Below are 124,527 nucleotides of genomic sequence, written 5' to 3' on the forward strand. Positions count from 1 at the left end.
CCATTCCCCACACTCTCTCATTAACCTCCAGGGCCTGGGATTCCGGAGGGAGACCCTTTCACTAAAGACAGAAGCAAAAAAGGCGTTCACTATTTCCACCTCCTCAGCATCCCTCCTCTCCCTGGAAGCACTCAAGGCCAGGCTGGATGTGTTGTGAGCAACCTGGTCTACAGCGAGGTGTCCCTGTCTATAGCAGGTTGGAACGAGGTGATCTTAAGGGTCCCTTCCAACACAAACCATTCTAAGATTCTAGGACAGAAAAACAGGCCAGCTCTCCCACATTGTTTCAGTGTCATTTACTTATAAAACAAGCTCTGGGACAACCCGAGAAGGTATTTGTTCCACGTGCAGCATCACCTGTGATAGAAACCAAGGAAGCCTACAGCAGGCCTCAGGACTCAGCAAGCCTTTTTGGCTCAAAGCAGGGCCAGCTGGAGCAGCTTACCACGAGTGCACCCAGAAGGGCCTCCATGCAGCTGCAGGCTTGCCGCATGTCATTGCATGTCATTGTGATGCAACAGTGGGTGAGCGTGACATAAAGCTGCAGGCTGGAACTCCGGCTGGGGTGGCCTCAGTTCGCTGCTGCTGGAGCGAGAGGTGGTAGCGGAGGGTTGCAGCTCTCAGAGAGTTCCTACCAGGAGCCATGGAGTGCTGTTGCAGTGCTGGATTCCGAAATCCAGATGAATTTCTGAGCAGAGCGGGGAAGAGCGGAAAGGTGAGCGCTGCTACATTAAGAGAGAGCTGAGTGCAGTAGCCTGGGGTATGCAGGGCTGCTCTGGGGCTGTAGATGCTCTCCAGAGGCTGAGGGACACTTCTCCTCATGCTGGTGCTGGAGAAGGCTTGCAGGGAATCGCACCTCTCTGCACATCCCAGCATCGGTTACAGAAGTGGGGAGGGAGCTGCCAAAGGGAGCGGAGGTGGGCTGGAGAGGGGAATGGAGTGTCTGAGTGTCCAAGCGTGTCTTTGTCTTTCTAGCTCCGACCCAGAGGACAGGAAGTTGGAGCAGGAGGTAGCTGGCTGTTGGACCTTCCACTCGGGGTTAAAATCCCTGTGCAGCCCGGCACCAAGCTCCTTTTCGCCAGGAGAAAGCTGGGGGAAAAGGTGAGAGGAGTAAGGAAGCGTCAAAAAGGGCTCTTGTTTCCTGGGGTTGCCGCCATGCCAAGGAGGCCTTGTGTTGGGATGCCAATCCCATGTGTTGGGATGCTGGGGCCAGGCATCCATCAGGCACAGAAATGTGGAGACCGGGTCGTTCCTGGAGGAGGGTGCAACCCTCTGCTCTCCCTCTTGGAGGACTTAGGAAAACCCAGACATGACTGTTTGGGAAAGAGGCAAGAGGCCAGCCTGTGGGTGTGAGCAGCTTGGAAGTGTCTCTGTCTCTTTGCTGCTCTCTCCTTCCCCATTCACACTCTACAACACATCTCTTCCAGCTCCACCAGCCTTCTCCTCAGTTTGACCTGAGAGATCCGTACAGTCGCAATCTGTGCACAGAGTACAACAGCCTGCATGACCCGCATCTGCGGGAGTTCCACAACCGCAAAAACAACCTGCGGAACCTGAAGAAACGGGGCTTGGTCACCGAGGATGGCGACGTAAGTTTGGCTGTTGGGCTGACCAACACGGGTCTCCTCAGGAGGGCTTTCCAGTCTGCCAGGCAGGGGCCTGACACTACAGCCATCTGTCATTGTCTCTTCTGTAGGTTGTCTGCACTCTGAAGGAGTTCAACGAGTACAGGCAGTACCTGACCAGGCTGAAGCTGGAGAAAAAGCAAGCAAAGAGGCGAGAAGAGGTAGGCAAAGCCCAGTATTGGTAGGCACGTGTCAGCAGCATGGCACTGAGGGCACGGGCTTTACTTGATGGATCTGAGGGAGATGGGGAAAGCAGAAAAGGTGAGGGGCGGGCTGGTGGTCTAGGCATTGAGGCATGGAAAGGACAGCTCAGCTCAGAGCTGAGCTAGCACAGCGTGCTGGTGTGAAGGCAGCCTGGAAAGTTGCTTGCTTACAAGCAGAGCACTGTGGCAGCCGTTCTCTTCTGCCCTCATTGCAAGGCTGAAGCAGTGTGCTTGCCCTCTTCTGCGTAAAGCAGCAGTACTTAGGGTGGGAAGCACTCTCTAAGACAAGACCAAGCATAAACCCTCTGTTCCCTTCCAGGATGAGCTTCTTCGTGAGATTTCCAATTTGAAGAAATCGATCCACAGACTACAGATGGCCAGGGACAAGTTCCAGCCCGGTCCCATGGATTACATTGCGGGTTCGAAAATCAGACCCACAATGCTTCATAAACCAGCTGGCCCCTCTCCTTCATGCTATAATCTTCTGTCTGGACAATGCAGAAGGAATGTGGCTTTGATGGAGCGTGGCCTTCAGGGAGACTCATGGAGCACAGGGCGTGCAATGAAGCTGCCTGAGAAGTCACCCAAACCTGCGTTGGGCAGGGAAGGCTCCAAACTCCCCAGAATCATCCAGACTACTTCTGCGTCAACAACAAACTCCAAACTCCCCAGAAGCATTCGTACTGCTTCTGACCCAACAGCAAACTCCAGAGTCCCCAGAATCATCCAGACTACTTCTGCGTCAACAACAAACTCCAAACTCCCCAGAAGCATTCGTACTGCTTCTGACCCAAAAACAAACTCCAGAGTCCCTAGAAGCATCCAGGCCCCAGTGAAGGGAAAAGGAAAAAAAGGGGAAAACAAGTAGAGAGATTGGCCAAAAACCAAAACAGTGGCAACAAATTAGTTTTAATTGGCTTAATTAATTTTAATTTGTTTAATTCGTTTTAATTTGTTTAATTAATTGACCAAAGATGATACCAGAATGCAAGATAACACACTACAGTACAATATATCATAATTAGTATCAGAATTAGAATTAAAACCAATAAAAAAAATTAAAAAAATAACATTACAAAGTGTGTCCGAAAACTGAAGTCCTTATTCTAAAGCCGAGGTGAGACAACCCAGGGAGTTCTCGTGCTGCTGGGATCAAAAAGGAAAGGGGAGATCAAGTGATATACGGATGGCTTTTATCTTTTGCACTGAACATAAAGGGTGACAGAGCAGCAAGCAATCCTCTGGGGGATGTAGTTGTTCTCTGCTGGGGGTACATGCAGTGTTACAGGCTTGGGACAGAATGGCTGGATGACTGTGAAGAGGAAAGGGACCTGGGGCTGTTGGTCGATGCTCTGCTCAACATGAGCCCACAGTGTGCCCAGGTGGCCAAGAAGGCCAAGGGCATCCTGGCCTGTATAAGAAACAGTGTGGCCAGCAGGAGCAGAGAGGTGATCATCCCTCTGTACTCAGCTCTGGTGAGGCCGCATCTCAAGTACTGTGTTCAGTTTTGGGCTCCTCACTACAAGAAGGACATGGAGGATGAGGTCCTCACAGGGGACTTCAACCACCCTGATATCTGTGGGAGGGACAACACAGCATTGCACCAGAAATCAAAGAGGTTTCTGGAATGTGCTGATGATAACTTCCTCTTCCAAGTAGTATGGGAACCTCAAAGATCAGGTTAGGAAAGCTAAAACCCAGGCAGAACTAAATCTAGCTGGGGACAGAAAGGGGAACAGGTATATCAGTGATTAAAAAGAAGGTAAGCGAGGATGTGGGCCCTCTCTGGAAGGCAACTAGAGGCCTGGTCATGAGGAATACAGAGAGAGCTGAGGTGCTCAATGACTTCTTTGCTTCAGGCCTCACTGGCAAGTGCTCTAGGCCCAGAGCCCAAACTGCAGAAAGCAACAGTAAAACTTGGAGAAGGTGGATCTGTAAGTGCTGTAAGTGAAGATGAGGTTCTAGACCATCGAAAGAATCTGAAGCTGCACAAGTCCAAGGGATCCATCCACAGGTTCTGAGGGAACTGGTGGATGAACTTGCCAAGCCGCTGTGCATCGTATTTGAAAGGTCATGGCAGTCTGGCGAAGTTCCCACTGATCAGAAAAGGGGAAACATAACCCCCCTATTCCGGATCGGGAAAAAAGAAGATCCAGGGAACTACAGGCCAGTCAGTCTCACCTCTGTGCTTGGTAAGATCGCGGGGTAGATCCAACTGAAGGCCCTACTGCACCACACGGAAAAATAAAGACAAGGTGGCTGGTGGTAATCAAAATGGTTTCACCATGGGCAAGTCAGACGTGACAAACTTGGTGGCCCATGTCAACTTCATGAAGTTCAACAAGGACAAGTGCCCTGAGTTGGGGAAATCTCAAGCACAGATAAAGGTTGGGTGGAGAATGGCTTGAGAGCAGCACCGAGGAGAAGGATTTGGGGGTCTCAGATGATTCAGCACGAGGTGGCAGTGTACGCTTGCGGCCTGGAAGGCCAAATATATCCCAGGTTTCATCAAGAGAAGTGTGACCAGCGAGTCGACGAGGCGACTCTGCCCCTCCGTGCTGCTCCCGTAAGACCCCACATGGAGTACTGCGTCCAGCTCAGGGGACCCCAACACAAGGACACTGTGCTGTTGGAGCAGGTCCAGATGAGGGAAATGGAGATGATCAGAGGGCTGGAGCACCTCCCCTAGAAGGACAGGCTGAGAGAGCTGGGGCTCTTCAGCCTGGAGAAGAGAAGGCTCCAGGGGGACCTTATAGCAACCTCCCAGTATCTGAAGGGAGTGCATAGGAAAGCTTGGGAGGGACTTTTTATAAATGCATGTAGTGACAGGATGAAGGGAAATGGTTTTAAACTGGAAGAGTGTAGATTTAGAATACATACCAGGAAGAACTTTACTGTGAGGGTGGTGAAACACTGGAACAGTCTTCCCAGTGAGGCTGTGGTTGCCTCACAGAATCACAGAATTGCAGGGGTTGGAAGGGACCTCTAGAGATCATTGAGTCCAACCCTCCTGGAAAGCAGGCTCCCTACACCACGTCGCACAGCTCGGCGTCCAGTCGGATCTTGAATATCTCCACAGAAGGAGACTCCACCACCTCCCTGGGCAGCCCGTTCCAGTGCTACGTCACCCTCACCGTAAAGAAGTTCTTCCGCATCTTCGTGCAGAACTTCCAATGCTGAAGTTTCATCCCATTACCCCTAGTCCTGTCCCTACACATTACTGAAAAGAGACCAGCCACGCCACTATGGCACCCACACCTCAGGTATTTATAAACCTGGATCAAATCCCCTCTCAGCCTTCCCTTCTCAAGGCTAAACAGACCCAGTTTGCTAAATCTCTCCTCATAGGGGAGATGCTCCAGGCCCTCCACCATCTTAGTGGCCCTCCGCTGGACTCTTTCCAAGAGATCCCTGTCTTTTTTGTACTGGGGAGCGCAGAACTGGACACATCACTCCAGAGGAGGCCCCACCGGGGCAGAGTAGAGGAGGAGGATCACCTCCCTCGACCCGCTGGCCATGCTCTTTTTAATACACCCCAGGATGCCATTGGCCTTCTTGGCCACAAGGGCACACTGCTGGCTCATGGTCAATCTGTCGTCCACCAGGACGCCCAGGTCCCACTCAGCAGAGCCCCTCTCCAGCAGCTCTTCCCCCAGCCTGTACTGGTGTGTCTTGCATTTGGAGGATCAACTGACAGCCTCTCTGGTGCAAAACATTTTGGCTATAGGGCTTTCTTTGTCATCTAGTGTCATAGCAACACTTTTCTACATGTGCTTTTCCATCCAGGAATGAATTACTGCAACAAACAATAGGCAAGGAGGGTAACTTGTGCAGCTCTTGTAGTCATCTGGTGTCTGCAGGGTTACAGTGCAAGAGCACACCAGGCATGCAAGGAGTGAGAAAATGGGAGGTGTTTGAAGAGATCTGGTTACAAAATTTGAATGACACAATGAGGTGGAAAATGCAAATAATCAGACTCATAAATGGCCTGGGTTGCAAAGCCCCACAGTGCTCATCCAGTTCCAACCCCCTTCTTCCTATGTGCAGGGTTGCCAACCAGCTGCCCAGGCTGCCCAGAACCACATCCAGCCTGGCCTTGAATGCCTGCAGGGATGGAGCATCCACAGTCTCCTTGGGCAACCTGTTCTAGAGGGCCGTTCCCTTCTGATTTACTGGAAATGTAGAGAGACATGAGAAGAAAAAAAGATAAGGGAGGAGGTTCAGCAGTGCATGCAGGTGTTCTAAATCTCATGTCCAAATCTGCTATCAGACTGCGAAATGTTTAGCTTTGTGATATGATATGATATCATATGAAATGAAATGATATGCTTATCATTTCCCAAGGCAAAATAGAGGGGAAAGTATTTTCCTGTCTTAATGAGGTATCACAATGCTCCCTGTGAAGGGCAAGTATAGTGAAAACGGGGAACTGGAGTAAGCTCTGCAGCAGACTACAGCAAAACGGTGTGACTGTTGTGATGTCCCTGCAGAGAAAGAAGACGTGTTTACAAACAAGGACAAGGTACAAAAGGAGGTGAAGGCTGTACTGACTCAAAATGCCACGCTGAGCTGCGAGGTGGCCCAGGAGAAGACGGAGGTGAAGTGGTACAAGGAGGGGAAACTGATCACCTCGAGCAAGAAGTTCAAGGTGCAGTCAGAGGGCAAACAGCGTCGGCTGGTGGTGAGCCAGGTGGAGAAGAAAGGTGCAGGGGAGTACAGCTGCGAGGCTGCTGGCCAGAAACTCACCTTCAAGATTCATGTAACTGGTAGGAAACACATTTTGGTTGATATTCTTTGATTATTCCATAGTCTGGCTGTGGAAACGTCTGTGTGAATGTGTCTTGATTCTGCCATGAAACTGTTTTGGGGAGGATGAAAAGAAATGCTTACAAACGTGCAACTAAAATGATTATTTGTTTTTAACAGTGTTTCATCCAGCTCTTCCCCTACAACTACTTTATCATCAGCTGTCCATGGATGTCCAACTGTGATTTGTACAATGTGCAACACTGCTCTACCAGTTGATATTTCAACAGTAGTAGTTACAGATCTCTACTGTGGCTGCACTGAGAAGGTTTGGTTGTTGGTGTCCTAAGAACTTTTAGTCAGAGGCATTGCACTTGCCTTTGGCTTGTTGAATCCCACGTTGACAACCATTCATTCCATGTTCTGTAAATGTAATGACCAGTCATGAATCCATTGATACCTTTCTAATTGTACGTTTCTCATTAGTCTGAGGGTTTAGAACAGAGGCAGATCTCTCACTCCAGCTGCAGTAGAGATTGCTCTGGTGTCAGTATATTTTGCACAAGATCCAGTAAATTTTAACTTAGACTCCAGATAGCCATGGGCACATCAGCTGCATTCTGAGTGACCATTAGTGAGCTGGCTGATGACGAGGGTTTGTCTTCTGTTTTATTTGTAGCTGCACTCTACTGGTTTTTGCTCATAAGTCAACTTGTTCTCTGTTAACTTTACAGTTCTCGTCTTGTATTCTGAGCTGATCAGGACAGGGAATCTGTTTTCTCCTCTTCTTTCTTATGGCAGTGAACACATTGGAGCTTAATCCTGGTCAAGGTTTGGCATTTGATCAGCTATGTGGAGGAGCAACTGTACTGGGAGTCTACTGCCTTTCTGCTCACGCAGACCTGGTGTCCTTGCAGGGCATAGCTTGCGTTCTGTTCCCTTGTAAAGGTTGCAGTCTTTGCTCTCTCCATCTTGGGGCATTCTGCTCCTTCAGTCCCTGGTGTGCAATATATCTCTGCTCCTGTAGTAGACAGTTTTGCTGCTGCCTGTGGTGTAGACTCTAAACTATCAGCTTTTACGTTTCCCACACCATGTGGATGTGATTCTGGGGCCTTTGGATCTGTTCCGTGAGTTGTGTAGCTCATGCTTTTGGCTCAGGAAACTGGCAGTTTCAGCAAAGAGTGGATTACAGAAAGGGTAGATTTGGGAGGTATCTGTCAGAGAAAATGAAATATGAACGATTACAGAAAGACTATGGCAACAGCTGGAATCAACCAAGTTAATCCTCAGCAGCCAAAGCCAGCCCACATCTTATTGCAGAGGCGTAGGGAGAAAACCCAGCAATGTAGTGCTTTTACACTTGAATTTTGCTAGCTGAGGGCTATTATTAGCTGTTTGCCTCAGAAACCAAAGGTTTTCTGTTCTCTTTCAGACCGGATGAGCTCATGGCTGCAAAGGGTAATGTAATACTTCCTCCTCTGCCATACGTGGAGAGTGCTTGCCTAGCTACCGTTGCTGTATTTCTCATGTTTACCACCGTAACATGACGTGCAAGTCCAGCACTCACTGCAAAATGATGTGGTGTGAAAGTCAGGAGGGATTATGAGTACTCTTGGAGTGGTTGGCTCTTTCACTACAGAAATCCTCATCTTACTAGCTTCTCCCAAAGTGCAATGGCTTCCTGAGTCTTAATTTGTCCTCTTACCATTGCACTCAGAAAGATTTTCAGGGTTCCTCTACCCCAGGGTTCCACTGGTAGCACAGAACAATCCCATTTTAAGGACATGTTGAATGTTAGGTGCTGAGTGTTGAGCATTACGGGATGCAGATTAGACCTTCTTGCTTAAAAGAAACAAGTGCTGTACACCTTGGAAACCTATAGAAAACTAGACTATAAAGGGCTGATTCTGCCATCTCATTATCTCAGTATTTGTTGTGCACGCTGAAATCCTTATTTGAAGTGGGCCAAAGCTCCATTGCATTTGTGAGAAGTTTTGCATCACCTGGTTGGTCTAGGCCATGTTTGTTGTCTTGCTAATAAGCAAGCCTTCTGATCTTCATCAAATCATTGTGGTTGGAAAAGACCACAAAGATCCCCACATCCAGCCTCACCCCATCCCACCATGCACACTGCCCACGTCCCTCAGTGCCACATCTCCATGGTTATTGAACACTCCCAGGGATGGTGACCCCACCACCTCCCTGCAAAGCTGTGCCACCACATCACCATTCCTCTTCAGAAGAAGTTTTTCTTAACATCCAACTTGAACCTTCCCTGAAAATCATCAGTCAGAACAGGGGCTGTTGAAGATGGGCGGAGAGAATGATGCTTCTACAGTCAATACAAGCAGGGAGATCAAATGTAGAGTGTATCAACTGCATTCTTGCATTGGCTTGCTGCCCTGCTCCCTCGCCTTCAGTGGACTGCAGTGCTGGTGGTAGAGCTGTGGTGTGAATCCTGGGATTGCACGTACTGCAACGGTCAGCAGCACAGGAACTTGAGCTGAACTTACCCTCCTGGGCAGCTGCTGCCACTCAGAATTCAGACAGCATGCAGAGGAGAAAGTCATGAAGGAAGGGAAAGGGATGGCAGCAGAAGGCTTCACAGAGTGACAGCGGGGAGGAAGGAGATAGGGGACAGGTCATGGAAGGGTTTGCCATGACTGCTGGGGAGCAGGAGCCTTCCCGGTCACCTGAGCTGGGTATGCCTGAATATGCTTGCATGAATGATCTGAATGAGTGGTCTTCCATGTCTCCACTGCAAATAAAAGGCAATGTCAATCCCCCTCACACCTGCTAGTCCTGCATTCATGCTTGGAGCCTCTGTCTTGGTATCAACATCAGGACCCTGGGATCTTTCCTGGGACCCAAACAAGCATAGGAAGCTTATTCAAAATTGCTCTGCTGTTAGAAGCTGGCTAGCACTAGAGAAGTCCATGATGTAAGTGCATCATAAATATTCTGCACTTCTACAGCCTTTTGTAGGGCAAACCATGGAATAGAAATGGAAGCCCATTTATTTAGGGTTTATCTGTTCTCCCACGCCTCAAATAGGAGCTAGCATGAACGCTCTCAGCGACCAGTTGTTGGTAAAAGGAGAATCAGATAAAACAGTCATTAAAGTAATCAATAAAAGATTCAATGTATCAATCGATCCCACTTAGCAAAGTGATTAACTGAATCCCCTTAACTGAAGTGTGTATGCCTAACTAATTATACTTGCTATCTTTCTGATGCTAACTCCATTTGTTGACACAAAGGGTAAGGTGGGCTTTAAACACTTTCTTCTATATGTGTTAGGTATTAAGAGGAGATGACCTCAGCCAGTTCTCTGAAGAATCAGGGGTTGCTGAGAGTAGAAAACCATGCTTTATGCATAAAACCGAGCTACAAAACCTAATGTAGGCCAAGTATTCACAATATTAAGGGCTATATCACTGCCATATGGTAGAGTCAAAAGATGGTTTTCTGCTCTTAAATTTCTATGGTTTCCTGATTTTGAGGTCTTCATAATTGAGCTGTATTTGGCTGCTCTCCAGCGTAGAGTGGAGCAATATCAAAAAGACACACAGATGAAGATCTGTCATTGTCTTCATTAAAAGAAATCTGAAAATTAGGAGTCCTAGCTGATAGTAAAGACTACCCAGAGGGATGGGATGACCATAGGGACTGTGCTGAGGATGCATTATAATGTGTGATAAACACTGTGAAGCAGTGTTGCTCCAGGAAATGGTCCAATACAACATAGAAGCAACTTTTAATGTCTTCCAGTCACAAGTTGTTCATATGTAATGTATATTTTACCCAGTGTTTTCCAGTTCCAGAAGCAGAGGATGCCTTTATCAACAAGCAGAAGGTGTAGAAGGAGGTGAAGGCTGTACTGACTCAAAATGCCACGCTGAGCTGCGAGGTGACCCAGGAGAAGACGGAGGTGAAGTGGTACAAGGAGGGGAAACTGATCACCTCGAGCAAGAAGTTCAGGGTGGAGTCAGAGGGCAAACAGCGTCGGCTGGTGGTGAGCCAGGTGGAGAAGAAAGATGCAGGGGAGTACAGCTGCGAGGCTGCTGGCCAGAAACTCACCTTCAAGATTGATGTCACAGGTGAGAGAAATTGTTTTGACTGTATTGAACCCCCCAGCAAAGAAGGAGGGGAAAGTTAAGTGGTTTGACACATTCAACCCCAGCATTCAGTGATGTAGACGGTGCTTAAATTCTGTTTAATTTGTGTACATTCCTGTTTGCCTTCTGAAGCTATGAACACAGAGGACTTGGGTAGCCTCAGCTTAAGACAGGCTGGAAATAATTCGGGAATTTCCCTGGGGATCTCAAGTAGATGCAATGATAGCAAAATGAGAAGTCAATAATTACAGGGGAAATTAAAGAATATTAAAGGTATCTTCATGGCACAAGCACACCCCTGCAAATGCTTCTTCCTAAATAGTCTCAGAGACAGCATTTGGTCACAATGCTAGACGGCAGCATTGGTGGTTTCTATTAAATTAAAGAAACCTGCAACTAAAAAGGTTTTCCCGTATTTTCTTTTGTTTTCTTCTCTATAGCAGGTACAAAAGAAATGCTTAAAAATAGAAAGGCTTCAAGCTGGTGCTTTTCTTTCCAGAAATGGAGGAAGACAGGCGTTCATTTATTAGGAGAGTCTGATAAGAAAGTGGAAAAAGGCTTTTTACCAGGGTCTATAGCAACATAACAAAGGGCAATGGTTTCAAAAGTGAAGAGGGTAGACTCAGTTTGGACATGAGAAAAGTTCTTTATGATGAGGGTGGTGATACACTGGAACAGATTGTCCAGTGCAGGTTGTGGGTGACTCATCATTGGAGTGTCCAAGGGCAGGCTGGATGGGGACCCTGGGCAGCCTCATTTAGTGAATGATGTCCCTGACCACGGCAAGAGGTTGGACTGGATGATCTTTAAAGCTTCCTTCTATACCCAAACCATTCTATGATTCCATAGGGGAAACCATTTTATTACTGCCTCTGAAAACTCAGGAGATATTAGAATTGTTTTCAGAAATAAGTAGGTGAGAAAAATACATTTCCTCACTATGACTTAATCACAAACAGAATTTAATCTTGACCCTCACCTGGCTTTTGCTGGCAAAGCAACTTACAGCTGTCAGCTTGTTTGGACAATGTAATGCCTGTCCCCTTGTATGAAACAGACTTTTCAATGACTGTGTATGCTGGTGTGCTGCTGGACAGTGGGGAAAGGGGTGTTTTTTAATTTTTGAAGATTTTGGAACATGATACTGGTGGAAATGAAAACAAGTTTAGGGCTATCTAAACTGTTTTGGTCTGGCAGGGAGGAAGTTCTTCACTGGCAATTGATATAGTTCAGATGTTGGCATTCAGTTCTGTATGGGAGATCACAATGTGAACCACTGATTGATCAGCTGAGGCAAGTGTGGGGTCAGCTGTGGGAGCACAGGTGAAAGTTATGTAGCTGTGCTCCCTGGAGGGGTGGAGTTCAACTCCACCTCCTCTGAGACCTCATTTAAGGGCTGACCCTCACTGAGGCAGCATCTTGTGGAGATTGCTTGCCAGGGAGGATTGTCTCAGCTCTGGTGAGTTCGCTTTTCCTTATATCTTCTGTATTTCTACCATTTTGCTTGTAATTGCTATCCTTGTTAGTACCAGCATAGTAACTGCCAATACAAGTTCATAGCACTGTCAGGAAATGTGAGTGGGAAAGCTGTCCTCAACGGTACAGTCCAAAGACTAATTTGGGCATTTGGGGAAGGCTGTGTAGAAAAGATTCATGTCTTAAATGTGCCCGTTTGCCTTAAATTCCAGAAGCAGAAGATGCTTTTTTCAACAAGGAGAAGGTGCAGAAGGAGGTGAAGGCTGCACCAACCGAAAATGCCACGCTGAGCTGCGAGGTGGCCCAGGAGAAGACGGAGGTGAAGTGGTACAAGGAGGGGAAACTGATCACCTCGAGCAAGAAGTTCAAGGCTGAGTCAGAGGGCAAACAGCGTCGGCTGGTGCTGAGCCAGGTGGAGAAGAAAGATGCAGGGGAGTACAGCTGCGAGGCTGCTGGCCAGAGACTCACCTTCAAGATTCATGTCACAGGTAAGACAGGTGTTGTCTGAAATACAGCAGAGATCAGTAAAGTAAAATCTAGTTTCTATTATACAGTGATCCAGTTGCAGTAGTCTGTGCTGAGGTTTTTTCCCTAAACTTGATTGCCTGGGTTTGTAGCAAGTATTTGGATTTAGTATGGCACAAAGACCTGTTTCAGTCTGTCTGTAGAATAATAATTACTGATATATGTACAGTGGAAGCAATATTCAAGATATTATTCAAATCTCTCCAGTGCCTGAGATCCCAAACTGTAATTCTTGTTCACCGAAACATTTGACTAAGCTAAGTATGTGCAGTGAGGCTGGAGTGCATGTTCTACGTGCAGCCTTTCGTGGCAGGAGAAGCAGGAACTTCTCCTAGTAGTACACTGCCTTTTTACTATGCCTTTATGTTGGAGGCTGCATCTGGATAGGTGAGTCTGCTACTCACAGTAAGAGACCTGGTAGAGCTGACTATTGCCAGAGCTCAAAGTAAGATAGATATCTGCAAATCACACACAAAGAACAAAGGACTGCGTTGGTGAGCATATTTCCTTTGTGCCTTTGACAGTCACAGTTGTGGCAATGGTAGAGGCCATGAGGAGTCTGTTCAGGAAGCCAGGAGTACTGTTCTGGGTCATGAAAAGGCAGCCAGTGGTTTGACTATCACATGTTTATGTGTTTTGATGTTTCACAGTGGGTCTTAAGCAAAAGGAACTCAGGTTTTGGTTGCCTGCAGGTCAGATGTTCTTTTGGGTTCAATATGTTTGCATAGTGACTTGCAACCATGGGACTGGTGTTCAAGGACCCTCTTGGTTCCTTCAGTTCCTAGGTTCTTTCTTGCCTAGATTTGACACTTAGTTTCAACAGAAGAGCTGATATTCTCTAGTGAAGGCTATTAGTTTGGGCACAAGTGGTAACCTAAACCTGTTCCAACCTGTACATACAAACCTACAAGATGGTCTCATTTCAGTCCTTCTGTTTTTCTTTTCTTCCCTCAGAGCCAAAACCTGTGTTTATAAACCAGGAGCAGGTGCAGAAAGAGGTGAGTGCTGCCCTGGCAGCAAGTGCTTCCCTCAGCTGTGAAGTAGCACAGGATCCAACTGGAGTAAAATGGTACAAGGATGGAAGACTGCTTGCCTCCTCCAGAAAGTTCAGAATGGAATCTGTGGGCAAAACACGGCGTCTGGTTGTGGAGCAGCTGGAGAAGAAAGATGCTGGAGAATACATCTGCGAGGCTGCTGGCCAGAAGATGACCTTCGAGCTGGAAACAACTGGTGAGCATTCAGAAATTCTCAGCCAGGATTTTGTAGCCTTGTTTTGAACTGGGTTTTAGGGTGAAATCTCAGTTTTCTTTGCACCTGACAGTGTGAGAATTTGCTCTGGCCCTTTGTGTACCTCCCCGGTGCTCAGCTGTTCCTTCCCTTACTTGGGGATAACATCATTTATTCAAGGTGATGTCCAAACGGGCTTGTTAACAGTCCTCTGCAGTGCTTTAAGCTGTCATATGTCAGCCAGAATTTATGCGTGTTCTATAGCCATTCCTACATGTTGAAAACACTGCACTGTGCTTAAGCGTCAGCATATGTTCCAGTAAGTACAGTTCCATTAATTCTAGGGAATTGGGTGAATTAAGCATAGATCTGAAGGCTGCCTTTGCCCAGTGCAGAGATGGAAGGACTAATGTAGATTTGACTTGATATTTTCCTTTCTAGGATGGGAAGGAGCTCTGTCAAAGTACAAAAGTGGGCATTACTTCCCAGGGAAATAAGAGAAGTCTCATTATTCACAGGCGGTGAACTCTCACTTTCTCTCTCAGTCTGCAACCAGGCTGGGTTGCTGTTTCAGTACTGGCTGTTTTATGCAGGAACTCTGCTCCTGAGGTTAATCCAAGTTGTATCCAGGCCCTTCAGAAGGAAAGGGAAATAGCAGCACAGAAATATGGTCTGATTCTGACATAAATAAGTGCAGACCTAGAGAGTTAAAAGGGATTGTGTGATGTTCAAGGGACTTTGAAGCAAAGATGTCCCCTAGGTAAGATTTGTGGCTGACATTCCCCATACATTGTGGGCACACAAGCTAAGGAGAGACTAGTGATGAGCATGCAGAGAAGCCAATGGTTCAGACAGGTTTGTAGTGACACGACATTGTAGAGTTCTGTCTAGTTCTCCTTGGCATAGTTTGGAAAATAAAGATGAGGTGATGGTGGTAACCAATAGGGCTTCCTCAAGGTCAAGCCATGCCTGACAAACTTGGTGGCCTTTCATGATGGAGTAACAGCATCAGTGGATAATGGGAGAGCAACTGACATCATCTACATGGACCTGTGCAGAGCATTTGATCCTGTCCTGCATGACGTCCTGGTCACCGAACTGGAGAAAAATGGTTTTGATGGATGGACCAGTTGCAGGATAGGGAACTGTCTGGATGGTCACACTCAGAGAGCTGCAGTCAATAGCTCAGTGTCCAGATGGAGGGTGGTGTTGGGACCAGTGTTATTTAACATTTTTGTAGGCAACATGGAGAGTGGAATCAAATGAACCCTCAGCAAGTTTGCAGATGACACCAAGCTGAGCGGTGCTGTTGATGTGCTAGAGGGAAGGGATGCTACCCAGAGGGACCTGGACAGGCTGGAGAGGTGGGCCCTTGGCAGCCTCATGAACTTGAGTGTGGCCAAGTACAAGGCCCTGCACCTGGGTCAGGGCAATCCCAAGCACAGGCACAGGCTTAGAGGAGAATGATTTGAGAGAAGCCTTGACCCTGAGGAGAAGAGTTGGTGTGGAGGGAGGTGTCCCTGCCTATAGCAGGGGGACTGGAACTAAATGACCTTAAAGATTCAGTCAGTTCTATTGTTTTTCTACCCTTAATTTTGCTTGAAAGGTTTTAGAATAAATGAGATTCTGGTTTCCATGAAAACTGTTTGCAGGGAGCTCCATTGTAGCTAGTAAGTCTATCTTTAATTTCAAGGGCAATAATGCATTGACTGTGTTGAAAAGGGAAATGACTCAGGAATGGATGATGGTTTAGAATAAAACATAATCCTACTTATTTTCTATGCAAATATGTGTAAGGAAAAGATGCTGCACTCAGTTCTGGAAATACCCTGACAAATATGTCTCTAGTATTTCACAGCTGGAGATATCAAGATTGTTAAACCACTGGAAGATGTGGAAGTGAATGAATATGGGAGTGCATCTTTTGTCTGTGAGATTTCACATGATGAGGTTCAGACCCAGTGGTACAAAGATGACAACAAGCTGAAGGCTGATGACAACATTAGAATGCAGCAAGATGGTAGGGTGTAAGAGGGGGATCTTTCTCCTGAGTGGGGGGTGGGTTGGAGATCAAGCATATAAGACATCTGAAATGAAGTGAAGAGGGTTCAGAAGCGAGTTCCCCTTTTGTTTTGGGACTGAGGTTTAGGTGGAACAAGTGACAGGTGGGAAGCTTAGTGTGGGAAGTGTGATGCTATCCCACCATCCCACACTGCCAGGAGCAGGTAGGAAATGAGTGCAGTTATTTCCAACGTGGGGGTGAACAGGGCAGTCAGTTCACCTCTCCAAAGAGGTTTTGTCTGACAGTGAGTGTGATCCTTCTGTATCAGGTACTTTGAAGGTGACGACAGCCACATTTGGTCAGTCCTTGTAGAAGCCATGTTTAGATTACGCTTTGGTGGGGATGTGGACATGGGGGAATGGGTGGTTTCATTGACATGAGAGAACAGGCAGTGATGCTGTGAAACCAGATGGATGATGCTCAGCCTGGCCATGTGCCTCAGAGCTCTTTGCTCAAGGAAGCCAAGTGTAGTTGTGGGTTTGCTCTCAAGAGCACAGTTTGGTAGGGATGAGTTGGTGGCTGGACTAGATGACCTTAGTGGTCTTTTCCAGCCTTAGTGACTCTTTGGTTCTCTGCTTCAGGAAAGAGCTACTTGCTGACTTACACACGTGTCCAAGTCAAGGATGCATCAGAAATAAAATCTGTAGCAGAAAAGGCAGAATCTCGTGAATCTTGTGCCCATCTTACAGTTAAAGGTAATTATGCTTCTGATGACGATTTTGATTAAATTATCTTATGTTATAAACGAGCTAACATCCTTTGCTTTAATGTCAAGGAAGTTAAACACCACCAGGGCCTTTCACAGAAATAAAACTCCTTCCTACCTACCTTTCTGCCCACAAAATATCCAGCTACTCTTTTGGAATTTACTTTTGCAAAGTAAGATGGATTATTTTCTTAGGAGGTTGATTTTCTACGTTTAGACTTCAGATTTGTGTTTGAACGTTGAGGGATAAAAAACATAGCTTGACCTTTTCTTCATTTTCTCTTGCTGTTTGAAAAGAACACAGGGTTTTGGTTTTTTTTTTTTAATATATACAATGTCAGGGTATATATATGATGTTAAGTGTGATAAAGAAAAGGGAGACATTTGAGTTAGCACACTACTCAAGAGTTCAGTCCCCAGCTTTGCCACTGTTAAAATTATAAGGGCAAGAACTTCCTGGAAAATGAATTTCTCCTAAGTAGAGTCATTACATTTGAGCTACAGAGACCTTTACTAGGTGAAAACTTGTTGTTCAGAGCTAAGTTGCTGTATTTAACCAAAGTAATTATCAATGTCCGTGTTTCAATGAACCTCTTTTCCATTTCGTAATGCGAGGAGTTTGATATTGGGATGGGAAGGTCATGGTTTGATTTAGATGTTGGACTGGGAATCAGAAGATCTGGGCTCTTTTCAGGTTGTCAATCTTATTGTCTGACTTCTTAACAACATTCTTTTCTTTCTATTATTTTTTAATGATGTTTCAAGGCATTCTGAGCTGATAGGTGTAGTGTTCATGTGCAGTAATGCTGACGTGAGTAAGTGGGGTGATAATGTAAGGGTTTTTTACATTCCTTCTAAATCTCTGCTTTCTCTTGTTCCATCCTTCTTAAAGAGCAATCCATTAATCTAGTAAAGGAGCTGTGTGATGAGGATGTGACTGAGCCTGAAGAAGCCAAATTTGAATGCGAGATATCCATTCCTTCTGTGAAACCTCCCAAGTGGTATCTACGTGGGGAAGTCTTACAGGCTGGCAGAAACTTGATTATGCAGCAAGAAGGCACCATCCACCAGCTTGCCATAGCGATAACCACCACTGATATGACAAGCACCATTCAGTTCTCAATTGGCAAATCCAAATCCACAGCCAATCTGCTTGTCAGAGGTAACATATCCAGGCTTTGAAAACACTGCACTGTGCAAAGATCTGTTTGAATAGCTGTGATGTGCTTACTATTCAGATCTACAGAGCTGAGGTTTTGTCCTTGGCTATACCAAAGAAGTCAAATCAGGTGAAATTAATTGTATTTCTGAACTAGACAAGGTTAAGTTTGGTAGCACCTAAATTTGATGCAGTTTGTCATTGATTTCATCTGAAAGAAACTTGCAGGCTTTTTATCTGCTGTTGTCCCCAGCATAAGAGTCTCCATTCACACCCTAAAGTACTTGTTATATTTTCAACTCACTCTTATTTGAATAAAAGCCTCAACAATTGGGAGCAATTTAATAAGCACAGAACAAGAGCTGGACCTTGCATTTGGTAGATAATATACAGTATTACTTTATAGAAATGTAGTCAATGGCATTCCCTATAGACAATCGTTTGTTTTATCTTTAGAGTCGTTCAAAGAACCATTGTGAACATGACATTAATTGGAATGGAATACACGCAAGAGACTTTCCTCTTCTTCCAATTGTCCTCATCCTTTCTTCTCTTCCACCCCTGCTTTGCAGATTACCATATAGAAATCACCAGGAAGTTGGAGGACAAGACAGCTTTGGAACATCATTCTGTCATCCTGTCCTGTGACTTCAGGCCTTCTCCAAAGGTTGTGAAATGGTTCAAGGGCCACACACTCATCAAGCCCTCTGAGAAGTACAAGATCAAGAGGGATAAGCATTCAGCAGAGCTCAAGATTCTGAAGCTGAAGCCCGATGATGCTGGTGTGTACAAGTGCAAGGAATTGCAGAGACTGAGGCCACGCTGACAGCTGAAGGTATGAGCAGGGGGGGTGGTCTCTTACATGTCCTATTTCACCTCAGATTTCTCTTCTTGGGGTTGATTTCTGCCGTTCTCTCCTGCTAACTTTATAAATGTATAAACTTCACTGAGAAGATTACACAAAGATCATCTAGTCCAACCATTCTAACACATCCCAGTATGATTTATAGTAACAGTGGTAACAGTTCACCTTGTTTCCTCACAGCCCGCAATGTAGAAGTAACCTGCAGGATGTAGAAATTGAAGAGAGCTCTGCTGTCTTCTCCTGCGAGCTGTCCCATGATGACGAGGACGTGGAATGGTTCCTGAATGGCAGCCTCCTTTACACCAACAATTACAGTGACATCAAGAACGTTGGCAATTGCTGCACACTGACAATGAAGCAGGTTAAGCCTGAGGATGCTGGCACAGTGACAGTGAAGTCAGACAAGGTGTCAGAAAGCGCACCTGAAGGTGATAGGTGGGTCTGATCACAGCCCTCCTGGATGTAAGAGATGCTAAGGAGCTCCAGTTCATTCTATTGTGCAGCAGTCCTGCTTCTAAAGCTGACCTCTCTGGGGTGACAAGTCATCAGAGGCTTTCTTCCAGTGGAAGGTTCCATTGCAGCAGATATCAACGAAGGAGGATGGTTTTGGTGTCCTGCCAAAGCATTCCATTGCTTTTTATCATCATTTTATTTAGCACAAGGAGAGTTACAAGAGCAGTTTCTTTTACTGCTTCAGTAACATGCAGTGTCAATGCTGTTGTCTCCAAGGATTTATGACTGCAGGGAGAGATCATTCAGTGTGTGTTTTGCCTCTGGGATGACTAATGACCAGGCTGTGAGCAACCTGATCTAGCTGTGAATGTCCCTTTTTATTGCAGGGGAGCTGGGCTAGATGGCCTTTAAGGGTCTCTTCCAATTCTAAGGGTACTGTGATTCTAATCTGCTCTCCCCAGCAATTAAGTTCTTTTACTCTATGCGCTCAGAGTTTGAAGGTTTTCCTCTTTCTCCTTTCTTTTGCATTTGGTGGAAGTTTTTTCCCCAGTATAAACATCTGATGTGTGAAATAGAAGATAGATAAAAGGAGTCAATAAAACAGGAAAATCAAAAGTGTTCAGCATCTTATCCTCTTAATCCTGTGGCCTGCTGTATGAGCTGTGCTCCGTGTGAGGGCAATGCCAGCTCTCCAGCTTTAGAAGAGCTGCATCCCAATTACTTCATATGATATCAGTCCCACCCACCGGCAATGCAGGCTGTCCCTCCTGTTCCCTGTATTCTCCTACTGATTAGTTCAGAATTCCATAAAGTGCATTCAGTCAACACACATGAAACCGCTTTAGGTTCTATATTGGTGTTGTCAGTACTGGTAATGATTTATTTATCCCTCTTTAAAAATCTGAAAGCAACTGGAGATGTCTCAACTACTGTATCACATTGTTCTGTTTTGCCCTTTTAATTGCAGAGAAGCCTGCTGTCTTCATGAAGTCCTTGGATGATGTTTTTGGTGAGGAGCGGGGTGTGATTAAATTGGAATGCGAAGTCTCTAAAGAGAAGGTCAAACCAGTGTGGAAGAAGGACGGTGTTGTGCTCACTTCTGGCAACAAGTATGAGCTGGTACAGTCTGGGAAGACCCTATATCCCCTTATCCATGACTTCGAGAAGTCAGATGCAGGTTTCTATACCTGTGATATTGTCCGTGATGTTGCCAAATCAAAGGTCGGCGTTCAGGTTAAGTACTGTGGAAAGTAAAGGAGTGCTGAAAGCACATTCAGTGTGGTCACTATGTCTTACACCTATTCCCCCGTGAGCCTTAATAGTTTCTACAATAGAAGTGTATTACTGCAATTTAGCGCAGTGATGTCTGGAAAATTCCCATTGCTTTTGATGTGAATGTATCTCATTTTGCCATGAAAATCACCAAACACATCAAGAATGTCCTGGAAATATTTCCTTTCTAAACATCCCTAAAATGGAGAAATGGTTTGAACACCAGTAGGGGTAGGATGGTAACAAATTAGCTAATAGAAACATTTAATTTCTTGTCGTAGGCAAAACCCTTTTTCTCACGCAGCATCCTAGAGTTGTCCTCTCTGTTAGGTTGTTCCCTCTGTAGCTCATTGAATCTTCATTGTGCTCCATGGACTGAGCTGCTCTAATTGTAGTTCTTCCAGAGCAAAGACAAGAGATTCATGTCTCTTTTTTTTTTATAGCTTTCTGGTAATTCTGAGTGGAGAATGTCTTAGAGAATACATCAGTAAGGAATGCAGCCATGTTCTGCAAATCCTAAGTTAAAACACCAGTACTGCTACTCATGTCAGTCACAAATGCCTTTTCTCCATATAAACCTCATACTAACCTATCTCTTACCTTCCAGAGCTGAATAGTGGCATTACCAAACGGCTGAAAACCACTGAAATCCAGGAGGGAGAAGATTGTACTTTTGAATGCATTCTGTCCCATGAAAGCATTGATGAGTTCAACTGGACACTGAATGGAAGCAGAGTGAAAAATGGTGGGCGATTTAAAGCTTCTAACGTGAGTCGGAAATATACTCTCATTATCAAAAGTGTGACTCCTACTGACGCTGGGGAAGTCGTTTTTACTGCCCGTGGTCTAACCTCCAAAGCCTCTCTGTCTGTGAAAGGTAATGAGATGGGAGAGATTCTGGGGTCTGATTCCTTCAACTGTCTTCTGATAAGATTGTCGTGAGAGCTAACTCATAATATGGTTAAAGTGAATAGCAACCTTCTACTTAAACCTCGAAGCACTGAGAATTTCTCTTAAAAATAAGTAAAAGGACAAAACATTTTACACAAATGTGAGAACTACCCAAAGCACTGGGGTAGTGTTGGAAATGGGCATCTCACTACAGCTTGTTCCATTAACAGTAAATCAGGAATGATCTGTTGAGGCAACTGTGGGAGCAAATATCCTCTAAGTATAAGCTGAAGGGATGGCCTTCACATCATCTAGCTGTACAACAAATTCCTATCTAGAGCATGTGCATCTGAGAGCATCATCCGAGGCTCCCAGTGTGATGAGTGGAGAGAAGAGAGAGGCAGTTTTCAGACATGGTTCATCATCCTCAATTTAAGAGAGAATAAATGCTGCCTGGAATTCTGTTGTCTGTACTTTGCAGATTACTGCTGGCTGTAGGATGGCGTCTGTTGCAAGTGCCTCTCTAACTTATCTCCAGCATGTAGATGCATGTATTTTGAGAGAGGCATCCTACCCTAAGAGTATGTTACTCAAAAAGCAATGTTTTCTTCCAGGAAAACCTACTGAGGTTTCAAAACAGCTGGAGGATAAGACAGCAGCAGCAGGGCAGGACATCAGCCTGAGCTGTGAGCTGTCAAAGCCGGATTTGAACATCAGGTGGTACAAGGATGGCAAAGCAATCAGAAAAAGCCAGAAGTACGACTTGCAGCAGGAGGGAAGGAACTGGGGCCATTCTGATCATCCATGACTCTACTGCCAAGGACAGTGGGGAGTACCCCTGTGAGACAGAGGACTCCATAACAAAAGCCAGGGTCACTGTGCAAGGTGAGTTGAAAAGCACACTGGGGATGGCATGTAGAGAAGTCGAGGTAAATATCTGCAGCCTGTGGGTGATGTTTTTCTCTTCTGTTTCCTTGAGCAGGATCAATTCTTAGTTTTCAGAAAATACGATGGATTAAAATCTTTTCCTTAAAATAATCTGGAAACCAAATGATTCTCCAGTGTGATGTGGATCTGGGCAGCCTGGTCTGGTGGTTGGTGGCCCCTTGACAGGGGGTTTAAAACTAGATACTCTTTGAGGTCCTTTCCTACTCAGGCCACTCTATGATTCTGTGATCATTCTATGGTTCTATGATCTTGGTTGTTAGTGAGCCAAGAAAAGATGGCAATCTGAATTAGTCTATATTGAATATGTGTAATCAAAACTATATGCAGTTTATCAGATGAGATCCTACCAGCGCATGTATAATGGTATTGAACTTTCCAGATATCTACTGGAATTATCAAACCTATGTAAATGGGTGGACTCTGTGGACTTCTTAGATTCTTTGCATCTCTATGTGATGTTCTAGAAGTGAGGGCAAAGGAGATTCAGGACACCTCTGTATGCTTGAGACTTGTTCGGGTAACAAATCCCTTTGTCCCACACCCTCATCCCCCTCTTTTCCTTCCAGAAAAACCTAATTACTTTATCAAGGAACTTTCAGATCTGAAAACTGAAGAAAGTGGAACTACAGTTTTTTCATTTCAGTGCGAGAAATGCTCATACACCGTCATATGGAGGAAAGGCATTGCTGAGCTCAGGCCTGGCAGGAAATACGAGATGGCGCAGAAAGGACGAGACCTGCAGCTGAGCATAAGAAATCTGGAGAAAAGTGACAGTGACGTGTACACCTGTGACATTGGTGATGCCCAGTCCAGAGCCAAGCTGGTTGTACAAGGTATGTGTGAGAGCCATATGACTGCGCATCCTGTTTCTCCACTCCCAAGACATTATCCTGGTAGAATTTGTACATTTATGGCAGGTCTTTGGGGCTGCAGCTGTCTGGCCTGAATAGCGGTTCACAAGCCATGCACAGAGCGAGCTGCATGGAAAGGGAAAGAACTACCAACTAGAGCAGTGCCATTGAGAACTTTATGTATCATTTAAAAACCAAAAATGCTGATGTACGGTGAGGCTGGTGACCCAGAAATCAGTGTGAACTTTCTATCTCTGACCTTTCTGAGTTAAAAATAGTTCTCTAAAGTTCTAGGCAAAAATTCCCTGATGCAGCATTCTGGGTAGTTGTCACGGTTTAAACAAAAATTTACCTGTGTTCGTGACAGGGGGGCCACAGGCAAGCGAGGTGCTAGAAGGAGCTGAACCTCAGTCCCAGCTACTTCAGAAGCAGCCCGAACCCCCTCATACACGGCTAAGATCTCCTTCTCAGTTTAAGCATAGCGCTCCTCAGACCCTTTATATGCTCGACTCCAAAATCCCAGGGGTCGGCCTTGGGTCTCTCCTGAAGCTCTTTGCCACAAACTCCAAGTGGGACCGTTTTCTCCAGCAGCAGTGTAGATTATGTTTTTCACATCCTGTCCCGTCCGTACTGGCCCCAAGGCCACGGCATGGGCTGTCTCTTGTTTTATCTGCTCAAAAGCCTGCTGCTGCTTAGGACCCCATGAGAAATTATTCTTCTTCCACGTTACCTGATAGAGGGGGCTCACTATGGGGCTGTAGTTTGGGACATGCATTCTCCAAAAGCCCACTACTCCCAGGAAAGATTGGGTCTCTGTTTTATTTGTGGGCGGAGACATAGCAGTGATTTTGTCAGTCACATCTGCTGGGATGTGTCGATGCCCATCTTGCCGTTTTACACCTAAAAACTGGATTTCCTGGGCAGGCCCCTTCACCTTGCTGCGCTTAATGGGAAAACCAGCTTGCAAAAGAATTTGGATTATCTGTTTTCCTTTCTTGAAAACCTCTGCTGCTGTATGGCCCCATACGACAATATCATCAATATACTGCAAGTGTTCGGGAGCATTACCCTGTTCCAAGACAGCTTGGATCAACCAATGGAAATGGTTGGGCTGTGCTTCCACCCTTGAGGTAAACAGTTCCAGGTATACTGAACAGCTCTCCAGGTAAAAGCAAACTGTGACCTACATTTTGCAGCCAATGGGATGGAAAAGTAGGCATTAGCAATGTCAATGATGGCAAACCACCTTGCTTCTTTTGACTCCAGTTCATACTGGAGTTCTATCATGTCTGGTACAGCAGCACTCAATGGAGGTGTGAATTCATTCAGGCCACGGTAATCCAGCGTCAGCCTCCATTCTCCATTGGCTTTACGCACTGGCCATATGGGGCTGTTAAAAGGCGAGTGAGTTTTGCTAATCAATCCCTGATTCTCTAATTGGCGAATTAGCTTGTGAATGAGGAGCAATGAGTCCCTATTGGTGCGGAACTGCTGTCTTGTACCACTTTGGTGGCAATTGGTACCACTTGGTCTTTTACCTGGAGCAACCCCACAGCAGAAGGATCATCTGACAGACCAGGTAAAGCTGACAGCTGCTTAACACAGTTTGTGTTAACAGCAGCTATCCCAAAGGCCCATCGATAGCCCTTGGGATCCTTAAAATATCTCATCCTAAGGTCATCAATACCCAAAATACATGGAGCCTCTGGACCAGTCACAGTAGGGTGTTTTTGCCAGTTTTTACCATTGAGGCTTATTTCGGCCTCCAACATAGTCAATTCTTGGGAACCCCCAGTCACTCCATGGATCTATATTGGTTGTGTCCCTTGGTGACTTGAGGGCATTAGGGTGCATTGTGCGCCAGTGTCCACCAAGGCTTTATATTTCTGTGGTTGAGATGTGCCAGGCCACCTAATCCACACAGCCCAGTATACTCTATTGTCCCTTTCCCCGCCCAGGCTGTAGTCAGGGCCCCTCTATTGGTTACCTCGATGGCTTGCAGCAACTGGAACTTCCCCCCTTTTGGGGCATGTAGCCCTGTCTTTCATGTCTCATGTCCAGTTCCACATGTTGTTTGAAGCACCATCTTAGAGGCAGCCTTTATTTCTCCAGCCCACCACTCTCTTGTACCACGAGAGCTCTCCTGCTTCTCGCTGTGATGTGAGACCAAATGGAAGGCCCTGCAGAAGTCTGGGTAGGTGATGTCAGTTGCTGTTCCTTTCCCCAACTGGTGCTGGGAAAAGCAGGGAATGGGACTGGGAGACATCCCGGCGGTGGGATCCTGCCTAAGCAGAACTGAATGGCTGTTCTGATCCATGTATTTTAACCTGAGTGAATCTGAAACTAATGAGGGAGGTGAGGGACCTGTGGGAAGAAAATGTATGTGCCGCAGTTTGTGGTGCAAGGTGTTCTAGGAGCTGCTGGTAACAGTGCCCAGAAGTCTTCCTTTTTTGACGGGGAGAGGATTAACAAGGTTATTTTAATGAATCTATTTCCTTTCTGTTCATCTTTCATACTACCTCTCAAAAAACTGTCTGTGGATTCTGTCATAGTTTTGTGCTGTTGCTGTCAATATTCTACATCATAACATCATGTGCAGTATGAATCATTAATTGAGGGTATAAATAGTGGAATCATGTACAAAGGAAAAAGGGTTAAAGAGAAAGTAAATTTATGTGTGGATTCTATGCATTCTCAAGTAGTAGTTCTTGCTAAAGAGAATTCGTGTGCACTCTGTGCTTTCATCTGCACAAAGGATCTTGTAATCATCTCTGTCTGTGTTTCTTTTAGACCCAGAGATGGAGCAGAGAGGAACACAGACTTGGGTGGATCTTCATTCAGGAGCAGGGACACGTCATGCTCATCTGAGGTGTCTGGCTGACAGCAAGAGCAGAGAGGTAAGTTTCATAGGGTCGCGTGCCCATTTTATTTTTTTAATAGTGTTGGCAGTTGGTGTTGGCAGTTGGTGTTGGCAGTTGGTGGTGTTGGCAGTTGGTGGTGTTGGCAGTTGGTGTTGTTGGCAGTTGGTGTTGTTGGCAGTTGGTGTTGTTGGCAGTTGGTGTTGTTGGCAGTTGGTGTTGTTGGCAGTTGGTGTTGTTGTTAGTTGGTGGTGTTAGTTGGTGGTGTTAGTTGGTGGTGTTAGTTGGTGGTGTTAGTTGGTGGTGGCAGGTGGTGGTGGCAGGTGGTGGTGGCAGGTGGTGGTGGCAGGTGGTGGTGGCAGGTGGTGGTGGCAGGTGGTGGTGGCAGGTGGTGGTGGCAGGTGGTGGTGGCAGGTGGTGGTGGCAGGTGGTGGTGGCAGGTGGTGGTGGCAGGTGGTGGTGGCAGGTGGTGGTGGCAGGTGGTGGTGGCAGGTGGTGGTGGCAGGTGGTGGTGGCAGGTGGTGGTGGCAGGTGGTGGTGGCAGGTGGTGGTGGCAGGTGGTGGTGGCAGGTGGTGGTGGCAGGTGGTGGTGGTGGCGGCAGTTGGTGGTGGTGGCGGCAGTTGGTGGTGGTGGCGGCAGTTGGTGGTGGCGGCAGTTGGTGGTGGCGGCAGTTGGTGGTGGCGGCAGTTGGTGGTGGCGGCAGTTGGTGGTGGTGGCGGCAGTTGGTGGTGGTGGCGGCAGTTGGTGGTGGTGGCGGCAGTTGGTGGTGGTGGCGGCAGTTGGTGGTGGTGGCGGCAGTTGGTGGTGGTGGCGGCAGTTGGTGGTGGTGGCGGCAGTTGGTGGTGGTGGCGGCAGTTGGTGGTGGTGGCGGCAGTTGGTGGTGGTGGCGGCAGTTGGTGGTGGTGGCGGCAGTTGGTGGTGGTGGCGGCAGTTGGTGGTGGTGGCGGCAGTTGGTGGTGGTGGCGGCAGTTGGTGGTGGTGGCGGCAGTTGGTGGTGGTGGCGGCAGTTGGTGGTGGTGTTGGCAGTTGGTGGTGGCAGTTGGTGGTGGCAGTTGGTGTTGTTGGCAGTTGGTGTTGGCAGTTGGTGGTGGTGGCAGTTGGTGGTGGTGGCAGTTGGTGGTGGTGGCAGTTGGTGGTGGTGGCAGTTGGTGGTGGTGGCAGTTGGTGGTGGTGGCAGTTGGTGGTGGTGGCAGTTGGTGGTGGTGGCAGTTGGTGGTGGTGGCAGTTGGTGGTGGTGGCAGTTGGTGGTGGTGGCAGTTGGTGGTGGTGGCAGTTGGTGGTGGTGGCAGTTGGTGGTGGTGGCAGTTGGTGGTGGTGGCAGTTGGTGGTGGTGTTGGCGTTGGCAGTTGGCGTTGGCAGTTGGCGTTGGCAGTTGGCGTTGGCAGTTGGCGTTGGCAGTTGGTGTTGGCAGTTGGTGTTGGCAGTTGGTGTTGGCAGTTGGTGTTGGCAGTTGGTGTTGGCAGTTGGTGTTGGCAGTTGGTGTAGGCAGTTGGTGTAGGCAGTTGGTGTTGGCAGTTGGTGTTGTTGGCAGTTGGTGTTGTTGGCAGTTGGTGTTGTTGGCAGTTGGTGTTGTTGGCAGTTGGTGGTGGCAGTTGGTGGTGGTGGTGGCAGTTGGTGGTGGTGTTGGCAGTTGGTGGTGGTGTTGGCAGTTGGTGGTGGTGTTGGCAGTTGGTGGTGGTGTTGGCAGTTGGTGGTGGCAGTTGGTGTTGGTGGCAGTTGGTGGTGGTGGCAGTTGGTGGTGGTGGCAGTTGGTGGTGTTGGCAGTTGGTGGTGTTGGCAGTTGGTGGTGTTGGCAGTTGGTGGTGGTGGCAGTTGGTGGTGGTGGCAGTTGGTGGTGGTGGCAGTTGGTGGTGGTGGCAGTTGGTGGTGGTGGCAGTTGGTGGTGGTGGCAGTTGGTGTTGGCAGTTGGTGTTGGCAGTTGGTGTTGGCAGTTGGTGTTGGCAGTTGGTGTTGGCAGTTGGTGGTGGTGTTGGCAGGTGGTGGTGGTGTTGGCGGTGGTGGTGGCAGTTGGCGGTGGTGGTGGCAGTTGGCGGTGGTGTTGGCAGTTGGCGGTGGTGTTGGCAGTTGGCGGTGGTGTTGGCAGTTGGCGGTGGTGTTGGCAGTTGGCGGTGGTGTTGGCAGTTGGCGGTGGTGTTGGCAGTTGGTGTTGGCAGTTGGTGTTGGCAGTTGGTGTTGGCAGTTGGTGTTGTTGGCAGTTGGTGTTGGCAGTTGGTGGTGTTGGCAGTTGGTGGTGGTGGCAGTTGGTGTTGGCAGTTGGTGTTGGCAGTTGGTGGTGGTGGCAGTTGGTGGTGTTGGCAGTTGGTGGTGGTGTTGGCAGTTGGTGGTGGTGTTGGCAGTTGGTGGTGGTGTTGGCAGTTGGTGGTGGTGTTGGCAGTTGGTGGTGGTGTTGGCAGTTGGTGGTGGTGTTGGCAGTTGGTGGTGGTGTTGGCAGTTGGTGGTGGTGTTGGCAGTTGGTGGTGGTGTTGGCAGTTGGTGGTGGTGTTGGCAGTTGGTGGTGGTGTTGGCAGTTGGTGGTGGTGTTGGCAGTTGGTGGTGGTGTTGGCAGTTGGTGGTGGTGTTGGCAGTTGGTGGTGGCAGTTGGTGTTGGCAGTTGGTGGTGGCAGTTGGTGGTGGCAGTTGGTGTTGTTGGCAGTTGGTGGTGGCAGTTGGTGGTGGTGGCAGTTGGTGGTGGTGGCAGTTGGTGGTGGTGGCAGTTGGTGGTGGTGGCAGTTGGTGGTGGTGGCAGTTGGTGGTGGTGGCAGTTGGTGGTGGTGGCAGTTGGTGGTGGTGGCAGTTGGTGGTGGTGGCAGTTGGTGGTGGTGGTGGCAGTTGGTGGTGGTGTTGGCAGTTGGTGGTGGTGTTGGCAGTTGGTGGTGGTGTTGGCAGTTGGTGGTGGTGTTGGCAGTTGGTGGTGGTGTTGGCAGTTGGTGGTGGTGTTGGCAGTTGGTGGTGGTGTTGGCAGTTGGTGGTGGTGTTGGCAGTTGGTGGTGGTGTTGGCAGTTGGTGGTGGTGTTGGCAGTTGGTGGTGGTGTTGGCAGTTGGTGGTGGTGTTGGCAGTTGGTGGTGGTGTTGGCAGTTGGTGGTGGTGTTGGCAGTTGGTGGTGGTGTTGGCAGTTGGTGGTGGTGTTGGCAGTTGGTGGTGGTGGTGGCAGTTGGTGGTGGTGGTGGCAGTTGGTGGTGGTGGTGGCAGTTGGTGGTGGTGGTGGCAGTTGGTGGTGGTGGTGGCAGTTGGTGGTGGTGGTGGCAGTTGGTGGTGGTGGTGGCAGTTGGTGGTGGTGGTGGCAGTTGGTGGTGGTGGTGGCAGTTGGTGGTGGTGGTGGCAGTTGGTGGTGGTGGTGGCAGTTGGTGGTGGTGGTGGCAGTTGGTGGTGGTGGTGGCAGTTGGTGGTGGTGGTGGCAGTTGGTGGTGGTGGTGGCAGTTGGTGGTGGTGGTGGCAGTTGGTGGTGGTGGTGGCAGTTGGTGGTGGTGGTGGCAGTTGGTGGTGGTGGTGGCAGTTGGTGGTGGTGGTGGCAGTTGGTGGTGGTGGTGGCAGTTGGTGGTGGTGGTGGCAGTTGGTGGTGGTGGTGGTGGCAGTTGGTGGTGGTGGTGGTGGCAGTTGGTGGTGGTGGTGGTGGCAGTTGGTGGTGGTGGTGGTGGCAGTTGGTGGTGGTGGTGGTGGCAGTTGGTGGTGGTGGTGGTGGCAGTTGGTGGTGGTGGTGGTGGCAGTTGGTGGTGGTGGTGGTGGCAGTTGGTGGTGGTGGTGGCAGTTGGTGGTGGTGGTGGCAGTTGGTGGTGGTGGTGGCAGTTGGTGGTGGTGGTGGCAGTTGGTGGTGGTGGTGGCAGTTGGTGGTGGTGGTGGCAGTTGGTGGTGGTGGTGGCAGTTGGTGGTGGTGGTGGCAGTTGGTGGTGGTGGTGGCAGTTGGTGGTGGTGGTGGCAGTTGGTGGTGGTGGTGGCAGTTGGTGGTGGTGGTGGCAGTTGGTGGTGGTGGTGGCAGTTGGTGGTGGTGGCGGCAGTTGGTGGTGGTGGCGGCAGTTGGTGGTGGTGGCGGCAGTTGGTGGTGGCGGCAGTTGGTGGTGGCGGCAGTTGGTGGTGGCGGCAGTTGGTGGTGGCGGCAGTTGGTGGTGGCGGCAGTTGGTGGTGGCGGCAGTTGGTGGTGGCGGCAGTTGGTGGTGGCGGCAGTTGGTGGCGGCGGCAGTTGGTGGCGGCGGCAGTTGGTGGCGGCAGTCGGTGGCGGCGGCAGTCGGTGGCGGCGGCAGTCGGTGGCGGCGGCAGTCGGTGGTGGCGGCAGTCGGTGGTGGCGGCAGTCGGTGGTGGCGGCAGTCGGTGGTGGCGGCAGTCGGTGGTGGCGGCAGTCGGTGGTGGCGGCAGTCGGTGGTGGCGGCAGTCGGTGGTGGCGGCAGTCGGTGGTGGCGGCAGTCGGTGGTGGCAGTTATTGCCTTTTTCTTCTCACCGTCGTGCGCAGCAGCTTGTAGGTAAGCTGAGCTGGCGTGGGATGGATGGGTGGGCAGTGAGGTGTTGAGAACTGCTGGCTGTCGGAGCTCACAGCACCGTATTGCTTACTCTTGACCATCAGACATAATTTTCCCCTGGTACACACGTTCCAAAGGGGGTATCCGTAAAGGTGGCACCTGTCCCGTGCTTCTTCCATTGTCTTTGCTCAGTAGTGGAAGCATTGTAAAGTTGCTGGGCGGACAGGCATCACGTAGCCTGAGACTCAGCATGTCTTGCAGCAAGTGGATGGGACGGTTGTGCTGTGTGTGTTATTCCATGACTGTCTTAGCCCTGCTCACTGACCTGCTCTTTCTCTCTCCTCTCCTCACCCTCCGCCCACTGCCTCGGTGCAGCTTTTGCTCTCATTCCATCCGAGCAAAGCGACAACTGCTGCAGATAGCTTGAGGTGATCTCACTGCCAGGTACGTGCCATGATTTGTCCCCCCGCATGGTTTTGCCACATGGTATGTGAATGTAGTTCTGAAGAAGTCTGTCCATACTGTGCTGTGTGATTAGAGAAAACAGAAGTGTGTTTCTGCTCTGTTCCAGCTCTTCACACTTGCTGTTATGGGTGCTGCGTGCTGTGAGATCAGCCGTGAGCCTGAGGTGGCGGCGACGGAGGTACAGTATGAAGCTCTGGCCGGTCTTTGTTCCCTGTGTTGAACCATTAGAAGGAGCTGCAGGTGTACTCTCCTGCAGGAAAGAATGGGCCAAAAAGGGCCTGGCCAGCTGTCTGCGCCAGTGCCATTGCTGATGAGTCTGGGTAGAGAGAGATGCATCTTTGCATGGCCTGGCAATGCACACCAGGAAGGGAAATAACTGTGATGAGACGTGCAGCTCCTTCTGAAGTGCTCCTGATAAGGATAGAGCGCATTTGCTGCAGCTTTCTCTGCAGATGTGCTCCTCACCTTGAAATCCTCCTGATTTGTCCTCATCTCCTGACCACGGCCTGTTCTCTGTTTTGCAGGCTGATAACATGCGGAAGCCGCAGCTGGTGCGTGCTATGTCATCTTTAAACGTACCAGCGATTGCGGCAGCCCATGTTATTAGGAGCCACGTCGCCCAGGGGCCGGATGAGCTCTCTCTGGAGGTAAGCAGTTCCAGGCGTTCCTTGTTGTTGTGCACAGAGAGTAGTATAGAGTGTGAACGCCTCGGGAATACTCTCATATTTTGTGTCGTAGAAGAAGGCTTTTGTTTTAGCTGTGCTGAAGCTGGGATTGATGTTTCAATCTTTTGCAGGTTGGAGACATCGTGTGCATTGTTGATATGCCACCAAAGGAGATGAGCCCCTGGTGGAGAGGCAAGCGTGGCTTTGAGGTAGGCACACATTTTTGACTAGAGAGCACAGCTTCAGTAGTGTCTAGAATCTCCGGTTGGAGCTGCTCTGCCTGCACAGGATGGCTTCTGGATGCAAACAGTTGCCCTGTGTCGGTGTCAGAGGACCTTCCCTTTGGCTCTGGGCTTGGGCTAATGCCCACCTGTCTTTTTGTTCTTATTACAGGTTGGTTTTTTCCCTGGTGAGTGCGTGGAACTCATAAGGGAAAACTGCCCGAGTCCATCCTACATTCATTGCCAAAGCCAGGTGCGTATTTTACATTTGACAATGCGGGTTAGTAAAATGGGGTCTGAAGGTGGCTTTCAGGGGGTTCATTAATGCCCGAGTTGAGCAAGCTTAGAAAGAGAACTGCATTAAGCTCCTTGGGCACCTCCAGGGATGGGGAAAATCCGTTCTTGTGTGTCCTTGTTGGGAACATGCTTTCTGTTGTTACGTGTTCTGTTGAATGCGTTGCACTTGGCCTCGTCCAACCGAGCCAAGCCTGAAATGAACTTGTTTCTTTGTTTTGTTGCACAGAGCCAAAGAAACGGGGCAAGTTCATCTCCTGCCTTCGTTGCCCGTTGAAGGCCCGCCCCAGGAGAGCGAAGCAGCCGGAGCCTCCAACATTCTCGGGATCCATGTCCCTGCTTGACATCATTGAGAGGTATTTAGCCAACAGGACTTGAGGGCTGAGCTGTAGGAATGGAAGCATACTTTGCTGTTTGAAACAGAGCGCTTTTCTAAGCTGTGTTTCAGCAGAAACCAGGCATTGCCCGGAACAGGCAACTATTGGCAAGGGTTCGGTGCAGCTCTTCCCTCACCCTGAACCATGACTGACAGCATGCTCTGTTTTCTCTGCAGAATGAGTTCTCCCAGTAAGAGGGCAGAGTCAGCAGCTTGCAGTTGGCGTTCCTGCTTCTGCCTGGGCAAACCTTCCCCTGTGGCCAAACGCCAACTGCAGAGCAGTGCCAGGGAGCCCTGTGAAGCAGAAGTCTTGGTCCTGGCAGGTAAGCATGCAAATCCAGCTTTCAAAACACTGCTTGTCAGCAACACAGGTAGAATTCATGCTTTCAGTGGGCTTGTACATCCTTCTGGCATTCAAGCCTGTGCCTGACATCTTCAGTTGACTCCTGTCTTTCCCAAATGAGTCTCTTGTCAACACAAGAGCTGGACCTGCACGAGGATCACTTTCAAGGCAGTGACACTGTTGCTAGAAGCCTATTTGCTTCTGCCCACCATCACTGCATAGCCAAATGTCAAGAACCTGTTTCATGATTCATCTTGTGAAACTTTGACACTAACTGCTGTGCATCTACTCCTTCCTTTGTAACCCGAGCCTTTGTATATCTCCAAGACACCGGGCATGTTACGATGCAGCTTCCTGTGATTCCATCAATGAAGAACTGTTACTAAGCACAGGATGCTGCAGTTCAGATGAAAGCCTTCCGTATAACATCAGTTATAAAGAGAAGAATGCCATCATCGTTGAAGCTCTCGTTCATCCCATACCTGCTGAAGCTGCTGACCTGAGCCTGCCAGACTCCTCAGGCACCAGCCTGAACCGAGTGCCTTTCGAGGACAGCCCAGCCCAAGCACAGCACGAGTGCCCCGACAGCAGCACAACCATGCAGGCTCAGGTCAGCATTACAGAGGAGAAGCCAAACATCTTGGAGGGGGAGGTAGAATCAGGCCAAGAGTCCCAGGCTCCGGGCAACAGCACGACTTCTGAGACACTCTCGTCAGACAACAGAGAATGAGTCCCATCTTTCCTCCAGACCTCACACCCCCTCCTTTTTCCTATTGAATAAAGGCACGCTCGTGCTCAATCAACGCCTTGACTGAATTCTGAGTTTTCATTCGCAGAGATTGGGATGAGTACAAGAAACAGCAAGACAGCTCAGCTTGCAACGCTCTGGCTGTGGGGTGCGTGCAGGGACACTGTAACCATACAGGGAAAGGCTTCCACTGCTTCCTCAAGCTGTAGTCCAGCCCTGCTACTGCTCTGTGGCACAAAGCCCTGAGGGATGTTCCATATTGTTAACCTAAGTGAAGCCAGCTTCATGCACTGTGTTTTGTTGTTGCTGGGTGAGAGGGGGATGCACGTTGGTGAGAAGATGAGCATTGCTGGATCTGCCACGAGTGTCCCTTCTGCCTCTAAGAATATGTCCTAAGTAGGATGTGAACACTGCTGGCACTTCCTCATTGCACGTGCTTGGAGGATCTTCAGTTCTTGCACATTCAGGATGTCTGTCAGTGACTACGAGGAAACAGAGCACCACAAATCTTCTTCCTCGTTGTTCAGAGGGCAGAATTCTCTGGCTGTAAAATGGAGGAAGTTATTACGTTATTACATTACATTACATTATTGTTACATTATTACAGCAACTTTACCAAAATACCAATGAAAATGCTGAATGTTTTACTTTTCATTTTTCACAGCTCTGTTTCAGAATTTCTATGGGAGTGATGTCAGTCATTGCTGAGTTGATGTTGAATTGTGTACTGTCCCGTATGTGCTTGTTATGTTTCACAGCAGTCAGATGTGGTACCTGGTATGTCACAGTAGTTAGCGATTTCATCGCTTGCTTTTATGGTCTCTTAAGGATGACTTGCCTCATGCTAAAACAGAAATTGATGCCATGAAGAACTGAAGTCATCAACATGTTTGCCCATTGGATCATGTAAGAGAGACACCAAAGAAATATTTATAGTCATAGAGGTAAGAAATAGTTTCTGCTTTCTGTGCTGTCATTGTTACTTACCTTTCTCTGATACTCTCTAAATGCATTTTCAGATAACCTTATCTTACAGGGAAGCTGTTTGATTGCATTGTTTCTAAGGACCACCTTTTGGAAGAGGAAGCTCCAGTCTTTTTTTGACATATTGTTTCAGCAATTGCTTCTGTTCACAGTCAGGGTTATGCCTAGAGACCTCAAACCAGTGAGCCTGAACTGTAGTCAGTCTTCCATAAATAATAATGAATGTGTTTTTATTTTTCTGTTGGGAGAGAAAGTTACAGTACTCCACTCCATTCCAGTGGACTGCAGGAGAGAACTTAAGGCGGGAGAAGTAACACAAAGTAGAACTAATGGGTTGATTGAATTGATAGAATTATTTACTGAGATAAAGGATAATAGTTACGATGAATGCAAAAGCAATTGCTCACCACCTACCAATCAGTGTCCAGTTAGCCTCCTAGTAGTGGAAGAGATTGACATGAAGTTCTACCCCCTTCAAAACTCCTTCCACAATATGTCATATAGTATGGAATATCCTTTGGCCAGTTTAAGTCAGCTGTCCTAGTTCTGTTCCTTCTCACTTCCTTGGGCTCTCAGCTGAGATTGACTGTGGCTCTGTACAACGCTGCCTGGCAGCAACTGTAAGCATCACTGCGCTATCTCCATTGTTTCTCTAGAATGAAAACGTAGTATTATATCAGACACTGAAGAAGATAATTCAGTCCCAGCTGAAACTCAGAGAATAACTTGTGCTTAGGATTCTTTCCCTACAGGAAATGTGAGATAATTATTGCTATTTGGTACTATGTTCTGTAGCTGAGCTGGATTTTGTTATCCTTGAAGAAGTATCTTCCTCTGAAAGGGGAGTAAAACATGATGCTCCTAATGAGCGGAGCAGAGACACAGATCTGATCTGAGTGTTGGTTTCACATTTTTGTGATGCTCTTTGCTGCAGTTTGTATCTAGAGAGAAGCCCTTGTGGTGTCAGTCTGTTGTGTAACCTGCTCTAGTTTTGTGCCTCAAGGAAGAGTGATCCTTTAAACAAATGGTGGCTGTACAGAGGGTATGGGGTGAGATGCATTCCTCTGGCCCCATCCAATGGATTTTCTGTCACTGAAGTCTTGAAGCACAGGTTAGGTACTGGAAGGCTTGAATATTTCCTCACCAATAGGTTAGAGCTTGGCATTTTGTAAGCTGCTGGTATCTCTCAGTAAAGCAAATCATTACAGCACGAGCATTTTCCTAGGCATCTTATGAAATCCCTCTATCTAAGGCTACTGGAAGGCACTCTGAACAAAGATCATTCTCCCCAGCTTCTCTTCTCTGAATGGGAGCTTCAGCCCCCTGCACAGGCTGGAGGTCATCCCCAGAACTTGCTTCAGGTTGTTATCCTTCCTGGCCAAAAACCAGATACAGTATTGTAGATGTGGTCCAGTGAGTGTTGAAGCAGGAATGACTTGTCGTGGTCTGGTTGTGCTGCTTTTTAATGCAGCTGATGATCTTGTTGTACTTCTTTTCTGTCAGAGCACACTGCTGGCTTGCATTCAGCCTGTGGTCTCTCACCACTTGTCCTCCTAGTTCCATACAGTTCGGTCTGTTCATTAAAATGTTTCAGTAAGTTGGTCTGGTCCTACGAAGTTGTATGACTGCAGTAAGCAGTGTACATGGTGCGCTGTGAGTACTGCACACATTCCTCTTGGCAGCTTGTGGAACAGACATTGTGCATTGTTTGGATTGTGTAAGCGTTCCTGTTGGTCTCTTGTGATGCTTACCTTCTTAGAGCACCTTTCCATGTTTGGCTCTACATATTTTGGTACCTTACTTGTTCTGTTTGGCTTAGCAGGGAAGGTCTTCTTCTGAAGCATCCTCAGTCTTGGTCTGGGCAGCATACTTAGAAATGACATGGACGTTACATGAGTGGGTGATCAAAGGGGGAAAGATCTCACCTTTCTGATCTGTTTCCTTTTAGAAGACAGTCCTGGAGAGGATTTGCTTTCCTTGTTTCCTGGAGACTTGGATTCTTAGATGGTTTTGACTGCAGCTATTTCTGATGTTAATTCCTTTTTCTGTACTTTAGTAGCAAAGTGCACGTGGAGTGCTTTGGAATTGTCTGAAGTTGCCAGGTTGCTTGTGATCACATATGTAACGTGGAGTTATGTGTGGTGCCAGTGATAATTCAGTGTGATGAACTTGAAGGCTTTCAGTAGAATTGCAGCCCTAATAGAAACAATGACTTGAACTCTGGAATTCTGTGTAAAATCATTAGCTAGCTTGTGGTCCGGGTCTTCAAACCAAAGGCTATGAGGTGCTGCTCTTGTTGACACAGGCTGTGAAAGATGACTTGAGCTCTAAGAGTAATTTCCCTTCTGCTCTTGATATGAACGTCAAATCCAAAATTACAGTATTAAGAACATAATATAAAAGTTTTTGCTGCTGGCTTGTGGACCTGTATTAGCTCTTAGCCATAGTTTGGAACTTGCAAAGCAATCTTATTTAGATTTTAGTGATGAAATCTTTTGATGAAATCTTTCTTTTAATTCTGCAAAAGAATCTCAATGGCACATTTCTTTTCAGTCTGAAAAGGCTCTGACATAATGAAGATGTGCCAGACTGCAGCCATGTGCCAGATGTGTTTGGATCCATGGAATTTTCTGATGTAGCTTCAGTGTTTGAAGAATCTCCGCTTGATCTAAATACTCAGAGAACAAAGCAGGTGTGTAAAGATGTAGTGCTAGTTTCTTACAGAAAAAATATAGCACTTAATCCAGAAATTTACTTCTCATTGTATATAGTGCTTACTCCATACTTCAGTATCTAGTAAACCTTGACCGAAGTAAGATACAGATTGAGCAAAGTATGTTAAGCATAAATTTTGGTGCCTTCTACCTGTAGGCCATGGTTCATTTTACAAGAACCCTAACTCCAGTGTTTGGTTTGCACAGAAATAGCAAGCAAGGGAACAAGTAAAGGAGTCAGTGAGGATTTTAAAACGCAATGGAAAGTGATAAGGCACAGTTGATAAGATTTTGGAGTTAGGTTGGATGTACACAGAGCTTTAAAGAGGAAGAATCTTCAGGAATAGTGAGCATGGATTGACCAAGGGCAAATTGTACTTGACCCACCATTGCTAGGTGAGCTTCTGCTTTAAAGCATCAAGCTGCATAAAGAAGGCAGTTTTAAAAGCAAGCTTACCAATTCGTTTTTAACCAGTGATTTTTTCAGGAAGGAAAGCTTATAGATGCTGTTTGCTAATGGAAGATGGAGAGAGGAAAAGCAAGAGAAAGGCATGATGTGTGCATAGCCACCACATCCCATCTGCAGCGTTCTCCCCCTCTGCAAACGAGGAGCAGCTCATCAAGCTTGGCCTGGGCCATGGAAAGGGAGCATGCTAACATCTGGGCCAACCCAAACGAGTTAGTTCTGCAGGTTGGTTGTTTTCTGCTGTTTGTCTCATGTCCTGTTGCTCAGCGGTAGATTTGTTCATGTTCAGTGCCAACAGGAAACACCCAACAGGTGGGGTTTGCGGAGAAAGAGGTCCTGCAGGTCTTGTGTGACACCCATGGAACCGTAGCGAGGCTGCATGTGTGTAAAACACCAGGAATCAACAGAGGTGTGAAGGTGAGCTGTGGGCTGCAGTACCACAGGAAGGGATGTGTGTGCTCTGGGTTTGGATGCTTCTGTGTGTTTTAAGTGACTGAGATACCACTGCTCAGTCTGTTTGAGTGTATAGAAGAAGTGTAACATCCATTCTGATGGAGTATTGTGAACGGAGCCCTGTGGGTTTGAGACCTGCCTTTAAGCTTGTGGGCATCATCCAGGAGTTGGGGATGGGGCAAGGGAAGTTGGGGTGAGGGATGAAGCGTAGGAACAGAAACTTCTTTGGTCCATATTAACTCCTCCCTTTTTTGATTAGGAATCGATGTGGGTTTCTTTTATAAAGAAACAGACTCATTGTGAAGCCTGTGAATGAATTGATTCACGCCTGCTGATTGGTGCTGTTCTCTACAAGGAGCTTCAGTGGAAATGGACACTTCTGGTCCACTGTCTGGCCCCCTCCTATGTGCTCAGATCAGCCAAGTTGTCAAGGCCTGGCTCTTGGTTGGTGAGTTGTGCCAAGGTCAGAGAGTTGGATTTTCTGGGCTTTGAGACACGTCTTCAAGATGCACATTGTGTTATTTCTGATGTGTTGACCTGTTGAGGTCCAGCCCCAAATGAGGATTCAAGTACTACCACAGCAGGAATGGTTTAGATTGGAACTGGAATGCAGAAGGTTGGAGTCAGCAGGAGCAGGGAATCGATCATCCCCCTGTACTTGGCACTGGTGAGTCCTCACCTTGAGTTCTGTGTTCAGTTCTTGGCCCCTCACTGCAAGAAGGACACCGAAATCCTGGGATATGTCCAAAGAAGAACACTGAAGGTGTGAGGTGTCAAGAGCACAAGTCTTTTAGCAAGCACTATCTTAGAGGCAGCCTTGATTTCTCCAGCTCCAAGCTTTGTGCCACAAGAGCTCTCCTGCTTCTAACTGTGATGTGAGACCGTATGGAAGGCTCTGCAGAAGTCCTTCCTTTTCTTGACTGTATTTTGTGTGGCTTTGGACTTGTTTTCATCTTCCTCAAAGCCCTCTGCCCAATTCTGTGTCCTTCTCTGCAGCCATGAATTCAATATGGAGCAGGTTCCTGAGCTCAGCGTCCAAGACATTCACAGCGTGAGCTCCCTGTGTAAGATGTATTTCAGGGAGCTCCTGAACCCTCTGCTGACCGAGCAGCTGTATGCCAGGATCTCTATAAGCTCAGGGCAATGTCTTGGAAATGACACGTACCAGTTCCCTGGCCATCCTGGTTAGTGGTTGTAGCAGTGCCCCAGCTCTGAGGTCTTCTTTCTGTTAGCCCCATGAGTCACGTCTTTGCCCCATCCTGCCTCTCACTGATGGCACTTGTGGTGGTGCCAGGAGGTGCTTATTTAAGCTATTCACAATGGTTGTGAGAATTCCTTTTCCTTTGCTGTTCTCCTGCTATTGGTAGAATGGGGTTAATAGCAAAGTGGACTTGGAGACGAATGCCTGCTGCGAGGAGCTGCACTGTGCAATCAGGCTGTAAAGCTGCCCAGTGCTTGCACCGCTTGGCCTTGATGGCACGGGCTGTGTGTATAATCAGGAGGGGTGTTAACTCTTTGAAAGGGCCGATAATATCAGTTCAAGAGGAAATGGTTTTATGTTGAAAGAGGGAAGATTAACGTTGGATGTTAGGGGAAAGTTCTTTACTAGGAGAGTGCTGAGGTCCTGGAACAGGCTGCCCAGGGACGTTGTGGATCCCCCATCCGTAGAGGTGTCCAAGGCCAGGTTAGATGTGGCCCTGGACAGCCTGGTCTAGTAAATGTGGAAGATAGGTGGCCCTGCCAGGCAGGGGGAGTGGAGCTTCATTATCCTTGAGGTCCCTTCCAACCCGGGTCATTCTGTGTTTCTGTGTTCCCCAGATGCCTCTTGGAAGGCATCAAGTCTGCCTCAGTGCTGACCACCAGTGCACTGTCCCCATGGGACTTAATAAGACACTTGATTTCTCTGGCAGGGATCTGCTCGGTGATAAACATGCATGCTAAGAACTTAGCGATAGTGTGGGCTCCAAACCTCTTAAGGTAAACTTCTTCTTCCATTTCAACACGATGCTTAGTTCTGCTGTCCCCCAACCCAGGTGCACAATTTCTAGATGACAGTTTCTACTCACTTGTTTAGCTGGGACTGCTGTGTCTCTGATCATCCAGGAGAATTAGTGGCATCACATCAGTGGCATCACTGTTTGCCCACTGCGGAAGTCTCCAGAGCCCAGCTTGACAGTTTTTGGCTACAGAAATTCAGACTTGGGGAAGTGACCTCGGGGAAATGACTTGTAAGATCTGCCTTTTCTTCAGATCCCAGCAGAGCCAATCTTCCTGCGCATGAAAAGCTGCTTGCATGGAGCTGCAGATACAGTCAGCTGTTGTGGAATTACTCATCAGCCACACAGATGTCATCTTCTGCTCCAAATCCACACCAGCCATGGGAGAGGGAGTAGGTGAGCATCTTCCTCCATTAGCTTGATCTTGATCTGACAGCTTCATCCAATCCAGGGCTTCTCCAAGACCTTTGAAAATTCTATTACTGTTGAGGAGACAGCAGGCTTCTGGGCTTAGATTAGAATATGGTGCCCCATTCCTGGATCCTTAGTGTGTCCAAACACAAACCTTACATGGAGAAAACCATCACTGCTGTTAAGATTTTTTGCAAGCAGTTGAAGCTTGATTGAAATGTGGCAGCAAAGCTTTCTGAAATCCCAGACCCCTAGTTTTTCTAGGATTTTTGTTTGCCTGTTTTTGATACAGTGAGCTGCTCTTAATTGTGGCTGTGTCCTTTGCCACGAGCATACCTCTGAGCACACGGTTATTTTGAGCTCCTCTTCTTCCAGTGTCTCGGATAAGCAAGTCTGAGAGAAATGCAGAACTGGGATGGCTGTGCTGCTGCTTCCTCCTCCATCTCACCTGTGGTTTTCCCTTGCAGGGCACAGTTCTCTGCCTGGGCCCAAGTCTGTGTGGGTCTCTCCATCCACAAAGCTGCTCACACTGCAGGAGGCACAGGCTGAGAGGAGAGGCCAGAGCAGCTCTCCTGTTGCAACACGGAGCAGCAAGATACAAGTGGAGGAAGGGCCTGCAGCTGTACTGAGGAACTTCAACGCAATCATTGATTTTCCATCTGAAAGGTAAAGAAAGAGGAATTCCCTTTCCAGCCCCCATCATCATTGTTCAGGTGATTTCTATTGGTTTATTTTTTGTCCATTATATCTCCAAGCACTCAACTAAAAAACAGTTGCACTATGGGCTCAGTTCAGCCACACAAGGTGCCTTTCCTTCCTGGTTGGGCAGGCAGTCACAAGATGCAGAAAGCCACGCTGGTGTCTATCCTGGCCTGTGCTGCCTGTACCTGGAAACACTGGGGTTTTCCAGATTTCAGGGCCACGCACCTGAAACCAATTGCGCTTCTCCTGTAAGCAGAGCTGTTGGTCGGACTTGCTGGCACTAGAAATTAAAGATGGCAGTGAGCTGAGGCCAAGGAGGTGTTAACGTAAGAGTCAGAGATGCTTTTGAGCTTCCCTTATGGCTGCACCATTTTCTCAGAAAGCAGTTACGCCTGCCAGCTCCTGTCCTGCTGCTGAGCCTTTGCTCACATGCTCCGCATCTTGCTTGACACGGTTGAGAGGAATGTAGCCAGCAGGACTTGAGGGCTGAGCTGTAGGAATGGAAGCATCCTCTGCTGTTTGAAACAGAGCGCGTTTCTAAGCTGTGTTTCAGCAGTAAGCAGGCAGTGCCAGGAGTAGGGAACTGCTGGCAAGGGCTCGGTGCAGCTCTTCCCTCACCCTGCACCACGACTGCTCTGTTTTCTCTGCAGACCATGTTCTCCCGGCAAGAGGAAGGAATCACCTGCTGGCAGTTGGTGTTCCTGTTTCTGCCTGCGCAAACGATCCCATATGGCCAAACACCAATTGCAGAGCAGTGCCAGGGAGCCTTCCAAAGCAGAACGCGTGGTCCTGGCAGGTAAGGGTGCAAATCCAGCTTTCAAAGCACTGCTTGTCAGCAACATGGGTAGAATTCATGCTTTCAGTGGGCTTGTACCTCCTTCTGGCGTTCAAGCCCATACCTGACATCTTCAGCTGACCCCTGTTTTCCCAAAGGATGAAAAAGGCTTTCTCTGAAGCCTTTGCCTCCATGGGCAGAGGAAGTTGGATGCTAACCCCTGTGTATCCACTCCTTCCTAGGTGAATCGAGCTCTTGTGAACCCAGAAGAGCCAGGTCAAGTGCTGATTGCTCAGAGAGTGCTTCCATCAACAGAGACCTCATGGGAAGCACAAGTTGCTGCAATTCAAATGAGAGCCTCCCGTGTGCCAGCAGCGACGGAGAGCAGGAGGTCATTGTTCAGGCACTCATTTCTCCCAGCTCTGCTGAAGGGGCTGATCTGAGCCTGCCAGAAAACACAGTCACCAGCCTGGACTGTGGCCTGGTGCCTTTGCAGAGCAGCCCAGACCAAACACAACCCGAGTGCCCCAACAGCGGCACCTCCAAGCAGGACGAAGTCACTGTCACTGAGGAGCAGCCGAGCCTCTTGGAGGGGGACTTGGAGTCAGGCCTCCAGTCCCAGGCACCCGGCAGCAGCACGAGCTCCGAGCCACTCTCTCCTCAACAGCAAAGGATGAGTCCTGTCTTTCCAAGTGACTAAAGGCACGCTCATGCTCAGTCAACGGGATGGGGTGTTGGAAGAAGAAATGCTTAGAAGAGAAAATTTCCAGTGTTCATTTTAAAATATGGCATTTTTAAAAAGAGAAGAAGATAGAATAAGCAGATGTTGACAGATTAAGGGCACCTCATCAAATTTTGGGAAAGTCCATCTTGAGGAAACTTGGATAAGAGCAGAAAATAACTGTTTATGGATATACCCAATCACTAAAAATACCACCCTGAGTGCCAGCTCATGGCCCCAGACCCTTTTCTTCATTTCAAGAGCTGTCATCACAGAGGGCATCTTCCTGAGCTGGAGACCCTGAAGTAAAAGAATCCTTGGTCCTCAGTTAGTCCATGTAATTGATTTGCCTCGGAGCTGTGAACGTCACGGTGCACTGCTGAAAAACTGGCAGAGTTCCCCTGGAAACCCTGATTTGAATTCAGCAAAGTTCATCAAATCCAACAAGATTCAGAGGAAATGTTACAGGAACAACGAGTTGATATTTTCTCTGAAACTTCCTGGTAGGAGCACTAGAAATGTGGTCAGAAGTCTTTGTGGCATATGTAGGCCTCTTTTAAGAGATCAACATCACCTTTTGCAAAACAGAAAGATGTGGTGATTCATTCACATGAATACTGTGTCTGAACTCCACTTGTACCTGCCAAAGATCCTGCTACCTTCTCAGCTCAGTGAAGATTTGGCCTGCTGTCTGCCCTGAATTATGGTATGGTCTTACCAGATTTTCCGAGTGAAATAACACATGACCAAACACTGCTCCTACTTCAGAATATATCCTGAGTTCATCCCACCTAATACAGACAGAATCATCTTATGCTCTGTTATTAGAGTATGAGAGATGGTTTGCATTGTTGACTAAACATACTTTTAGCACCATAGAACCATAGAATATCCCAGTTTGGAAGGAACCCAAAAAGATCATCAAGTACAACTCCTGGATCCACACAGGACTACCCAAAAATCAGACCCTGTGTCTGAGAGCACTGTCCAAAATACTTCCTGAAATCTGGCAAGCTCAGTGCTGTGACTACTTAATCTGGGGAGGCTGTTCCAGGGCCTAATCACCCTAAATCTTACTTCACTGATTCCTGAGAATTTCTTGGATGACCACGTTCCTATGTCATATGTATCCAGGTTAGATTGCATGAACCAAGCAGATCAATGTGATCTCATCCTCAACAATTTTGCATAAACCTAAAAGCACTGAGTTTTGTAAATGGGAAAGAAACACAAAGCAGACGCAGTTCTTATTCAAACTATAAAATGTCTAGGTGTTTCATGGGAAAAATAAATTTATATTGAACATATTTATATGTAAATTTTATTGTACAATAGAAATAAAAGAACATTAAAAACAATGAGAAACGTGCTGTTGTTTTATTCGTCTTCACAATGATGATGAAGAAAATTAAGTACAGAAGGATTTGGCCCAATATTCACTGACTTGTGTTGTCCCAGATTAGACTTCTCTAAGTGTAAACTCAGAGACCGAAACTACTGTCTTGATGTTCAGATGTCCTTTGCCCAAACCAGTGGGGTTGCTCAGGTGTGTATAGGTCTGTGGGTATGTGTGCAAGGACGAGCATGCACATATATGTGTGTGCACAGGGGTGTGCAGAGTGTTGGAGCTGCACAAGGACATTGTGGTACCGGTGTGTGCGTGCACTTTGGGAGTGAAAGGAAGGGGTTACACATGTGTGTCTAATGTCTGGACTGTGGCAGCAAAGAGGCTGCAGTGTTGTTCTCTGTAGGAAGAGGCCAGTAGTTGCCCCATGTCAGACAGAACCAGTTCAAGTGCTGGCCAAAGCTGAGTCAAGGAGTGATGCTGCTGGCACTTCTGTGATAACTTTGTTAAGGAAGGTTCAAACCACTGCATAGCATATGTGAGAGCTATGAGCAAGAATGATGTGAGACAAACAGCCCTGCAGTCACCAAGGTCAGTGAAGAAGGAGGAGAGGAGGCTTAGTGGACATGGTGGTGATGGACTGATGATTGGGCTGGATGATCTAAGTGGTCTTTTCCAGCTCTCATGATTCTATCATTCTGTGACAGGTGATGTTAGTTTTGTTGACAGGTTCAGCAAGGTGAACTGGGACCAGAGGTACATCCCAAAACCTTTGAGTTGCTGGACTGGAGATAATCTTCCCAAAATAACTAATGAAAATAGTAGAACCATAAAAGGAATTTCTTTATCACTACGAGAAAAAGGGAGGGATCCTTTGGCTAATGAAGGCCTGATTTGGCAAAGCCAGAGACAGTTTGCTTTGCACCACATTTATTTGACTTTCCAGAATGGTGTACTTACTTTCCAGGTATTTCTAAACAGTGATTTTTTATTTCCAAACATGGCTAACAGCAGGTTAAAAATTCTTTTCTTTGTTTCCTTTCTGCTAAGAATGAATGAATTTAATGTGGTCTTTTTCGTGCTTCCTTCTTTACGAAGGAGACAGCTGCTGCATCATGGCAAACAAACATTCAGATGGTTTGGAGAACAAGTCCTTACATAGACTACAGTGTACAGCAATAAAGGGCACACACAGCAACATGCAAGACATTCATTCAGCCTCCAAACACTTCTCCCTGTTGACCAATTCAGAACATATTAAACCATTTAAGAAGGGCATTAAGCTTTAGAGTTGATGGGACGTTTTATACCTTGTACTTTTCTCCAACTCCCATAGTAAGCAAGGAAAAACAGAACAATAATAATAAAATCATATACAAAACAAACAAAGAAAGAAACATACAAGCAGAAAACGCTGACAGAAAAAGAATATACCTCGCAAGGTGTCAGGATCCTTTATATCTTATCCTCAAGGCAGAGGATGAAAGCTTTGTCTTTTCTAGGTAACTTGTGGCTAAGACTGGGAGCTGGGAGGACTTTATACTTTCCCTGACCCGGTGGTATGTAAACTAAATATAGAAGGTAGTCAAATAACTATAACATATGTAACATATATATTTATGTATATGTATTTTTAAATCCCAGACCTTAAGCCTGAAGTTCCTTGAATGGCTGGAGCTTTTAAATAGTGTTTTGATAGAAATTCTCTCAGCTATCTAAGAGTGCAGCTGGTCAAATCCACAAGCAAGCACGAACGATAAGCTTCATTTATAAGAGCAAACACAGAAGAACAACATGGAGGGAATAGTTGTTAGTTTCTTGAGTGAACTAACCCAGGCACCGTGTAGCCTCTACTATTGCTGTTCCTGAAGGAGAATCTGTTCCTCCCTTTATTTCTGAGCTTCACCCACCTCTACCACCTCTCACAAGAAGTGTGTTTTGGGGGAATATTCATATGGAGTCGAAAGGAGCTGGCTGTTCTATCCAATCAAGAATGGGAAGGCATATGACCTGTAGATTAGAGGATAATCCAAATATTTTACAAGAAATCTCTCCATTTATTTTAACAGCTCACTTGGAAGCTGTGGAAGAATTATCACCTATTTACAAACAAGACAGTGAGAGATAAAATTCCATTGTACAGTGAAATCCATGAGATAACAAAGACAGAAAGTCAGTAAGTCCATCTGCCACAGCAAGCAGCAAGCAAACCCCATCACTTTGGTTTTTGCCCGAAAATAAGAGTAAGGTTTGTATGTGTTGGAACAGAACAGCACTGAATGAACTGCAATGGAACCAAACTTTAAATTGCACACCTTGCTTCTGAAATTTGAGGAACTTGATGTGCAGAAGCAGCTCGTGAATGCTGAGTTTACAACAGCAAACCTGAAACTACTTTGAATGAGAGGGAAGAAGCAGAAGCTAATTGTGGCAGGGTGATTCTCTTCATTTAATGCTTCCATTTTCTGTTTTGCCAGGGTTCACTGGATTTCATTTAACGTGAGGTTCTTAATGACTATTATATGTATCCATTTAGAGTGTCATTTAGCCAAAGTCTTTCTGAAACAGACAGGCCTTCCTGTTCTGGACTGTGAACACCGTGTAAGTTTTGCCTCTTCTGCCTTTGCCTGGTCTCTCAGTGGGTTCAACTTCTTTATTCAGTCCTAACTAAGTTTGGCCTGTAGGAAATGGAGAATATTCTCATCTGCTAGAGAAAGATGGCTTTAGAAACTTGGGATGTTTCACGGCACTGAGAGACCCTCCTGCTGCCTGCTTATCTTCTGTGATTTTGCTTCTCATAGAATCATAGAATCACAAGGTTGGAAAGGACCTACAAGATCATCCAGTCCAACCGCCCTCCCATCGCCGTTGCTGCCACAACCACATCTCATAGCTCCTCATCCAGACACCCAGAGCGTATAGTAAAAAGGAAAGTGAGAAATTAAAATTTCCTCAGCAAAGCTTCAGTCATACCAATAGTGGAGGGTAAGACCAGCTCCCGTGGGGCTTCACAGTCAGATTAGTACAAAACTATTCTCAAAAAGGATGCCATCACCTCTTGTAGGCTGAGCTGCCATATCTGCGGCACCTGCTGTGATTCTGGTGGTGGACAGCTGATTGATTCAGAGATGGCTATTTGTGCCAAAGCATTATTTCCATTTCTATGACATGCAGAACAGAAAACAATCATGGCACTCATTGCCAACTTCTTTTTCATAGAGCAGTGCTTATCAGAGGACTTCACTTGTCTCTCCTTCCTGAGCCTTGTTTCATCTGTTCTGCTTGTGGTGGGGCTATGAAAAACTCATCTGATTGCTGTCCGCTTTTGGACTGATGCCCTATTGAGACAGGAGCTCACCTTCCTTTTCTAAAGTCCTGAAGCTTTAGAGATTCTTTTGGTAGCAATATGAATCAGTTTCTACAGATCGTTTTAGCTTTTGTACTGAGGAAGGATTCCACCACTCTGATAGTCAGCACGCCAGTTACTGTGATGTGCAGCTGAATTGGGCTTTCCTACCTCCTCGTGGTTTGCTGCTGTGCCCGTGCAGAGCTGCAGCTGGGTGGAGTGAGACGCTGTGGTTAGGCTGCTACATGTAGGAGGTGCTAGAATCTCTTTGTTTAAATTTATGATGTTTTGAGAACTTGTAATTGCATAATATTCTGTGCCTGCTATAGATGAAATAAAAGAATGGATTTCTTTTGTTTTTCCTGGAGGATGAGATGTATAAGCCAGGCAACCCATGTCCTGTGGCATGCTGAAAGAGGAAAGCATGCAGATTTCTACATATTTGTGTCTGCAACTTACAGCAGAGTGGTTTTGGTTATCAGATGTTAGTCTTAAAAACTGAGATTAAATCTGAGATATACGTTATGTCCCAACTGCTCTGCAGCTTTACTTATCTGAACAAACTTTTGTATTTGGCTTGATAACAAATGAGGCAAGAAAACGCCTTCCTGGCACTCTGAGATTCCTGCCTAGAGAGCTTTGCTTATGTTTGTTTTTTAAGGCCTGTGTGCTTGAGGTAGATTTAAACTATGTGACAATCTTGGGTGCTTTTTCCCTCTTAAAAAAAAACCTATTTCACACGCTTTTATAGCAAACTTGCAAATGTGACCTACGTTTCCCCCAAAATTGGGCTGCAAATGAAAGGAACCAGGGAGTCTCTGAAGACTTTTATCAGTATTCCTCCTGCCTCCTTGTGCTGCGGATAGCAGGCTCATAACTGATTCTTGAACATGTGAGGCTGTCACATAAACCTGTTCTTTCAGAAGTATTTATGTTAAGAATGACTTTGCACACATCCCCTTAACACCCAGGTCCAACACTCTGGCTGTCAGTGTTCATTCTGAACAACCTAAGGAGGTTCTGCTTTCCTTTATGATAGGTTTTCTTTGCAATCATTTTCAGATTAATGCAGACATAAGTTATTAACTAGAATTTCTTCTATTGGTAAAATGTGCGAACCACGAGGGTATTAGTATTATTTGTTCTATTAAATGTGCTTTAACCACTGTCAGACTGTGCAAACAATAACATGAATCAGTCTCACGGTGTGACTGGAACAAGGCTTTGTTTGCAGAAAGAAGAAATGTGCCCTACTGCAGCCTGGTGTGAGGACGTGGGAGCACCTGATTCCTGGTTTCGTTGTCTGCTGGCGTCATTTTGAAGTGTAGTTTGACCACTGTGAACAGACAGCTCACTCTTGGCAGCTGGTGCCTCTAACATTTAATTCTCGTGTATCGGTTCTTGTCTGCTTGGGTATTTTTCCCTGCTATATGGATACTTAACAATGTTGTTCGTAGGTTTTCACGTTCTTCTAGGCTGTACTCCTTCATCCTTCTATTTGCCTTTACTCTGGCAAGTACTAGTTAGACCATAATTGTGTTGTGATAATTGCTTAGTTGGATTTATTTTTATTGGTACAGCAACTGCTGGTATCAAAAGTTGAGCACAGTATCGTTGAAACAAGGTAGCATGTGAGATAACTCCCAGTAAACCTTTAAAATGAAAGTAAATACCCATAATTAAACTATAGCTTGTGTGTGTTTGCACAGGACGAGGGTGGAGTGGCAGACTGGAGTTGCCCTCCCCAGGCACGTCATGGTTACGCTGAAGCACAGAGGGAAAGTTCCATGTCCTGGATGGCTTTACAGTGTCACAACATAGTTGTTGAGCCATGCAGCTTCACAGAGAGATGGCAAAATGCTTCTCCTTCCCAACTGTGTCATGCTGAGAGAGCGTTTGGTGGGAATAGCACTTCTACGTTGATCTTGCCAAATAATAAGTGGACCAAACTCCTGCTTGTGCTCATAGCAGAGTTGTCCCTTAACAAAGTTGCTTGTAGGCAGTTGAGCTGAGGGTCCCCCCTGAGTTGACATCCTGAGGATAATCTGGTAAAGGTGGCATGTGGGAGCCCTGAGCATGGCGTGCTCTCCGGGGGGTGTTTTCACTGACAAGAAAAATTACAGCCTCAGGATAAGCAGAAAGAGATGGAAGATGTTTTCTTGAATTGTCACAGCTGAAATCTGGCTAAAATCTATACTCCCTTTGCAAGGTTTCATTTGTTCTGCTATCTTGACAGGTAAGAGGCTTGGGCATTTTTGCATCTTGTTTTTTGTGATGTGAATTTGTTTTGCATTTTTTTTAGTATCAATAAATTACAGGTTTTCAGTCTGTTTTCTAGAAGACCAGGAGGGAATTGCTCGTCTTAGTCATCGTAGAGTCATACACAAAACAAAGTTTCATCTGGTTGTGAAGCTTAAAGCGTGCCGCTGCACAATTAGAAAGCAATTGCTTTGTACTGGGACTGTAACAGCACTCCCAGTTCTCACTTCATGTCTGCCTGTAAAGTACAAAGTTGTCAGTGCTGTTGGAGGTGCCCTGAGGGATGATGCTGACAGTTGTGTTGATGTTCCCTAGCAGCTCTGAAAAAAAGCATTCAGCGCTCTCTCCTTTATTTTTAATACAGTGATGTCACGTACATGTATCGGTGTTTAAATGCCTTTCATGTTGGGAAGTGGGATGTAGGGATATATTCAGTTTCAGGTTCCTTTTGATGAGTAATTTCATAGGCTTCTTTAGAAAGCAGGGCTTCTTTACTAGCAATTTAGAGCACTTGACCAAGACTTCTCTTTTGACTCATCTGTAGCGGACTGTGTTTCTTTGCACTTTGTAGAGGGACCCAAAAGCAAATGGTGAGAAGACCTCATGGCTGCCATAGGGAGAAAAACCAACCAGCGCCACCCCGACCACACCTGAGCTGTTTGTTACCAAATGTCTGTAATGTCAGTTTCATTGGACTGACTGGGAGCAGCCAGAAAGTCTGAGCAGGGCCACTGCTATGTAGACAAGCACTCTGTATGCAGGACTGCCACAGCTGAAGGTGAGACCATGTGTTTGTGTAGGTGCTGATTTCTGATGTGGATCCTTGATGTGGACAGCTGAGCAGAACTTAACTAATGGGGTGCTTTTGTGAAGTGGAAGGAAGAGCTGCACAAGCAGCACAGTGCTGCACCAGAGCAGGTTCACACTGGATTTGGGGAGAAATTTCTCTCCAGCAGTGTCCAGGAGGCGTTAGGACAGTGTCCTCAACGTGAACTGACTTGTGCTCAGCCCTGAAGCTGTCATGCAGTTAGACCTGATTATCTTTGTAGGCCTCCTCCCCCGATCTGCTATAAACACGATGAATTTTCTTCCTCTTTTCTTCAGATTACATAAGCTCAGTGAAGGGTTTCTGTGCTTGAGAGAGATGCAGGATAAGAGCACAACAGCACAAGGTCTGCCTTTTGGCAGCTGGAGCTGTGATAATTCCAACATGCATGAAATGGCCTGATGTGCAGCGATTTAATTAATTGTGATTGCAGTCACATTTGGAGTTCAAGAGTTGCAGTTTGCATTTTGTCTGTGTCTTTTCTGGACCACGTGCAATTAAGTTTGAAATATTTCAGCATAATGTATGTAAGTGTACGATGAAGGACACTGCAGTTGCTCTTTTGAAGGTAAACATGTCTGTGTGTCCCTGTGTGTAGGTCCTGAAGCTGATCAGACATACTGTCAATAGTAACATCTTACAGATCAAGCTTGCTTGAGTTCTGATTCCAGTGATGTGGAGATGGGAGGAACAAAAGATATCAAAGCGCTGTTGCTATTCAGAAACATTCAGGTCTTGATTTTAGAAGTACTACTTCAACTTCTTTCTCTGTAAGATGAAAATAAAACCAGTTACCTGTTGTTTTAAGTTCACTGCTGTCTCTAGGGGAAATCTTTCCTTACTGTTATATATTAATAGATTAAGTTCATCTGCAGGGCAAGTAGAAAGAACGGCAAAGACAAAGAAACCACACCTGGGTCTGCAGGAGCTGAATTAGTGGAGGTTCCCAGCTGCTGCTGCTCAGGAGGCATCACCCATAGAGCACAGGCTTGCAGGATATGATGCCTAATTGCTTGTTCAGTTTGTTTCAGAATAGCCTGTTATGTTTGAAGGACTTTTGTAGAACATGAAGTAAATTGATATTTTCCTTCTTGTTTGCATAAGTCCTCAAATTCTTGGCTTCCCAGGCTTTGATTGGAGGAGGTGCAAGACAAAGGAGCAGCATCTGAAAGGCACAGCTTTGTGGAAAGGCTCTTACTGTTCTGTCAGGACCTTAATGCAGCACTGCACAACACTGCAGAGCACTGCAGTGAAATGGCTGAGGTACTTGATCAGGCTTTACCTTCAAGGGTCAGTGTTCCTCATAATGAGAAACAGAAGGGTTTTTCGCTGTGGGAAAAACACTATAAAGAGCAATTAGAGCACAGAACCCTGAGCTGCATCTGCTGCAGGCTTCATTCCAAAGTGTTGAAGTCTGGAAGAATTCACTAAGTTACTGTGCGGTGTCAGCTCAGACATATGTAAAGTACAGGTAAGGATCTTCAAATACAAAACCACTCACATTAATAATCCCCAGGGGACATGAAGGAATGCAGGTCTCGGTGAAGGCAAACAGCATCTGTAGGCAGAAGGGCACGCATCAGAGACCTTTTCTTGTTGTTTGCTTGCATTGTAAGTGAAACATCTAAAATGACACTCCCAGAGGAGAATTATACCCAGGCAGTGGTGCACAGGCATGTATTAAAGTGCTCTTAGTACTTGTAAACACAATCAAATCAGATGGAAACATAGTGCAGAGTTCACTTCCAAAGGTCTTGAAGTTTGTTATTTTTCAGGCAAGATCTGATTGCTCAGGGTGTCAGTTTCATCACTATCAGGATGATTTCCCTCCTGAAGCAGAATCTGCTCGTCCCAGTCTCACAGGAAGGCTGAGGCTCACAGTCCTCATTTCCACATAGGGAAAACGGTCTTGTATTTTGTATTTTGCAAGTGTAGCTGCAGGAGAAAGTAGATCAAGTCTGTCTTTGATGCCAGGAATGAAGTACGAGGAACTGTGCTCGTTTCCCAGTTAAGGGCCATCAAGGTAATTAGACATCTTGAAGTACATTATACTTGATAGATCAGAATATTGCATCTCATTTAAATGTCAGTGGGGTCTTTTGGTGTTTTTTCTGCATCCATATTATTTTGTTTCCTTGTCTTTTGTTCTTTCTAGGGCTCATGTGCTTCTGTTACTGTCTGATTCCTTTCTCTGCTGTTGTTGTTTAAGGTTTTCAGGTATCAGGTGGAATATTTTCCATGAGTGAGTCCACAATAATAGTTTAAATGTCTGTGGGATTTTTTTCCATGGTGCACAGCAGAGGTTAAAGCAGTTCATCTGTCCTTGCACTTGAGGCCTGATTTATGCGTCCTAGCCTTCCACTCGTGACCAGCTGCTGTTCTGTAAGGTGCTTTCCTAAATAGCTCAAGTAAAATCTGAGCTTCATAAATAGGGAGCAAGACGATTGTTTAACAAGGAATGCTACTGTTTTCCGAATCCTATTATGTTCTTTATCAAGTACACTTGTCATGTGAGCCCTTTTACTTTCTCTTGGTGCTTTACTGTAAACAGAAGAAGTAGATTTGAGAGACCAGAGGAGGAAAAACATCAGGATGTTGTGTTCTCACTGGGTGAAACTTTGCAGAAGTGTGGAAGAACACATTGTTCATCATGTGATTCTTCCCTGTTGTGTTTGCTCTCATGCTCACATCGAATGACCGTCAAATTCCAGCTTCAAACCGGCACAGCATCACAGCTGATGGTTTTGCTGTTCAAGTTATTGGAAGTCTTATCTGAACTATGAAAAGTAGGGATTCTTTGCTTTCTGAACATATGGAGTGTGTTTGAGTCACAGCTCGATGCTTTTGTCCCTCAGCTGTGGCAGCTAGAAACTTCTCTTACGTGATAGCTGCCATTCTTATGCAGGCATCTGAATTTGACACCTCAGTTTTCAGGAGAAAAGTCTTCAGTTATTAATATTGCTTACTATGATTATAGCTGATAAGGAGCCCTTGTCACCAACCCTGCGTGGATTCAGAAAATGAATGATCTGAAAAAAAAACAAACATGACAGCCATAAGGGGGAAAGAAGAAGTAGAATGTATAACTGAATAATGTAGGCAGTGGCACAGAGTAGGTGGCTTATTACTGTAATTTCTTAAATGTTGGTTGTGAGCTTATTTTGGGAGAGGCGTACGTAAATCAAAAGGGAAGGATGGTCTTTGATCAATCAACAGGTGAGCAACTGTGGGTGAGGGATGCTGGTGAGGAGTCAAGCTGATTGAAGAGATTGATGAGGGCGTAGGAGATATTTAGCATAAAGAAATCTTTGAACTAGGACAGAAAGTCCAGCCCAAGTTAGAATGATCGCAGTCTGTAAGTTCCTTCCTTAGTGGATTTTGCTGGCTAGAGATTTCAGATGTTTTCTTCCTGGCAATAAAATAGTTTCCTTCTAGGGGAAAAAAAAACCCAAAACATAACTGTAAACCCCACAGGATTATGATATCACAGATGTGAGAACTACTGACAGAGACTGCTGGATCTCCTTCATGGAATGGCTTTTAAACAGAACCAGGCGCAACCTTTTGTTTCTTTACGCTGCCCGTGGTTTGTCCTTTTACTCTGGGCTCCTTAGTACTGAATGTGCAGCTCCAGGGTTCTTCAGGAATGAATCAAGTGAAATGATGGATAATTCTCATGTTCTCTTTAAACGGCGAATAACAGAATTTTCATTTCTCCTAAATATTTCTGAGACAAAATAGTTAAGGACAGTGGAAGTGGTATTTCAAGTTACACTGCCAAAACATATCACAGTACAGTGCTACTGGCCTGGTTTTCCATTCTGGTCACCATTCCAATCACCAACATGCTGATCCTGTCTCCAGTGTCAGTCTTTGTGCAGTGCTGTTTTGCGCACTAAACAGGCAGTGTGCTGCCCTCCACACCACCCACGAAGGAGCTATGTGTGTGCATCAATGTGCTTCTGACACATTCTGTGATGGAAGTCACTATGCCTTAGGCCATTAAATAGATATGGTCTGAATTTGATTTTTTGTACTGATAAAGTTAGTGTTTCTGTCACTCTATGCCAGTAGTCCGGTGACTGGACTTAGAAAGCATGTCAGTTTGCTCCTGTAATTGCACCTAACTTTGAAGAATAATTGATTTTCAATACCATTGTTCCATAGTGCTCCTCAAATATTTCACAAATTAAATTCCATTTGAAATGCTTCAGGCAATCTGAAAGAGGAAACTCCCCTTAAAAATACCTGTTATGCAGAGTTTTCTAACTTCCTTGTTTGTCTGGCAGTGATTCAGCCTGGTTGATGCTGACTCAGTTATAACTCTTGTATGTGACTCTTTATGTTCCTGTTTTCATGCTTTTGTTTTATTGAGGGACTGGTTCTTCTGGTCATGGGTTTACATACTGTGACTCAGGTGCAATGCAGACAACACGGCAGTTACAGGAGAAAGCCTGTTAATATCAGGTATGTTAGTACTTACGTTTTCCTTGTGCCTTTAGCTGAGAAATTCATACAGTCATAGAATGCTTTGGGTTGAAAGGGGCCTTAAATTTCCAACTCCCTCCAACAGCTGGTTGTCTCCCACAAGGACAGGCTGCTCTCATCCAGCCTGGCCTTGGCCATCTCTAGGGTTGGGCACCCACAGCTTCTCCAGACAACAGTGCCAGGGCCTCACTGCCCTCTGAATAAAAAGACACACGAGGGTTGAGCAGGTGATCCAAGACAGCTGGCACAGCTTCACCAAGGGTAGATTGTGCCTGACCAACCTGGTGACCTGGTGACCTATGATGGAGTGTTGGCATCACTGCACAAAGGGACAGCAACTAATGGCATCTACCTGGGATCCTGCAAAGCCTTTGGCACGGCCCCTTATGCTCTGCTCTTGTATGGCCCCAGCTGGGGTAGTGCGTCCAGGTTTGGGGTCTTTAACGCAGGAAAACTGTGAACTTCTAGCGATGGTCCAGAGGAAGCCATGAGGATGCTCGAGGGCTGGAGTGCTGCTGCTATGATGACAGGCTGAGGGAGCTGGGCTTTTCAGTCCGGCTTCAAGGAGACCTCGCTATGGCTTTACAATACTTAAACATAAGTAGGAGGGGAATAACATTTTTACACAAGTGATAGGACAAGGAGGAACTTCCTTTGTATGCCCAGCAGAGGCAACGCTTCGCCCGCCCGGTGCCAGCCCTTGGTGCTCCTTGTGCCCCACTCCGCTCGCTCAGAGCTGCGTGCCGCTGCCGACTTGGAGCGGTGTCAGACGCGCCGCGGATGCTTTGTAATTTTAATGCTAAAACGGAGCTGTGCCCGAGGGCTTGCACGCACGTGCCAGGAGGTGGAAAAACAGCAAGCAAACAAACGCGGCCTTTCCAGCGGTGTCGGGGCTCCCTCAACTCTGCCACAGGCAGGAGCCGCCTTCTTTGTTTTACTCCGTGTTTGGCTTTTCAGATGTTGGAGCGCTCTGCCTTTCATTAGTCTTGGATATGGTGAGGACAGGCCGTATCTGTTGGCTCCCAAGGGCTAAGAACCAAATGTTTAGCTGCTCTGGATAAACCTGGCATTGAAAGTATGTTTGTACAGCTGTCACCTTTGTCCCTATGGCTATTTATTGTCTCCTGTGGTCAGTGGGTGTTTCTCGTGCATCTTTCGGAGGACAGCCCGGGAAGGGACACACCTTGTGGGAAAGGTTCTTGAAGTCTGTGCCCTTTTGACACGGTCCCGAGTGGAGCAATGTCCTGAAAACCTGCATTTTCCTCAGCCAGCATCTAAAGTTCAAAAGTACAGTTGAAAGTTAAGGACAGAGAAGTCGGGTTTTTTGAATTCCTTCTTATAAATGCATCAGTGTAGGTGTGTGCTGGAAGGGATTCAGAATGAATGCTGTCTTTCTCAGAGCTCTGTGCACAGCACAGATTCAGTGCAGCCGCCTCAGGTACCTTCCAGCATTCTGTCAGTCCTGCTTTCTTTCTGAACAGCAGCTGTTTAACACTGACCTGTTTGCCTTGGGGATTTCTGCAGAGGTGCTTTTCACATCCAGTGAGTTCACTTTTGCTTTGAAGACTGCAAAGCCATGTTTTGCTGTTGACGCTGGGTGAGTGTACAGTAAGAATGAAGTGACACAAAAGGCTCAGCTGACCTCACCTCTGCCTTATAAGAACGTGTTCTGCTCGTTGGGGGTGCCAGGAAAGCAGTTCTGTCAAGTGCATTTGTCAGCAAGAGTTACCAGCCCTCGTTTAGAATCAAGGGTTGCGCAGATTAATTGCGTAGTAGTTTAGCTGTGCTCAGTGCAAGGAGTGCAGGAGTTGAATATCACTGAGTAACCGCAGGGGAACCCCGAGTTAATCAGTGTTCCTGCTGATGGTGAGCAGTACTGCATCACTCAGCAGAGCTGCTGCAGGAGTCCTTTGCAGCCTCCTATTTTTAGACCTCGGAGGAGGGCTGTGTCCATCGTCACACACGGTGACTAACCCTCCTGGAGTGCTCTGTGGGCCTATAAATACTGGGTGTGCTATTTCAGTCTCAGTACCTGTGAGGCAGATCGGTGCGTGAGGGCAGCTCTGTGCTGCTGAGGGCAATGTTCCGTCCCACACCTGCCCTCAGGTTACAGCTGGGCTGTGCTGCTGGGCTGTGCTCACACACAGAACCAACCCAGGCGGCTCTCGTTTCTGAGCCCTTGTAAGACAAATCTTGGCCAGTGAGAGTTTCTAAGGGAGATCTGCCCAGTCTGGAGGCGGAATGCTTCCAGCTGTTCATTGCAAACAGCAGACCTGCACTGAAGGATGTTACTGTTCTTAGCACTGTATATTGTGTGCGGTCTCATTGCTGTAAAATAACATATATGTACATATGTTTTAAGATATTGGAGTATCCCTACTGTTGTGGAAGTGTGTACTTAGGCAAGCATTATAAGTGCGAATGCAGCTATTTAACATGCACATGTAGCACTTCATCACTATTGTGATCCTATAATACAGCTGGCTGGTCTTTTTAATTCAGCTGGAGTACTTATCAGGAAAAGAGCTGAACTGGACTTGTATCTCACTTGCTGCTGTCTTGTAATATTGGCCCTTCTGCTTAAATTTAGCCCATCTGTATTCATATTCTCAACCAGTGACCAGCCTCTTCCTTTTGCTGTGTATGCGGCAGTGCCCAGCTACAGGCAAGGTAAGTGAACTTATAGGGCTGCTCTGTCTTTCTGTTCTTATTAAAGTACAAGCTGGATGAAGATTTCAGGGCTGTTTTGTGAGCTCTGACAACTTAAATGTGCTTAATGTTGCCAGGGAGAGCAAAGGAAAACTGTTCTTTTTATGTAGGTGTTGAGATGAAGATTTGCTGTGATGCTCTCAGCTTTGCGGAGGAACTTCTAAAAGTTCCTAATGTAGATTGCACCAGGTGAGCAACCTGGAAATTAAAAAGCCTTTGTTCCCATCTGCAGCTTTGAACAGATCACGTGCACTGCAGCAACTTACAGATCCTGAAACAGGCAAAGAAATAGAAAAAAAAAAAAAGTTCAGTCTTTTGCTGTAGTCACTGAGCTGCATTGGATTCCTTCTGGCAATGCTGTATAGCAGCTGCTCTGTCAACTGCAAGACAGCAAAGTTGTGTCTTTTTAAAGATGGGGCTGTGTCTGTATGTCGGGTCTGCACGACGAGGGTTTGATGGCAGCTGCAGCAGGGACCTCTGGTGGTCTTCAGCAGCTGCCCCAGCTCAGCTCAGAGCCAGATCCACCCAGGACTAGAAGGGTGGTGCTGGTGGCCTGAGCTGAGCCTGAGCAGTGCTGTCTAAGCTCTGGGGATGTGGGGAAGGTGTTTGCATTTGCTTTAGCTCTCACTGCTCTGATTTGTTACCAGCCGGTAATAAATTACAGCAATCAGTCTATGCTGAGTGTTTTGACGGTGACAGTAACTGGTGATTGACCTCCCTGTCCTTACCTCAACCTGTGAGATTCCTTTTCCTCCATCCTATTTCCCCCCTGTTCTGTTGAGGAGTGGAGCATGGTGCGGTGGAGCTGAGCTACCTGTTGCTGGATCACAACAGTGTGTGTGTGCTGCTGGGAACCTGTGTGAGGATTCCACCATCATTTTAAAAGAAATCTGAGCAGTGGGAGGACGTTTAAGGAGGGAGCTGAGGGGCTGCTGGGAGCGGCATTCTGACCAGCACAGCTGCAAAAACATGAAACTTTTTCCCTGAAGATTTGGAGGAAAATGTTGGTGTTTCCTGTTGCAGCAAGTCCTGGGAATGTGTAAATGGAGCAGAGAAAGAGAAGGGAGCCTTCATCCTGCCCAGCCGTATTTCTGAAGGTGGTTTGCAAAGCCTCTGAGTTATACAGTATTATCACAGAGTCCCCCCTCCTCCTTTTTTTTCCCTCCATTCTGACAGCTTAGATTTGGGTGGGAGAATTTTGCCCTCTTGCTCTCACCCTTCTTAATATTCTGCAGTAACTGGAATAAAAACATATAAAACTCATCATGCTCTTCTAATACAGAACAATGTGGCCTACAGCCTGCTGGAAGGAAAACTTGCATCGGCTTAGAGTATAAATGAAGAAGCTTGAGGCAGAAATTAAGAAGTAACACAAATCATCGGCATTTCTGATGGTACAGAAATGTGAATAGAAGGGCCGTGTTTCACTTGGAGATCATAAGCTCAGTCAGTGTGTCAGCGGGGTGACACGTTAGTGTGCAAGGTGTGCTCAGGACAAACGGGGGCTTCCATGTGCTTTCTTTTGTTGCATCTTTTGAGCGAGCTTTCTGCTTCAGGAGCTCTGTGAGGGGGCTTAATGGCTTTCTGCTGGTTCTCTGTTATATAGTCACGTAGCTCTTCCCTTTCTATCTTTTCCCTTGGCATTAGGGAGCAGCTTCTTGCTGTTTGCAGAGGTAATAACCAGCGGGTTACTTAGCACAGCACTTTCTATATAGTGAGAACATTCCACAGTGGGTAGGTGTTCTGCTTCACCAGGCAGAGTGCATCACAGAGCATCTGTTTAACGTGCGATTAAGAACCTATGAAGCTTGATAGATCAACTGCCCGGGGAAATAAAGTTCACTTTGTTTGGAAGCAAAGACAGAAGTGGAGCACTGTGTTCACAGTAAGGTTTGTACTTCTTTCCCCTTTTTAAGAAGAATAAGAAAAACAACTGAGCACCTGCCTGGCAGAATAGTTGTTCTCAGTCATATGAATGGTAGTAACTACTTTTGGGATGTTGTCTTAGATCTTCAGCACTTCAGTAGTGTTTAGCATCTGATTTAGGCCTTAAAAGGTATGCAAATCAGTATTGGTACTCCCCAGAACCTCTTCTCTAGGCTGAACAAGCCCAGCATCCTCAGCCTGTCTTTACCCGGGAGGTGCTCCAGCCCCCTGAGCATCCCAATGGCCCTGCTCTGGGCCGGCCCCATCAGCTCAGGGTGCAGAAAATGAAATCCTTCTGGGCAAACGTAAGCTGTGGTATTACTGCACTGATTTCATTTGCCCTACATGTTTGCTTTGGATTTTATGCGGGGTCTCATACGGGTTTTATGCTAATCATGCTAATGGTTTTGCAGAAGAAAACGTCTTAGAAGCACAATTTCCTTGTAGTATCTAAATCTCCGTCATGTAGAACAGTCCCAGGTTGTACATTACCTACAGACAAGGCCGCATTTAAATGCAGAATAACTGGGGGAAGAACCTGTCTTTACAGTGGGGTTGGGAGCACGTGATTAATGAGCTGGAAGACTTGCTGGAGCTGAGCCCTGACAGTGACCGTTCTTATTCCTGCTCCAGATAACATTATGCTTGCTCCATTTTATTGGCACACATGAAACACCTAAGCATGGTGCCGTTGCATCCCTCCTACTATACTAGGATAGTTGCCACCACAAATTACTGGGTCATGACTGACCGAGAAGGGCAGGGCTTGGTCTCTTGTACCTTTTTATGGTATTGCAAATAGCTATGCAGTCATCCTGGAGGAACAGTGCAAGAAAACAAATTACAGGCTAAGCCAGTCTGCTGGTGTCTCGGTGCAAGAGTTTGTTTATGTTAGTTTCACTCTGCCAGTTCTTCCAGAAAAAGGAAATACAGGGAATGCTGCCGTATCAACAAGATCTTCAGCAGGTGTAAGGTTACCAGTGAAATAAGCCACCTGGGAGTGCGCCCTGGGTGCTGCACTGGGGTAGAACAGTTAAAGACACTCGATGGTTCCTTCCTTGGATAGGAACGGGGAAGTGGACTAAATGAATGTGAAGTTCAGCTGGGACAAACACGCTTCTCCAGAAAATCATAGAATGACCCAGGTTGGAAAAGACCTTGAAGACTATCAAGTCCAACCGCAGCCTAACCAGTACCCTAACTCTAAAAACCCTCCGCTAAATCATATCCCTGAGCACCACATCCAGACGGCTCTTAAACACATCCAGGTGCAAACAAAGAATCCTCTATAGAAACGCAGTCCAGCAGAGAGAGATTTGAGAGATGCAGTGACTTATAGCCTTACTAAAACAGAACCATGTGAGCTGTGATCCTCAGGAACAGCACAAGTGCTGTCCTGGCCTGCAGCGTCACTGTCCTTTATGTCTCATGGTACCCGTTTTCTCTGTAAAATGTGTGTATTGTCAGCAGTTCTTAGTCTGTTCTTGTTACAGTTAATAAAAGATAGGATAGAATATTTTAGCTAACCATTGCCATGGGGTGTGGTTTATTTTAGCTCTCTGCTGAGTTATTTCTGAGAATGGCCATCCTTCTTTCAAACATGTTTTACATTTTGTTCCTATTCTCAGATACCGGCTTCTGCTGAAGTCTTTGCAGGGCTATGCAAATGCTAGTTTTAGCTCTAAATAGCTTCTCTATTTATTCAGAACTAAAGATTTGTGGCAAGACAAGCTTTTTTAAGAGCAAGTCTGTATCTTAGAACCAGTGATTTGGCTGCTGTGCAAGAGTTGAACTGACCCTAACCGATGCAGGTGAGGATTGGCCTCTGCACGTCCCACATCTCTGCCTCATCTCTGGAGGCGAATGGTGCCTTCAAGGCCAGGTTGGATAGGCAGCCTGAACTAAGGGGTGGAGACCAACCCAGCCCATGGCAGGAGGTTTGGAGCGAGATGATCTTTAAGGTCCTTTCCAATCCAAGCCTTTCTATGTATCTGGGACAAATAGGCACAAATAAGCAGTTAGATGAATGATTACAGTCAAAACTGTGGTCATTCCTGAACAGGCTGTTTGCTCTGGGAAAAAAAGGGGTGATGAAAAATATATGGTATGAAGTTCCATGACTGCTGACGTTCTCAACCCCCATAAATAGTCCGTGACTGCAAACACAAATTCAGATTTGTTAATCAGCCCAATCCCTGGAGAGAAATGGGAGAAAACTGTATCGCAGATACTGCATCCATCATTGGTGTCATTACTGTCGCTTCCTATTTGCTCTAATAAAGAGACAGAGACCTAGAAAAGGAGTCTAAGGCTGTGATTGGCAGCACAGGGAGGAACCTTTGCAAAATGGAGCCAGCTTGTTTCCAAGTCACTTCAAAACTAACAAGCTTTCTGCTACTTTTAGACTGCAAAATATGTAATGTCTCCTGTGCTCACCCTGATACACGGGGTGCTTTTATCGTCATTCTCATCACAGTCATGCTTTAAGAAACCTCAGAAATATTGTCTTATCTGTCATAAAATCTAACCTTTTATAATAGCTACCAAAACTCTTAATTCGTGGCTGCTCTGCTTCATAGCAGGATTATGGTTTCCATTTAAGAGGAAAGAAAAAAAAAGCAGTTTGCCCAAGATTAGTGACAAGAGGCAGCAGTTTCAGTAGCAGCTATAGCCATTAAGAGTGCTTTCTTGCTAAGCCCTGTCACCTTTCTTTTAAGACAAGTGTTTCTGCATCTTTTTGATCCTGTAGTCTATAAAACAGTACCATATTTATTTGGCACACTTGTGTTTTTCTTGTTAGTCAGATTTTTCTCCTTTCTAACTTGAAGGCTGTAAACTGTTTCCAGTCAGTCTGATGCTTAAGGGCCAGGAGCCTAATGAGAACAAACGAGAGGCTAAATTTTGCTTTTGCTTACAGTGGGTTTGTGCCAGAAAAACTCAGCTGAAGTTACTGGAGTAGAGTTACCCTTGTGCAAAGCCAGAGTAATAGAGTGACCTGGATTAATTCCACTCCATTAATTACAACTTTCCCTCTAGTCTGATTTTCTCATTTCAGCAGTAATAAAGGCTGGTAGCGAGAGGGACTATCAGAATGAAGACTATGGTTTTTCATTTCCACCTTACAAACGATGCTGACTTTCTGTGTGCTTTAGTGACCCGTTACCTTTCCTGTTCACAGCTGACTGTAACGTTCAGTCACCTTCAAATCACAAAACAGACACTGGACACTCAGCAGTGGAAAGGAATCAGAACAGATGGACATTTACATAGGTTAATAGCTGCTAAAAACAATTCACTGCAGCAGTTCTGGAATTAACTTTCCAGTAATTGTAGAGCTGCTTGAGAACCTGCATAATTTCAGAGTGCCACGTTTGGACCAGCAGCTGAGTGTCCATGTAGTAGAGCTATAGAACAGGGACTTCTCATTGTCAAGATTTAGTTGGACTGTGGATGGATTTGGAAGTCGAAAGCTGCTTGATTTCGGTCATCCTAGCACAGAAAACAGGCAGCTTTCCCAAAGACATCCAACCCAAGAACGTCAGTAAGGAAGAGTACAGAGCACTTTCTGCAGGCGGTGCTGCACAGACTTGGAGTAGTTGCTGGCACTCACTTGGCAGTTCTCTTCTGCAGGGATGAACCTGTCCACTGCCACGGACTGAGCCTGTTTATTAATACTGGGTGTGGGCACAGATTTTAACCATATTCAACCCAAACAACAAAAGCTAACTGTCGTTAACCTTCTTGGCCTGTATCCCTAAAACAGTTCTATCTAAAGCTGGAATACTCACGCCAGTAGGCAAGAGCAGCAAGGCAGGAGCAAGACTGTGGGTGGTGAGAACAGATGCAGCACGCAGAAATATTTTAATGCTGCAGTTTTACTTTAGCATGGAGGCGGGCTGTGTGTGTTTGGGCAATGCTGTGAGCCAGGAGAAGAGCCCCAGGCTGCCACCCACATTTGTCAGTATTCTCACAAGGGGAAAAAAGAGAATATTTTCTGTGGGGGGTGGGCTGAGGCCAAACACCCCATGGTGAGGCTGGGAGGAGTCTTTATAAAGTCTCAAATAGGTTGTGGATTTTTGGAGGGTTTCCTCCCCTGCCCCAAGTTTTTATGTGCATGTTTGTTTCACGGTTTGTGGTGGGTTGGCTTTGGTCAGATCTGCAGCATGGCTATTTCTGTACAAGTTATTAAACAGTAAAAAGGGAGAGAAAAGGAAGGCTGTTTGCAGTCTTGGAGGACTTTGTTACAAAAGCAAACATTAGAGTTTAATAGATTTTCACGGATGTGAAAACAGCTCCAGCAGGGGAGCTGAAGAGAGGATGGTGGATAAGATTCTGAAAGAGTTTTTGACTGCTCAGCCTCTGATCAAACCTGGCTGCTAACAGCATCAGTGGGGCCAAGCAATCACAGGTGTGTGTCTGTACACCACTTCCTTGTCTTCGAAGTACACAGTGCTTTGTGGGTATGTAAAAGGACCAGGAATCTCTGAATGCTGCGTGCATCCTGGATGACTTCAATGAACGTTGGGTACTTTCCACTGTGCAGGTGTACGTGTGAGCTCTGATGCTCATCGTTTTATAATGCAACAGGAAAGATCTCAAGAACCCCTCTGTGAGTGAAGATCAGTCAGTCAAGACTGCTGTGATCTTTGTGACCTGACTGTCCTGGCTGCTTTCAAAAAGCACTGTAAGGATACTGGCTGTTAAACCCCTGTGCTGTATGACATGTGTGTGCTCCCTGCTTCTATACACAAGTCACTAAGCAGCGCGTCCCTCATTCCAGTGAGTGGCCATGTGAATTACTAGCAAAACTGCTCGTAGTTGTGGACAGCTCATCCTTGCTGTTTAGCTGAGAAGTTAAAGCAGTAAACTGAAAACATCATTTGTCCTTTCAGCCTCAGCTTTTTCAGTCTGTTTCCCAGAGAGGTGAAAGTAGCTGCGTTGGCTGCCTCAGTACATGTCTTCCCATGCATCTCCTGGGAGCACTGTGCAGAGTTCTACTTGTGCTTACTCTTTGCTTGGAGGAGGGAGCAGCCTTAATGAGTCCTGTGAGAGTCATTCTTAGGTTTTTGCCTTGGAAAACGAGAGGATCAGAGGCATGCTATGAAGGAGCTGGCGTGCTCCTTCAGTGACAGAAAGGGAGACAGATGGTGAGCTTTGGTTCTTGAAACCTCCATCCATTTCTGCAAGGAGAGGACATTCATTCTTTTAGGCTTTCTGCATTATTTCAGACTCTAAATGCAGTTAACAGTTTCACTTAGTGAAGTGTGCTTTAATTCCTGTCCTGTGCCTTCCAGCTGTAATGCTTGAGCAGTGGAAATGCTGTGTTTTCCCCAGGGGGGGAAGACGGTCTTGTGAAGGACAAAGTGTTTGGGAACCATTGGGATGAAAAGGAAGTTCAGGAACCGCATGGCGTAAGTTTCAAAGAAAATCCCCAGGATGGTTTTTTAATCTTATAAAGGAATGATCTGCTCCACTTCTCCCTTATTTGTGACTTGTGTTTAGTTATGTCGGTGTGTGCTGTAAGGTGTGCTGCTTCAGTTGACGTTACCCAGGCTGAAAACACCAGAGGAGAGCAACAAGGATGAGACAGTATCGTGGAATACAGTGCAGTTTATAGCATGCATGTGCTGTACAAGCATTCTGACTATCAATATGCTTTCCTTGTTGTCCATAAAATTCCTCTCATTCACTTCCAGGAGAAGACTGGGAAGTCCTTCTTTTCCACGTGTTGTCTGTTCACCTTACAGACTGCATTGGAATAGTTAGACTGACATTTCCTATTTATGCACAGCTGGGTACAGGATGGGCAGTAACACACGAAGCTGTCTCGGATTTGCCCACCTGGCTCTGGTGATGTCAGCACATTTCGGTCCCTGTAGCAGTTCAGTGCTCCTGGTTTTTGCACTCTGCTGGTCAAACACTTCAGAAATAGTTGCAGAGGAGAGTTCTGTGTTTTTTTGTTTTGAATCCACCTCGGTGTGTGTGGGGGAGGCAGCTCTCGGCCCTACACTGACTGCTTTGGCAGACCCATCCAGTTTCCTCTGTAGTGTTCTCCACATGTGGTTGTGAAATCCAGTGGCTGACCTCTTTTCTAAATACTGAGTCACCATTCTTTTAAAATAAGTGATGCCAGAATTCTCCCTTGTTTTCAGGACCTTTCTTTCTACTTCTGCAAGTATTGAGCATTTCTCCCTTGTCCATTCTGCACAATCACTTTTCAAGTAACTTTATTATTCTTTTTGCTTTACTGTGTTCTGGTGTAAGTAACTGTTTGGTTTGTCTTCCAAGCAAAAGATCTGCTAACAAAGACTGCTTTCCTTCAGCAATGCAGGAGCAGCCACCGAGGAGTGTGCTGTGCCCCACAGTTAGCACAGAGCGTGTTCTTCACGTGGGCACACCTTCTGTGTGTAGAACACGGACAGTAACGATGGTGTTAGCAAAGATGAAGTGTTCTGTTTTCTCAGTTCAGTTCTGAGCAAATAGCTGATATGTCTTCACTGCACTACCCAGCTGGAACCACCTGATGTCCTGCATTATTAACGTGGTTAAATGGTATTGCGTGTAAGTAAATGTCTTAGCTTGGCCTCTTGCTAATGATGCTAGACTTTGGCTCAGAGGTAAAAAGGGACCAAATGTAAGCCTGGGCTGCAAAACAGCCAGCAGACTGAATGAGTTCACTTTTTATTGGTGAGTCATCATGTGCTTCAAGAAAATGACACGCAAAGCTCATAGCAGCCTCACATGGATTTGGTTGAAAAACCCAGTGTTGCACAGTGAAAAGGGCTGCTCACCCTTTTATCTGTATGGTTTAACAAGGCAAGTCTGATTTTGGGCCTCCCCTGTTGCAAATTACACATTCCACTCTCTGTACCGCTGATCTGATCTCATTGTTAAGCACCACAGTTCTCTCTTTTGTTTTAATAATCACACAAAGGTCTGGAAAACTGCCATAATTCAATAAAAAAGCAAGGCTGACTTCATGGTTTCCTGGCTAGCTCTCTCCTAGGCTGCAGTGAACCTGCATATACCCTTCGGAAACGTTACTGACAACATTACGGGGTTTCGTTCTGTACAATGTAATGTTTGTGAGAGGATGAAGTGATTCAAGTCACAGGCTCGGGGTATGGTGTCACTGCAGTAGTCAGAAGTGGCATTTGTGCCTTGCTGCTCCCATAGGGATGCTGTGGGGCTCTGTTTCTGTTGGAAAGATTTCAGGTTCGCCACAGACAGAGAACAGGTTTTTGCTTTCTGTATTGTGCTTTCAGCATAATTGATCGCATCAGGTTTTGTGTGCGGATGGACAGGAGTTTGCTCCACATCAGACATGGAATGTTAGGAGTATGGTGTGCACGGAGGATGTCAGTGCTGGTTTAGCCTCAGACGTGGGGTCAGAGCCTCTTCTTTGAACCTCTCCACATTCCTCAGGATGCGATGGGAGTGTTCTACCGCTTAGAACAGCCTGAGGTGACTTCTGAAGTGTCTCTTACGATGAACCTTCGGTACTATTGGATTCTCAGAAAAGAGTCTTACATTTTAGGTAGGATGATAAGGCACAGATAAAATGAGGTGGTGAAGTTGTATTGTACGGGCTGCTCCAAAAGTAATGCCTGCCGTTTATTTCCATGGGAACTGCACCGGGTGCAAAGAGCACAACAGCACAGTTGTGTGGAGCAGTGTCAGCTACAAAGCACCGTGTCTCAGCACTGTCACTACCAGCAGCTCCGTGTTTTGGCCAGCAAAGAACAAGAGCCGAATGCGGCGCTGCTAAAAGCTGCATGGCCAGATCTGGGGCTTTTCTTTCCTGTCCGTGCCCCCAGTGCTGCAATGCACCACATCACTGCGCTCACACGCGCTGCTTGTGCTCCATCCACATTCACAAGTGGAGCTGGACGCCTCTGGCTGCCATTTCCCCGCACACTGAGGCCGTACATTGTATCGCTGCACACCCCGCTGTGTCACCCCGCCGCCACCTGCTGACAGGCACCACACGGGTCGGGTTCAGCTCTGCTGCCGTCCGCCCCCTCGTGACATCATCGCGGCGCGACGCCGTCCTTCCGGCCGGTCGCTCGGTGTCATGGCGGCCGTCGGTGCTCTCCGTCAGACCGCCCGCCTGGCCTCGTCCAGCGCCCTGCTGCAGGTGCGGGCCGACCCGGGACCCCCGGCCCCGCCTCCTCCCGCTCCTCGCCCTCCTGGGCGGCGCCCGCGGGAGCCGGCCCGGCCCCCCGGCAGCGCTTTCCTCCCCCATTCCCCCGCAGGTGCTGTTCCGGGCGGTCACCTTCGGGCTGAACGCGCTGACGCTGCGCTACCTGTCCAGGGAGCTCCTCGGCGTCGTCAGCGTGAGGTGACGCCGCGCTGCCCCGGCAATGGGAGCCGCCGGGAACCGCCTCTGGTGGCCGGGTTTCCTTGGCACGGAGCGGGGCCGACCCCGTGTCCCGTCGTGTCTCCCGCAGGCTGACGCTGCTCTATTCCACCGCGGTGTTCCTGGCCAGGGAGGCGTTCCGCAGGGCCTGCTTGAGCGGCGGCGCGGAGCGGAGCTGGGCCGCGACCATCAACCTGCTGTGGCTGACGTGAGAGCGGCTCCGCTTTGCTTTAGAGCTCACTCCTGGTTCCGGCTGGAGGAGGCGGCGGGTCCTGCAGCGGGACCTGCACGAGGCGGCCCGTGTCTGCAGCCCGTGTCTGCACTGCATGCTGTGCATGTTTTCTTCTGCTGACTCCACTGCCGTTGCCTGGAAGGCTCACTGTAACAGTTACATTGGGGCTATCAGACTCATAGCTGCAAGTAGTAGCTCGCACTGACAGGTTTTACACCAAAACTTGTAGCTACAATAGCAATGAGTTTGTCTGATCTCTTTCGACATACGTAAAGTACAGCAGCGTGGGAAATTTGAATCAGATTTTCTCTTGTTCTTTTTTCTGCTGAAGGAAACCTGACTGTTTTTACATTAACTTTTTAGAGTCCCTCTTGGTGTCTTCTGGTCTGTTTTCCTGGGCTTCGTCTGGCTGCACGTACTTGAAATTCCGGATCCATCCGTGGTTCCTCACTATCAGGCTGGCGTGGTGGCGTTTGGCCTCTCTGCAGTTGTTGAGCTTCTAGGGGAGCCATTCTGGGTTTTAGCCCAGGCTCACCTGTTTGTAAGGCTTAAGGTTAGTAGGGAAGCTGTGAGCATAGGGCTGTGTGGGACGGAGAAACTTCGTGCTGAAAAAGTGACGTAATGGAAATGAAGACCAGATTCCTGAACTGGATCTGTGCATGTTCAGGGGTGCTTAAAAAACAAATGAAGCTATGGGTTGCTTCGTGCTGTACGATGTAGTCATAATGTATTTGTAACGTTAATTTGCTCCTGTTTAAAAAAGGAAGTTAATTTGTTTAGAAGTTACCTCCCTAATGCTCATTAAATGTATAATCACAAGTGTTGCTCAGAGGGAGGCACAGACGCCTTCCACACTTCTGCTTTTCACTGTCGGTGTGAGGCTGTGAAATGCAGCAGCTGGGGTCACGATTGTGCCAAGCAGGATTTACTCCCATGTGGGTCCCACACAAGGGAGCGGGGCAGTGTGATGGGGGAAAAGTGCCGTATAAGACTTGAGAATGTGCAGAGATGCTGCAGCGTGAGGTGGTCAATGCAGCAGCAGAACTGTGGTAGCCACACTGACTGTGAATGCCTTACAGGTCCTTTGTGGGTTGTGTGTGTGAAACTGGAGTGCTTTGCCTTCCTGTAGGTGGTTAAGCTGGCAAAAATGAGCGTTGTCTATTTTCTCTTTCTTGAAGGTAATTGCTGAAAGCCTTTCGATAGTGTCAAAATGCACTTTGACAGTTATCTTAGTCATCCTTTATCCGCAATGGGGCCTTCACATTTTTTCCTTGGCTCAGGTAAGTTTCCTGTATTCTGTATATAAATTCTTGCTCTGAAATGTTCTTTGCTGCTGTCTGTGACATTTAACCTGCTAGATAACACTGAGGAGGTGAGAGAATGTTCCTCCGAGGTGAGGGTTTAAATGTGAAGGATTTTGGTGATAGACGTTACTTGGCGCGTTGAGCCCAGTCAGTTTAATGGGCACCTTTGTTGTGTGCCTAAAGGTACATTTTGTGAATAAGGTTGTTACGTTGTGTGTGCTTTAGCTGTTCTTGAGGGCAGAGGGCTGTGATGCTGATCTGCTGATTAAAATGAATTTAAATCAACAGTACTCTGTGTGTGGGGAGGGGAGTTACAGTAACGCCTTCAGCTAGGTTCAGAGTTGACAGGAGGAAGAACTGCCTTCACTTCTCACTGAGTTCTCACTCATTCTTTGTTTTTTTCCTTCCTTGTCTTTCCAGCTTTTGTACACCAGTGTTCTGGTGCTGTGCTATGTGGTTTGTTTTGCAAAGTTCTTGGGGTCTCCTGAAGCAACAAAGAAGTCATTTCCGATTACAAGAATGAAAGGCCTGTTACCTAACTGGATGGCGGATAAGGTAGGTCACACAGTTCATTCTTAAGTCTTTGACGAGAGCGCTTTGAAAACTGGAGTTGATGGAGTGACTGAGAGATTATTTCTGCTCCTGGACACCATGGCTGGTTAGGAAGCATGGTTGCATAAAATTCCATTCACAGTTGTTGCATTCAAATCCTTGTCAGAAAACCACAGTGAACCTGGAGCTCTTTGTTTCTGGGCCTCGTTGGCTGCCTCATCTGTTGATTGGAGATGGAACATTTACAGTGTTAAAGGGAGTGAGCTGGTATCAGGTAGAAGAGAATCCAGGGTTGTCTTACAGAGCTGGTACTTCAACTTCTTCTCAGACAGAACGTGGTGGTGCACAGCGTCCTGCAGATACTCAGATCTCTGATGTCCTCCAAAAAGGAAATGGGGCAAAGAAAGAAATGAAAAGGCAAAGATGAGGAAGAGACTGAGAGATTGAGGACATGAAGGCAGTTCTGTCTTGTGAGGCTTGCAGGAGTGCTTTGAAGAGCACTGAAAGATGTACAGTACTGTGAGGGGCAGAGTTATATTGGTCTGCTAAACAACTTTTCCCCCTCTCTGGTTACTGTTGAGTGATTTACTCTGTAGAAAACTTATGCAGTTCCTTTGTGTATCTGCAAAGATGGTGATTTTCCACAAGGGAGAAAGTCAGCCAGACCAGGGTGACGCTGCTTCTTTGATTTTGCAGGCTTTCCTTAACTGGAAGGAAGCATGGCTGACTTGGAGCTTCTTCAAACAGTCCTTCCTGAAGCAGATTTTGACAGAGGGTGAGGCTCGATGTGTGGGAATGCTGGGGGAAGGAAAGTGGATACAGGTCACAAAATGGACAAGGAGCCTGGGAAGGCTGGGAGGGGATGGTGGTCAGAGCGGCACCAGCAGGTGTTGGCAACCCAGGTGCAGTTACGGAAGGTTTGTGGAGGATCAGAACTGTACCGTCCTGCTGGACATGTCTCTGGAATGCGTCCTGTTAGCAGGGCCTGGACACACACGGGGAGAGATGTGGGGGTTTGTCCTTACTTCTGTGTTTTCAACTTCAGGTGAGCGATACGTGATGACTTTTCTGAATGTGATAAACTTTGGCGATCAGGGTGAGTGTGGCGATGCTGTGCAACAATGACATCATTTTCTAGTTGCTCCTTTTTGTCTGCTTCTGAAAATACTGAAAATATTAGAAACCATTTGAAAATAACATGAAAATGTTGGAGGATTTCAGTGGCGCTGGGACGTTGAGGTGCATTTCAGAGAATGATGGGTAAATGGTTATTAAATATAACACACACCAAAAAACAAGAAACAAAACCAGAGCAACTTGTTTGAGGGTCGTGGATTTAAGGAATGCTTCTCCCTTGGATCAAAACTTGGCAGTTGTGCCTCTTCTGCTGTGCGTCTTGTTTCTGTTTTAAAAACTTGGAAGGAGGCAGCATAGTATCTGATACATTGCAGTTCCTTCTCTTCATTTTCTTGGCCCTGTTGTCTTCCTTTGCAGTCTGTTAGCTGTTACAGCAGGAACACTGTTGTTTGTAGCATCACATCTCCAACTGAATGTGCTCCATAAAAGCAGTGTCCTTACAGAGTAATGAATGGCAGCAGCAGTTCAGGTGACAGCACTGGCTGCGCCACAGGCTGATTCTCTTGCATCTGGATCTTTTATCTTCCTCTGTAGTAAGAACTGAAGGGGCTGCCTGGGGGTGTCTGGGGCTATTGCTAGATTTGCTCTAATGCTGCATTAAGTTCCACTGGTTCTCTCTTTGTTTATCAGAAATGTGGAATAGGAATTTGTGCCAGAAAAAAGTGACAGCTTGTTGGTGTGTTTTGTTTGTGAAGGTGTGTATGATATCGTGAATAATCTCGGGTCGCTGGTGGCCAGGTTCATCTTTTTGCCTATTGAAGAGAGTTTTTATGTCTTTTTCGCTCAAGTATTGGAAAGAGGGAAGAATGTAAAGGATCAGAAGCAGGTACGTTTGTTAGTATTGGTTCCACATGAAATGCTTACCTTCTGTTGGAGATCAATTGTATCAGGAGTGTGACTGACGTGTGTTTAAATTACTAAGTGTAAAGATATTTGGAAAGAAACTTGAAGTGGAGACCATGCCGAAGGAGTCTGGACAAAAAGCAAATGGATAAAAAGGTAGCGAAGTAGGAGTTACGAGGTGCAATGACATAATGCTGCATTGTCTGGTAATTGAAGTTAAAATCCTCTACTCCAACAGCATGGTGCTTGTGCACCATGTCTGTGCAGCTGTGCTGAGGCAATTACTGTAGGTTCAATCTCTTTCCAGCAAATAAGTGGCACTTGACAATATTTGACTGACTTGAAAATACAACAGGCTGGTAAGCATTGAGCGCTTCAGAGGGTGCCCTTTCCAGAGGAAGACAGCTGTGTTTTGGCTGAACTTTGGGATTGTTTGCGCAGTAACGATGGTTACATGAAGGAGAGGTTTCTGTATGCTCTAGAAGAAATTCTTGGTCAGATAGGAAGGTCCCAGTCAGCCAAGTGTCGTGTCTCACGTTAATGGCAGGCTGACAGAGGTGTACCTGTGTGTGTGTTTGACGTGGAGTGTTCATGGTGTGTTTGTGTGTGGGCTTATCCCGTGCACCTGGCAGGAGGTTTGACTCCTCATGAGGGGTGTGGGCAGCTGCATCTTACCATGTACAGAACTCACAAGTGGCTCCTTATGCTGTGGCGAAACTTGTAGTCCAGTGTAACAATGAAGACGTGGCCCTTTTGGTGATTCAGGCTGTGGCCCTGGGCAAATGCTGTGCTTTTCTTTGCTATTTACTGGCTGCTGTTTGCCCCTTTCCTTAAGCCCTGAAACAGAGCTGTCAATGGCTGATCTTTGTTGAGAGTTCTGCATATAATACGGAAGAGAATAAGAATACCTGAGCACAGCTGGAAGCCAGGACCAAGTGTGTAGGTGTGTCAATACCAAAAAATAGTCTTGGCTGTGCCTTGCATTGTGCCAGTGGACTTTTTCCCCCTGGAACAGTTTCTCTTGGTGACAGCAGCAGTTGTGCTGGTTCTAGTTCATGTAATTGACTGCTGGGTTTTGTTGTTTTGTTTCTGTTTTTTTCTCCAGGATGATGTTGCTATGGCTTCGAATGTGTTAGAACTGCTGTTGAAGCTGGTGCTTCTGATTGGCCTTACCATTGCTGTTTTTGGATGTGCCTTTTCTCAGCTGGCTCTGGATATTTATGGAGGTTCAATGCTCAGTTCTGAAACAGGTAAAAAGCTTTAGCTGTGTTTTTTGTTTCTCAGCTCTGTTCTGAGCTCTTGGCTCGGTCAGCTTTCTGTCTGAAAAAAATCAGCTCAGGTTAAAAGGAGCTTCAAGTAGCCTCATTCTGGTAGAATTATTTGATTGCTTTGCCCTCCTGTAGATGCATGCATTTAGAATATTCCAACTGTAGCACCACAGCTCCCAAAGTTACCTGCAGGGATGCTTGCAGAGGCTGGAATGTAGCCCAGCAGTAGTTTTAACAATATTAGGAGGTTTACAAGGAAGGAAGGATAAAGCATTGGCTTTTCCTGACTTGCGTCACATGTACCAGCTTATGGCCCAATAAATACAACCACCACTTTTGTGGAGGAGATCTTGTCTGTTACATTAATAGCTGCTGCCGCCTTGTACTTTGTGTTTGGGTTCCCCTTGCTTTGTTTATTCTGTTTGTCATCTTGTCAAGATGTCCAGACCAGAAGCTTCTCAAAGGGACACAGAAGTTGCTGTTATCATCGGTGATAATGTTACAGCTTCTGTTGTGGAGTATGAAACTGTGGCTTTATAAAAGAAATAATGATCTCTTTATCCTTGTAATGCTGCTGTCTTTATTTTGTTGTAGGTCCCGATCTTCTCCGGTGCTACTCGTTGTATGTCCTATTTCTTGCTGTCAATGGAGTAACAGAATGTTTCACGTTTGCTTCGATGTGCAAAGAAGAAGTGGACAGGTGAGGAGTACCCCCAGTGCATCTGTGTGTGATTTGCATGGAGTTAAGCATGCAAATGGGGAACAATTGTTCTGCTTGGATATTCGCTTGGAAATGCTTTTCTGTTACTGAGAAGGCAGTTTCTTTTTGCAGTCGTTTTAAGGACTGTGTGCAGACCTCGATGTAAAAGCTTTAGTTTAAACCTTTGGGTAAAAAGGATCCGAACTGACAAGGTTATTAGCTTTAATACACAGCAAACTGGGAAAGTAATTTAATGTGAAGTCTTATTTTCTGTACATGTACGTGAATAGAAGCTTCAGTTTTTAAGGTGGACTGTTATGTTAAACTCCTTAAAGTCTTGCAGCTGTTAAAACTTCTCAGTCACAGTTTCTATAGATCACATTTGGGATGACATGAGTTCAGTGGTTTATCGGCCTTGAGGAGAGCTCTGGACAAGATGACTTCCTGTGATGTTTTGCAGCCTGGATGTTTTCTTGGTTCTCTGTTGTGGTGTGTTGGCACTGCAACCTGATGGCTGCCATCGGACTTGTTTCACTTCTGTGGCTGTTGTCTATTACAGCTCTGTTCCAAATTAATTAGGCCTTTATTTTTTTTAGGTCATTAATTAAAAGAGATCCTCTTTTAGCAGTTTAGCAATTGAGCAATTCTTTTTAGATGTGCAAGGACTGCTTTTGTCCCCCTTTCCAAGTGTGATCTTCTCTTTAAAGCCACTGTTTGGAGCAGGACTAAGTGTCACCCTATTGAGCGTTATTGTTCTTCAGTACCGAATAGAGAAGGAAAAAGTCCTCAGTGTTTGATACTGCTAATTATTGTTAGTAGGTTTTCTGAAGTGAATGCACAGGTGAATAGTAGGATAGAATTTCCTTCACTTAAAGTAGTTGTTGGTTTAGTTTACTCAACGTATTTTTCATTCTTGTGCTGCATTTCTTTTCTCAGCCTTGCCGGCTGTTAGCAGATGACAGGAGTTGTTGCTCCCATGTTTTAGAAAGCGAATGGATTTTTATCTTCTGAAAATGAGTTTAGTAATTAAATGGTGCAACTGCATATGTTGTTTATATTGTTTCTTCTTCCTAGGTACAATTTTGTTATGCTGGCCTTGTCCTTCGTGTTCCTGTGCATCTCTTATTTCTTGACCCGCTGGCACGGAAGTGTTGGCTTCATCCTTGCCAACTGCTTTAATATGGGTATTCGCATTGCTCACAGCATCCAGTACATCTATGAGTACTTCAAGGAAAGCTCCTACAGACCTTTGACAGGCTTGCTTCCCTCACCGTTTTTAATACTCGCTTATGTCATAAGTGGAGGAATTACTGTTTATTCAGAGGTAAGTATCTGCCTCGGGATGTTCCTTTCACTGCGGAGGTTTGTCAGATGGCTTCATTACCAGAAGGAAAGAAATATTATCAACAGGAAAGGCTTACAACCATAGCCTTGGAGATTTCCATTACATCTTGCAAGGCTGCGTATAGATCTATTAAAAATGAAACAAAGACATGCAATTATATTGATCTTCAGATGTGTGCCTGCTTGCCTTCTCCAGGTGGCAGAGAACTGTGTACCTAATGAGTCAGACAGTTCTGCTGGCCATCTGTATATCCACATTCTTAGTTCTTGGTAATTGATGGTGATAGTGCAAAGAAATGGTCACTAAAGATTCGGTTAAAAAAATAAAAAAGCAGTGCAGGGGGAATAAAACAACAACATCTATCATGTATGTAGCTGGCCTACCTTGTGCCAACTGGTTTTCCTTCAGTTGCTGGTTCCCTTTGTTTTAGGCATTCTTCTGCTGCGATAAGGGTTGGATGTCAAGGCTGATTCACATCAGCATTGGGGCGCTGTGCTTTGCAGCTACCACCATTACCATGTTCTGCACAGAGACCAAGCTGGTCCACTTTGTCAGAAGCCAGTTCCTCTCCCAGTATATGAAGAAAGGAACATGAAATGCTCGTGGGCAGAATAATTCTTGTTCGTGGCTGCAATTATGGAGGGTTGTATTCTTTGCACGGGTCTGCCTGGATAAAGGTTTCCACATGAGTTTGTTGGAAGTATTGATAGTGACAGTATAAGTGGTTGCTGACTAAACTACTCTGTACAGTGAAAGAGAGCCGAGTAATTTTCTCTTCATGCATCATTCGTTCTTAGCTTTTCTTCCAACAGCCTCGTTGGTGATGAAGGTCTGTAGTGCACCTGCCTGACATGAACTGATGGCCAGAATTAATGTGGGGAGCTCCCATTCTTACTGGTAGGGAGACATATATGAAGGCATTGTATGGCTTACGTCTTAATTAACATGTAATTAAGAATACCCTTATTGAGGATGGTGGGCTGTTGAAAAAGTTAGCAAAGAAATGGTTTGATGTTGAAAAACAAAAACCAGAACCAAAACCTGAAGCAAACACTGGAGCGAGGACCAAGCACGAAACCAGTACCAAAGTGGAACGTAATGCAGCGCAGAAAAACCTGAGTTATCGGTGCCCTGAAGTGAGAAGCATTAAACAGACAGTTCTGGTACTTGCAGGGAAGCTACTGGAATATGCAGCGTGTCCAAGTCCAAGCTGGCTGTGTGAGTTTACTTCTGTCAGCATCATTCATGTAAGGAGAGAATCGATTAGCTTGTCAGAAATGCTCTGAAGCTTTTCTCTAGACAGAAGTGTGGTGGGTTTTTGAGCAGTGCCGAACAACAGCTGTGAATTACAGTCACGTCCAAGTTCCAGAAGGTAGAGTTAAATATCATTGACTTCACTGCTGTTCTGTTCCTACCTGAGGTGATCAGTGCAGTTATGAGCAGATTTGTCTCGCCTTTCTGCAAAGTGGAACGTTGTGTATGTTGAATGAGATTTCCTTCTGGGTTTGTGCGTGTTGGATCTCTTGCTTTTGGATTAAAAAAATGCTGCTTTTTCTTACAACGAGGTTTTTCATCTGGTTGCTCCTTTTTGTGTTTGTTATAAACCTTTGTGTTGATTTAATTTATTGAAAATGTCAATGCTCAGAAGCAATAAAGCATTGAATTTTGTTTCCTAAGGGCGCCATGTCGTATTGCTGGTCTAAGATGTGACTTCAGAGCATACGAGCAGCACGTTGTAACAACCAGCATTCCCTTCACGTGGTTTGAGCGGAGCAGGAAATGCCGAGTGTGCTGAGACGTACAGCATGAAGACTTCACTGTCATCACATAGCAAACTCCACAGGTCCTGAGACAGCTCTAGAAGCATCTTCACTTCCAATGGCAGTGAGGAGTTGGTACCAATGGACAGAGCTGACGGGGTGAAATGCTTTCTGGTATCACTGTGGTACCGTTAGAAATGTTTGGTTCTGTTAGAAATGTTTTCTTAACTGTCGCCTCCAAATCCGGCGACAAGTCAAGGCTGCGTGTGAAAGTACCGTGCCTCCGCACATGGGGAACAGATGAGACTCACACACAGTGCGTAATGCCAAAAGAACGAATTTAATGCCTTGCAACAAATAGTATATACCGGTACATGTGACCGCCCCCATCAGGTACTTGTGACCTCCCTGACTCCAGCCCAGGTGCACCCAACAGCTTTGTCTCAAGTGATGCACGGTCATAGTTTACAAATCCTGATGAGCGGGCTGAAAGGAAGTGATCACACTATGATACAGGAACATCCCCTTCACCCGAGATTTCTGTCCAGGTTTTGTCTTCTCCAATTTAGAAAAGGCTCATTGGTAGGCTAACAGCATTGTAACCAGCATTACTAACACATCAAATGCCTATTCCCATAGATTCCAGCATTGGTAACATTAGATCCTATTTGATTCACATCCAATTTATTAATAAAATAGAAGCACACTGGATAATAACCTGGATAATGCCTAATAATTGCAGTTCCTGAGACTGCATTGGAAATGCTAGAAATTCTCCCATTATGTCGCTCCGCTGTTATCTGCAGTATAACAGGTTACAAAGCAGCACACGGGCCCAGTCACTATGAAAACTGGATACTAGGGCCAGTCCTAACGACTCCCATTTACTTTCCAAAAGCACAATTTGTGCGGGCGATGGGGCAAAGGGAAGTGATGTGCCCGAGGAGTGGGGCTGAGCAGCAGGCAGGAGATGCTGGGAGCTTTGCAGGGCGCTCAGCTGTCTGCCCGGGAGGAGCGCCACCTCCTCCATGTGCCACGGAGCCTGGTGGAGAGCTGCCCAATGGCTCCTTGTGGATGTGGCCTCGTTTCCTTCAGGATCTTCAGCGTCTGAAGGGCCAAGGAAGCGACAGCTGGACTGGGGTCATGCTTCATTCCCTGAAGGCCTGCGATAAGAGGAACAGAGAGGCATGATGACCCAGCTCTCCCCTCTGGCAGGAGGGAGCGAGGGACAGGCATGTCACCTGCTGGCTGCCCCAACATCCCACTCCCTGGCTTACTTTGGTAGATGTGCTCTCTGTCAGCCCGCTGCTCATCCCTCATGTGCCGCCCTAAGAGCCCTGCGAACACAAAGCCCCGTCAGCGACCCCCGCTGTTCCGTGGGTGCAGCATGGAGGGCCGGGGATGGGGGAAGCTCAGCCTCGTGGCTCACCGATGAACCTCACGGCCTCCAGTCGCAGGGTTTCCTGCAGGCTCTGCAGGTAGAGCAGGCAGTCGCCCAGGTAGTCCTGCGCTGCACTCTGTCTCCTCCTCTTGGTCAGCTGAAGAGGGAAGAATGTGAGGTCAGTGCAGGCTGGTCCCGACCCTGTCCTGGGGTGTGGGAATGGGCATACTGTTGCGCATACACACCATGCAGTCGCTGATCTGCCAGAACTGCTCTGTCTGCACCAGGTGCTCCAGCTTCCTCCAGCGCAGGAACCGTGCAGCACCAAGGAGGGCTTTCTGGGAGGCCTGCCAAAGAGCTGAGATAGCACCGCAGCCCGAGCAGCCCCAGAGCCCGTGTCCCCAGAGCCCCTCTGCAGGGAGGATGCAGCAGCAGGGGCTGATGCTGCTGTGGGCTGCAGTACTCTTGATGTATGGGGGGCACCACGGGAGCAGCATCACCCTCCCCCAGATGAACCTGATTCCCACCTTGGACACGTTCTCTTCCTCATCGTGCAGGTGTAGATACAGCAGGACCAGGTTCCTGCACACCGTCTTCTGCATCTTCCTCTTTTCTTGGCCCTCCACAAAGCTCAGCGTTTTGAGGAAGAAGTCGATGGAGAGCTGACGCACCGTGCCGGACTCCTGTGGAGGAGGAAGGAAGGACATCTGTGTCAGCAGCTCCAAGTCCATGGCAAGCAGGGACAGCACCACCAGTGAAGTGGGGGCAAAATCTCCGAGCTGAGAGGATGCAGATCTTGAGGATGCCCTCAGAACTGCTCCAAAGTGTGCAAGCTCTGCCCAGCGGAAAGTCTGCCCAGGACCACGCAGTGCCTGAACCTGGTGAGCGGCCAGGAAAGTCCCCTGGTGCGCTGTCACAAGGCAGCAGGCATGGGCACGCTGGGCTGGCAGCCACATCCCTCGTGTGCTGGACTCCCTATCATCCTTACATCGTTAAGCAGAGCTGGGAGCTTGCCGGCCAGCTCCAGAGCCATGACGCTGAGCTTAACCTCCTTCAGGAGGTGCAGCAGGTTGCTGAATATTGGTAGGGCCGTGGCACGGATGTCACTATCTGCATCCTGCAGCTGCTCCATGATGCACGGCAGGAAGATGATCATTGTCCTTGCCTGTGGGGAAAAACACCCCATCCTTTAGGTACGGCAGCAAGCGTAATGAGGGCAAGGCTACTCCAGTACCAGCCCTGAATAGCAGGCAGTGATGGGGTGGGCAGAGCGCACCAGCTCCTCACTGCCTGAAGAGTTGCCGAGTTGTACATGGCCCCGCTACAGCCCCATGGCAGGCCCAGCCCAACCTGTGGCATTCCTGGCCACCCCTGCTCACCGTGTCCTGCCTCTTGCTGAGCTGCAGGATGCCCCTGAGCACCAGCTGCTGCATGCCCACCCTCTTGCTCTGCAGATAGTGGGCAAAGATTCCTATGATGCGGTGCAGCTCTTTGCTGAGGTCCATGCATTCCAGCATCTGCAACAACACACGTGGCTCTTAGTGCTGGATCTAACAGTCAGCTTGGGGAAAGACAGCAGGCCCCGAGGGAGGCAGCAGGGCTCGTGCTGCCAGTGGCCTTGCAGCCTCCAGTGTTCTCTGCTTCTGCAGCTGTTGCTCACCTCAACGAGGAAGACCATGGCCACCATATCCCAGGAGTAGAAGTTGGTGCTGAGCAGCTCAACCAGCTGCTGGAAGATGGGGTCACGCAGAGCAGCAGGCAGTTCCCTCATCACCCTGCAGGGATAAGAAGGCACCGTGAGCCCTGAACCAGGCAGACGCAGCTCTGGCTGTGCAGCCCTCTTGCCACTGCTGCAGGGGCCACAGGCTCTGGTGCTGTGGCTGCAGTTTGGCTGAGAACTGGGGACCCCCGTGACACCACAAGGAAGGGCTCCCACCTGGCCACCACCTGCACACCCTGGAGGTGGGTCACAGTGCTGAGAAGCGCGTCCCAGCCCCCCTGCTCCTGGATGGCCTCCATCTGCTTCTGGAGGCCCACGCTGCAGAGCAGCACCTTCAAGGACTGCACCGTGGACCTGCAGGTGGAGAAGGGTGCGAGTCACATCAGGAGCCCTGAAGTGAAGGACACTTGCAGGAGAAGGGCTGGGAAGAGCTGGGGGAAGACGGCTTCAGCCTCCTTGAGGACCAGAGGCAGCTGGAGTATCTCTGGTAGGATCCTTGCTGCCTGCAGAAAGCACCCGGATATGATTCTTGCCCTGTCCCCTGGGTTTCCACCCCGTCTCTAGAAGTGTAGGGATGGAGAAAGGGAGGGGGGGGGAGGGAGACCCCCAGAGCCCCAGGCAGGTCTATGGATGCATCCCAGGGCAGGAAGAAGGCTCGGGGGTGGACAGGGAAGGGGAGTGGGGACTCAGCTGGGGTTCAGCTGGCAGAATGAGGAACTCACGGCCAGGGCAAGGACACGTGGCCTCTCCTTGATGAATGGGGAGGTGTGCTGCAGAGTGTGGTTTATGAGCACTTGGAACACCTCCTGCAGCACCGTCTTCACGGTTGAAGACTCCGAGAGCATTTCCCTCCACATGGTGACAGCAACTCTGCAGGTCCCCAGGGCTGTCAGCGTGGCTGCTCCTGCCTGGCTGATGGCCGTGGGGTGGGGAGGGGGGGGGAGAGGAGCCCTGAGGGCTGTGGCCCCATACCTGGAGCAGGTGAGAGAGCAGACCAGCAGGCTGCTGACCATCTCCTTTGGGAATTTGCTGGCCAGCACAAGCAAGGCCCTGCTCAGGCTTTCAAGAGCTGGCTTGGCTTTGATGGAAGGCAGGCTGCTGTGGATCGCCTTCACAATGTTTTGCACCTGGAGGGGGGGAGCATGGGTGAGAATGGGATGGCACCAGAGCAGGGCCCTGCTGCCATCCCCACTGCTGCCTGCCGGCCAAGCGCAGTGCCAGGGATGGAGCAGAGCCCCCAGGGCTGGAGCGGAGGCAGCAGCAGGTTCCCACCTGCTGTGGAGGGAAGCGAGCCTCTCCTGCGAGCACATCCACCATGTGGGCAGCCAGCTGGGTGCTGTGGAGGCTCGGTGCTTTCATGCTCTCAATGGCTGTGAGTAAAATGTTGACCTTTTCAGGGTACAGGAGGTATTTCAGAAGGACCTGTGGGAGGGAGGAGAGGAGGGATGACTTATCCTCTGCTTGGCTGCTCAGCTGTGCAGGTGTCCCAGGAGAACTGGGAGCAGAGGCTGTGCTGGGTGATGCCAGGGATATGAAGCGTGAGGGCCCCAAAGGCACCAGGGCTGCTCGGGGACAGTGCGTGCACTCTTCCTGACACTGCAGGCCTGGGTTCTCCTGTGGGCTCAGGGTTTGCTCTTTGTACCTCGAAGATATTTCTGGCTCTGTCCTCACGGGAAACCTCCTGGTGGAGCGAAGTTTGGCTGTCCCAGAGCTGTGGTACTGTGCGCTCCTCCGGTTGCCATGGCAGTCCTGGACAGGAGCACACACGGTGTCAGTGAGGGGTCTGGGCATCTGGAGGGACCTAGCCCAACACAACTCCTCTCACTTGGGGCAGCGATGAAGATGAAAAGCTGATGAACAGCATTAATCGCCTCATCTCTGGTCCTGTCATCCGTGGAAGTGCAGGACAGGATGAGGTGTCCGACCAGCTTTCCCAGCACGGGGAAGCGTTGGTTCTCCTGGCACTTGTGCTGGAACACCGCGGTTCCAACGAAGCAGGTGCACAGCTGGGGAGAGAGGCAGCACGGCTGAGTGGGCAGCAGGGCCCAGCCCAGGCTCTGTGCAAGCCTGGACACAGGTGGGCTCTGGCTGGGGAGCCAGGATGTGGCCCCAGAGCTGAGCGCGCCGGGACTCCCTACCTCAGGCAAGACGCAGGTGTTGCTGAAGGCGAGCAGCCTGGCAATGCACACCACAGCCCTCTCCTCCACGGCCGCCAGCTGGCACGTGGTGAAGGGCAGCAGGAGCTGTGGAGAGAAAAGTTGCTGTTGTGCCCACAGCACGGGGCACTCGTCCTTCCCCTTGCTCCCCAGCTGCAGCGGGGTGGGTGGTTGCGTCCCTGTCCTGCTGCAGCCCTGCCATCTTCCCGCTGCTCCCCACCCATCCCTCTAACACCACACGGGCTAGTTTTGGGCCAGCACCCCCTGCCCGCAGCAGGCCCTGGGGGGACCTCGTGTGGATCCCTCCTTTGTGGCCTTGAACCATCCCCGCAAACCCCAGCGTTGCCACATCCAAACCTCCATGATGTTCTGCAGCTCCAGGAGGACAAAGCGGCCAGCGCTGCTCACCAGCACCTGCAGCAGGTGGTGCAGGGCTTCCATGGTCTGCAAAGGAGGACAGGGGTCAGGGCGGCCTGCCCTGCTGCGTCCTGCTGGCAGCAGAGGGGCATCCCGGGTGCTGGTGCCCAGGAAGCGTCCCCAGGGCTCAGCTGATGCGCACCTCCACGTAGAGTGCCGCATCCAGGTCCGCGTCGTCCTCGTAGCAAGGGAGGTGGAGGACGCTGCCGAGGCAGGCACGCAGGAGACCGTTCTTCTCCTCTGGAAGCAGCCATGCTCCACTGCGAGGGGAGAGAGGGCAGAGGTGTGATGCTCCGCTCAGCACCCTGTGCCCTGCAGCCTGTCCCGCTCAGGGCCCCGGCTGGGACCAATGCCTCCACGCTGGCAAAGCCGTGCTGGGGCGGTACCTCATGGCGGCGATGGTGCTCATGGCCTGCTGCCGGAGCTCCGTGTCCAGGTGCTCGGCGGGCTCCTCCTGCAGCAGCGCCTGTGGGCACAGCGGGATGGGATGTGATGTGATGTGATGTGATGGGATGGGATGGGATGGGATGGGATGGGATGGGATGGGATGGGATGGGATGGGATGGGATGGTGCAGTGTGCCCTGCTTGGTGTGCAGAGCCCAAGCACCCCATCCAGGCCCCCAGTCCTGGCCCTTGTTCAGGGCTCCCCAGTGATCCTGCAGTGGAAGGGCTGTGCCCTCAGCCCAGCCCTGCAGTGCTCCATTACCTCAATGCACAGCACCACCTTCAGCACGTAGTCACACAGCTGGCTGTGGACCACGCTGTCCGTGATGGCAGCTGTGCAGGCAGTGCGGACGCAGGCCAGAAAGCGCAGCTTCTGTTCCTGTGTCTGAGACAGGAGGGGAGTTACAGGGGTTGGCATCGGGGGACCCCGGCACCCTCTGGGCACAGCCGGGCAGGGGCAGCCATGGAAGCACAGAGTGCACACTACCTGCGGTCTGCATGCACAGCAGGCGTCGATGTAGCTCAGGGGATCCTCGTCCTGAGGTGACACGACGGAGGCAAAAGGATCCTCAGCTGAGCCCACGGGCCCCTGCTGGGGCTGCACCCCATGCACCTCGCCGGGCCCCTGCGGGGCCGTGGGGGTGCGGGATGCTCCGTGCCTCTCTGGCCAAGCCTCTCGAACTCGGAGTGGGGGTCTCTGCTCCATCTCGCAGCGAGGAACAGCGGCGAATGAGCCTCGTGTTCCAGCTCTGCCTCCTGGTGGTCAAAGCCCATTGTAACGGGGCTGTGATCTCACCCCATTCCATCCGCCTCCACATAGAACCCCTCCTCTTGCACTGGGCTCGCCCCAGAGCCCCACAGCCGTCCCTGTCCTTGGGCAGGTTCGGTCTGGAAGGAGCCCTTGTATTCACTGTGTGTGTTTGCCACAGCTGCAGTGTTGGGATCCGGGAGTCCTTCTTCAGTCCATCCCCGCATCCCCCCCTGTCAAATTAAACCATGTTCTGGTCTCCATTGGGACGGAGTTGATTTTCCCTTCTTGGCATCTGGTGCTCTGTTTCGGCTTTAGGAGAAAAACAGTGTTGGTAACGCAGCAGTGTTTCTAGCTGTTGCTGAGCTAGATGGGATGCGATGGGATGGGATGGGATGGGATGGGATGGGATGGGATGGGATGGGATGGGATGGGATGGTGCAGTGTGCCCTGCTTGGTGTGCAGAGCCCAAGCACCCCATCCAGGCCCCCAGTCCTGGCCCTCGTTCAGGGCTCCCCAGTGACCCTGCAGTGGATGGGCTGTGCCCTCAGCCCAGCCCTGCAGTGCTCCATCCCTGCAGGCATTCAAAGGCAGGCTGGATGTGGCTCTGGGCAGCCTGGTCTGGTGGTTGGCGACCCTGCACAAAGCAGGGGGTTGGAACTGGATGATCTTTGAGATGCTTTTCAACCCAGGCCATTCTATGACTGTACAGTTCCATACTGGAACAAATATAAAATGGTAACTATGTAAAACATGGAGTCAAACCTGTGTGATTTGTCCACACCAGGAGGTGATTAGAAAACAATTTGTAAGCTACAAAGCTGCTTGCATGAAAGGAAAAGAAAATAAAACTACAAGAATAAGGGAAAACCTTTCTTCCTGAAAATAGGAAGAATAATGGACCTGACATGAAATTTGGGTGAAGCTGCCTGATTTTATGAAGCTATTCCCATTATTTTCTTGGTGCTGTGTTTCCCAAATGAGTGGTTTCTGGCTGTGCTGCAGCACCAGTCTGCATGTGAACATCAGCTCTATTCACCATCTGGGAAGATTAGGACTTCCCTTCTCCCACCAGCACCACTGAATTACAGTTACTCAGTGGTTAAACAAAGGAATCCTTAAAGAAGGGTTTACAGCTGTCGTGTTATCTGAAGTGCTTGGGGCATTCTGATGCTATTAAGCTCTATGTATTAACAAGTTCAAAAAGAAAAGGTAGGCATCTGATTGTTGTGACAGTTTCTAAGTTATTTGGAAAGCTGTACCACCCAACCACTCCTTCTATTTGATGGAGGTGACAAAGCTCAGTTTAATTTCTGACTGCTGTTTAAATTCTGGAGCTCAAGCTGGTTCCTGGAGCAGAAAAAGCTCGGAAGCTGTCCCTCCTACAAGCAGGCACCTCTGAGCAAAATATGACATCTCAATTTCTGATGGTAAGGTCAGGAGACCTGATTCCAGCGTCTAGCTTTCGGCTTCATGCTATGTTAGTGGGACCTTTGGCATCTAGCACTGACCAACAGCAACTGACAGGCTGGTAACAGTGCACCCCAAAACAGTTACGTTTCTATTTATGTTATGAGGGAAAATTGTATCGCATTGAGATTTCCAGTTTTTACTCTTTGCAGATCTAACTAGCTGCTGGAAGAATCCTGTACGCCATGTTCACACCATTTTCAATGAGCTGGATGAGTCTGTTGTTGGCATTTTAATACCACTGACCAGGCAGGCAATATGTATGGAGTATTTGGCTCTCTCTACAGTCATGAATGTTTGAGTATCTTCAACATGTGGCTCATTGCTTCCATTTCAGGCTGCCCAGAGAAGCTGTGGATGCCTGTCCTTGGTGTTGAAGGCGAGGTTGGATGGGTGATGGGCAGCCTGAGCTGGTTAGTGGGCAGCCAGCCCATGGCAGGGTGTTTAGAACTGGATGATCTTGAAGGTTTCTTCCAACCCAAGCCCTCCCGTGATCCTATGATTCTGTGATTTCATTCAGGTTTATTAAGATGAGATGAGTTCTCCTAAATGCGCTGTTCTCCATATGATGATAATTGGAGTCTAGATGGATGACTTAAACCAGACACCAAACTTTCTGATGGCCAAAATGAAATGAACTCAATCCTTTACTGTGTCAGTAGTCTGTAACTAGAGCCCATCAGGTAATTCCCAGCCTCCTGCCTGTATCAGTGGCTGCACACAGTGAAAAAGTCTGATGGGATTTTAACCTCTAAAATGTTCAGAATCAGCCAGAGGGTGAATATATTCTCTATGCAAATACCTGCAGGAATAAGCTTGTCATGTATGTCCTCAGGTACCACAGTAGTTAATGGTGGGACTCAGTAGGTCATGCTGAAAGTTGAGTCTGCTGATCTTGAAGGCCTTTTCCAGCCTAAATGACCTTATGCTAATATTTCTGTATTTATTTCTGTTCAGTTCCCAGAAAACCTCCCACCCAGCCCCCAGCTGACCCCGTGGTGAAAATTAAAACAGAAACGTCAGTGATGCTGGCATGGTCCCCTCCGAAGATGCAACGCCCCATTCCAATCGATGGCTACATTGTGGAAGGCAATAAACTAACTGGCTTCACCTGGGTGAGGTGCCACGAGTCTCATGTCCCCGTCCCAGAGTTCACGGTGAGCAATCTGTCTGAAGAGGCTGATGATCAGTTCCGAGTGTCTGCAGTCAATGCACATGGACAGAGCCCGTCTCTGGAATTCCCAGGGAGCGTGCACCTTGGTAAGCACAAAAACCCCAATGGAAATGGGTCAGTGTGTGCTGAGCAGCTGTGTTGGTTCCCTAAAGATGTTTCCTTTGACTTTAAGGATAGTAGTGCATTAACACACCAAAGGCTTTCCCTTCTTCCTAGTTCTCCTATCAACCTCCAGCTACCACTAAAGTGATACAAGTTCTGTTTCTGTGACAGAGACATGAATATCCTTATCTTTTGATATCTCACATGTGCAAGAGGCAGAACTTTCTGTAACAGATTTGAAGCATAGAAGTGCTTCTTCCAGCACTCATGCAAAGGGAGAAGAAGAAATGTCTCTATGATTTAAACTTCCATCTCTAAATGAGATACCAGACTTGCATCTAAAGAGCATTAAGACATCCATGTTGTTCTGCCTCAGAACCAGTCCTGGCTGTGAAATCCCCCCTAACAACTGGTGAAGCTGTACCTGGAGGGGATGCCATGTTTACTACTGATCTTACAACAATGTGTTGCAGCACTTGGTACCTCAGTGGTAAAGTCTTACAAGAAAGTGAGACCTGCATCATCAAGAGAACCCAAACTACTCACAGCCTAATGATAAAGAACATCACCAAGAACGATGATGGAGCAGAAGTGAAATTTGTTGCCGAAAATGTTGATGTCAGCAGCAAGATGAGAGTGAGAGGTATTTGCTTTGATCCTTCTCCTTTCATCTTACAGTCAAGGCATAGTTGCTGTGATCTGTTGATTAGAACTGGGGCTGCAGGCATTCACTGCCTGTACCAAATACCTGAAATTGCATCCCATGGACTGACATGAGTCCTGGTAATGACCTAAACATGATAGCACTGAGTGTAGGGTAAGCCAATCTACCCAACTGCTTGGTATCTGAACCAGATTGCTTCATGCTAGCTGATGAATGTCTGCAGTTCACAGGTATTGGCCAGTGCATTCAGTCACCAGGTTTACCACTGCATCACCATAGAGCAGTACTTTCAGCTCCAGGTTCAGACAGCCTTTCTGATTGCACTGGAATAGTTTAGAAGTAGGGGAGCAATCATTCCAATAATATCTGTATCAATCAGCTTTGCATGACCAAATAGAACAAATAAACATTCATTATGGGAAGACCTGTTTGTCACTGGGTGGAAACCTCTGCAGAAGCATGTTTAGAGCATTATTAATCAGTAGAAGGAGATGTTTGGTTGTTTTTTACTTAGTAAATCCGGCAAGAACACCAAATGAAATATCTTGAATTGCTCAGCACTGACACAATGATGAGTGCAGGAACAGAAGGTGATACTTTTTCAGAGATCTTGCAGCAAACATTGACCACATTAGCCTGATCTAAATTGAAATAACGAGGCCTTTGCTCCTGACAGGTGCTGCAGTGAGATTTACCAATAAGAGCAAAGATGTAGAAAAGATCTCTGCTTTGCTGCAGGGTGTAGGTCTGATCTCTGAGATCCACACACTGGGCCTTGATTGCAATAAATGAGAACCCTTTGTTTGCTCCAGTGGAAGACTTTCCATTTCTGCAGTACCCTCTGCAGATGACACAAGTGCAAATGCACCTTCTTCCCAGCAACAATTGCCTTTTTTTTTTTACACTGAGTATGCATGAGGCTCTTCATCATATTCTGCTGGCTTGTCACCCTTGTTGATCCATGGAGAGACGAGAAAGCCCTAGAGTAGTGTATGCACTTTGGCATTGGAGAGCTTACTTAATTGCTTCTTCTCAAAGAACAAACTCCAGAGAGGCATGGAGACAGCTCCAAAGAGAATTGAATAATGGGTATAAATTTAAGGAGAGCAGAACACCCTGCCAAGGCTTGTCAGCTAGTCTTAATTTTGCTTTTCTTCTCTTTCTTTGTCACGATAGCATAATATTTCATACTGGCAGTTCTGCCCACAGAATTAACTGGCACAGGCTGCCCGGGGAGGTGGTGGGATCCCTGGAGGTGTTCAGGACCAGTTCTTGGGACCAGTGCTTTTTTACATGGTTATCAGTGACACCAATGATGCAATGGAGTGCACCCTCTGCTGTTTGCTGAGTGGTGCGGCTGATGCAGTGGAAGGAAGGGATGCCATTCAGAGGGAGCTCAACTGAGAGGTTGGCCTAGGTGAATCTAATGAGGTGGAACACAGCAAAGTGCAAGTTTTGCACTTGGGCTGGAGGAATCCCAGGCATTTCTACAGCCTGGGAGGAGCAGTCCTTAAGAGAAGCCCCGCAGAGAAGGACCTGGGGGTCCTGGTGGATGAAAAACAGAACGTGAGCCATCAGCGTGCTCTTGCAGCTCAGAGAGCAAATGGTCCCCTGGGCTCCATCAGAAGAGGGGATGGCCAGCAGGGACAGGGAGGTGATTGATCTTCATGATCCTTGAGGTCCCTTCCAACCCGGGCCATTCTATGATTCTGTGATTACACTGGCTGTCAGAAATAACGGCAGCTGTACAGAAGCTTGTTTTTTCTTTCTTTTTCTGGCTTTGAAGGAGAAGGGGTGGAGCAAGGGGAGACCCACTGGTCATTTGTCACCTCATGAACAGGATGGATTCTGCATTGACTGTGAAAAACCTGGGCTAGTAGCATGGGCATGTTTCAGGCTGGACTCTTCTTTTGCTGCTTGGTTTCCTTTTGGCTACAGGGAGACAGCTGTCTAAAGGTGTGTTTTCAAACCCACTCTCCAAAACCGTGTTTCATTGTTGCAGGTGGTTCAGTGAGCTCTTGCAGTGCAGATGCTGTAGTTTGCTGTAGAATCTGAATGGTTTCTGTTCCTAGGGAAGGAATGGGAGGAGGTAGTGAGAAGAGAATTCAATGCCTAAGGGGAGGGGAGATCAGGGATTGGTGGGAGAGGGAGCCAATAGGAGGGAGAGAGAAGTTGGGCGCAGTGTGATGGTAACATCCCTTTGTGACGTCATAATGCTCCTTTGTGACATCATAATGCTCCTTTGTGACGTCATAATGCCCCTTTGTGACATCATAATGCCCCTTTGTGACATCATAACGCCCCTTTGTGGCGTCACAATGCCCCTTTGTGACATCACAATGCCCCTTTGTGACATCATAATGCTTCTTTGTGACATCACAATGCTTCTTTTTGATGTCATAATGCTCCTTTGTGATATCACAATGCCCCTTTGTGATGACATAATGTCTCCCCTTTGTGACGTCACAATGCCCCTTTGTGACATCATAATGCTTCTTTGTGATGTCATAATGCCCTTTGTGATGTCATAATGCTCCTTTGTGATATCACAATGCCCCTTTATGACGTCACAATACCCCTTTGTGATGTCATAATGCCTCTTTGTGACATCATAATGATCCTTTGTGACGTCATAATACCCCTTTGTGACATCATAATGCTTATTTGTGATGTCATAATGCCCCTTTTTGACATCATAATGCCCCTTTTTGACATCATAATGCCCCTTTGTTACATCATAATGCCCCTTTGTGACATCATAATGCTTATTTGTGACATCATAATGCCCCTTTGTGACATCATATCACCCCTTTGTGATGTCATACTACCCCATATGAAGTCCAGGCAGAGTCAAAACTTATGGACCTGCACGAGGATCACTTTCAAGACAGTGGCTCTGTTGCTTCAAGCTTATTTGCTTCGTCCTGCCGCCACTCTATTACCAAGTATCAACAACTTCTTGCATGATTCAACTTGCAAACGTTTGACACTAACCCTTGTGTTTCTGTGCCTTCCTAGATAATTCGAGCCCTTGTCAACCCCAAAGATCCAAACCAAGTAGTGATGTGCAGTGTGTTTCCATCAATGGAGAGTTCTTATTAAGCACAAATCGCTGCAATTCGGATGACAGCCTTCCACATGGTAACAGTGATGGACACAAGGGGCTCATCCACGTTCATGCTCTCATATCTCCTGGCTCTACTGAAGCTCCTGACCTGAGCCTGCCAGACACCACAGTCACCTGCCTGGATTGTGACCCAGCGCCTTTGCAGTGCTGCCCATCCCAAGCACAGCCCGAGTGCCCCAACAGCAGCACCACCATGCAGGAGCAGGGCAGCATCAGTGAGGTGAAGCTGAGCATCTTAGATGGGGACTTAGAGTCAGGCTGCCAGTCCCAGGCACCAGGCAGCAGCACCAGCTCTGAGCCACTCTCATCTTGACAAGAGGAGTCCCATCTTCACCCTTGACCTCTCAAGCCCTCCTGTCTTTTATTGAATAAAGTCACTCTCATGCTCAATCATCGCCTTGGCTGCATTCCGAGTCTTCATTCACAGGGATTGGGATGAATGCAACAAACAGCAAGGCAGCTCAGCTTGCAATGCTATGGCTGTGGGGTTCGTGCAGAAAGAGCTCTGGGTTCCCATTTTGCATGGCTTTGGGATGTCAGCAGCAATATCTCTACCATTTTGTATGGCAGCAAATAATCTCTAGCATCCAGGTTGCTGCTCATGATAATCCCAGTCTTCCTGGCTGTCGCTTTGTGATACCTTTCAAAGCCTTCTGATACTCTTTGATGCCTTGGCTGCTCCCTAACACCTCTGTCCTCCTGCCATGTTGACTCATGTCTCCCACTTTGAAGCTGGCTTTGCAGATCATCTCCAGCCCTGTCATCATCACGCTGCAGCAGGAGGTGCTCACCTGGCCCAATGTCTGGCAGTGCTGCTTGTTCTGCAGATGAGCAGCTGCCTCCTCATCTCTTCAGCTACAGTAGTTTTTCTCAGGGCAGTTAGATGCAGTCATGCTCCTCTGGATTTGGTGTGTTAAATCCATGCTGCATGGCAGCAGTCAGTGCAATACAAAGGTGTTCTGTGTGCCACAGCATTTCTCCAGGGGCTGCCAAAGGTAGAAGCACAACACAGCACCATCCTTCTGACAGTAATGTCTGTGAGTGTTAGACATGTGAGCACTGCATCATCCCCAGCGTGTCAGTGCTTTTCCACACCAACCTGACTCTCACACTCTGCACTGAATGTAACTCTGCTCTTGTGGAGACAAATGCTTTCTGTCACATCCTCCATCCCTGCAACCATTTGCCGGTAGGCAGCTCTTGCAGAAGAATCAAGCAGCAGAACCTTGTGCTCACCCTACAGCATGCAAATGCTATGAAAGCAGAAATAACCTGGCGTGCTCTGGGTCTGCAAGGCTGCACAGATGGGAGAGGTAGATTGTGTTTTTGCAGTGGAAGTTTCCAGTATTTTCAGTACATAGTGTAGGCCCTAACTGAATGTATAACCCTCTTGTAAAACAGCTGTATAAGTAGTTTTTCCACCAAGAAAGTTGCTGAACAGAGTTAAGTTCAGACTGGGGGCATTCTGACATGGGTAGAATTGAGACAAGCACAAGATAAATACGCAGGGTGGGTAGAGCCCAGCACAGCACAGAATGAATGTACTGACTGTTGGAAACATTGCCCTGCTCTGTCCGCAGAAAAGTACAAGGCAAACCTAAAAACAAGAGGTTGGTAATTGACCTTCTATGGAAATGAATCCTAGCAACAGTCTCGAGGAGTCTGTGAGCCTGAGATGCTCAACCAATGAGAGCCATGAGAGCATCACCTGCATTGGGTTTAGGGTATAGAACAGAATTAATGTCACTGACTGGTGTGCAGTTTCTCCCTTGCCAACAGGGGATGTGCGCGCAGTATTGCAGTAATGAATAAGCACTGCTGCTATCGCTGCCATCTTTGCCTAACTAGAAATCTTTGACTTTGAGAGTTTCTCACACAAGGGGAGAGGGTAAGAAAGTAAAGAGGCACAGAAAATTAAGGGAAACTGCTCTTCTTTATCTTACCTATAAAAATTGATACAATTGATGCTGTCGTGCATTTTTTTTTAATTTTTTTTTTTTTTTTTTTTTTGCCAATGTCAGTTAGATTGTTTTAAAATATCCACACACCAAAATCTGACTACCAAGCAAATGTAATGAAAATGAAATGAAGGTGAGTTAGCGGAAAGCACAAGGCCATATTATATCAGGCTCTAGCAAATTTACAGGCAGTCACTGCACGAAGAGGTAGATCTGAGTTGCACATTATATGATTCCCACAAAGATTAATGAAATCTGAAGCTTTCAATATATTTCCCCTATAATCAAAAGAGAACGGATCCCCAGGGTCTGTCCCGCAGACATTCTTTCCGTGGTCTCTGCTGCCACCTGCTGGCCAATAAGCGGAACTGCCACTGTTGGGCGTTTGGTGCCGCAGGAAGCACAACGCAGATCTGAGTTCTGACCGGTCTACGCAGCAAATCCGCCAATCTTTATTGCGATAAGCCCTCCACATGGCATTGCACACGCACTCGAACACACAACAGGCATAGATTTCTCCTAACTCCTCGAGGAGCAGGCAAGCAGAACAACTGAGCTTGTGATTGGGCCACCCCCATCATAGAGATGTGTGTTAGATCTTTTACCCACCCCTGGCTTTTTTGGCTACAAGGGCACACTGCTGGCTCATGGTCAATCTGTCGTCCACCAGGACGCCCAGGTCCCTCTCAGCAGAGCTCCTCTCCAGCAGCTCTTCTTTCTGCTTACACAAGGAAGATAGTCTTGTCAATGCAGAGAAATGAATCACAGAATCACAGAATGACCCGGGTTGGAAGGGACCCCAAGGATCATGAAGCTCCAGCCCCCCTGCCTGGAAGGGCCACCAAACTTCCATGTTTAGTAATGAAATAAATGAATAAATGACAAAATTTCCTTTCAGAGAGTTGCATTCACACCTTGACTTAGGTTTGTACAGCTTGGGCATTTGGTCAGACGTGTACTGAAGTCAGGTTTTTCTTTGATTGAGAAAGCATTGAACTAGTTCCTCATTGATGTACAGTTCCTTAGAAATGGAGTAGTCCCCACTTCAGACCAGCTCCTACTGGATCCCATTTCCTGAGAGTCCCCCAAGAAATTCTGGAGGAATCAGTTTGCTTTCTAATCTACCAACTGTCTGATACTTTCAACACCTTGAATAAATTGCCAGTTGCTGACTTGTTTCTTTTTGTAAATCTGTTGATGCACGCACAAAAAATGGATCAGAGCACGGGGTCTTATCTGGAGATAAGTTATTTCTGGATAAACAGAAAATTGTTTTTTGCAAGTTTTGCAGATCTGTAAGTGGCTTTTCAAGAGATTGTACCACTTCTGCACATTGATTGTCTGACAGTTTCCCTATGATTTTACTTAAAAATGAAAAAGCAATGAAAAGCTCTGTGCTCTGTGGGTGTGCATGGCTGGCTCTGCCCTTCTCATAGAGGAGAAAATCAACATTTTCACCCCTGGTTCCTACACTTAGATAAAATCCCCTCCACTTACCTGCAATTTTCCTATGTGTGGAAACAGCCTGACCTCAGATGGGGTGAAGCAGCTTCTATTTGTCCTTTCCCATTATTGAGGGAATAATCTGTATTCTTTTATCGTAAGAAGAAAGGAAATTTTGGATGAGGGAAGTACCTACAACATGTAGAGACTCTTAGGAAACAGAAAAATAAAAATAATAAAAAAATAAAAACAGTATCACAAAGAAAATCTTGAAAAGAGCCAAATAATAAGGGAAAATAGCTGACTGCTGCAGGTGCACTTTGAAGACCCACAACAGAGGAAGCTGAGGTCTCTCCTTCTTGTCCCTTCACTGTTTCTCAGTGTGCCTCATTGTGCCCAGGCGATGGCTTTTTTTATTATTTTACTTCTGTTATTACAGCAATTCACCTGCCAAAGAATTTAATTTGCTATGGAACTATATAGAATATCAGAGGAAAGACAGTGACAGTGCATGGACCCCCTTCTCTCTCCTCCTGGTATCTACATGTGCTGGAGAACTTCGCTTTTACCATAATATGCCTTGAAAGTGTTTGCAGCCTCATGATCTTTCTGGCTCTGCACAAACCTGCCTTCTCCAAGAGATTTTACTTTGAGATGTTGATGGCAGCTTGTAGTTTCCCCTTTTGGGAACCCTACTTGTCCTGGGCATCCTGATGTCTGAGTGGAGTCAGTCCTTGCTCTACAGCATCTTTCAACACCAAATATGCTGACCCCACTGCCAAGAGAACATTTCCTTGTAAAAAGCAACACAAAGAATTGAAGTCAGGGGTCATATTTGATATGGTCAATAAATCCATCCCTGGCTGACTTTCTTTATTAAGTTTCAGACATTTTTAATGAAAGAGCTATAATCCCTGTAATAAATTTTCTCTTGGTTTTCTATGTATTCAGATCTTAGTCTATGAAGAAGTAAAAGTGAATACAACTGAATTTACCATTGAATTGTAATATTTATTTCTTTTTCTGGTAGTATGTAGCAAATCATCTGTGCCTTACTGACTTCCCTTACTGACTGTGTTGCTAAATATCCTAATGGAAATCTCTTTTATTTGTATTTCTTTCTCCTTTCCCCTGTTAAGGATTTCATGGCTGCTCTCAGGTCACCGTGGAGCCTTTTGTACTCCAGGCTGAACAGCCCCAGCTCTTTCAGCCTGTCCTCATAGGAGAGGTGTTCCAGCCCTTGAATCAGTTCTATGGCATGTATCAGTGACCTGTACATGCTCCAACAGGTCCATGTCTCTCCTGTACTGAGGACTCTGCATCTGGATGCAGTACTCCAGATGAGGCCTCATCAGCACAGAGTAGAGGGGCAGGATCGCCTCCTTTGCCCTGCTGGCCGTGCTTCTTTTGATGCAGCCCAGGATATGGTTAACTTTCTGTGCTGTGAGAGCACACTGCTGGCTCATGTTCAGCTTCCCACCAACAGGAACCCCAGGTATTTTTCGCCAGGACTTTGCTCAATCCTTTCAGGCATTTCCCTTCCACTGAAAGCTTGATCCAGGATCTTGCCTTGTTCATGTGCACGGTGCTTTCTCACTTCATTGTGTGCACGGTGATTTCCCAAATAAGTCCAGATTTGCAGCATTTCCTTTCCAAAAAGAATTGAAGGTGGGGAATAAAGTGGGGAGGAGAGAGATAGATTCCAGCTGTATCTGCTGATCCATCTTTGCCTCATAGCAGGAAATAATCAAACACCTGTCTTAGTTCCTGGTGCTGTTCAAAGAGGAGCTCCTCATGAAAGATGAATTTCTTCCTCAAGTTCTATTGATCACAGTACCGGTCTGTTTATCAGTGTTCTGTTTTGGACCCCTCACTATAAGAAAGATATTGAGGCCCTAAATCTTGTCCAGTGAAAGGCAACAAAGCAGTGAAGGATCTGGAGCAAAATTAAGCTGGGCAGTTCTTTTTTTTTTTTTTTTTGAGAACCAAAGCAATAATATTTTTATTTTATTTCTTTATTTATTGCTTACATCCCACTGAATGCAGCAAGAATATTCAGAAATATAAGTGTGAGGTGCCACTTCTCTCTTGCTGGTGCAAAAGCAGATCAAACCTCTGCACATCAGGAGCAAAAAGAGACAGATTGTGCAGAGCACTCCATAGCTGGGACTGCAGGAGGGCTCAGCCTGCTGTGCATAGCAAAGTTTCTCTTGTGTCCCTTGTCTCACTGCAGCTTTAAGGAATTCCCGAGGGGAGCTGCCTTAATAGCAAGTTGTACCACTTTTAAAGCTACATTTGTATCGCTCACACAGCAAGATCTCTTGTCACATGGAAGCCATCGAATGAAAACACTGACGTGGCAAGAGAATAAGGCGAGATAATGAGAAATTAAGAGCATGAAAAGTAAATGCTCTAGAAAAGCTGACACTTCATAACACTTCAAGTGAACACTTGCCTGAATTTCAAAGTCGACCGATAAAAAATTATTTGCTTTTCTTATGTAACAGAAATAGATAAAGAATTCTGTTTGGATAGGAAAAGATTCCACTAGGCTGCAATTTACGTATGGATGCTCAATATTTAAGGAAATTGATTCTTTTACTTTGTAAAAGTGCTGTGCGTCACAGGGCAACCATGGGTCCTGTGATCCATCCTGCCCAGCCCCACAGCACGGGGCTCAGCTGTGACCCAGGAGCAGCCACCATCCTGTCCATGGCAGGGTGACCCTGCGCATGCCATCGTGCCCTCCACCAGGCCATGGAAACTGCAATTTCTTCTTCCCCCCCCCATCCCCAGAATGATAAAAGACAGACTCCATCAAGTCAATAGAGATGCTCCTGTTTCAAGGTGTGCAGAAATTCCCACCCTGCAGTGGTTTGAACAAGGACTGGTGACACGAAACAAACGGGGCTGCAGAAAGCAGAAAGAAATTGGTCTGTGCTTTATGGGGCACATCCTGGAGCTCCTCTGAGAACCGAGTTCAACACCAATGGGATCATGCAGAGAAATCCTTAAGTCCGAGTTCAAAAGTCGTTTCTTCAGTGACCAAAGGGAAGTGAGAGCGCATAAGGAGAGAATACCACTCCCAGGGCTCAACGCAGCCATTCCCCTGCAGCATTTGAAGCACGGACTCAGATGTGAATGATCCAAATCCTTTATTACAAGTTCTCACATCCATTATAAACCTTCACAAGTTTTTTTTTTTCTAACATATCCAATCAGAGCCGTGAGTCCCTTCTTCTCCTTCCAGAGGTGTCCTTGGTTCTCAGGCTGTTGATCTGGCTCCACAGCTGCTGCTCTGAACAGCTTTTCTTGTATTCCCACATTCCCCCACGAGCCCAGCGCGGGGCAGGGCAGGATGGAGCAGGGGATGCTCCAAGGGACCACAGGAGAGGTAGAAGAAAGCTCCAGTGTGAGACCAGGGCCTCGTCGGCCCCCTGAGCAGAGAAACATGAGCAGGGCAGCTGGAGAGGCTGCGTCCTCATTGACACTCCTGGGCTGAGCCTTCAGCCTTCTGAAGGGCTCCAGCCATGCACCATCGTTCTCTGTAGGATTGTCCTTCAGGTGTGCAGCCGTGGGGGAGTCGTGCAGGATCAGGGTCCAACCCGTCCACACTCCGCTCCTGGCACAACCATCTCCATCCTCACCCATCTGCAGCCCTTCCCCACCCCACTGCAGAGCAAAGTGGGTACCCAGGGAAGAGCAGAGGGTCAGCAGACGTTGCAGTTGGGATTCAGAGATCTCTGCAGGGAAGCTCAGGGTGAGCCAGGTCAGATGCGCAGCTCCGGCTGCTGCACAAACAAAAGAGAGTGGATTTCAGAGTCTTGCTGCCAAAATGCTCCCCAAGAACAGCAGGGGATGCCCAGCGCCAGGGAAGAGGGGACCCTGCATGGGGATATCCCAGAGAGCGGGCAGGGGACAGACTAAGACAGCAAGGTGAGAGGAAGGCACTGAGGGACCAGAAAGCTGCAAGATCCCCTCTGCCCTCTTCGCCCTCCAGGCTCCTGGCCCCACTCAGTGCAAACCCACCCAGGCCCAGGGATGACAAGTCAACACAGGGCACTCTCACCTCCTGCAGGATCTGGGGAGCACCAAGCCCGAGGCTCACCTGGAGGCAGTGAAGATGTGCTTGGAGTTGGTGCAGATGGCGTTGATGGGGCTGCCCTTTGATCTCCCCAACTGGGCCGAAGTTATCCATGTTCCAGACTTTGATCACGCCTCCTTGGTACGCACTCAACAACATGGGGCAGCCAGGGATGAAGGCCAGGGTACAGACCCAATCTTTGTTTGCTCTTGGGATTTGCTGTAGGTACATGGCAGAGCAGAGATCACAATCAGCCTCATGCACTCAGCTGCAGGGCTGCAGATCATCCACTGCTGCCCCAGAGTCAATCCAAATCACCAAGCTGGACGCAAGACTTGGGGCCTGAATCCTCTTCTCAGAGAGTAACATAGCAACTGATGCTCCAAGCCTATGTCCCAAGGGGAAGTGGCAGTTCTGGGTGCCCTTCAGTACACACCCATAGGCACACAGAGCCACTTGGCACACACACTGCCAGATCCCCAGGCTGCCTTTCCAGGATAGCAGGACCTAGACCAGGTCCCTCAGCCTTCCTCCTTCCACACTTCCACATACCCTCGATCACAATTCCACATACCCTCTATTACACTTCCACATACCCCCTCAGTTACACTTTCTTATACCATCAGAACAGTTTGTCCCATTCAAACACCTTTAATACCATATAACGTTCCCTTAGCAATCCGTATTGTTCAGTTATAAACAAAAAGTTACTTTCTCTTTAACCCTTTTTCCTTTGTACATGATTCCACTATTTATACCCTCAATTAATGATTCATACTGCATGTGATGTTATGATGTGGAATATGGACAGCAGCAGCACAAAACCATGACACAGTGTTACCGACCCAACAGGCTCTGACCTTAGAGCCGCTCAGGGCTTTGCTAGCAGATCTCAGCAAGGAGGCTCCCACCTCCGTCTTCAGCACTCCATGGGAAGATTGTCGGGGTCACTGAGCTGCAGCAATACAACAGGGCTGGCAAAAATGTTCTTGGTTGGTGTGAGAGAACCTGAGCTGGGGCTCATCCAAGGAGATTCAGCGATCACAGCTTCTAGTCCTGCACTTCACACATAGCTCCAGGCAACAGCAAATTAACTGTCCCTAAACACTGCAAAAAGAGGATGGATCCAATTGGATGGCCCCTGAGATAGACAAAACTCAACACCCAACACAAAACACAGTCCTCTCACCTGCTGGTCAGCAAACAACAGAGCACAACACACACCAGCATCCAGGACTCGTGCAAAAAAAGAAGAAAAAGAAATTGCTAGATGGTGTTTCTCAGAAACACAGAAGCACAAGCCAACTGGAAGATAGCTGCAATTATTCTTGAAAACAATGTCCTTTGTTATCTTGATGTGGCCAGTGTTGAGCGAAGCAAACAAAGTCAACCCAATTTTCTTACATTCAGATTAATCTGCAAGGCACAAAGTAATAAAGGTATGATTTTTATTAATAAACTGAGTGTTAGCAGCTGTCAGAAGAATGAATGTGTCACACACAGAGGTAAACTCCCACAGCAAAACTAGATGTAACATTTCCTATCTGTGTTTCATCCTCACAGGAAAAGCCTTTCTTCGCAAGATCTCCTGGAAGAGAGATGGTAAGAGACATGAAAACTGAAGGATCCGAGCACAGCTCTCCAGTAGCTCCCTCTGTACGCAGATGGTCGCAGAGACAAAAGGTCAAGTCCACTTTTGGAGGGAGCTTGGTGATGTTTACCACTAACGTTACACCACCTTCAGGTAAGTCTGCTCGCTTTCACATCCTTACAAAAGTGCATGAAATGGATCAGCATCCGCTTCTTTGGTTGACTGTTGCTTTTACTCTGAGGTCAAGTGATACAGGCTTTGCTGGTGATCTTCTCTACTCTATTGCTGTGGGTTTTTAAAATTACTATTTTTCCGCTTCAAAACATGCAACTTTGGCACTGTTTTCCCATTTCCAACAATGCAGTGAAATCCCGGTCTCATTTGGATGACAATAAGATGAACCACACTGCATTCTGAAGAGTACAAAACATGCTTGCTCTCTCCTTGGTTCTTGTGCACGGGGACACTAACACCAATTCAGTTCAAAGGAGAAATTTCCTCCAGTGACTCTTGTCCCCATGTCTTCCTTCATCTTCCATTATTTTGTTGTTGTGTTGCTGTTATTAGTAGTATTAGAAACAGTATTGTTGTTAATGAAGAGTCTAATGTCATCAAAGAAAGTTTGCAGAATCCTTTCTAATCCGGTTTTGAATTGCAAACTCAAAAGCAAAGATCTTGAATTCTGGATTCCTGGCTCTCCAAGACATAGGCAAAGAAAATGTGTTTCTTTGTCTTTTTCCACATGACACTTATGTCCAGGCACACAGCACTATAAGCAAGCAGGAGCTTTGCTGCCCAGCATTCCGGCTTTGCAAAAGCTAGAATAAACCACAACTTTTCTGCTTGCTTGTTTAAGTTCCAAGAACTCATATGAGGAGTTACAATTTAGTCAGTGTAATTATGATCAGTTCTGCATCTGTGTGCATACGTGCTGCTCTCTAGTGGTCATATTCTCCAGATCTTCCTTCCAAAGGCTTTCAGTTGTGCTTTTCAATTTAATTAATCGCTAACTACAGACCCAGTTCTAACCAGCTTGGTTCCTGTTCTTTCTTCCAAGATGTCTGTGCTCCAAGGCTCCCGCTGTTGTTCAGGGGGTCTGTCTTGCGTGACAGGAACACATGTCCCAGCAACGTTGCTGTACAGGTGTCCTAGCAACGTTAATGAACAAGAATTATCCCTCAGAAGGCTATGCAGGACCAGCGGAAAAGTGCTGGGAGCCTTCTCCGTGCTGGTGCCGCCTTCTGCCTTTGGTGTCTCAGCTTCTGGATGGTCTCAGATGCCATAGAACAGACTGTCAGATGGGGGTCATCTTCCAAAGGCTGAAGGGCTGCAACAGAAGGAAACAGAGCAGAGATGGGACCCCCAGTCTACAGAGAGCCACCAGCTTCCACTCTGGGCCTTGCCAGCCCCACTCCTTGCTTTTCCTGGCCAGGAGGAGCACGGGAGACTGACGGGTCAGTGGAAGACACTGCTCAGGACTGCCATGAATGCTCCTCTGCCCCTGCAGCATTTCCTTGCAGCAGGGCAAAGCACAGCTGCATGCTGCCCAGCTCTGTCCCCAGCCCCAACACACACAGCACTGCCCTCACTCACCACTGCAGAGTTCATTCAGCATCTCCTCACTCTGCTCCCTGGCGTGCTTCCCAATCAGCCCTAGGGAAAGAGCTCTGTCAGACACCCACTCCCCAACATGCTGCCAGAAGCTCAGACCCCAACCCCGCCAGCCCAGCTGCTTCCCCTTCCATGCTGCAGGCAGGGACGGCACCTGAGGGGGGACCTGAGCAAGGCACCCACTGTGGCTACCGGCATGGGCAGGCTGTACCTGGGGGCTTCAGGGCTGTGCCTTCCTGCCAGGGCAGGGCCCAAAGAGGGACGCAGGGGTTGGGCTCACCAATGAATCTGACAGCCTCGCATCGCAAGGAGGCCTGAGAATCCTCCAGGTATGGCAGGCTCTGCTGCAGGTACCCTTCCACTCCCTTTCTGTCCTGCTGCAGCTGAAGAAGAGAACAAGAGCATGGGGCTTGCAGAGCAGCCACAGCTGCTGCTGCAACCCCTCCTCCAGCATCCCCTTTCCCCCAGCAAAAAGGTGGGGGCTGTGAGATTGTCCTCACCAAACACTTCATGATCCCCACTGTGTTCTTCTGCTGGGTCTGCTGCTTGAGCTCCTTCCACTTCAGGAACTTTGCACAGGACACAAGGGCTTCCCCAGATGCCTGCAGAACAACAGATGCAGGGACATGGCACCACACACACAGACACACATCCCAGTGTCTGAATGCTTGCTGAACTTGCTCTCAATTGCACATCACAGCTGAACTGTCAGCACACCACTGCCTGCACACTGCTCAGCTCTGAAATTCGTACCTGTGCTACGCTCAGGGTCTCGTCACTCATGTGAAAGAGCAGAGGGTGCAGGGCCCTGCGCACGATCTTCTTCATGCTTCCCTTCTGAGACCACAGCACAGCATCCATCACATCCATGAAGAGGCGGATGGAACTTTCTCGCACTTCAGATGATGCCTGAGGGAGAACAGGAGGACCTCAGACCTCAGCAGCACACTCTCACTGCCCATGGTGAGCATGAGTGTAGGCTGAGCCCCAGCACAGGGGCCTGACATCACCAAGAACAACCAAGCTGCACTAGCAGGGACACGGCCAGCAGTGCTACAGAGCCCACAGGACATGTCATTCCTGAGAGCCCAGAGAAGGAAAGAAAGGAGAAGACGCTCCTGTCAAGCACCCACCCGCAGAGCTCAGCCTCCCACAACAGACTTACGTGATTAAAAAGAGGCAGGATCTTCTCAGCCAGCTCCAGAGCAAACGGACTGGCATGCCTCTTCCCCAGATGGTGCATTGCATTCCTGAAAATATTCAGCACCTTCACAGTAATGGCTGTGTTGGCAAACAGCAGGTTCTCCATGACGCCTGGAAGCAGGGCCCGGATTTCAATTGCCTGTACAAAACACACAATTTCCTTTCCATCAGGAGGACAGATGCCAAGGCACAGTGTTGCCCATTGCCCCAGCGCCAGGCTGTCAACATGAGGCCTTCGTTTGACAAGGTCCTGCTCACCGTCTCAGGTCTATCAGACAGCAGCACGAGACATCTGAGCACCAGCCAGAGCACTGGCAGGCTTTCCACATTCAGAAGCTTCTGGAGCAGTGCTGGCTTACACAGCTCCTTCACCAGCTCTTCAGTGGGAGGCATCGCCTGAAACCAACACAGCAGTGAGAGGCAGGCAGAGGCAGCAGGACATCCTGCACCCTGCAGCTCCTGGCTGCTCTGGCAGCTCAAGGCAGGGCACTAGGGAGACACAGCCCAGCCTGAGCTACCAGTGCTCTGTAGGAGAGCACGGTGCATTGTCCAGTAACTCACAGTCAAGCGAAGGAGGCCCAACTCCTCTGTGCTGATGCTCAATATCTCACACAGCTGTTGGTCCTGTAGAACACTGCTGAGCTCATCCCAGATCCGCTTGGATGCTTCCAGCAGGGTCAGCACACTCTTCAGTATGTCCAGGGTAGTGCTATAAACAGAGAGCAATGCTGCGTCAGCAGGGCTGCCTTAGCCACAGCACCATGGCTCAGGCAGGAGCCTGATGGGGGGCTCTGGGCTGCCATGGTTGGTATTGGCTGCTGCAGCCCTGAGCTGCCCACCAGCACTGGAAAGCACAGTGGGATGGAGGGCCTGCTCCTTGGGATGTCCTGCAGCTTTCCTTGGCTCTGGCAGCCAGACCATTTCTGAGCCCTGCTCTTCACATGGAACAAATGTGTGGGGCTGTCTGGGCTGATACCTGTCATTCTGTGGGAGGTCGGTCAACACACTCCTCAGCACATCCCTGGGAAACTGGACGGTCAGCATATCCAGCACTGAGAGCAGGATCTGCTGAACTGATGTGCTCTGGATCTTCAGGTTGGCGTGGATGAATCCCAGAATCTCTGGCACCTGTTGTGAGAACACAGGGAGACTGCTGCTGCCACTGGACTGCAGCCATTTGCCTCCCAGGCTGTGTTATTACTGCCCTTCCCACAGCTCATTGCTGCCTTCAAATGGCTTCAGTTCCCAAGAGCTGTGGCGGGCAGGGTTGCCTCACTCTGCTTACATCCATCAGCCAGGTGCCAGGGTTTCTCCGAAGCACATCCAGCATAGTCTCAGCCCACTTCTTCTCATCAAAACCATAGTCCCCAATGATCTTCTCCAGGGTTACAAGGGCAATGTCTGTCCTCTGAGAAGGGGCAAGGTTTTTTCCAAGGGGCTGCAGTAAGAAGGAAAAAAGGAGGGAAGGCATGTTAAACAGAATGAGAGAATAGCATCTGGAGCAGGATGAGCACAGGCAAAAGGAAGGATAAAGACCCTCCCTTCATGTCAAAAGCATTCTGAGGGTTCACACCTGAGCCGCAGCTTTTCTCACAGGTACACAATTTTCATGTCTCCTTACCTGCTGCCAGAAACTGCTGGTCATGAAGCCACTAAGCTTCCAGATGCGCCCCAAAGCCCTCTCACACACAGCCTGTGTCTTGGAGATGCTGAAAGGCAGCAGCACCTGTGAGGAGAGGAGCTGCTGGTTAGCCTGGGAGCTGCTGATGCCCACTGCAGGTCTGCTGAGCTCCTAGCTGGAATCACAGCATCCATCCAGGCTTCCCCTGAGCTTAAGCCAAGCCCATCATGGGGCTACTGCCGCCAGGGTCCCTTGCTGGCTCCAACTACTGCCAGTGCCATTTCCATGGAGTGGGATAAACTACTAGAAGGGAGCTGTGGGGGCAGAACTTCACAATAGACAGACCTCCAAGATTCCCTGCAGCCGACTCTTGACACTGGCAATGGGACAGACATCTAGCACAATCTGCAGCATGTCGTCCATAGCTTCCAGGGTCTGTAAAGAGAACAGTGGGTTGTGGAAGTCTTTCAGGGTTCCCTTTCATACCCAGTAGACTGCTGTGAACCCCTCTGGCTGCCAAGGAAGGATACCCACAGATCTGTGCACAGGGGCACCCTGCAAGGCTGCTGCACTCAGAGCAGGCTACAACACAGGGTGTTTGCCAAGCCCAAGGCAAGAGTGAGAGGGGTGAGGGCAAGCAAGGCTGCTACCTTGTCCCACAAACATCTTGATAGATCTCTGGACACAAGTAATGCAAGCGGCAGCCCAGAGGCATGGGGTCAACAGTAGACTGCCCAGTACATACCTGGTTGTAGAGGGAAATGTTCAAGGCCCTGGCTGGAGGAAGATAGAAGACGATGCTGCAGCACACCTTGAAGAGATGGAGTATTTCTTCCTCTGTAACTGCATTAACTGTGCTGCAATTAGAGAGACACTGATGCTAGGAGCGGTGCCTGGGTGCTGAGGCAGGGCTGGAACAGGTCCTCCCCTGGGCAAGGCTCCCTGAGAGGGATGGGGAGCCCTGCCAGGAGGTGCCTCCTCCCCTACGGGGCTGCTCTGGGTCAGAGGACAGTCCTGATGTCACCAGCTTTGGGGCGAGGGCCAAGACTTAGTGGGGAGCTGCATCAGGGCCACCAGGATGGTGCCTGGGGGATGTGCTGGCAAAAGCAGGGGCTGGGCAGGTACCTCAAGGCAGCAATGGTGTTCATGCAGCAGTATCTCAGGCCGGTGCTCAGCTGCTCCATGGGCTCCTCACGCAACAGAACCTGCAAAGCACAATCAGGATGGCACCTGGCAGCTGCCAGCACCCAGCAACAGCAAACCTGCCACCGGCCGCTAGGGCCTGAGTCGCCCCAGTGGCCCTTGACAAACACTGGCACACTGGTGCTGCTGTCCACCTCCACTGCTGAGCTCTCAGCAGCACCTGGAGTCCCATCTGGGGCACTTGGGTGTCTGTGCATCATTTCCCTGCCTCCCTCTCCCCCTGTCCTGTCCTTCTCACAGGGTGCAGCTACCTGGGTGCCATGTCCCCTCACCTCAATCTTCTTGCACTGATTTTTCAGCAAGCAGAAGATATCATGGCTCAGTGTGAGGCTCGTCTGTCCAGCCATGCTGCACAGTATACAAATGGAATTGAGGAACTGCAGCTTCTGCACCAGATCCTGGCAAGCACACAGAGACCGAGGAGTGTGAGTGGGGACAGCCATGGCCAGGGGGACCAGGCGTTGCGGGGTGTGGAGCAGCACAGGACAGCTGCAGGACAGCAGCAGCTCTGCCCGGCCATCAGCCCTCCTGCAGCCTGAAGGCAGAGCCAGAGGGACCGTCTGGAGATGCAGGTATAGCCACGATGGAGATGGCTGCTCTTACCATTTCCATGCTGATGGTGTTGGCTTGGATGAAGTCCACTGCCTCCTGTTCCACATCAGACAGAGGCAGCAATTCAGCATCTGAGCAAGGAGAGAGAGCAGTGCTATAGAGGGGCCAAAGGCAGGCGGGAGCAGAAGGAGCTCTGCCCTCTCCGGCCCTGGGCTCGCTCCCCTGGCACAGTCTGCCCGTGACAAGGGTTCCTGGTGTGGAGCAGGGGGCACTTGCTGCCCCAGCCCTGCCCACCCCGCTTTAGAACCTCACTCACCAGCATGCAGAGGCATCACCTCCGTAACTTGGTAGGGCTCCGCTGGAGATCTTCTGTCCTGGGGAGCCCCACTCTCCTCCCCGGCCATGCACGCGACGCCCATCACAGCAGCTGTGACGTGCTGGAACAGAACGGAAACACATTTCTGTTTTCTGTATTCACACAGCACAGTATGGGTACAATTCGTCAGAACTACCCTCGCATACCCTGCGGCAAAACCATGTGCGGGGACAAAACATGGCACGTACCTGGCAGTGAGATCACTTCAAGCTATCTGCAGCAGTTCCTTGTCGCTTTGCTCAGATGGAATGAGAGCAAAAGCTGCACCGAGGCAGTGGGCGGAGGGTGAGGAGAGGAGAGAGAAAGAGCAGGTCAGTGAGCAGGGCTAAGACATCCATGGAATAACACACACAGCACAACAGTCCCATCCGCTTGCTGCAAGACATGCTGAGTCTCAGGCTACGTGATGCCTGTCCACCCAGCAACTTTACAATGCTTCCACTACTGAGCAAAGACAATGGAAGAAGCACGGGACAGGTGCCAACTTTACTGATACCCCCTTTGGAACGTGTGTACCAGGGGAAAATTACGTCTGATGGTCAAGAGTAAGCAATACGGTGCTGTGAGCTCCGACAGCCAGCAGTTCTCAACACCTCACTGCCCACCCATCCATCCCACGCCAGCTCAACTTACCTACAAGCTGCTGCACACGACGGTGTGAAGAAAAAGGCAATAAAGGCAATAACTAAAGGCACTAACTAAAGGCACTAACTAAAGGCACTAACTAAAGGCACTAACTAAAGGCACTAACTAAAGGCACTAACTAAAGGCACTAACTAAAGGCACTAACTAAAGGCACTAACTAAAGGCACTAACTAACAACACTAACTAACAACACAACACTAACTAACAACACTAACAACACTAACTAACAACACTAACAACACTACCTAACAACACTAACTAACAACACTAACAACACTAACTAACAGCACTAACGGCACTAAAGGCACAAGACCAACAAGACAACCAACCACTCCGACCACTAGCTCACCCACAAAGGAACACAGAACGCACCGCTCCTCCCCTCATTCCAGCCGCTTATGACATCACCAACGGCCAACAGCCTGGTCCACCATGACCCCCCACAAGGCGGGGAGCCAAGACCACGTGGTCACATCTGATTCCAACACGGCACCACAACATTCCAGGACTCAGTGTGGGCTTGGAATTCTATCCTGGTGTGGCAGCGCAATGGGAGGTGTTAGGGCACAGCTGAAGAGCTGACAGACAACGGACGTTTCCAAAGGAGGGTGCCAGATTAACTCTCAGCATTCTCTTGCGGGGCTCTTAGGAATGCTTCAAACCCATTTTCACTGCCTAGCTCATTTCTAGAAAGTCCAGTTGAGAAATGCTCACTTTGTCTGGGGAACGCCTCAATGCATCATGAATGAAAAATAAAATAAAATGGGCACGCGACCCTATGAAACTTACCTCTCTGCTCTTGTTGTCAGCCAGACACCTCAGATGAGCATGACGTGTCCCTGCTCCTGAATGAAGATTCACCCAAGTCTGTGTTCCTCTCTGCTCCATCTCTGGGTCTAAAAGAAACACAGACAGAGATGATTACAAGATCCTTTGTGCAGACGAAAGACACGGGTGCACACAAATTCTGATTAGCAAGAAATACTACAGTCCCAATGGACTGCTGTGGTAGTACTTGAATCCTCATTTGGGGCTGGAGCTCAACAGGTCACACATCAGAAATAACACAAAGTGCATCTGGAAGACGTGTCTCAAAGCCCAGAAAATCCAACAAGGGAGGGGGCTGGACAGTGGACCACAAGTGTCCATTTCCATTGCAGCTCCCTGTAGAGAACAGCACCAATCAGCAGGTGTGAGTCAATTCATTCACAAGCTGCACAATGATTCTGTTCTTTAAATGATAAAAATAACACACAAATCCTGACCAAAAAGTTGGGAGTTAATAACGACCAAAGAGGTTCCTGTTCCTACGCCTCATCCTCTCACCCCACCTCCTGGGTGATGCCCACAGGCTTCAAGTCAGCTCTCAAATCCATTGAACTCCAGTCACAGAACTCCATCAAAAAGGATGTCACACATGTGACACTTACATACATTTTGCATCAGAAACAGTGACGCCAGCAGGGGCAGAGAGGTGACTGTCCCCCTGTACTCAGCACTGGTGAGGCCACAACTCGAATTCTCTGTCCAGTTTGTGGCCCCTCACTGCAAAAAAGACACTGAGGCATTGGAACGTGTTCAAAGAAGGGCAACAAAGCTGGTGAGGGGTCTGGAGCACAATGTGGCCATATGAGGAGAGGCTGCAGGAGATGGGAATGTCCAGCCTGGAGAAGAGATGGCTCAGGGGAGACCTCATTGCTCTCTATAACTTCCTGAAGGGAGGTTGCAGTGAGCTGGGGGTCGACCTCTTCTCTCGTGTCATTACTGATAGAACTAGAGGGAATGGTTTCAAGCTGCGGCAGGGGAGGTTCAGGCTGGACATTAGGAAATATTACTTCTCAGAAAGGGTGGCCAGGCACTGGAATGGACTGCCCAGGGAGGTGGTGGAGTCACCCACCCTGGGGGTGTTCAAGGAACGTCTGCAGAAATCCCTGCTGAAATCCTGACCTCTGCCACAGGTGGCTGAGTGACACAAAAGCTGGGTCCTTGGTTCCCGGCCTTACCTTCACATGCTGTTCATCTTGCTCTGCAGCTCCTGTTCTGAATAGTCTTCTTATATTCCCATGTGATGTACCCTGAAATACATCATTTAGTGAGTCTGAACAAAACATAAAACATTAATTGGAACTGTGAAGAAATGTTTTTTGCACTTTACTTGGAGGATGTTACATGCTATACCTTCTTTTCTCAATTGTAACACATGATTTTTTATAAAAAGAAACATAGCAAGTCAGCTTTTCAGTGTGCACATTGATGAAACTTGGTGAAATACAACTTCAGAAAAAGGTAATTTGAAAATTTGAATATTCTTTTCAGAATCTCTGCTATTAGTTACCGTTCCCATGTTCTGATTTGATGATGATTCTCTCAGAGCTGTTTTGTCACTCCCCACCTCAAATGCACTTCAAGTGCTTTAGGAGCATCACTGGAATTTTGAATAAACTCGATATATTTTAGCAAAGCTGCTACAGATGCATGACTGAAGTACTTTGGAAAAATATAATCTTGATTGAACGCTGAACAGTGTTATTTAATTATAATCCAGGTAATTAAATTAATTAAACCAAGGAAATCACCTCCCAGTCAGTCAGCTCCCACCAGGGAAATCGCTTCCCTGCCAAGCAGATGCAACCAACACAAGCTGCTACATCACTCTAGGGCCCCACTGAGTCTTCCCAAGGGGTCTCCAAAGGCTTCCCTGTTGACTTCTGGGAACCTGAGAACACTCACATGGAAGCCAGTTCCCCCTAATGTGCCCCAGAGGTTTCTCAGGGCCCCGCAATTAGCTCTACAGACATCCAGACATGCCCCAGAGCAAGTATGTGTGCTGTAGGGAGCCCAAGAGACATTCCAGAGCACCCTAGTACTCCTCAGTGCGCTCAAGGGTTCTTCACCTGTCTCTAAATATGCCTTACTGGACTTCGTTGGTTATCAGCCCTCCTTGGTTATCAGCTTTGCTTTCTCATGCCATTTATCTCACTCCACAGCTTTTGCTCAGAATATTCTTTCTTGCATTCCCACATTCCAACAGAATCACAGAATTGTAGGGGTTGGAAGGGACCTCTAGAGATCATTGAGTCCAACCCCCCTGCCAATGCAGGCTCCCTACACCACGTTGCACAGGTAGGTGTTCATGCGGGTCTTGAATATCTCCAGAGAAGGAGACTCCACCACCTCCCTGGGCAGCCTGTTCCAGTGCTCCGTCACCCTCACCATAAAGAAGTTATAGTGCACATTCATGTGGAACTTCCTATGCACAAGTTTCAGCCCATTACCCCTAGTCCTGTCCCCACGCACTACTGAAAAGAGACCAGCCGTGCCACTATGGCCCCCACACCTCAGGTATTTATAAACCTGGATCAAATCCCCTCTCAGCACCACCAATGACAACCCTCTGCACTCTGCCAGTCAGACAGTTCACGACCCACTTCACTGTCCACTCATCTATCCCATACTTCCTCAGCTTTGTTATAAGGATGTCATGGGGGACAGTATCAAAAACCTTTCTGAAATCAAGGTAGACTACATCTACCACTCTAGCCCCGTCCACCCAGCTAGTGACATCTTCATAAAAGGCCACCAGGTTGGTCAAGCACGACCTCCCCTTGGTGAACCCATGCTGAGTACTCCTGATAACCTCCTTATCACCCAGTTCTCTGGAGATGGCATCCAGCACAAGCTGTTCCATCACCTTCCCTGGGACAGAGGTGAGGCTGACTGGCCTATAATTACCAGGCTCTTCCTTCTTGCCCTTTTTGAAGACTGCAGTGACATTGGCCATCCTCCAGTCTTCAGGCACCTCCCCAGTTCTCCAAGACCTCTGAAAGATTACAGAAAGGGGCTCAGCAATGACCTCCACCAGTTCTCTCAGCACCCGTGGATGCACCCCATGCACCCATCCCATGTATTTATGGACATTAATGTTTCCTAGGCAATCACAGACCACCTCTTCCCTGACTAAAGAGAAATCTCCTATTGTCCAGACTCTCTCATTAACCTCCAGGGTCTGGGATTTCTGAGGGAGAGCCTTTTCACTAAAGACAGAAGCAAAGAAGGCATTCAGTGTTTCTGCCTTCTCAGCATCCTCTGTTATCAGAACGCCTTCCTCCCCCCCTTGTTTTTTGTTTATTAGCAAACTATTAATATACTACAAAATAATAGCACTAATTACCAAGTAACATCACCATGCCAGCATACCGACCACCTGCTTTAGAGATTTATCCTTCATTTTGTGTAACACTTCAATCACTGCAAAGAAACAAAGCAAGTGCAGAACCAGGACGCCACTTCCCTCAGGATTTTACAGCCTCATTCATGTCTGACAGATGGAGGCCCTGACAACAAGAGCTGTGTCTGTCCATAACAAGGACTCACCTCTGCAGGTGCAGGGGCAGCTCTCAGAGAAGCCTTCTTCATTTCTGCTTTCTTCTCTTTTTGTCTTTTGACTGGGAGCTGGTGTCAACCTGCCTGAGGGTAGGGAGGCCCCTTCAGAGGGATCTAGATAAGCCGGATCAACCTCACTGGGCTGAGGTGAATGGGATGTGGTACACCCAGGCCAAGTGCCAGGTCCTGCACTTTGGCCACAATAACCCCATGCAGCGCTATAGGCTTGGGGCTGAGTGGCTGCAGGGCTGTGCAGAGGAAATAGACCTGGGGGTGTTAGTCGATGCTCAGCTGAACATGAGCCAACAGTGTGCCCAGGTGGCCAAGAAGGCCCACGGCATCCTGGCCTGTATAAGAAATAGTGTGGCCAGCAGGAGCAGAGAGGTAATCATCCCCTTGGACTCAACACTGGGGAGGCTGCGCCTCAAGTCTTATATTCAGTTTGGGGTTCCTCGCTACAAGAAAGTCATTGAGGCACTGGAACTTGTACATGGAAGTCTGTCCCTCGAGCAGCTCCCATTCATCATCAGCTCCCATTATGAACCCCACTATGCAAAACAGCAAAACTTCTACTGCAGATGGCTGCAGTCACCAAAGCTCAGCCCACTATCCAGGTATCAGCCTTCTCCCTTCTGTTTTCCATCTTAGCCCATAGTTTTGCTTCCAGAAATGGAACTCCTCTTTAACAGCCAAAACACAAACTAATACATCACTTTCACTGCTCCTTCCCGCACCCCCATAGGAATGGTTACCTGACATCCCCTACAGCACAGCACCTGCTCACAACTATCATTCAAACTCTATTCTTTCATACTTCTTGAGAGAGGACGGTAAAAACTCCCTTCTGCATGGCGGTAAGGACAGTCTGTCCCCATCACATCACTCTGTGTGCTGAAAGCTGCCATTGGATCTCTTGCAGCCTGCTGGCTGCTGCTCACAAACACAGGGAACTGCACCACACTGATTCTAAAGAGAGAAAGGAAGAAACGCTGGTGGGAATGAGCACCCAAGGTTTGCAGAGATGCTCCAGATTGTGCCAGATATGGAATATCAGAGTGCTGGGACATGATTGATCACTAAGGAAAACACTTGGAAGCACATTCAATCTGCAGAAGCTGTAATTACTGGGCACAGTCAGCTTTCCTATGGCTCAGCTGGAGGAGGCGGGTGCTCTCAGACATCTGCTCAGGGGCTTCAGCTGAGACACTTGCACAATGCTGGGATCATTCTGATGGAAACTATGTCTTCAGATACCATGGTTAAATCCATCCAAAATGATCAAGCGGAGCCTTAGCTCTTGAGCAGCACTTCTTCCCCACCCTTCACTACTCCAAGCAGCTCCAACAAACTTCTCAGAAGAAATCCAGGCCAGCACAGACCTGGCAGACCAGAACCAAGTGCAGCCTGTGGGACGGCAGTGCCCACTCCTTGCTTCCACCCTGCTCCAGCAGGTTAAGGAGTCTGAGCCTCACTGGCCTTTGACAGCTCAAGACTTTCAGCACCTCATGCCTACATTTCTCACTAAGATACACCTCAGGCATTGAATTCTCTTCTCACAACCTCCTCCCAGTCCTCCCCTAGGAACAGAAACCATTCAGATTCTACAGCAAACTACAGCATCTGCACTGCAAGAGCACACTGAACCACCTGCAACAGTGAAACATGGTTTTGGAGAGTGGGTATGAAAACACACCTTTAGACAGCTGTCTCCCTGTAGCCAAAAGGAAACCAAGCAGCAAAAGAAGAGTCCAGCCTGAAACATGCCCATGCTACTAGCCCAGCTTTTTCACAGTGAATGCAGAATCCATCCTGTTCTTGAGGTAACAAATGACCAGTGGGTCTCCCCTTGCTCCACCCCTTCTCCTTCAAAGCCAGAAAAAGAAAGAAAAAACAAGCAGAAGAAACCCAGACGTACCTTTCCACACACAGAGCAGAAAGTGGAACAGCAGTTGTCTCCTTCCTGAGACATGGTGGGGAGCATGCCAGAGGAAGCCCAAGTTCTTTGCTTCTCTCCACAGGGACTTCAAGCACTCTTGGCAAGAGCTGCTTTGGTTCTTTCTTCAACTGCTTCCATCACCAGAATCTCCTTTGGAAAAGGAACCCGAAAGAAAGAATCAGCAAATGAAAAAGAATGAGCAATAACCACTTTCCCAGCTTTCTTCTGACAAGCAATTTAGACTCTCGACTCGGGCAAGGTCTTAAAATCAGCTGGTTACAAGAACTGTCCCCAAATATATCCAGCTTCTGTACAGCTGCCGTTATTTCTGACAGCGAGTGTAATCATAGAATCATAGAATGGCCCGGGTTGGAAAGGACCTCAAGGATCATGAAGATCAATCACCTCCCTGTCCCTGCTGGCCATCCCCTCTTCTGATGGAGCCCAGGGGACCATTTGCTCTCTGAGCTGCAAGAGCACGCTGATGGCTCACGTTCTGTTTTTCATCCACCAGGACCCCCAGGTCCTTCTCTGGGGGTCTTCTCTTAAGGACTGCTCCTCCCAGGCTGTAGAAATGCCTGGGATTCCTCCAGCCCAAGTGCAAAATTTGCACTTTGCTGTGTTGAACCTCATTAGATTCACCTAGGCCAACCTCTCGGTTCAGCTCCCTCTGAATGGCATCCCTTCCTTCCACTGCATCAGCCGCACCACTCAGCAATCAGCAGAGGGTGCACTCCATTGCATCATTGGTGTCACTGATAACCATGTAAAAAAGCACTGGTCCCAAGAACTGGTCCTGAACACCTCCAGGGATCCCACCACCTCCCCGGGCAGCCTGTGCCAGTTAATTCTGTGGGCAGAACTGCCAGTATGAAATATTATGCTATCGTGAAAATAAAGAGAAGAAAAGCAAAATTAAGACTAGCTGACAAGCCTTGGCAGGGTGTTTTGCTCTCCTTAAATTTATACCCATTATTCAATTCTCTTTGGAGCTGTTTCCATGCCTCTCTGGAGTTTGTTCTTTGAGAAGAAGCAATTAAGTAAGCTCTCCAATGCCGAAGTGCATACACTACTCTAGGGCTTTCTCGTCTCTCCATGGATCAACAAGGGTGACAAGCCAGCAGAATATGATGAAGAGCCTCATGCATACTCAGTGTAAAAAAAAAAAGGCAATTGTTGCTGGGAAGAAGGTGCATTTGCATTTGTGTCATCTGCAGAGGGTACTGCAGAAATGGAAAGTCTTCCACTGGAGCAAACAAAGGGTTCTCATTTATTGCAATCAAGGCCCAGCGTGTGGATCTCAGAGATCAGACCTAAACCCTGCAGCAAAACAGAGATCTTTTCTACATCTTTGCTCTTATTGGTAAATCTCACTGCAGCACCTGTCAGGAGCAAAGGCCTCGTTATTTCAATTTAGATCAGGCTAATGTGGTCAATGTTTGCTGCAAGATCTCTGAAAAAGTATCACCTTCTGTTCCTGCACTCATCATTGTGTCAGTGCTGAGCAATTCAAGATATTTCATTTGGTGTTCTTGCCGGATTTACTAAGTAAAAAACAACCAAACATCTCCTTCTACTGATTAAGAATGCTCTAAACATGCTTCTGCAGAGGTTTCCACCCAGTGACAAACAGCTCCTCCCATAATGAATGTTTATTTGTTCTATTTGGTCATGCAAAGCTGATTGATAGAGATACTATTGGAATGATTGCTCCCCTACTTCTAAACTATTCCAGTGCAATCAGAAAGGCTGTCTGAACCTGGAGCTGAAAGTTCTGCTCTATGGTGATGCAGTGGTAAACCTGCTGACTGAATGCACTGGCCAATAGCTGTGAACTGCAGACATTCATCAGCTGGCATGAAGCAATCTGGTTCAGATACCAAGCAGCTGGGTAGACTGGCTTACCCTACACTCAGTGCTATCATGTTTAGGGCAAAACCAGGACTCACGTCAGTCCATGGGATGCAATTTCAGGTATTTGGTACAGTCAGTGAATGCCTGCAGCCCCAGTTCTAATCATCAGATCACAGCAACTATGCCTTGACTGGAAGAGGAAAGGAGAAGGATCAAAGCAAATACCTCTCACTCTCATCTTGGTGCTGACATCAACATTTTTGGCAACAAATTTCACTTCTGCTCCATCATCGTTCTTGGTGACGTTCTTTATCATTAGGCTGTGAGTAGTTTGGGTTCTCTTGATGATGCAGGTCTCGCTTTCCGGTAAGACTTTACCATTGATGTACCAAGTGCTGCAACACATTGTTGTAAGATCAGTAGTAAACATGGCATCCCCTCCAGGTGCAGCTTCACCAGTTGTTAGGGGGGATTTCACAGCCAGGACTGGTTCTGAGGAAGAACAACATGGATGTCTTCATGCTCTTTAGATGCAAGTCTGGTATCTCATTTATGTATGGAAGATTTAATCATAGGCACATTTCTACTTCTCCTTTTGCATGAGTGCTGGAAGAAGCACTTCTATGCTTCAGGTCTGTTACAGAAAGTTCTGCTTCTTGCACATGTGAGATATCAAAAGATAAGGATATTCATGTCTCTGTCACAGAAACAGAACTTGTATCACTTTAGTGGTAGGTGGACGTTGATAGGAGATAGGAGAACTAGGAATAAAGGAAAGCCTTTGGTGTGTTAATGCACTACTATCCTTAAAGTCAAAGGAAACAACTTTAGGGAACCAACACAGCTGCTCAGCACACACTGACCCATTTCCATTGGGGTTTTTGTGCTTACCAAGGTGCACGCTCCCTGGGAATTCCAGAGACGGGCTCTGTCCATGCGCATTGACTGCAGACACTCGGAACTGATCATCAGCCTCTTCAGACAGATTGCTCACCGTGAACTCTGGGACGGGGACATGAGACTCGTGGCACCTCACCCAGGTGAAGCCAGTTAGTTTATTGCCTTCCACAATGTAGCCATCGATTGGAATGGGGCGTTGCATCTTCGGAGGGGACCATGCCAGCATCACTGAGGTTTCTGTTTTATTTTTCACCACGGGGTCAGCTGGGGGCTGGGTGGGAGGTTTTCTGGGAGCTGAACAGAAAGAAATACAGAAATATTAGCATAAGGTCATTTAAGCTGGAAAAGACCTTCAAGATCAGCAGACTCAACTTTCAGCATGACCTACTGAGTCCCACCATTAACTACTGTGGTACCTGAGGACATACATGACAAGCTTATTCCTGCAGGTATTTGCATAGGGAATATATTCACCCTCTGGTTGCTTCGGAACATTTTAGAGGTTAAAATCCCATCAGACCTTTTCACTGTTTGCAGCCACTGATACAAGCAGGAGGCTGGGAATTACCTGATGGGCTCTAGTTACAGACTACTGACACAGTAAAGGATTGATTTCATTTCATTTTGGCCATCAGAAAGTTTGGTGTCTGGTTTAAGTCACCCAATTATAATTTAAGACTCCAATTACAATCATATAGAGAACAGCGCATTTAGGAGAACTCATCTCATCTTAATAAACCTGAATGAAATCACAGAATCATAGGATCACGGGAGGGCTTGGGTTGGAAGAAACCATCAAGGTCATTAAGTTCTAAACACCCTGCCATGGGCTGGCTGCACACTAACAAGCTCAGGCTGCCCATCACCCATCCAACCTCGCCTTCAACACCAAGGACAGGCATCCACAGCTTCTCTGGGCAGCCTGAAATGGAAGCAATGAGCCACATGTTGAAGATACTCAAACATTCATGACTGTAGGGAGCCAAATACTCCATACATATTGCCTGCCTGGTCAATGGTATTAAAATGCCAACAACAGACTCATCCAGCTCATTGAAAATGGTGTGAACATGGCGTACAGGATTCTTCCAGCAGCGAGTTAGATCTGAAAAGAGTAAAAATAGGAATTCTCAATGCGATACAGTTTTCCCTCATAACATAAATAGACGCATAACTGTTTTGGGGTGCACTGTTACCAGCCTGTCAGTTGCTGTTGGTCAGTGCTAGATGCCAAAGGTCCCACTAACACAGCATGAAGCCGAAAGCTAGACGCTGGAATCAGATCTCCTGACCTTACCATCAGAAATTGAGATGTCATATTTTGCTCAGAGGTGCCTGCTTGTAGGAGGGACAGCTTCCGAGCTTTTTCTACTCCAGGATCCAGCTCAAGATTCAGAATTTAAACAGCAGTCAGAAATTAAACTGAGCTTTGTCACCTCCATCAACAGAAGGAGTGGTTGGGTGGTACAGCTTTCCAAATCACTTAGAAACTGGCACAACAATCAGATGCCTACCTTTTCTTTTTTAACTTGTTAATACATAGAGCTTAATAGCATCAGAATGCCCCAAGCACTTCAGATAACACGACAGCTGTAAACCATTCTTTAAGGATTCCTTTGTTTAACCACTGAGTAACTGTAATTCAGTGGTGCTGCTGGGAGAAGGGAAGTCCTAATCTTCCCAGATGGTGAATAGAGTTGATGTTCACATGCAGACTGGTGCTGCAGCAGAGCCAGAAACCACTCATTTGGGAAACACAGCACCAAGAAAATAACAGGAAGAGCTTCATAAAATCAGGCAGCTTCACCCAAATTTCCCTCTGATCATCACAGTGGCCCTCCTTTGGACCCACCCCAACAGCTCCACATCCTTCCCAGGCCTGGACACAGTGCTGCAAATAGGGCCTCACAAGAGCTGAGCAGGAGGGGACAATCACCTCCCTCTCCTGCTGGCCACCCCTTTTTCAGTGCAGCCCAGAATACACATGGATCTATCTTTTTCATACAGATATTCCCATAGATGTACATATATATACCACACCTACACCCCCACAATCTGCTACAACTCCATTCTCCTGCTCCTGGGATAACGCAGAAGGGCTGAGACCTTCCAGCTGCTTCCACCCAGGGTCACACAGCAAAGCCGACCCTGCAGGAGTCTGCATCATTCTTTGCATGGCATTGCTAAGAGGAAGATCCCCCCCCTACCCTTGGCTCTACACTCCAGGTGCTGTCTGCCATCTGTAAAGCCACCACAGCTCTCCTACTGGAGTTCCCATCTGCACAGTGACAGCTTGGTTTCTTCTTACTGTCAAAGCAGCCACAGCCTCAGTGCTTCTCAAATCTCCCCTTTTCAGCTAATTTCCTCTTTCTAGTGGCTGGGCAATTCCTCCCTCTCACAGTCATCCCTCTGCCCCACTCTGTGCCCACAGACCCACAGAGGGCACACAGAGCCAGCCCTGTCCCAGCAGCTGCTGCTTCACATCTGACAGTCTCAGGAGCTGAGATCCAGGCCGAGACAGCAATGCCCAGACATGGTTTGTAGGACGTTTGTGAGAGGAAACAGAGACTCCCTAGAGACCCCCACAGCCCCTGCACAGCTCTATAGAACAGTCTTACAGAACTACCTCTAGTAGAAGCAATCTCCACACAGAGATCCTTTCCCAGTGGCACTCAGCCCTTCAGTGGGGTCTAAGAGAGCTGCAGCCAGACTCAAACACAACTGCACATTGCAGCCCCACATCCCCCTCTGCCCCCCCTCTGCCCCCCCACAGCCCCACACCCCCCTGTCCTCCCCGCACTCCCCATCAGCCCATCCCACCTCAGTGCTGCCTCTGTCTCTTCTCTCCTCTCCCCGTCCCAGCGCCGGCCTCCCCCGGCCTCCCATTGGGCAGCGGCAGCTCCGCCGGCTCCGATTGGCTGAGCCGCAGTGCACGGGAGTGGCCATTGTGGGGGGGGCAGAGGGGGATGTGGGGCTGCAATGTGTCAGCGTCTGGAGCACAGGTGAAGGCAGCTGAGCTGTGTGAGCAGTTGTGTTTGAGTCTGGCTGCAGCTCTCTTAGACCCCACTGAAGGGCTGAGTGCCACTGGGAAAGGATCTCTGTGTGGAGATTGCTTCTACTAGAGGTAGTTCTATCAGACTGTTCTATAGAGCTGTGCAGGGGCTGTAAAAGGAGCTGAGGGGGACTGTAGGGGGGATATGGGGCTGTGGTGGGCCATAGGAGGACTAGGGGCTCTAGGGGGCTGTGAGGGTGTGTAGGGGTTGTGGGGAGCTATTGGAGGATATGGGCAGGTATGGGGCTTTAAGGGGTGGTGTATGGAGAGATAGAGGGTTGTGGGGGCCTTAGAGTGATATGGGGCTACTGGGGGCTGTCGGGGGCAAATATGGGGAGGAATATGGAGTTGTAGCAGATTGTGGGGGTGTAGGTGTGGTATATATATGTACATCTATGGGAATATACATATGAAAAAGATAGATCCATGTGTGTTCTGGGCTGCACTGAAAAAGGGGTGGCCAGCAGGAGAGGGAGGTGATTGTCCCCTCCTGCTCAGCTCTTGTGAGGCCCTATTTGCAGTACTGTGTCCAGGCCTGGGAAGGATGTGGAGCTGTTGGGGTGGGTCCAAAGGAGGGCCACTGTGATGATCAGAGGGAAATTTGGGTGAAGCTGCCTGATTTTATGAAGCTCTTCCTGTTATTTTCTTGGTGCTGTGTTTCCCAAATGAGTGGTTTCTGGCTGTGCTGCAGCACCAGTCTGCATGTGAACATCAGCTCTATTCACCATCTGGGAAGATCACGACTTCCCTTCTCCCACCAGCACCACTGAATTACAGTTACTCTAAGGAATCCTTAAAGAAGGGTTTATAGCTGTCATGTTATCTGAAGTGCTTGGGGCATTCTGATGCTATTAAGCTCTATGTATTAACAAGTTAAAAAAGAAAAGGTAGGCATCTGATTGTTGTGCCAGTTTCTAAGTGATTTGGAAAGCTGTAGAACCCAACCACTCCTTCTATTTGATGGAGGTGACAAAGCTCAGTTTAATTTCTGACTGCTGTTTAAATTCTGGAGCTCAAGCTGGTTCCTGGAGCAGAAAAAGCGCGGTAGCTGTCCCTCCTACAAGCAGGCACCTCTGAGCAAAATATGACATCTCAATTTCTGATGGTAAGGTCAGGAGATCTGATTCCAGCGTCTAGCTTTCGGCTTCATGCTGTGTTAGTGGGACCTTTGGCATCTAGCACTGACTAACAGCAACTGACAGGCTGGTAACAGTGCACATCAAAGCAGTTATGTGTCAGGATGGGTCAGGAAAATTGTATGGCATTGAGATTTCCTGTCTTTGCTCTTTGCAGATCTAACTAGCTGCTGGAAGAATACTGTACGCCATGTTCACACCATTTTCAATGAGCTGGATGAGTCTGTTGTTGGCATTTTAATGCAATTGACCAGGCAGGCAATATGTATGGAGTATTTGGCTCTCTCTACAGTAATGAATATTTCAGTGTCTTCAACGTGTGGCTCATTGCTTCCATTTCAGGCTGCCCAGAGAAGCTGTGGATGCCTGTCCTTGGTGTTGAAGGCGAGGTTGGATGGGTGATGGGCAGCCTGAGCTGGTTAGTGGGCAGCCAGCCCATGGCAGGGTGTTTAGAACTGGATGATCTTGAAGGTTTCTTCCAACCCAAGCCCTCCCGTGATCCTATGATTCTGTGATTTCATTCAGGTTTATTGAGATGAGATGAGTTCTCCTAAATGCGCTGTTCTCCATATGATTATAATTGGAGTCTTAAATTATAATTGGGTGACTTAAAGCAGACACCATACCTTCTGATGGCCAAAATGAAATGAAATCAATCCTTTACTGTGTCAGTAGTCTGTAACTAGAGCCCATCAGGTAACTCCCAGCCTCCTGCCTGTATCAGTGGCTGCACACAGTGAAAACGTCTGATGGGAATTTAACCTCTAAAATGTTCAGAAGCAACCAGAGGGTGAATATATTCACTATGCAAATACCTGCAGGAATAAGCTTGTCATGTATGTCCTCAGGTACCACAGTAGTTAATGGTGGGACTCAGTAGGTCATGCTGAAAGTTGAGTCTGCTGATCTTGAAGGTCTTTTCCAGCCTACATGACCTTATGCTAATATTTCTGTATTTCTTTCTGTTCAGCTCCCAGAAAACCTCCCACCCAGCCCCCAGCTGACCCCGTGGTGAAAAATAAAACAGAAACCTCAGTGACGCTGGCATGGTCCCCTCCGAAGATGCAACCCCCAATTCCAATCGATGGCTACATTGTGGAAGGCAATAAACTAACTGGCTTCACATGGGTGAGGTGCCACGAGTCTCATGTCCCCGTCCCAGAGTTCATGGTGAGCAATCTTTCTGAAGAGGCTGATGATCAGTTCCGAGTGTCTGCAGTCAATGCGCATGGACAGAGCCCGTCTCTGGAATTCCCAGGGAGCGTGCACTTTGGTAAGCACAAAAGCCCCAATGGAAATGGGTCAGTGTGTGCTGAGCATTTGTGTTGGTTCCCTAAAGTTGTTTTCTTTGACTTGAAGGATAGTAGTGCATTAACACACCAAAGGCTTTCCTTTATTCCTAGTTCTCCTATCTCCTATCAACCTCCAGCTACCACTAAAGTGATACAAGTTCTGTTTCTGTGACAGAGACATGAATATTATTATCTTTTGATATCTCACATGTGCAAGAGGCAGAACTTTCTGTAACAGATTTGAAGCATAGAAGTGCTTCTTCCAGCACTCATGCAAAGGGTGAAGTAGAAATGTACCTATGATTTAATCTTCCATCTCTAAATGAGATTCCAGACTTGCATCTAAAGAGCATTAAGACATCCATGTTGTTCTTCCTCAGAACCAGTCCTGGCTGTGAAATCCCCCCTAACAACTGGTGAAGCTGTACCTGGAAGGAATGCCATGTTTACTATTGACCTTACAACAACGTGTTGCGGCACTTGGTACATCAATGGTAAAGTCTTACAGGAAAGCGAGACCTGCATCATCAAGAGAACCCAAACTACTCACAGCCTAATGATAAAGAACGTCACCAAGAACGATGATGGAGCAGAAGTGAAATTTGTTGCCAAAAATGTTGATGTCAGCACCAAGATGAGAGTGAGAGGTATTTGCTTTGATCCTTCTCCTTTCCTCTTCCAGTCAAGGCATAGTTGCTGTGATCTGATGATTAGAACTGGGGCTGCAGGCATTCACTGACTGTACCAAATACATGAAATTGCATCCCATGGACTGACGTGAGTCCTGGTTTTGCCCTAAACATGATAGCACTGAGTGTAGGGTAAGCCAGTCTACCCAGCTGCTTGGTATCTGAACCAGATTGCTTCATGCCAGCTGATGAATGTCTGCAGTTCACAGCTATTGGCCAGTGCATTCAGTCAGCAGGTTTACCAGTGCATCACCATAGAGCAGTACTTTCAGCTCCAGGTTCAGACAGCCTTTCTGATTGCACTGGAATAGTTTAGAAGTAGGGAAGCAATCATTCCAATAATATCTCTATCAATCAGCTTTGCATGACCAAATATAACAAATAAACATTCGTGATGGGAGGAGCTGTTTGTCACTGGGTGGAAACCTCTGCAGAAGCATGTTTAGAGCATTCTTAATCAGTAGAAGGAGATGTTTGGTTGATTTTTACTTAGTAAATCTGGCAAGAAGACCAAATTAAATATCTTGAATTGCTCAGCACTGACATGTAGAAGAGACCTGTGACGAGTCACAGGGATGTTTACTTAGCTGTCATTCCATGGTGGGCTTTTTCTTACACAGATGTAGGGAGAAACTGAACTTTCCCACGCAGGTCTCTGTTTTGCTGCAGGGTTTAGGTCTGATCTCTGAGATCCACACGCTGGGCCTTCATTGCAATAAATGAGAGCCCTTTGTTTGCTCCAGTGGAAGACTTTCCATTTCTGCAGTACCCTCTGCAGAAGACACAAATGCAAATGCACCTTCTTCCCAGCAACAATTGCCTTTTTCTTTTTTACACTGAGTATGCATGAGGCTCTTCATCATATTCTTCTGGCTTGTCACCCTTGTTGATCCATGGAGAAACAACAAAGCCCTAGAGTAGTGTATGCACTTCGGCATTGGAGAGCTTACTTAATTGCTTCTTCTCAATGAACAAACTCCAGAGAGGCATGGAGACAGCTCCAAACAGAATTGAATAACGGGACTAAACTTATGGAGAGCAGAACTTCCTGCCAAGGCTTGTCAGCTAGTCTTAATTTTGCTTTTCTTCTCCCTCTTTGTCACGTTAGCATAATATTTCATACTGGCAGGTCTGCCCTCAGAATTAACTGGCACAGGCTACCCAGGGAGGTGGTGGGATCCCTGGAGTTGTTCAGGAACTGTGGAGATGTGGCCTTGATGGATGTTATCAGGGGGCATGGTGGGGTGGGTTGGGGTTGGAATCAAAGGAGGACCCCCATGTATTTCAGCAGGAAGCACTACTGGTAATAAGACTTTTGGAGCAAATCCTGGTAGGGCCACGCTCAGCTGGTTCAGTCCGGAGGCTGTTCCTCCTTCCTGCAGTATCTGCAGTGAAAACCAGCAGCTGCTTTTGTGTGGCTGGGCTCACATCCAGCAGTGGTGAGGTGACTACAGTTATTCCACTGTGTGTTAATAGAGGCCAGTTTCATCATCTAACTTTTGCGCTCCAATTAACTTCCATAAAGGAATTCTGTTTTTCTTTTCAGTCCTAAGTGTTGTCTCCATCTTTTAGGCTCGATTTGTTTTCCAGGGGGTTACAATGCAGTAATAGAACACCCTCCATTTATTTCCTTCTAGTTTGCTTGTTCCAATTCTTTCCTCAGTTTTCCGAGTTTAGACATTTTCTTTAAGCCCTGGGCTTCTTCCTTTGGCTCTGTCCCCTGTACAGTGTATGTCTTTCAACTTGTGGATATAAGGTAATCTGGTACGTGGTTTATAAAGGTGCCAATTTGCCAGCTTCTGAATTAGAATCTAGCAATTAGAACTAGGATTAAACGTGTATGTTTGGCCTTATGATAAATGAATGCCTCAGGGTCAGCAATGTCCCTGCAGTTCTTTACCATCGTACATATTTTGTGTGCCCATATTTTGTTTCAGCACTGGCAAACTTCATAAACAAAGAGACAACTGGAGTCACGACTTGAGCCCTGACATCTGGGCTTAATTCTTCTAGTTCATGAATTGCCTCAGCACTTACATCATCTTTAAACCTATGACTGAAACGGTCCTAAGTTCTTAGCATGGGAATCTAGTCTCCTCTTTTGACAAATTAAATCCACATTTGGAGAGTTGAGTGTCTCCTGCTGTACCCGAAGGACGTTGTGATCTCTGAGGTGTCTCCCTGAGGTGCTGTAAGCACAGCCATTAGCTCATAGTGCAAGTAAAGCACTGTCAGGTCAAGCCTGGAGGAGTAATGCTTGTCACTGACATGTTCCTGTTCAGGGTGGAGCTGGAGGATAAAATAACACAAGAAATTGTCATTGAAAGTCAATATCTGTGAAATTCAACTGGCTGCATTCACAGAACCTGGCGTTAAGATCTGGTTTCTGGTTTCTATCTTGAACCTCTTTTCCATAACCCAGTCCTCATTTATGAACTGAAGCTCT

At 47.7% G+C, this 124,527-nt stretch overlaps 4 protein-coding genes, 3 long non-coding RNA genes and 1 pseudogene across 26 annotated transcripts; 6 read left to right on the forward strand and 2 right to left on the reverse strand.

Moving 5' to 3' along the window:
- Positions 1-59: 59 nt before the first annotated feature.
- On the forward strand, positions 60-2,721 carry LOC146756117 (fibrous sheath-interacting protein 2-like). Its single transcript, XM_085524931.1, has 3 exons — positions 60-715; positions 976-1,101; positions 1,428-2,721. The coding sequence occupies exons 1-3, from the start codon at positions 644-646 to the stop codon at positions 1,710-1,712; spliced, it is 483 nt and encodes a 160-aa protein (XP_085381057.1). The 5' UTR covers positions 60-643; the 3' UTR covers positions 1,713-2,721.
- Positions 2,722-20,983: 18,262 nt separating this feature from the next.
- On the forward strand, positions 20,984-26,044 carry LOC146756118 (uncharacterized). Of its 2 annotated transcripts, XR_014937589.1 has the most exons (5): positions 20,984-21,314; positions 21,943-22,213; positions 22,920-23,109; positions 25,240-25,321; positions 25,918-26,044. It is a non-coding gene; the product is annotated as an uncharacterized LOC146756118 (long non-coding RNA). The 2 variants fall into 2 exon arrangements; XR_014937590.1 differs by lacking the exon at positions 25,240-25,321 and having other exon boundaries at positions 20,988-21,314; positions 25,918-26,039.
- Positions 26,045-30,355: 4,311 nt separating this feature from the next.
- Positions 30,356-31,024, forward strand: LOC146756119 (uncharacterized). The gene is made up of 3 exons (XR_014937600.1): positions 30,356-30,417; positions 30,790-30,858; positions 30,986-31,024. It is a non-coding gene; the product is annotated as an uncharacterized LOC146756119 (long non-coding RNA).
- A 910-nt stretch (positions 31,025-31,934) lies between these two features.
- Positions 31,935-34,012, forward strand: LOC146756120 (uncharacterized). The gene is made up of 3 exons (XR_014937625.1): positions 31,935-32,018; positions 32,289-32,415; positions 32,613-34,012. It is a non-coding gene; the product is annotated as an uncharacterized LOC146756120 (long non-coding RNA).
- A 333-nt stretch (positions 34,013-34,345) lies between these two features.
- Positions 34,346-44,107, forward strand: LOC146756121 (rho GTPase-activating protein 32-like). Of its 10 annotated transcripts, none has more exons than XM_085524909.1 (7): positions 34,346-34,470; positions 37,064-37,915; positions 37,980-38,107; positions 38,403-40,536; positions 41,019-41,217; positions 41,904-42,049; positions 42,271-44,107. In XM_085524909.1, exons 4-7 carry the CDS (start codon positions 40,437-40,439, stop codon positions 42,726-42,728), a joined length of 903 nt encoding a protein of 300 aa, XP_085381035.1. In that variant the 5' UTR covers positions 34,346-34,470; positions 37,064-37,915; positions 37,980-38,107; positions 38,403-40,436; the 3' UTR covers positions 42,729-44,107. The 10 variants fall into 10 exon arrangements, with proteins under 10 accessions (XP_085381035.1, XP_085381042.1, XP_085381040.1 ...); XM_085524916.1 differs by lacking the exon at positions 34,346-34,470 and having other exon boundaries at positions 36,970-37,915; positions 38,403-38,810; positions 40,054-40,536; XM_085524914.1 differs by lacking the exon at positions 34,346-34,470 and having other exon boundaries at positions 36,970-37,915; positions 38,403-38,810; positions 40,394-40,536.
- A 23,579-nt stretch (positions 44,108-67,686) lies between these two features.
- On the forward strand, positions 67,687-77,135 carry LOC146756122 (man(5)GlcNAc(2)-PP-dolichol translocation protein RFT1-like). 8 transcript variants are annotated; one of them, XM_085524851.1, is made up of 13 exons: positions 67,687-67,785; positions 67,904-67,989; positions 68,099-68,215; positions 68,603-68,792; positions 69,418-69,519; positions 69,964-70,098; positions 70,792-70,870; positions 71,141-71,191; positions 71,928-72,058; positions 73,181-73,325; positions 73,938-74,043; positions 75,118-75,367; positions 75,819-77,064. In XM_085524851.1, the coding sequence occupies exons 1-13, from the start codon at positions 67,723-67,725 to the stop codon at positions 75,981-75,983; spliced, it is 1,620 nt and encodes a 539-aa protein (XP_085380977.1). In that variant the 5' UTR covers positions 67,687-67,722; the 3' UTR covers positions 75,984-77,064. The 8 variants fall into 8 exon arrangements, with proteins under 8 accessions (XP_085380977.1, XP_085380976.1, XP_085380974.1 ...); XM_085524850.1 differs by lacking the exon at positions 75,819-77,064 and adding an exon at positions 77,066-77,135 and having other exon boundaries at positions 70,792-71,191; XM_085524848.1 differs by having other exon boundaries at positions 70,792-71,191.
- Positions 77,136-77,469: 334 nt separating this feature from the next.
- On the reverse strand, positions 77,470-84,382 carry LOC146756123 (maestro heat-like repeat-containing protein family member 6; annotated as a pseudogene). The gene is made up of 17 exons (XR_014937562.1): positions 83,755-84,382; positions 83,530-83,652; positions 83,209-83,288; positions 82,965-83,082; positions 82,661-82,849; positions 81,522-81,998; positions 81,222-81,376; positions 80,972-81,119; positions 80,466-80,752; positions 80,190-80,304; positions 79,909-80,046; positions 79,518-79,694; positions 79,057-79,212; positions 78,775-78,876; positions 78,578-78,686; positions 78,426-78,485; positions 77,470-78,311 (listed from the first exon to the last, which is right to left on the reverse strand). The product of XR_014937562.1 is annotated as a maestro heat-like repeat-containing protein family member 6 (transcript).
- A 15,089-nt stretch (positions 84,383-99,471) lies between these two features.
- LOC146756124 (uncharacterized) lies at positions 99,472-107,943 on the reverse strand. 2 transcript variants are annotated; one of them, XM_085524844.1, is made up of 20 exons: positions 107,855-107,943; positions 107,629-107,735; positions 106,383-106,455; positions 106,135-106,255; positions 105,870-105,949; positions 105,539-105,664; positions 105,189-105,268; positions 104,809-104,920; positions 104,409-104,498; positions 104,064-104,168; positions 103,728-103,880; positions 103,419-103,570; positions 103,004-103,151; positions 102,701-102,838; positions 102,405-102,581; positions 101,993-102,148; positions 101,740-101,841; positions 101,520-101,622; positions 101,222-101,281; positions 99,472-100,955 (listed from the first exon to the last, which is right to left on the reverse strand). In XM_085524844.1, the coding sequence occupies exons 4-20, from the start codon at positions 106,235-106,237 to the stop codon at positions 100,807-100,809; spliced, it is 2,034 nt and encodes a 677-aa protein (XP_085380970.1). In that variant the 5' UTR covers positions 106,238-106,255; positions 106,383-106,455; positions 107,629-107,735; positions 107,855-107,943; the 3' UTR covers positions 99,472-100,806. The 2 variants fall into 2 exon arrangements, with proteins under 2 accessions (XP_085380970.1, XP_085380971.1); XM_085524845.1 differs by lacking the exons at positions 107,629-107,735; positions 107,855-107,943 and adding an exon at positions 106,828-106,999.
- Positions 107,944-124,527: the final 16,584 nt, after the last annotated feature.

The sequence above is a fragment of the Coturnix japonica genome, chromosome 28, assembly GCF_054131305.1.
Source record: "Coturnix japonica strain WE chromosome 28, WE-NBRP24, whole genome shotgun sequence".
Lineage (NCBI taxonomy): Eukaryota > Metazoa > Chordata > Aves > Galliformes > Phasianidae > Coturnix > Coturnix japonica.

Excerpts from the sequence above, each read along its gene's own strand:
- LOC146756117 (XM_085524931.1), top strand. The coding sequence starts at position 644 with ATGGAGTGCTGTTGCAGTGCTGGATTCCGAAATCCAGATGAATTTCTG. Across the intron at positions 716-975 it reads GAGCGGGGAAGAGCGGAAAG|CTCCGACCCAGAGGACAGGA; the intron begins GTGAGCGCTGCT and ends TTGTCTTTCTAG. Across the intron at positions 1,102-1,427 it reads GGAGAAAGCTGGGGGAAAAG|CTCCACCAGCCTTCTCCTCA; the intron begins GTGAGAGGAGTA and ends CATCTCTTCCAG.
- LOC146756121 (XM_085524909.1), top strand. The coding sequence starts at position 40,437 with ATGGAGCTGCAGATACAGTCAGCTGTTGTGGAATTACTCATCAGCCAC. Across the intron at positions 40,537-41,018 it reads AGCCATGGGAGAGGGAGTAG|GGCACAGTTCTCTGCCTGGG; the intron begins GTGAGCATCTTC and ends TTTCCCTTGCAG. Across the intron at positions 41,218-41,903 it reads ATTGATTTTCCATCTGAAAG|ACCATGTTCTCCCGGCAAGA; the intron begins GTAAAGAAAGAG and ends TTTTCTCTGCAG.
- LOC146756124 (XM_085524844.1), bottom strand. The coding sequence starts at position 106,237 with ATGGGCGTCGCGTGCATGGCCGGGGAGGAGAGTGGGGCTCCCCAGGAC. Across the intron at positions 101,282-101,519 it reads CGAGGCTGTCAGATTCATTG|GGCTGATTGGGAAGCACGCC; the intron begins GTGAGCCCAACC and ends CTCTTTCCCTAG. Across the intron at positions 100,956-101,221 it reads GCTGAATGAACTCTGCAGTG|CCCTTCAGCCTTTGGAAGAT; the intron begins GTGAGTGAGGGC and ends CTTCTGTTGCAG.
- LOC146756122 (XM_085524848.1), top strand. The coding sequence starts at position 67,723 with ATGGCGGCCGTCGGTGCTCTCCGTCAGACCGCCCGCCTGGCCTCGTCC. Across the intron at positions 67,990-68,098 it reads CTCGGCGTCGTCAGCGTGAG|GCTGACGCTGCTCTATTCCA; the intron begins GTGACGCCGCGC and ends TGTCTCCCGCAG. Across the intron at positions 70,099-70,791 it reads CTAACTGGATGGCGGATAAG|GCTTTCCTTAACTGGAAGGA; the intron begins GTAGGTCACACA and ends TTGATTTTGCAG.